Raw genomic sequence first — 130,218 nt, 5'->3', positions numbered from 1 at the left:
GTGGAAGAGCCTCATTGCTTGAGCAGTGCCTTTGCCTGATTCCTCAAGAGTTGGAGACTAGTATGAGATCAAGGAACTGCCAATCTGGAACAGACCAGAGGTACCTGCAGTCAAGTACCCGGCTTCCAGCAGAGTCAAGATCTGGATGCTTTGGAGGAAAATCTTTGATATCATCCCAATTCCAGGAGTGCAACACACCGAGTGTTTGCTCCCTCCAGGATAGTTACAGAACCACAGCAGGGCAGACAGGCCCTGATAAGCATATCAGGTGTCAGCTGAGCTCTTTGCACTTGCTACAGATCATACATCAAGTCTAATGACAAGGAATACAGCCTGAGGGGAACAAATGACCGCAGGTTAACAAAGAGGTGTCCTCTTAATACAATACACATGGGGAAGAACAGCAGCTGGCCCTGTGCCCAGCACTGCTACATGGCCTTTGAAAGCTGAGCAAGATCACTTTACTGGCAACATGGTGAGAAGGAAGAGTTGAGAATAATGTCTGTGATGATGGTTCTGTATTATTAGACAGAATTGTTTTTACCTGAAAAAAAAACTGTATCCAAACCTATTCATACAAGTTTCATCATGCTATCTTCTAAGGACATGCTGTGCCTAACAAAATAATAAACCATCTGAAGGGTTAACTCTTTCTCTCCCCAAACCTGCTCTGAGAGAGCTAGAACACAGATTTAAGAACAGAAGAAAAAGAGAGTTTTTCCAATTAATGTTTCAGCTAGCATCTGCTCTTTTTAATTAGTTGAAGTCTGGTGTTGTCTGGAGACAGAACTGCTGAGTAGAACTGTGCTGGCTTCCTTTCTGCTTAGCCAGCTATTCTGGTCCCTGTTGGTCCCTCTTGGTCTTTGGAAGCTTCTCCTCCATTTCGCAGAGGCCAGAGTCTCTTGTGCACTGACACTCTGTGCCCACACACCTCATATACATTTCACTGCAACAGGTTCCAAATCTGTGTTTCCCACTGGAGAGAAAACTGACAGAGGAAGACACCTTACAGGTGTCCTCTCCCCCTCCCAGGCGTGTCTGTGCATTACTTCACTTATCGAAAACTCAGTTTTCTTCCATAAATGGGTGTTGTCATAGAGCAGATGCAGGTGGATGGAAAAGGGTTCCTTGGGACCTGTTAACCTTCCTGTTTTGCTGGAAGCTCGCTGATCCTTCACCTCACTCTTTGTAACATGACCTTTGAGGATCTGAGCGTTTCAATTACACACAGATGAATAATTTACAAGTCACAGTTGTTGCAATAAACAAGTTCTTCTGCTCTGTCCAAACACTCGACATCTAATATTAAATTTCCCTCAATTTGCAAAAACCTCCAGGACTTAAACAACACTCAAAAATCTTTGGAGGAGAAGCTGATGAGCGAAGAGCAGGGTGGCATTTCACAGCAGCAAACAGCACTGACAGCAAGTACTTCTCTTATCTCCAAGCAGGACATTGACCTGTTGTACAAACTCCAGGTAGGAAAGCCACTGGTAAAGCAACCCCAGATGTAATATTTACCCAAGAGGAGACATTTCAATGGAAAACAAGCTACACGATCTGCTGACATCCTGGTGGGGAGAACAGCGGTCATTCACACAGGTGCAGCCAGAGGAATAGGAATGGGATGTGGAATTTCCAAGCATTTCTAAGTAATACAGTTGTTGTTTCATAAGGAGCATGTTAGTGCTGTCCATGATTCCACCTAAACAGACGTAAAAAGTGAATTTGATGCTTGTCCCACCAGAGATCCATCAGCAGAGTCACTTTGTTTCTTTGTGCCCTAGTATTCCATACTTCAAATAAAGATGCAAATAGGCAAATCCTGCAAGAACACAACAAGGCTGGCACTAAATACTCCTGAACCACTGCACCTGGTACCCAGTGATGCCTCATTCTCTGGTAAGGAGAAGTCAATCCTATGAGCTACTCAGGGAATATGAGCCACAGTTTTGAATTACAGATAATAGTTCCTGTACAAGCTTCTCTGAAGAAGATAGACAGGAATGAAACAGCTCAGGAGCAAAGCACATAACAGGGCTGTTTTTTATCTGTAATCCATTCCACATGAGCAGAAAGAGTTTGGAGCCATGAAGCATGTGCTTCCTTTTGTAGCTCAACCCATAACTTTACTAATCCTTTTTGCTCTGCTCCATAAGCCCTTGTTGAAGGAAATTTGTGTGCAAGACTTGCAGGATCAGCCTGTTTTACCAGCTGTAGTTTCATTATCTTACTAAGGTGATCAAAGCATAGGCTGTCATTGAAAGGGGCAATTCCAACCACCCCAAGCCCATGTGTCCCTCTTCCTCAAGCCATCACAGTGATCACAATAAAAAGAGATCTTTTCCTCAGGCAGGGTATTTTTCAGCTGGATCAGTTCCCATGCAGTCACAGCAGCTGAAGTTTTACCACAAAGCAAGGGCCAGGAAAGAGGCTGGAACTGTGCCTCAAGAGCTTAATGCAAAATCATGAAGTTAAAGCCTCAGGTTCCTGGGTCATTTGTCCCTGCAAATAGCCTGGATTTATAGTCCAGCTTAGGAAAGTCTCCTTGGCTGCAGCTTTGTGATTCTCTTTACAGTGGGCCAAATGCAAACTCCTAGGTCCCAAAAGTACAGAGCTCTGAGGGAAGTCTGGAACTAGTTACAGTTTTTAGTTGGGGGTCAGGTCTAAGTGGTTATTCAGAACTGGCCTTGAAATTGTATATATAATTTATTTGTATTCTCAGGCTCAACCTCCCAAATCTCACCCTCCATTGCCTGGAGACTTTGTGAAAATTCCATCCTTAGAAGTTTTCAAATGAGCTGGACAAGGCCTTGAGCAGCCTGACACGACTTTGAAGTTGTCCCTGCTTTGAGCAGGAGGCTTGACTAGAGACTTCCAGAGATCCCTCCTCAGTGCCATTACTGTGAGATTCTTCCATCTTCCCCTGCATCTGCATCAGGCTCTGCCACATCATCACCACCACACAGTCCCTGCATTGACTGAGCCACACGTCAGGGAGCCCGAGTCAGGTGGCTCTTCATGGCCTTGGCTGCATTAGCTCAGGAGCTGGAGCAAAGCACAGACCTTATCTGTGTGCAGTTGTCTCAGCACACATGAGAATAAGCTTTGCACTGCAAAAGAAACTGTCCCAGACCTGGCTGGGATCCCAAGCTGAAGACTGCAGAACGTTTTCTCTTCTTCCCAGCAGGATGGAGTCTGCATCCTCAGCAAGAACAGGTGTGAAATACAAATCACTGAGCACCTGCTGCTTGTTGTCCAAGTCATTACACAGCACAGGAGTACACACAGTGAAAGGACAGATGACAGGGGCTGTCTTGTCACTTCTGTGTGGCCCCTCAGAGATTTTAGCAGTTTTCATCCACCAGACTGAAGTCTAAGAATATGAAAGAATACCACACATCCATTTCAAATGAGGCATCTCAGGAACACACTGGGGCTGGACATCAGTGATAGGACACAAAGACCTGAGTGGGTTCTGCTCCATCAGCTTGTTTGCAAAGGTGGGAGCTGAGCTCACAGGTCTTCTTTCAGAGCCCTGTTCTGGAGTCACTTCTTCAGCCCAGAGGAATGACCAGGGTTTCTTGGTGCTCGTCAAGCCTGGAGACCTCATCTCTAAGGTGAAAGGGGCACGGAGAAGCGAGAGTGGGAAACCTGGGACAGAGCCAAATCCCCAGGCCATGCAGTACAAGGCTGCTGCCATCTCGTGGCTGCCTCTGGACATGCAAAGATTACCGGGGACAATTATCCCGGCTGAAAACTTTCCATTGAGATAAAATCCTTCCTGGAAGTAAGCTTCACCTGGAGAGCAGGTGTAAACAACAGTCCCAGTGGTTAGACCCCGTGGGGCCACAGCACTTGGGTACCACAGCTTTGCTGTTCCTGGGAGGTCTCCTCCTCACCTTCTTCAAGAGCTGCTCACCTGGTTTGGGATGGCTCCACCCCAAGTTGCAGTGATGCTTTTTACATCAGGCCAGCAGTTCCCCGTGCCCTATGACCTAAGGAGACAGGAGACATCCCTGTTGCTGTTGAGAGGCCCTGGACTTGCTGTGCTGATGCAGCAGTCAGTTTGTGGGGCCATTCAGCCTGGCCTTCACGAGGGTTTGGTGCTGGGAAGCTAGATGGTCTGCAGGGAGACATGCTGGGATCAGATGGGATGGATATGGTCTCAGTACTGTTTCTTTTGGCATCATTCCATTGACCTGTGGTGCTGATGGAGGGATTTGTAGTGTGAATAAGATACAAATGGAGGAGAACCACGTGGTCACTCTTTCTTCCCATTTCAGTCTCCCTACAGAGCTCAGCAGCAATGCACAGAACTCGAGGTAAGTGTGAGAGCAGCCACATATTCTCCATGAGATCTCCAAAACTATCTACTTCCCCCCAGGCAGAAGAAAAGTTAGATAACAGTGTCCCAGAGAGACCCAGCAGCAGAAAAACTTCTCCTGACAGCTCACCAGAGACCATACTGAAGCAGAGAGCTGGCTGCCCTGCCTTCAGCAGAACTCTTGTAGGTGTTGTCTTGTGGACACTCACTTGAGGACACCTCCTTCTTCTTTGTCTCTAATCATGGAAATAGGTTCCAACTTCCTCTTCTCCCTCCTGGGATTCTGCAGGTTCTGCAGCTGCACAATTCACCAGGAAAGAGCACAACAAGTTCAAGTGAAAGAAAAATCTGCCAAACCCTTTGGTATTTCTGTGGCATTTGCTGGTGGCTGCCAGGCTTTTCTCTCTGGCACATATTGTGACTCACATCGCAGAAACTAAAGTGAAATACTGAAATAAATGAGTCCCCTTGAGAACACTCTGGGCAGTGGGGAGATGACTGCTCAGTGACCTGCACAGCATCCTGGGTACACAAGGAGTTTCCCGTAATGATAAGACTACAAAGGAATATTTATTTATCTAGATACTTATTCAGCTTTCATCTCTGTCAGCATTTCTCAATCAGCCATTTCAAAATGTTTTGCCATCACTAATTAACCCTCACAGCCCCTCTGCAGTAGGATCAGCATCCCTGCATGCTCACGGAGTGAGTGAATGGAGAAGTAACCCCTTCATGAAAAAACTGAGCAAAGAAATTATGATATCTTGGTGTCCTAGCGAAATCACCCCCCTAAAAGTCCCAAAATCTCAGACATCCTGTTGTAAACATAAGCAGCCACCTGCCATTCATACCATGCCAACTGCATGGCTTTCTCAGCTGGGAACCCAGGAAGCACTGTCCAAATATTTAATAATCCCAAAATCTTTTCGGGGTGTCCCAAAGTGCCACTACAGAACCCAGAAACCCTTAAGGACCTGCAGGACTGGTCAGCTGCACAGCCTGTGCCAGCAGGCAGATTTTTCCCATGATGTTGCACATGCTATTTATTCCATTCATTAACCAAGTTAATGGTGGCTAAGAATAGACCCCAGATGTCCTTCTGGCCTTAAAAACTTCTTTGCCCTCAAGGAAATACAAAGCCTAAGTGGCTTATGGAATGTGTAGGATGCAAAGAATGAACCCAAGCTATGAAGAGCTTGCACATTTCCAAGAATTCACAAAATACATCCCAGCTTTTAAATAATCTCTGTTCCACTTCTGGGAAATTAGTGGTTAGCAAGGATAGTTCAGAACAGAGCAATGGATACATAAATGTATAATTCATTGATATAGAGATTATGCCAGACAGAGCCAGAGCTGTTCAAATGTCTTCAGTTTCTGTGATCTATTTCTGTGATGTTACCACTGCAGAATATTCTCAATTCTGTAATAAACTGGTATTTCTGAACAAAGACCATTTCATATTATGCCTTTAGAAAAATGTGTCTTTAGTACAATTTACTCCAGATTTTTATTTTGGTTTTGGCAATAGAAATTATTCTATAGTGTCATTTTTTATACGTACTCCCTGATACATTTGGGAAATTTCCCAAGATATACTAAAGATAGTACTATGGTTTTCTGCATCAGTGCTCAAAACCAAAGCATTCATGGGCAGAATAAAGAAAAATTTCTTTCTGTATAAGCATTTTTCTTCTGTTGCCTGTATCCAGTCTCTTGATAATCAGTAATTAGAGAAAAGAACTATAACAATCAAATGGGAGTTTACACTTACAGAAATTCAAGCTATTTATTGCATTAGTTATTCAGAGAAAGCTGTTTGAAAACCTCTCAGTAAATGAAAGAAGCTGCTATTTCTGAAAGCTGAAATTGTATTAATAGAAATTCTAAAGAGTCTAAAGAAGAACACAATCCATTTGAAACTGATTTGATCTTCTCAGAAACCAAAGAGTAATAGGGGGATTTAAGGGTCTTTCCCTCTGTGAAAATGTATCACCTTTTTTCAACTGATATCCAGTCTCCAAACTGTGACTTTTCACACTTTACAAACAGAAAGACCAAAGCAGAGGCTGAGAAATAATAGATTATGATCATTTCCACAAAAAGGGGCTCCAGCTCCCATTTCCTCAACCCTTTGCTTTCAGACATGGAATTAAATACTCAATTCCTGGGCCTCAGGGAGTGAAATAATCACAGAATAGAATCACAAGATCATTAAGGTTGGAAAAGACCTTCAAGATTATTGAATTCAAACTCTGTCCAAACACCACCATGCCAACTGAACCACAGCACTGAGTGCCACGTTGAACACTTTGAGGGATGGTGACTCCACCACTTCCCTGGGCAGCCCGTTCTATTTCCTGACCACCTCTTCAGTGAAGAAATTCTTCCTGAGAAGATGAATAACGGATAGAAAACCCAGCAAGCCAGAGGGACCTCTCACACCACAGCATTTTCCTTCATTTTCCAAGGAAGTTCAAACCAACATCTCATCTGAACTCCAGCAAGCTGCCTGCTCAGGACACCCACCCGTGTGCCTGCGCTGCAGCCAGACATCCTGGGAGTGTCCAAGGACAGGTTGGACGGGGCTTGGAGCAACCCGCTCTAATGGAAGTTGACCCTGCCCACGGCAGGCGGTTGGAACCGGAGGATCTTTCGGGTCCGTTCCAAACCAACCAAACCGTTCAGTGATTCCACGATCCCTGCCGTGCCTGTGTGCTGTCGGCTGCCGCCTGGCAACGGGAGCGCAGGTTTCCATGGAACCGCAAACAGAGCCGGCGGCGCCTCCGCCCCGTCCCGCGTCCCGCCCCGCTCCGGCCACGGCTTCCCGGGGAGAGGAGCCCGCAGGACCTCTCCTTCGGGTGAGAAACCCAGAAAAATGCAGGGGAGAGGGCAATCGCAGCAACTTCTTTGCAGTTTGTAACATCATATACTGTGTCTCGCTCGGGCGAGCGGAGGGGCTGGCCCGTGTTCCCGGGAAACCGCACGGACTCACCGCCCGCTCCTCCATGGATGGTGGGGGGTGTGCAGAGAACTCTGCCAGGGACAGATGTGTCCCATCCACACACCTACCTGTGTGACACGACCTGCTCTGCAAGCGATGGTGTCCTCTAAATTATCATCTGAGTGTATAAAACACACGCTCACCCAGTGCTCTGGGAACATGGGGGATGGATTTACTGTATTATTTTTTAGAATTTTCTGCATGTTTGCTTTGGCATTTTAGTTTGTGGGTTTTTTTGCTTTGGTTTTGTTTTGGTTTTGTTTTTGTTTTTTTGCACAGCAGCTTGATGCAAGGGAAAAGCACTGAATAAAGGTTTTGGTAAATTAAAACCATGAATGCCTTATCTATTGATTCCCATGCTACTGGCTACTGGAACATAAAAATGTCAGAGGCACTAATATATGCCAAATGATTCTAGTAATAAAGCATTTTTATTTGCATTATTGAGCTTAATAATTATAATTAGCACAGCAAGTGGTTCTGTAGCTTTTGGCATTATTTCCAAAGTGATGTGCAAGAAACCTATTAAAAACCACAACAATCTCAGATAAAAAGTACCTTAATAAAATGAATATTTAAAAGTTAATCATAGAAACAGTTTCCTATATTTAGCTAAAGTTATGTTATAAAGCACTTTTTATCTCTGAGGGTTACACTGACAATTATTGTCCATATGCCAATATCCTCTGCCTAGTCCTGGTTTTCAGTCTCATTCCCTGTAGCAGGAATTTTAATCAACCACTGGAACAAGAAAATTTTTATGAGAAGGGTTTTAGATTACAGAAATCAAGGTGTGCACTGAGGGCTGAGCCTCCAGGTGTTTGCTGCAGCTGCTCTGCAGGTTTCACAAACCCTATTCAACCGAATGCCTCAGGTGTTTGACTGCCTTCCCACCCCTGCCCTGGTGGGGCTTTCTCCAAAAGTCACATCATCAGCAGGGGTGATGTTGTTCCAGGATGTAGATTAGAGACCCCCTAGAGAAAAATATCCCCTTATGTTAAGCAAAGTTCAGAGAGACTTGAAATCTAAGTAACCAGTCAAGGGGGCTTTTGGAAAATACACTTCAAGAACTGAAAAGCAGAGAGAAAACATTTGGGATATATTCAAACAGCCTAAATTCTATCTCAGCCTCTGTGTCTCATCAGCAGTGAAAGTTTGACACCTCCAAAGAATTGGATACTAATTGGGCAGCTGCAGAAACACAGCCAATAGCAAACACAAAGCACCAAGGACGTACATGGAAATTAGGCCAGATGAGTTTAGCTCAATATACATAAAAACTGGAGGCTGTTCAGAGCAAAAACTGATGCTCTAAAATAGCCTTAAAACTAGTGCAAGAGGAAGAGGATATTTTCTCCAGCGTCTTATACCAGTGCAGATCAGGAATGGTGCCAGCAGCAGAATTGCATCAATTGAACTAGTACCTCACTGGGCCCAGCTCACTGCCTTTGGTGATTACAGGATAACTTTAACAGCGGTCTATCTGTTCTTTGCAAATGAGATCATTCCAACTCTGCCTTTTCCCTTAGGATCCATAGCAAAAACTACAAAGAGAGACTGGAGTCAGAGAACAAAAAACTAACCTTCACCAATTTCCCAACCTAAAAGGAAACACAACGGAGTTCCATACAACATGTCTGTGCTGTCTGACAATCCTTCTGCCTCATTGCAAGAAATCCACAGTGCTGAAACAATTACTGGTAAGAGCTTTAGGGAGTAAAAAATGTAGCTTGTGAACTAGTGACAGGAGGATGAAAAAGCATGTGTGTGGGTCCAAACTAGTGACTGGGTAGAAAAAGAGGTAAGGTACTTGGATTACTTGTTATCTCCGAAGTGTTTTGTCGTTCCTTTCCCATCAGTGTGTGTGTAAGGAAGACTGTGTTTTACACAACTTCCACATAAGCCAGGGATGAACATCTCCTTTTGGGGATCAGAACACAAATGTTTTCCAGTTTAATGAAGCATTTTGTTAATTCCTACAGACATTAAAGGCTCAGTTGCTTAAGATCCAGAAAGCCCCTAGGCCTGCCACTCCTGTAAAACTTAACACATCAGTTACTGGCATATCCCAGCTGATTGACTTGTTTATGGTTTTCTTTGGGCCAGGTTCAAGGCCACCATCTCAACATACAGCATCAACATCTAAAAGTCTCTCTTCCAGCCCTGCAGTGGAAACCCACCTCATACTGTCAGGTAAGGACACAATGCTCTGGCAGCTTTCCCTTGTTCAATCAAAGGAGAGGCCTGTAGTCAAATTCTTCTGCCCACAAACAGATGAGGTGGGTAAAACAGCTCCAGACTTACAAAAATCCCTGTCTGAAATCCTGAGTTGATCATCAGATAACGGTCAAGTGACACAAACCATGCAGAGGTCTCAGTTATGTCACTGAATTCTTATAAGCCCTATCCAGCTCCCTGCTCCAGCATCGTTAGACACCTGCAGCTGGGAGCACAGTTGCCCACCCTCCAGGTGTGATGCAGCAGATCACACTCCCCTTGCACTGGGTCCTGATATTCTGCTTCACGTCTTCTACATCCTCATCCATTTGTTTTTTGCAGAAAGCTCTGAGGAGGATGAAGAAAACCCAATGAAAAACCCATTTACAATCCCATCAGATGCTGATATTCTTGTGCTAAAGGACAAGGAAATCAAAAAGGCAAAGGCAGTACGTATGCATGCTCTAGGCCAATGTATTTAACAAGCACTTACTAGGGCAGGCAACCAACCAGTGGATACCAGAATTTAGTGCATGAGAGATCAAAAGATCACTTCATGAGAAACCTGGGGATGTTCAGCTGAGAGAGGAAAAGGATCTGGGAGACATGATTGCAGCCTTTCAGTACTTACAGTGTGCTTATGAAAAAACAAGAACAGCAACTTTTTACACAAACAGATAGTGACAGAACAAGGGGGAATCATTTTAAACCTAAAGAGAAGAGATATAGATTAGATGTGAGGAAGAAATTCTTTACTCAGAGGGTAGAGAGGCACTGGAACAAGTTGCTCAAAGAAGCTGTGGCTGCCCCATCCCTGGAAGTGTCCAAGGCCAGGTTGGATGGGGCTTTGAGCAACCTTTGGTCTGGTGGAAGGTGTCCCTGACCATGGCAGAGGGGTTGGAAGTAGTTTATCTTTAATGTCCCTTCCAAGACAAGCCATTCAGTGATTCTCTGGTATCTGAGAGGTCTGACTGATGTACATGGTCACACAGCCTGGCAGCAGTGTGGAAAGAAGCAAGAGGCCTTGGTTTCTAAAGCACAATGGGAGGGATCCAAACAAGCTTAAGCAAGGCCTCCTCACCTCACACTGATGACTGATACAGTCTGGTTCTTGCTTGTGTGGAAAGTCACTATATAAGTATGGGGAAGAGCTTAGGAAGAAGTGCACTAAGGATGTCTGCTGAGGGATGTCCTCAACATAACTCATGGCCAAACTGTGCAGACAGCAATGAATTACACTTCAGTCCATAAGAAAGCACTGAGCAGGAACAACCTTTTATCCTCCAAAAAGGTCTGGAGTGGGTTTGAATAGATCCTCTCAATCTGAACTTGGTGGTTTACGTGCCGCTGTGAAAGTTGGACTGAGTTGGTTAAGTGTGGGCTGTCCTGTTGTTCCCTTTAAGTAGGGGACTTACAGGATGAATCTCAGAAAATTTCCATTTGCTCAGAGGAATAATCTAGGAAGGAAAAATGAGGACACTGAGTAGGTACAAATTAGCACAGCTGGTAGATGGATGCAGAATACAAATCAACATACTAATGAGAACAAGAGCTAAGAAATTTAGTGTTTCAGTTGCCTCAGGAGAGAATATCACTAGGATTAGTCAGGAAAAACCAGGCAAACATGCATCAGCAGGGTATCAGCAGTCTGCAAATTTCTAAACTGTGAATAGCTACTCATGTCTTTAAAAACCACAGCAACCAAAGCACACAATCAAACTGTCCACATATCTGACTTCTCACAGAAACATGAAAGGATGAAGACCTTGAAAGTCCATGAGAAAACTACTTACTCCACTAAAATAAAAGAAAAAAGTGGGTTGAGGAAAGCTCTGAAGAAGGAGGAAGAAGAGGAGAGCAGAAAACAGGCAACAAGTGAAGAGAGATTGAAAGCTCTTCAGGACATTCTCTCACGGAAGTTAGCCATGCAAAAAGGTGGAGAACAGTCACGGTCTTTGCAGTGGTGCTGCTCAGCTGGGTAACAGCAAAGAGGGGATGGGAGGAGAAGTTGGCTCTGGCTGACTTAGGTGAGGTCTTGCAGACACGATAGCTGGCTGTATCTTGCCAACCTTGCATAGCTGAGCCATCTCCATCTCACGCATCTACATACAGAGCATAAGGCACCCCCTCCACAGCAGCCTGGGTTCCACTGTCCCTAACAGTAGCTGGGAGCTCTCAGAATCAGCTGGGAGCCAGCTGAGTTTGCAGGACCTTGTGTCATAGAAAAATATCTACCAAGCTGATCTAAATTTGGATTTTAGTGGATACAGGCTTAAATTTTCTACCTCTGACATGAGCAGCAGCTTTCCCATTAATATCTAGAGGGCAAGGACCAGATTCTCAACTCCATTCCACCTGGGTTTACTCCATGAAACTGATCCTAAACAAGGATTTCATACTCCATACAAAACTGATCCTAAGTAAGGTAAAAACTGTAATGCAATAATCAGTATTGCTGACTCCAATGCCAACCAGATCCGTGCTCATGGCAGCCCACATATTCACTGTGTTTTGCCTTGGCCATATTTCCCCCTCTAGCCTAAGCAACTTTACATTCTAATTTCAGATTATGCATTAGAAAGGGAGACCTTCCATGGCTACATAAATGACAGAAGAGAGATCTTTTTTATTGAGGTACTTGGCTTTTAGAGTTGTTACTTTCTGTTCATTTAATTACTCTTCTCTGTGTTGCTTTATTTTGGTGGTTTTCCCCTGAGATGCACTGCCTATAGATCTTTCCAAGGAGGTACACATCAGACCTCATGGATTGACTGTCCAAGTCCTGCATCATTCCCTGCAACTATTTCAGTTGTGAGATGTACAGATACACTGACTCTTTGACTCCTGCTGTTCTATACATAAATTGTAGCTGGGAGCCATTCTGAGCTCAAAATAAGGGGATGGAGTAACTGTGCTGGAATATCCCCATTATTCATCTTTATTTTTGTGCTATAACAAAACTGAATGAATTAATCCTTGTCAGCCAGGAGTTAACACAGTGCTGGGACTTCTGTCTTTAGTTTCACTGCCTTTTTGTTATGCTCCTTCTGAAATAACCCCAGGCCTCTATATACCTCTGTGCATTAAGACACACACCTTTTAAGTCCTTACCCTCTCTGCCAACAACTATCAGGTAGTACCCAAGTAACCAAGAACAAAGCTTAACCAATGTCCCTTTAAAATCAACCAACCAAAGTGACTGTGTTGCCTTTGGGGTTCATTTCAGTATGCCATGGCAGTGAAGCGAGATGAGATTAAAAAGATGGAGGACATAGTAAAGAATGAAGAAAAAAAACTGGAAAAGGCTGAGAAGAGGATGGAGAAGGATGCTGCCATGTTTGAGGAGTTCCTGCAGGAGAACCAAAATAACTCCGTCCAAGCCCTGAAAATGTAAGGAACATTGAAGGAAACACCTGTGTGCTCTTTCATGCTGAACACAGTAGATTTTCTGCTTGACCTCCCTGCAGGGTTTTTGGCTATGAAACACTCTTGATTTTCCCAGTTATAGTCCTGGTGGCGCTTTCTCCCCACACATTCAATAAAAGAGAGGAAAGAGAACAACAGCCAGGGAATACTCTCATTGCAAAAGCCCTTGATCTGGTGGCAGCAAGGAACCACTTCCATTCGTCTCACAACACCCTTACCAGCTGGAGATGCCTCTGCCCAATCCCTCAAAGCAGGAACAGTCCCCTCAGTGAAGCAAGCTGAGCACTTTGGCCCATTACAGATACCACAAGGGCAGAGCAGCAACTGATGCTCAGCAGCAGCCAAATTAGGGAGATCTTAACACTGGGATGCCACACTCCTTGCCAAGAGAAGCAGGGCCTTGAGGCAGGAGGCAAACATCACCTGGGATACATCTGTAACACAGACTTCTAGTGCTTGTATCACATCTTTTTCCGTGTTTCATATGCACCTCAGTTTACTACTCACTACCAAAGTGTTTAATGTCTTATGTTTATGCGTTCTTTCCTAGGGCCAAAGAAGAAACCTCAGCAAAGAGAAAGAAAATAATGGAGCTCCAGGCAATCACTTCCCAAATAAAGAAGGTCCAAGGGTAACAGCTGCTCATTATTCCTGCCTGGCCTTTAACAGTCCCTACACTGGTGTACTTTCACAGTCCTTGGGGGTGAAAAATTTCAAAAAATGTTCCATTTTAGGAGTCAAAATGTTTTGGCTTTTGTTACCCAGATACTGGCTTTGTTTCTAAACCAACTCAGCTAGTTTTTGGTTATATTTTTAGGAAGTATAAATATTCCAAAACCAAAATCAAATGCTTAATATCAGATTAAAACCCAAACAAAACTTAGTAACACGTTTTAATGGGCATCCGTGGAAAGACAAAAGAAATAACTATAATGACCATTATGAGTTGAGCTGGAAAAATTTTTCATTCCTTTTCAAGTAAAAATTCCAAAATTAGCAAGCCCAGCAACATATCAAGGCTTTGGCCACAGAGATATGACCAGGCAGCTTCCACATGAGGAACCACAAAGTAACATGCAGGGCAGGTTCCCATTTGTTTTTGCATGTCCATGAAAACATGTGCCCTTCTCTGGGTGAAGCTGAATATCAAGAGCAAAGAATATGTTCAAGCAGGGGCTTTCCTCCCCGCTAACAAGCTTTGTCCACTTCTCTCTACCCAGTGATATATCCAGAATTGAGGATACTCTGCAGGAGTACAAGATGTACAGGGACATCCTCTATCAGCTGTCTCCAAAAGAGTGGCAGAAGGAACATGGAAAAAAGCACACAAAGGATAAGGACTCGAAAACAGAATCCAGAACTAATGAAGGAAGTGCCTCATCTGCCCCTGGGGCAGAGCAGGGTGAGTGCCAGGGAAGTGCTGCCTGCTCCTCTTTGGGACAGCTCCAGGCTTTGAGTACCTCTCTTCTTGTCTCCAGACCAGGGTCTGACAGCCAGAACTGCCCACACCACCAGTTTTACAGATATGCCACGTTCCCTGCTGCATTCAGAAAGTTTGGATTTCAGGTCACGTGACAGCAGGCCACAGCTCAAACACTTCCTGAAGCCTCTTTTAACAAGAGAACTGTAAGTACAAGACAATGCAAACAACAGACTCAAGTACTGCAGAGAACACTCAGCTGACTGGGAGTCAGCAGAGGGGAATCCTACTCCTCACCCTTGCTGTGGGCATACTGAGAGCTGGGGCTGATTGGAACAAATCCAAATACCAGTAGAAAAACCATCAGGTGTGCCAGTCAGTACCTATGTGCCTACTCCAACAGAGCTCTGTCCTTAAATCCTCTGCTGAGAGCCCTGCCCCAAGTGGGGCTGGCACTAAGATGAGGCAAACAAAGGTTTTTAACCCCTCTATGGCACAGGGTGACAGGTGGAGGTGAAGGTGATGAGCAGACTGTACTGCCAACAGCAGCCAGGCACCTCTTGCCCCCTCTTCCCTCTCTTGTGCAGAGGAAGAAGCACTCAACAAGCTTCTCTCAGGGCAAGTAAAAAATGCAGACTCCCCATGGTGCCTACACCATGATGTTTAGGAGCAGTACCATGTCTCACTAAGAACACTAGGCTTTTCCTACATTTGTGCTGCTGCTGCTGCCTGAGCCTTTCTAGTAAGGCTCTTGATTTTGCCTTCTCTTTGCCCAAAACCTCCCAGCGAGTTTAAAGGCATTTGGATCAACACCATCAGTTCAGGCTCACACATCATGTCCCAGTCCCACTGGCCAGCACAGCCCAGAGCAGCACAAAAGGCAGCTCATGGCCTGTTTGCGTGACCCCCAGATCCTACTGACCCCCAAACAGCCCACAGCCATGGGGAGGCAAATGTGGGAATGTGCAAAGGACTGTTCAGGAGCAAATAGCAACAGCAAGAGACAACCCAACAGTCTTCATAAGTCACTAACAAGGTCTTCTGTGAGCTATCATTTCTCTAAGGGCCTAATACACAAAATGCTTTTTCAGAAGTTCATTGGAGGATGCAGAAAATGAAAACAGCTCGGATGAAGATGAGGTCAGAAGTCCTATGTTGAAATATTTACATTTTCAGTTTGTCCTGTGTCATTTATTGATATTACTAATTTCCTTCACCTTACAGCCATTAGTTATGGTACTGAGGAGTTACTGTAGCCACAAATTATAAACGTATGTTTATACATCCATAAATGTTCATGTTTTGGCAACATGTATTATAAATAGTTTAGTTGAACTTTCCTCCTCCAGTTTCCAAAAACCTGCCATCATCTCTAAGCTTGTCATCCCCTAACCAGATATGACATCACACAATGGAAGATTTTTAAATTAATGCAGTTACTGGTTTATGTTTGAAATTGAAGTTTTCTCCTCACAGATGTTTGAATCACTTTTTACCCCCCAAAATGCAACTTGTTTTGGGGGTGGGCTGCTGAGACAGAGTAAAGCTACACATGTGGCAGGAAGGTGGGAGACATTAATACATGGACAGTTACAGACCTCTCTAGATGGAAGAGTGTTTGAACAGTCAGGGCTGGTGCAGACCAACCTCCATGTACTTCAAGAGGCTGGAGGAGGAAAAACCCTCATCACACGTGTTTTCCACTCCAGGAGCCCGAGTTGTATTTTACTCATCCTGAACAACTGCTGATTACTTTCATGAAGATGCAGGATGAGAACATATCCTTCATCAAGAATTCCCACGATATTGAGGAAAGATGGAACAAGATCCAACACACTTTCATCACCACACACGAGAGCATGTAAGTGTGATCCTGCAAGAGATGGGACAGGACCCCTCTGCCCACCACTGGCACCTCACCACCTGCACGCTGTAGACCACATGGAATGCTGTTCACACAGCACAGAGCAGAGTCTTTCTTGTGAGCTCCCAGGAAAGTGTCCCATCTATGTTTAATGTAGAAGATAAGGCTTGAGCTTGGGACTAATTCCTTAGTCCTCAAGGCACAGATTAGGGAACTGATGCATGTAGCATCCTGGAGGGCATATGAGGCAGAAGCATTGTGTAATTCTCATAAAGGAAGACCAAGGGAAAAAATAAAGCAAGTCCTGGAGTGATCCAGACCAGCACCTACAGTGACTCAGTGCAAAAACTTCCAAGAGGTAGACAGAAGGAAACTCAAGGGTCATTGTAATATACTATTTCAATGGCAGCTAGACTCATATTCCCATTTAAAGTGTTAACTTACTCCCTTGTGAAAGTTTTTAAAGGTAATCTGGATCCTCCACTGACTATTAAAAAATCTTAGTTTAGCTAGGCTACTTTTTCCTTCCCCACACCAGCACAGAAACTGTTTTTTCCAGAAAAAAACCAGAAGTTCCCTCTGCTCTCAGGGTTGTGGGTGCAAGTTCTCAGAAAAGGCTGAAGTGTTACCTCCATCTGCCGGCAGCAGAAGGGATGGGCCCAGGCTGGGGAGAGCAGAAGAGCCCTGTGTTTCAGAGATGCTCCTTCCAAACACCACCTCTCTCCTTTGGCCTAGGGAGAAGGAGTTAGCAGAGCTGAAACAGCAGGTGAGCACCCTCCAGTCCTCTGTCACCAAGGAAGAAGAGAGAGTAGCAGATCTGAAGCACAGAGTTCACCTCTTTTCCTCTGGAGAACATGAAACTGATGGCCAGGTATATGCTGAGATCAAGGCAAGGGGAGTTCACGTGGGCATAAGTGGTTCCTCTCCACCAGCCATATCCATCCTGGGAACAGAGCAGGCAGTGGGTTGCACTGGGCAGGGATCAGCACTATTTCCCAGCAATGGAGCTGTAGCAAGGGCAGGTTTGGGGCACTGTTGAGGCAGCAAACGTGTGTGCTCCAAGCAGCTGCTTTGAGGTGAGAGCAGGGGGCATAAAGACACCTGGGCAGCCACAACCTGCCCCAAGTCACAGCAAAGCTGGGAAAATGAGACCATCAGGAGAAAGGCTCAATAAAGCCATCTGTCCCAGCCACTGCTGCTAAGCCAACTGGGAAACAAGCAACTGAGTCTTCTTGAGGAAATGAAAGTGTTTCCTTTACTGATTTCCTTTGGTTTTGGAGGGATATTATGGTTCTACAGGGCAGGACCCAGATGTGCCTCTTACATATCTCCTCTTACCTCTAGGACAAAATGCTTGCAAGCCTGAACAAGAAGGTGCTGGAAGTCTATTCCCACTGCACTGGAGACAATGAGACAAACCTGAAGACAATAGAGATGCTAAAAGTAATAGAAAAACAGCTCAATGATTTACTGGACAGCCTGGAGAGAATTCCACAATCAAAGATAGAAAAGGCTCAGAAAGCCATACAAAAGGAAAAGAGGGCAAGGTAAGGCAAGACGGTCTTCTGGAAAATACCTCTATTTTTAAATGTTGACAGTCAAAAGAGTCAAATCAACCCAAGGAACTGTAGCAGCAATCTGCAATCCCACGTGACCAATCCATACCATTCTTCTTCCTGTAAGGGTTCCACATTCATAGAACTTGAGTCTCCTGAGCAGCTCTCAGCTACATTAGAGAAGACCTGCAAGCTACATTGGAGAAGGGAAAAATCCAGAAGAATAAAAACCACCAAACTCACAAACAAAACCAGACTCAGTGATTAGAAACATAATTTTAAGAAGACTATTTACAGCTAACAATATTTAAACTGATTAAATAGCAAATTGCTCCTCTAGTTAACACACGCAAAGTCTGCCATGCCCTGATATTTCGTCAGGCTTCAACAGGCACAAAAGGGAATTTCTCAGCAATGATAGCTTTCAAATGTTTCTTCTACAAAACTCTTAAATTTGACTTGTTTTATTAGATTAAATAGTAGTCAATTAATACAATCAATTCAGGTTCCAAGATAAGACATTCCTTTTGGCCCAATCACTCACATGAAATTTCCCCTCACAAATTGCAAAGATAGATGAACTGCTGACTGTATCAGGCCATTTTCAGGTGAATGAGAATAGTGTGAGGACTCAAAGCCAGAGCAGTGACATTTCCCTCCTGCTTACTCTTTCTCTGTATCTTTACTCAGCTTTGTAGTAGAAAGGGTGTAGTGCTTCTTCCTGATGTTCTGTGAGGCTGCACCCAAACCCCTGTGCACTGGTGGTCCTGCATGGTTACATGTAAGGTGTGATGTCAAATGTAATGTTAGATGTTGATGCTGCGTGTCAAAAGCACATCTGGTGTAGCTGCATGCTGCATTTAACTCTTGCTTTCTCTCTTCAAAAGGCTGAGAGAGGAAAAGCTGAAACAGAAGCAGCAGCAGGAGGAAGGATTGAAAAGGGACATGGAAAGATTGCAGGCAACTGTAGAAAAAAAGGTAAGTGCAGTGATCCTCACCTCAACAAGCCCACTTCAGAGAAGCTGGAGGTACTTGAATATCAAGTGTTTAAGGGAATAGTGTTACTAGGGTCCTCCATAGCTGTGTGGGGATGGCACCTATAGCCAGCCACAGCCCAATTTACAGGAGTGATGTAACTTAAGCCACTGCTGGGAAGTCAGTCACAGTGCACACTCTTCCAGCTCAGTATTCTTCCACTGTCCTTCTCCTATCCTTCTCACGACCACATGGTTCCCTCCATTACTTGCCAATTCTCAGTAAGCTCATTTCGACTCCTTAACTTGGCTGTATTAAACAAAGCATGAAAATCAGCAAATGAGGAACTGGGCACGAGCAAGACACTCCTGACAACAGCAGCAAGGCCCTCAGTCAGCTCTGCCATCCTATCAAACCAATACCTTTTCTGACCTGTTCCATATTATGCCAAATTGAGCTTCAGCCACGGTTCCTGCTGCACCTTCCACAGGCCAACACGGCAGTGAGGACATCCCACCTCTGCCACACAACACAGCAGTGACAGCATGGGTGACAGACAACAGGTGCCACGAGTCCCTGCCCTTTAGCCAAGAGAAAACAGAGGGTTCTGCAGGCTCCCTCTGATACTTCCTTGGACTTCCAACTTCCCCTCCTCTTCCCAAGACAGTACAAATGAGGCTTCAGCCAGAAACCAGTTGTAGGTACAACAGTACGTTGTAGCAGCTGAAGCACGAGCACACGCACAGCCTTCAGGTGCTTCTCACACTTTCTAATACAGAAAACACTTAATAGACACACTGCAGCCTGCCCAGAAAACACAACCAAGGGGCCACAGCCCCTCATGAAGCAGCTTTAGCCACATGGTTCAGACATGCCAACACAGCACTGATAAAGGCACCTCTTTTTTCTCTGCAGAACAGCGGGAAGCTGGCGTTTCATTCCAACCCACCTGCCAGGAAGGAGAAGAAGACTATCCCAGAACAAATAGATAAGGAGAAGGAAGAACAAATGTATTATTTCTCTTGACAGCACAGCCTCAACCACAGCATGTAGGGCTGAAGCTGCTCTAGAACTAGTCTTGTAGATCTACATTCTGTCTTTGCTTAGTTGAACAACTTTCAGTCCCATGAAACTTCCTTCTTCTCCTACTCTAAGATATCCAGGGAAAATTTACAACCTCTTTTCTCATCCATTGATATTTTGCCTAAGAAAACAAATAAAAATTATCTCATTTTGCTTCTCAGGCTCCTGCTAAAGACCAATCCTTTTCTCATTTGGTGTTTGATGCCAATAGCTCTATTCCCACAAACCCAAGCAGTAAGATCTATCACAGTCCTGGGTGACAACCTTTGTTGTCACCCAACCCTAATTCTAAGTCAGCCACCTGCCAGACATTTAAGATAATCACAAGTTTGTTGAAGGACTATAAAAACAACGGCTATGCTTTAATCCAAAGGATGGGTTTCATTATAGACTCCACCCCACTACTGTGGAAAAGGCGCATCCAAAGAAAAACACAAGCTCTGCAGAAATCAAGCTGCTAGTAATTAGCTTTTTGTCAGATGCATCCATGCAAAGAACAACACCCAGTGACAAACTGACCATAAAAAAAAAAAAGCTTTATTAACCCTTTTGCACCAGCAGTTCTTCAGGTATCCATTGCCAGCAATGGACTCCAAGCCAAGTGATCCAATTTTCCACCCCAAGAGGTTAGCACTTTACATTCACTTACAAAGCTGAGTGAGGTACATTTTCAGAAGTAGAAAGATTTGGTTGCAAGTCCCATAAAAAGATGGAGTGTTCCTTGGCCATTTTAATAGAGTAAGAACTGGTATGGTCCTTGAGAACAGAATAATGCAGGCATTGGGAGCTCGAGGTGTCTCAGCTTCCAGGGTGAACATGGTGACCACTAGAGCAAGACCAAGTAGTCCCTGGGGCACAATTCCTTCTCAATCTTTCTATCTCTCAGGAGTGAACTCCATGCTGCAGTCACAGCCACTGGGTAGATCTCATCTACCAACAGTTTGGTTTGGAAACCCAGCCTGAGAAGGTTAAGACTTTCCCTGGACATAAGTTGTAAACTCAGAGTGAGAGGAACAGAGAGACCTCAATGCTCAGTTAGGCTAAAGATAGAAAAATAAAACTGGTTCAACCAGAGGATATAATACTGCCTACAAATCAGGAGCTGAAGTTGAATGTAACCTGTATGCTTTTTTCCTCCCCAAGTCTTCAATCAAAAAAAGCATTTATATGGACACATACATAGTTCAAAAGGCACAGGAAGTAAAAGCATTTCTGAACAACCTCATGTGAATTTAACATCAGTATAACTGTAAAATAAATAAATATGTGCAAGATTAGAAAGATCACAATGTTCTCCTCTGTGACATATTTTGTAAAAAAAAAAAAAATACACATACGTGCATACACACACCTCACTGAGAATTAAAAAAAACCAGTACATACAGCCTTTTAACAAACTCCTATACATACTTTTATAGGCATTCAGAACAACACCATAAGAAACTTTAAATTACTAGCTTAAAATGTAACCAAAGGTGTTTTTTTCCCCTATACAACCCTATACTTATTTAGGTGTTTGCAATCCAGATAAGTAGAGTACATAAAACCTCTCCCTCCAGCCCCAAGAGAAACTGCGGTTTTTCAGTGGGGCAAATCTCTCTGGGTAACAATTCTTTTCCCCTCACAAAATACTCCGACAACTGCATATTCTGTAAACCAGCCAAAAGCTCCACATGCATGTGGCACTCTGGGATAGCAATAAAGAACATGTGTTAACAGTGTTCAATTAAAAAAAAAACAAACAACAAAAACACCGAACAACCCAAAATAAAACGGTAGTGGCCAGTTTACAGGTAACTTGGCAGCGGTTTATAGATGAGATAAAAATCAAGGTGCTTAAATTTACAGGACAGTCAACATTCCTCCCAAAAAAAGGGAACACAAAGATAAAAACAAACCTCTCTCAGATGCTGTTGGACTCTTAGCTAATCACTTACAGTGAGTACAGTTCTATTGCAGTTTTCTTTTTCAAGTTTTGCTGGAAGAATTCAGCAAAGTATTTGGGACGTGGGAGCAAGGAAAGGGAGAAACTCAACATGAGCTACAAACTGATTCACAGCTAAGTTAACATTTAGAATCTAGCTTTCTAAAACAAAGATTTTAGAGCATCTCATTTTCATGGCATAGAACGTTAATTTTGTTACATGTGACACTTTGTTCCAGTTTTCTGCCAAAACGTGGGCCAAAACAATTATGGTTTTTGTGTGTGGAAAACACTTGCAATTTTAGCTCTTAATTCCTTGATGCCACTGGCTCCAGCAGGAAACCAATGGAAAGGAAGTTTTCACTGTCATAGGCAGGATTTTAAATTTGCACTTGTTAGCTGTAGAATACTTGGTTTCCTGTGAAAACAGTAAATATTACCTCAGTTTGAAGTGTAATACAGTACTTCTCCCTGAAACAACACTGTACAGCAGTCTGCCTCAGCCTCCCCGACCACCAGGCAGACAAGGTATCTTACACAGGCACATCAAGTGGGATTTACATGTTTTAAGAAAATCTTTCAGCTGCAACTGTCTTTAGCAAATCACAAAGAGTGCAACCAGACTTCAGTTCTACTTTTCATATTTTCCTTGGAAAAAGACCCACATAGTTATCTCACTCTGTCACGATTGCCCATTTTGTTTTCAAGTAACTGTTCTTAATGGTCATTCCAGATCCTGTAAGTTTATTGTGCTTCCAGTGAACTGAGAGTTATCAGAACCTGCATCATCTTCAGTGGAATTGTGTGGTTCCTGTCAAAGCAAACAGACAGCATGAAGAGTTCAGTACTTTCACCTCTAGATGCTTTTAGCGCTTATCAGCAAGATTACCTTGACATTTATCCAACACCACAGCAATGTTTTGAATGGAATCCCAAAGCTTTCCTACTTTGGGGATCCACCCAAACAATGTTGCCACAGTTCTTCTGTGGAACATTTCAGATGAGCATTTAAATTTAAAATTGCTGACTATTTGTCTCTCCTCCATTCTACTCCATGGCCAACAACCCTACTCTTCTTGTATTTCTACATTTAGCACAGTAAGGTGTCCCTTCTCAATAAAAAAAAGCTTTATTTTCTACCCAGGAGAAGCCCACTTGGCAAGAAAAGGTGCACTGCAGAGTTTATCAAAACTGAGGGCCCCCAAGCAGGCTTTTCAACCTGCCATTCCCATATGGGCACCTCCCTGAAATCTAGGCTGAAGATTTTACTTCTCACTTCCTATCCTTTCTGCAGCCTGTTACATTCCAATTCTGATTCTTTCTTGACCCACCTACTATCTGCAGGCTGGGATCAGGAAAACAAGGACGAGGGCACTTCAGAATAAATGAGTAACATTTAGTTATTCATTACTCAGTAACAGAGAGAAACAACCACCTGTGATGTGTCAAAGGTTGGTAACGGACACAAGATAAATCGTGCAGTGCAGCCCTCTGCTTACTACTTTGTGTGAGTGAAACCAAACTCCCAGTGGAAAACAAGGTATTTTCATTAGGCAGAAAGTGAGCGTTCACAGTAAACTGTCTTCACTTTCAAGCAAGGCAATAAAACCCAATGGCTTGATGCTGTACCTGAAGTATGTGAACAGGTAAATCCACTGTAAGCTGAGAATGTGATGAGGAGGACTGGGAGCTCAGTTGAAAGGGCAAATCTCCCTCTCCTGGGGAATCATCCTGTGAACACAGAAACTTGATGAAATTACACAACCCCCAAGCATCTCAGCACAAATTTCACTCAGTCTCATGATCTTAAATAATCTGCTAAAGCCACTGCACTGTACTAGTAAGGCCTAGATCTACAAAGATGTAGAAAGCTACCACTTAAATCTGAACCTAGCCCTGAGTACAAACTATTACTCTGTCTTCATCGGGACCACTGGCAAGATCTGAAAAGGAAGGAATAGTTCATCTTCCAGCAAATGTAACACTCAAAAATATGCAACAAATTTCACCATGTTTGCACGAAGCTGATACTTAACATAAGAGTTACAAACTTTCCTGGTTTTTATATTACAAACACCTCTCAGAAAACTAGATGGATGGAGAACTCTGCCCGTAGCTTTCTCCATACCACAGTTAGGAGTAAAGTAGAAAGAACTTACCCTCTCTCTGGATACTATACAGATATACACCTGGCCAAAAGCTATTACCTGTCATGCTGCTTTAATCAGTTCACACCAATTACTAGGCTGTTTTGGGCTTCTTAAAGCTTCATTTCAACAGTTGAGAGAAATAACAGTTAAGGCTGAAACTTCTTTTTGCAGGAATGTTTCCAAGTCAGTCTCATTTAAGTATTTTAATATTTATTTATATTTCATCTAATTAATACTTATACTTTGGTATTTACTTAATATTTACTTGTTTTAGTGTTTACTTTGTAATTGAGACGTGGAATAATGTAAGAATACCGCAGAGCTCAAGATCTCATTCAGGAGCAGTAGTACATGAGTTCACAAACAGTCAAATTGCTCCACAAATGTGCCAATTTGGGTAACAGGGAAGATAAGCATGTTTTTTTCTCCTTAGCTCTTACCTGAAGAAGCTGAATTTGCACATACTGAGCTCCAGTGGCAGGGTCCCTTATTGTCAGCCCTCCATTTGGCAGAACTATGTTGCCACCCAGTCGACTGGCAGGAGTGGATGATGAAAAGTTGGTAGGGCTTACTTTACCACCTTTGTTTTTCCTCTGACCAGAGCCAGATGCCCCTAAAAGAGAGCAATTTTAATAGTTAGGTAGTCAGAAACAATTAACCAAAGTGTCCTGCTAGTACTTTTCAATTTTATGCAGCTATTTACACTACACAGCAAATGCCTGCAACAGTGCAATATAATTAAGCACCATCTGACAACTGCTAAAAGCTGGTGAACTCCAGCTGCTGACTGAGCATCTTTTCACATGAACACCATTAAAACCACATCACAAACTGCTAAGCTTAGGGCTCACCCCTGTGGTAGTACAGAAATACCAGCACGTTTGTGGAGATACAGAAAGGAATTAGGAAGTAGGATTGCATTTTCTATTTTTAATTTTGCAACTCATTTCCTGAGACGTCATGCACATCATTTTTCTAAACTGTAAAAAGAGCATAGTGAAGCTCATGTACTTCCAGAATGATTTCAAGGACTGTTGGGTACAATGGGCTACACAAATACAACTACCACAACTTTAAGCTTCTTTCAGATTAAAGCAATATAAATCAGTTGCTGTATCACAAGTTGAAAACCAAAAAGCTAATAAAAACAATTGTAAGGATACAGTCCTGTCAGCTCTGTGGGTTTTGGGTGTTTTTTTTTCATCTATAATAAATGAAGGGCTTGGGTAACTTATTTTTAAACACTGAACTTCCCTCCATAGTATTCACTCAACCTAGTTAAACCAGTTAGAGATACAAGACTCTCTAGGCCACTTTGAGAAGCACCGAGTAGCATTAAGGAACAGCTGGTGAAAAGTGGACTTGAAAGACTTGAGTAGGAACAGAAACAGGAGTTTTCTGAGGTCATTTTAGAAAACATTACAAAATGTAATTGCCTTTTTCAAACTAACATCCAAAAGACACGGCTGATGACACATGCACAGAACCAGCTTCATAATGCACTTATCCTTCCATGTGACAACTCACTGAACTAGACAGAATTTATACAGGTATGCATTTTACAAATACACAAACACAACAGTTCTCAAATCAGAACTAGTCTCTTAATGCACCTCAAAAGCTACTGCCTTGATTTTCAGAGGAGGAAGGTCTAAGAGACAGCAAGGTGGAACTAAACTCTTCATATATGGTATTCATATCATAAATATATGATATTCCACTCCAGCCCCAAAGGTAAACACAACTCAAACATCTGAGCTCATGCAAGTCTAGCAAGCCATGGACCATGTCTGACCTGACAAAGGAGTGGTGTATAATTCACACCAGACGGCTTTGAGTCAAACTACAGTTTAAGAGGAAGAGGACACACCTGGAATCGTGACCTAAACCACACCCTGCACAAGAACTCCCTACAAGGCAAAAATCTAAGAGACATTTGAGTATTTCTAGATAATTAAGAACTAAATTCCTTAACACTGCATACACACCGTTACTAAGAGAAATACAAAAGCCAAATTCCAGCTGTTTTTATTGTCTGTACTAAAAGAACCCCCTAAGTAAGACCAAAAGCATAAACAACACAAAGCAAAGTGACCTTATTTTTTTTTGTTTTAATAAGAAAATAAAAAGCAGATGAAGAGATGGAGAGCTAGTGTCTTGTTAACAACCATGAAACATATGGTGCTGCTTTCTTTGTAAACTTACTGTGAATTTGATATTCCACAGAATGTGATTATCCAGAGTAACAGATGGTACACCACATGCATAATTATTTTAACTAGCAATAAACAGGATAGGACATTTAAGAATGCTGCTCAAAAACCTACTCCCATTGTACTACCAAAAATGCTAAATAATTGTATTTAGTAAATTTGACAAAATTAATGGCTTCTCACCTGTGCTGCTGCCATTCCCTTTTTGTTTCTTTTTCTTGGCTAGCTGAATGGCTCTGTAGTCTGTCCTTGCAGACCCACTACTCTCCTAGTTAAAAAAAAAAAAAAAAAAAAGACCCAGAGATGCAGTTTTTGGAATCAAGAACAAAGTGAGACAATGAACACAGACTAATGAGTTCTCAGATGCAGTTATCTTCTACGCTGCAAACACTGAATTCTAGTTTCCCATTGTCTTTTGATTAGAGTTTCAATAAATTCCCTGTTTGTGGTCAATATTTGGAGTTCAACACACTAAGAAGTTAGGTCCACATTTATAAACATTTAGATTTTAACAGTGTAAACATTTACTTTATAATGTAAACAGTCTGCAGCAACACAGTGAAGCAGAAAGGGAAGACTACTTAAAACAGGAATGAGGACTGAGATTAAAATGTTGCAGTTACTCTTACAGCCCAAATCTTTCCCTGAAATGAAATGCACAAGATATATCACATACTCTTGGGTATTCTTGCAAATTCCATTTCAAATGGGTGGCTGCTTATTTTGAAAGATTCTTCCTTAACTGTCCCCACCAGAATTCCAGTATTGCTTGAGAACTTATCACCACACTGAATCTACTTGTGACAACACACTACTATAACATAACATTTCATACCCTTTGTCAAAAAAGAGCCAAAATGCATGATCTGCAAAATCTGAGAGACAGGTCTCCCTGTAAGTAGCAAGGGATACTCCCAAAGTCAGGTTGTCTCAGTCAGCTAGGGGTAAAGTGAATATAGTTACTCCATACCAAAAACGAGCTGCCACTCACTGCCCCAAGATCCATTTCCTTCTGTGCACTGTAGCTCCCCGGAGGGTTGGAGAAGACAAACTGTGTCACTACTTTGCTGCCCTCTTGTTGACCAACAACGTCTGAGCACGGAACCAAATTCCGCTCAGCTTTAACTGGCGTCAGTAACTCAGGCACATTGGTACCGCCGAGGCTGCTGGAAGGAGTCAAAGTGGCCGTGTCCATGGTTAAATTATTGCTGGACGTCAAGCTGTGCACATCCTGACTGCAGTTCCTCACTGACAGGGACGCTAGCGAGCCCAAGGCTTCGGCATTGACAGTCTGTACATCATCCAAGTTTAAAGTGCTTTGTTGCAGAACTGCACCGCTTCCCAGCAGGAGAGAACTGTCCAGGCTCTGTGGCATGTCACTGCTCGCCACCAGGATCAAGGGATCAACTGCCTGGCTTAAGGAATTGGTATTGGCAGGCAGGTTTCCTCCCAGCGTGGAGCCCACCGAAGCGACATCGATCGTGACAACCCCAGAGTTCACCAGCGCCATGTCTGTGGCCATTCCGGAATTGTTACTAGACACGTTGGAGAACAGGGATACGAGGTCTATGTTGCCAAGGTCACTCTGCCCTTGACTAGTGAGTTCACTGCTGGGTGTGAGGGAGTTGGTTGCTTCGAGCTGAGTTAGGAGATCTGGAAGAGAAGGGTTCAGTTATAAGAGAGACCTTTCAATCAGACAATGGAAAGGAAAAATATGAATGATCAAAGGAGGAAGCTTAAAATTCTGTATCCTCAGCCTAAACATTTCCCAACTTTCTTGAAAGCAGATTTAAGGAAAAGCAGCTTATTGAAATAAGTTCATTCCTTTACTGAGAAACTTCAGTTACAAAAGCACTTGCCAAAAAATAACACTAAGACAGTCCAAGCTAAGTCAGGCTGTAGAGGAGTGGAAAAAGGGTTGAAAAGAGAAGTTCTTTCAGACCTTTCTCCTATTCTAAAGATGGCACGGATAAGGACAAGTTCTACTTCGTTCAAAAATGATGGTATTTCTCACAATTTCACACAGGTCAAGCACAAGTATCACCTTCTGATACTCAGAGGTCCCACTGAAAATGTTAGGGGAGGGAGAAATCAACTCCAGTTTCAGTGAAGATTCTATCATTCATATCAATGGGATGCAGATTTCAACATTAGTAAATACATATCTTCCTTAATAAAATATTTAATTTTCCCACTGTACCCCCCCAACAGCCTGAAACAAACACTTTACCTGGGCTGAAGTTGTGCTGTTTGACCATGTGCGTCTTCATACTGTGTTTGGAAGTGAGCAGTTTATTACAGCTGGAAACAGGGCACCGAGTCTTTAACGAGTCTACATCCTGAAGATGTTTTTTGGAGTGAATATACAAACTACTTCTTGCTGAAAATTTTGCACAACAGCCTGCAAGAAGATATACAAGGCTCTGAAGTTCCATCCAATTTCAATTCAGCGTTCACATTTAGTGTCTTAACATATCACAGTATCTCTGCAGAACTCTACTTGCTACTTTGCAGTGCCTGTGCACACACTCAGCGGACCCAGAAGAAAGTCAACATCTGAGTGGGTAGGACAGTTCAACAACCGGTTTCTGACAAAGAGAAATGCTGAATTAACCCACTATAAAGCACCACCTTTCCACGCTATGGCATCTTAAACTCTTCATGACAACTGCTGGCAACACTATAAAAAGGAGAAAGAATCACTAAGTAGAGCTTCTTGACTTTATAAAGCAGAGTATTTCAGATCAGACCCAAAAATCTCTGTTCCTGGAGTCCTGCTGAAGTGATGGAGGTATTCAAGCTAGAGCACAAACCAGAGTTTTCTCTGTAATCCATAGCTTTCGGAATGATCACTTGTTCAGTTGCAATGTCTTCTGTTTAGTTTTACCTCTTCAAACCCTGTTAGAAGACTCACTCAAAATTGTTCCAACCCTGTACCAAGCTCACATTTGGGGAAAACACACACACTCTTCAGGCAAAACTACACACTGGTTACCAGTAAACACACATAAGAGTGAAGCAATACCTTCTACTGGACACTCAAATGGTTTTGTACCAAGGTGAGTTATACTGTGGCCTTTCAAGTGTTCTGCTCTTGTGAAGGACTTCCCACAGCCTTCTACTGGGCACATGAATCTCCTGTCATCTTCGTGTTTCCTACAAGGGAAGTAAACTGCCATGATTAAATCCACTGCTACTTAGGTACTGGGAAAAAAATAAACAGACAAACAAACAGCCAGTGGCTTAGGACAGTATAATCAGAAAAAGCTTCCTTTACCTTTTATGCCTCAGAAGCTTGGACATACTGGTGAAAGACCAGCCACAGCCTTCAAAGTCGCAGATAAAAGGTCGTTCACCTTGAGCAAAGAAAGATTACGTTAATAATCGAATATGAAAATACACACTGTTGCTAGAAAATATCAAAACCTGCTTAAAATAACGTAAGAGAACAACTCAACCACACTCTCCTGCAGTGCACTGCAGAATACTGTCATGCTCCTCTAGGCTACTCTATCTTTTCCTGTCCATCAAGGATCACAGATATTTATCAATCGACCTCATATGAATCTGAGCTATCTTGAAGGTGCTTTAATAACCAATAAGAGCATTACTTAAAATAGAAATATTCTTTCTTGTTTTCATGACCTGTGACTGTATCTTGATTACCATACACTGAAGTATGTGAAGTTGATTTTCATCACATCTATGAACTTTAACTTAGTCAAAGTGACACTTAAGAACACAAAAAACCCAAACTCAACACTGTAAAGCCATTAAACCAGGAAAACAGAGGACAGCAGAGAGTACACACAAGTGTCATTAAAACATGAGGTTGTATTTCAGCTTAGCAGTGGGCCTTGTAAGTCAGGAGTGCTTGTCTGAGTTGAAATTTATCTTCTTGCTGTTCCAAACCTTGACACATAGATACCACGTGGTCTGAGAGTTCTTCGGCTGTTTGTTTGGACCAATATTTTGAAGGTCTATGAATTTGGGAGTAGAGCTGGGATAGTTTTTCTGGATCAAGTGCACAGTGACAGAAGCCACAGCTTTGCATGTCCATAACTACTTACATTTGGCAAGTTGATTCAGTGGACTCCCACCCATTCCTCCCAGAAGGCCAAGAATCACTGACTCCAAATAATTCCTGTCACCCTTCTTCCCTTTATGACTTTCCAGCAAACTGAAGTCCACTGTCCACATACTATCTTCCATGTACTTCCCCAGGTACAAGTTATCCCTGTGAATACCTGTGTGACTCCTCATGTGGATTTTCAGTCGGCAGGCTTTGTCGTACTGCTTGTTACAGCCAGGGAACGAGCAGGTGAACTGCTCTTGCTCTCTGAAGTGGGCTCGGTTATGGGAGAATAACGCACTAACTGTGATAAATGTTCTCTCACAGCCTGGGGAGAAAAGGGAAACAGCAACAAAAATCAGGAAAACTGCACTCTTTTCTCCCTCCCAGCTTTTAGAGAGGCACCTTCATGATCATTTTTGAAGGATGTTCCATCCGGGAACATGAAAAACAAAACAAAACAGTGCAATCCTAAACTACGTTACTCCCAGGAAATACAACTGTTTACCCAAGGTGGGCAATGAAAACTCGCACAGCCCGGGTTAAGGTGCACCACTGGAGAGTGGTGCTGTGCCTTGCCGTGCTTCACAAAGTCACGGGAGCAAAGGCCGAGCGCCCACCAGCTGCCAAATTAGATGGAACTCTTTGATAACTGAGGTGGAATCTCAGGGGAGACCCCTCGGGGAAAGAGAGGCAGCGGGGAGGAGAAGAGAGCAGGGATCCCGGTTTTTCTGCACGGGGGAGGGAAGGCAGCCCATCCCCAGGGGCGGCTTACCGGGGAAGTCGCAGCGGTAGGGCCGCTCGGGCTCCAGGTGGCTGCGGCGGCGGTGGGCGGCGAGGCGGGCGGCGCTGGGGAAGCGCTGCCCGCACGCCTCGCACTTCTGCGCCGCCTCCTGCTCGTGGGCGCGGCTGTGCGCCCGCAGGTTGTACACGGTGGTGAAGCGCTTGGCGCAGCCCGGCGCGGCGCAGGCGAACGGCCGCAGCTTGTCGTGCGAGTGCAGGTGCCGCCGCAGCTTGTAGGCCGTGGCGAAGGACCAGGCGCAGCCCGGCACGGGGCAGCCGAAGGGCCGCGCCGCCGCGCCCCGCCCGTCCTCGCCGCCGCCGCCGCCGCCGTGCGCCGACAGCCGGTGCAGCCGCAGCTGCTGCTTGCGGGGAAAGGCCTCCCCGCAGCGCGGCTCCGGGCACGGGAAGGCGGGCGGCGAGCGCGGCCGAGGCCCGCCCGGCGGCTCGGCGGGGCTGGGGGCGGCGCCGGGCGGCGCGGCCCCCGCGGGCTGCTCGGCGCCGGGCCCCAGAGTCAGCACGCCGTTCTCGATGCGCACCAGCAGGCTCTGGTTGTTGATGGTGATGGTCCCCGAGAAGGAGCCGTCCTCCGCCGCGCCGCCATCGCCGCCCGAGGGGGGCAGCGGTGCTGGCGGCGGGGGAGGAGGAGGAGGAGGCGGCGGCGGCGGCGGCGCCGAGACGGGGGCCTCCTCCGGCGGCTCAACGGGCGGCGGGCCGGGCTGGGCTCGCCCCGCTTCGCCGCCGCCCGCGCCGCGCACCACGTTGAAGACGAGCAGCAGCCCGTCGCTGTCGGGCGCGGGCCCCGCCGGCGGCGCGCTGGGCGCGGGGCTGGCGCTGGGCTCCGGCTTCTCCTCCACCAGCAGCACCGGGAAGCTCACGTAGAGGCCCGGCGCGACGGTGCTGCCGGCGGGGGAGGGCGGGGCGGCGGCGGGCGGCGGGTCCCAGCCGGGCGGCGGCGGCGCGGCGGGGCCGCCATGTTGCACAGCGGGCCGGGCCCGGGCCGCCTCCGCGGCCGGCAGCCCCTGCGTTTCCATCTTGGGGGTCCCTGTAGCAGCGCCTGAAACCGGAGCCGCGGGGCGGGGCCGGCGCGGCCGCCGCGGAAACGCGGAGAGCGGAGCCACGGACGGGGTGGAGCGGGAGGCGCCGCGGAAACCCGGAGAGCGGAGCAGCGGGCGGCGCGGAGCGGGGCTGCCCCGAGCGGGGCAAAGTCGCCCGCCCCCGTCGGGTGTCGCGCACCGCGATAGCCGCAGCGGGCACCGCTGGAATCATCTCGGGTCCTGGGGGTTATTCTGCTGTTTATTCGTGCTAATAGCCAGGAAGAGTCACAGAATTGTTAGGTTGGAAGGGACAGCTGGAGAGTATCCAGTCCAACCCCACTGCCAAGGCAGGGTCACCTGGAGCAGGTGACACAGGAACATGTCCTGATGGGTTTTGAATGTCTTCAGAGAAGACTCCATTACTTCTTCAGGCAGCCTGTTCCAGTGCTCAGCCACCCTCAGTGTAAAGAAGTTCTTTCTCATGTTGAAGTGAAACTACTTTCGTGTAGTTTACAGCCACTGCTCCTCATCCTCTTGCTGGGCACCACTGAAAAGAGTCCAGCACCATCCTCTTGGCACCCACCTTTGAGATATTTATATGCATTAATAAGATCCTCTATCAGTCTTCTCTCCTCTAGACCAAACAAGGCCAGCTCACACCATCTCCCCTCGTAACAGAGATGCTCCAGCCCCCTCATCATCTTTGTGGCCTCCTTGTCGTTCCTGTGGTGAGGAGCCCAGCCCAGAACTGGACACAGACTTGGAATATGGTCTCACTAGGGCTGAGTAGAGGAGGAGGATCACCTCCCTCAACTGCTGTGCAGGAGCAATACCGAGGTTGCAGCCACATTCAGAGTCCTGTGATAGGTAAATAGTTTGGCAAAACACTAATTTTCAGCAAAACACTAAAATTCAGCTAATGCAGAAACCTTTTTTTTCATTCTCCTTCTTGGGCAAAGCTTTCTGTTGGAGAATGTTCAGCTGCCTTCTGGCTCTCCATCACTTAAGGAAAAGGCAAAATTATCCTGTATTTGCCATGGAAATTCACTTAGTTCTCTCCTGCCGTGGAACTGACAAGCAGTCCCAGCAGATGGTGCTATGATCCTTTCGATGCTCAGATTATTCCTCCTTTCTGGGGAGCAATTTAGCATGGGAAATGGCTGGCCAGGCACACAGTGCCAGGAAACTGAAGCACCCAGAGCTCTACTCTTCAGAGCCACCTGTACAGAGTGGGTCATCCCTGGTTTTGGCTGCCCTCAGCACCCCCCATCTCCCTGTGGAGATCTTTGCACTACTTTCCTTTGTGTTCCTAGGAAAAAGTAGGTCTTCCCCCAAGTTTATTGCTTAACACAAAGGTGAATCCCTGTTTGAAGGATGCCAAACCTGAAAGAGATAACAAAATGTCACAAATCTCTTATGTTTGCCAGAGCCTGGAGAAATTCAACAAGACCCTATTTAGGAGCACCAACAGCTCTGTCATGTCATAAACTTTATACATTCAAAAAAACACTGTTTCTACAGCCATGAGTGCTCTCTCTGCAACCAGGCACAAGGTTTTTGGGATAAGTGTCTGCATTTTAGGATAGCATTAAGGTACTATGATTTAGCAGCTCTAAGGGAGCAGCTCTACATTACTTAGTACAGAAAAGCCAGTGTATTTTCTGGTTGTTCCTCTTGACAAAGCACTGCCTAGTGCTTTTGGACTATAAAGATTGGAATGGTTTTGTAAAATAACAATATACTGGCTTTGGACCCAGTGTGATTATTAATAACAGGTAATGCATAACATATGTCAAAGCAAAGGCTGTCAAATCTGGCTGACAACTACTCACATCTCAATCTTATAACTAGGCAATATGGGCAGGTTTTTCCATAATATGAAGCAATTCCTATCAGCTGCAGATTGCACTTCACAGAAGGTTTGGTTTCAAGCAGATGCCAGACTCTCACTATTCATCTGGAGACACATACAGTACGTGAACAGAGTAAAGAATTCATCTGTGATTCAAAATAAATAAATAATACTTAGCACCAGAGGCAATACAGAGCTGCAGAGTGAGCTCACCTGTGTGTCCCATGGGATATAGTAATTGTATAGTTTCTCAAGACCCCCAGTCCTGAGGACTGCAGCTCATCACATCCCAACTGCAGCAGCCCATGCAGGTTTACGTGTGTAGCAGCCCTTTCTGTTCCAAGAGGTAATGGATGCAGTGCCAAGGAGATTGAGTGACAGGCCAGATCAAGTCCAGTACCACATGTGCACTGGGGGAAGGAACTGGTGACACTGTGTTCATGTTGGAGTGAGGCCCATGTGCAAGAGCCATGCTTACCATGAGACAGGATAGCTAAGAATTATTTTTGTACACACAAATGTGTAGATGTGTATGTAAAACATGCCTCTGTAAATATATCCAAGTATGTATCTGTCACTATGTGTGTGTACAGGGCCTTCAAAGCCAGCCTCGACTCTTGTTCAGCATCACAGCTGATTAGAACAAGATACTTCAGTGAGTTACTGTTAACACAAATGTAATAGCAGGCTCAGGTGCAAAACATGCAATTCTTCAGTTGCACCTGGGCACATGGGGTTCTGTGCCTTCCTGACCCTTCTCAGGAAGAAGGAAGACTGAAAATACCTTTCTATTGCTATGTTACATTATAATCAACTTCTGGCTAGAGGAAGCCCATACTGTCTTGTCTTTGGTGCTTGTTTCACATCAGTCATGTTTGTTTAGTTTTTTTCCAGAAGGAAAATATACTTGACAATTTTGTTACAGTGCTTTATTAATTGTACTACTCACAAATGGATGAGTAGCTCACATTTTCATTCAAGAGCAGCAACCAGCACATAGGATCTAGGTTTTCTGGGGGTTTCCATTCATTTGGAACACTCTCAAGTGCAGCAGCCTTCTACAGAAGAACAAACTCGTGACTGTGAGACAGCAAAGGGCACACAACATCAGATGCAGCATTGTCTCAGACCAATGGGGAATTTATGAGTTGTTCCATATTTTCCTGGCCTTGCTGTAAAATGTTTGGACCCTGCCCTCAGGGTTTTCCACCCACTTTCTTGTCACTGCATTCTGTCCCTGGTTGTGAATATCTTGGGTGAAACTTTCAGGGAAAAAATCATGCAGGTTTAGCTGCGCTTGACCAGTTAGAGTTTCTGTGTCACTTTCTGCTGCAATCATGTCATATCAATACATCCTCCATTAGCCAAAGAATAAGTTTGTTTACACGTCTTTGTGTTTGGCCACTGGATTTCACATCTCTCTGCTGGTGGCAGTAGAATCAGAGTTCAAATTTCCAGTCCATGTTTGATTTACCAGACCTAAAAATCTCAGGGACAAAATTCCACATTCTTCTCCCTATAATGAGTAGTTTCTTGTTGCAAACACTGTTCCAACTATATTAAGTGAAAAGACTGTTCCTGGCATCAGCAGACCTGTCACAGATACAGATTTGCCCCCTTAAAAAGTGAAAGAGGAAAAAAAGAACTCACATGGAACAGACATATGCAAGGCTTTTATCATTTGGCCAGAGAGCAGAATAGCATATCAAGGAAGCAACTTCAAATATATCTGCAAGAACAACATCGTGCTTGGAAATGCCACTAATGTTTCACGGCTTGCTCCAAGATGTTCTCATCCACCACCTTGTGAGGGAGGGTCACCCTCAACGTGTCATTCTCTTTCATTGCTTGGCAGATGGTTTCATAAGCAAAGGCATTACCCGACCAGCAGCGCCTGGCGACCTGTCAGAGCAGAAAATCAACGGGTGTAAAAATCCTACATTTCTCTTGCCACATCCATCTCGCACAATATTTGCGCAAACACTGGCGCTGAATTTCGTGATAATAAATCTTTCAGCCTTCTGCCAGTTTCTAGTTTCCTTACTGATTTTGCAAGCAATTTTTGTAATACCTACTTCATTTTTATGAAGAGTATTTGGGCAGAGGTGGTACTTTTCCATGCATAACATTGGACAGATAACATTGGTAGAGCCAGGTACCTTATAAACTTAAAAAATTCTCTCACTAAAAATAATTGTGCACTCCACCCCAGCTCTGCAAAGCTAGCACTTGCTTTAGATAACAATATAATTTAAGCAATCAATACTTTTGTAGTGGGATAAATATTTAAAAAGGAAAATGTCACTGAATGTATTTTCAACTATGAAATCAAGGAACCAAATTCTCTGCCCTCATGTAAGGATGAAACTCTATAAACAGAACTCATAAAGCCCTCTTCTATCAGCAAAATCCTGATCTGCATACAAGCAAAATTCCGCAGATGAAAAAAAGATCAAGATTTGGCACCAAGGAAATAAGTCCTTTCCTCTATTCAGTGCCTTAGAAATCTCTACTATGGATTACAAATCAATTTCTGAAATAGCCAGAATGCTCAAAAGCATTCAAGAAAGAAAAGACTTGAGTTCCAATTTAGCAAAATATTTAAGCATATGATTAATAAAAGGCTAATAAGTTCCCAGGATCACAGCAACAGCAACTAGAAGTGACCTTTTAAGTCAACAGCTCCATTTTCCTGTCACTCATCTATGATTATTCCTGGCAACATATTTTTAAGGGTACACTCCACTTTTTCAATCTTGTATCTAACATGGGTAGCACTCTCAGATTGTTCTTTTTCAACATGTGCATGGAAGAGCGGGGTTTTTGCTTGTAGTAAATCAGAGCAGCAAAAGGTGGATTGGGTTTTTAATAGACTGTCTCTGGTACACAGTTCTTGTTAAGGGTTTGTCTCCATTAACCTACAAACTAATATAATTATCATCCTCCTTCTTCCTTAATGGTTTATTAGTGTGTTATTTCAGATCTGGGTCAGGGAATATGTGCAAATTGTTCCTACTCTTCTACCCCAAGTCATGCCAGGTCTGATGGGGATTAAAATATGTTTAGCACTGGAATAGAAGTGCTAAATAAACATAGTCATGAGACAGAAAAATATTAAAGTCAACATATATAATCAGCTTTGCTTACCCCATTGGAAACATCCCAGCTGAGCATCATCTTAGCTCGTTCTTCAGCCTCCTTGGACCCATCCAACACCAGGCCAAATCCCCCATTGATCACTTCACCCCTAAAAAAATACAAATGCAAGAGCGTGAAATGAAAGTGACTCAATCAAACCAATCTCACAAAATTCACAGGAGTTAATTTATTCAGTTGCAGTCCAAGGAGAAGGATGAGAACATAGAAATGCTGCTGAATAAGAGACTACCAGTGACCATTTATATTTACAAAAAAAAAAAAAAAGTTCTACACACTGTACTGGCTCTAAAAATAAGCAAAGAAAGGTTAACACCTCTGATCTGCCAGGGTATTTTTAAAGGTTTAGATCTTGATGTTTGCTACACTGCATCCTGCCATGTAGACAGGATCATGAGGAGGACAGTGTACTTTATTGAAGCAGACAGATGGATCTATTTATATTCTCTTGGGACAAATGGGAGAGCATAAGTATTTTATTAAAAAAGCGTTAACCACCACTTAATGCACATCTGCCTCAATCATTTCCAAAACAGTAATTCATTTTGTATGAAATACATAGATATTTAAAGACATCAGTGCCAACTTTTCAGGAAGCAGACTTACTGGCAGAAGAAGAACAGAAATATGTTAAAACTAACAGATTATTCTTGGGAGAAATAACAGTCTGGTTTTAAAGGACAGGGAAAACACGTAGAGCAAAACATCTTGTCTGACTTCAGCATCTGGCCTGCTCAAGTTCCACTTCCATGGCATATGGTGAATAGTGGTGGATACAGCTGGTTGCTGTAAATCTGTGCGAGCTCTGGCATTATAGCTCAGCATCAGCAATACCTGAGGGACAGGGCATATCATACAACAATACGTGGTATGAGACACTAATGGAAATCCCTGGAGGCAGGATTTTGTCCTCTGAGTTTCATAGTTAATATAAGTTTACAAAATTTACATAGAACAACATCAGACACATCCATTAATCAGATAGGAGTTGTGTGTCTTCCAGTCCAGGAAGGAATTGTTTCTTACTGTATATTTTCCAGCAGTAACTTGATCTTCTGAGAAAATGGTGAAATGAGGCTAAACTAAAGCCTCACAGACCTGAGATCTACTTCCTGAAACTAAAACTCACATTTTCAATATAATGTTGTTACTCATGTGATGTTAATTCCCTTTCTCCACTTATATACACTACCCTATCACATAACTCAGGAACTTGGCGCTCCAGATCTCACCATCATAGTACTCTTCTGTAAATTCCTTCCACTTCTTCATTATTAGACATGTTATTACTGAAAAAAACATTTTCTGTTTAAAGGTACAGATTTCTTGAAAGTGACAGTTCTCACAGCAGAACATCAGTGAGTGAATCAGGGATTTTAACAGGAAATTTTGAATCGAAGTCATGTTTCCAATTGAGATGTTTTAATATTGTAAGATCTGACTCTTCAGAATAAAACTGTTCTTTTTGATTGACAATGTCAGTGCTTTTCAGCCTGGAATTTAAATCCCAGGATGAAAATTTTTACTGTGTGAAATTTTTCACTATTTTTTCTCTTAGTCTCATCTGGGGATGAATATAAACATTCTACTTTTTGAATAGCTCATTTTGTTACTGTCTTCTCCAAAAGAGTGGACCAGACTGGATGACAATGTTAAAAATGTAATTATACCAAGGCCAGTTACCTCACCATACTCTGCTGCTCCTGCATACACAGACCTAATTATCGTTCTTTACTGTCAAAGTACCAAGCCAGAGTACATTTAGGAATATCAGTGATGCCACTGCAATGTATTTGGGATCACAGAAAGAGCACCCCTCAAGACAGCCTATGGGAATTATCAGAAGATAAGAAAATCACACCTCTGGATCAGTGGTTTATGAAAATATTCCATATGGGAAGATGATGATGCTCTTTCAGTGGCAAAGATTCCCTCTGTCCACAGCATCCCCAAGAGCATCCTTTGAAGCTTAGGTATGAACAGTGAGCATTTGATCTCACTTGTACTCCATAAATTTAGAGCCTCTCCATCGATTCTCAAAGAGTTACTCTAGTGTAAATCAGAATCACTCATCAGAATCTGTTCTACTGTTTAAAAATCCCTCCTGCATTAAAGGCCAATGTTTGTTATGATGGATTTTCTATCAAAACTTCTCACTTTTAGAGGGGATCTCTGCCTTCATTAGCATTGGGTCACATTTTCAAGTAATTAAAGAAACATGTGGCATCGTGACCTAAGCTACCTCCTATAATTTCCAGATGTCTCCTCTCCTAAGGTGATCAAAGAAAACAAGGCCTCTCTCACAATCAAGATGTCACACTGTCAACAGAGCAGTTTGATTCTTAAATTGCTCCTGCCTTTTTGTTACTGCAGGTTATTCAGGCTCTGTGCTAATATACATTCTCCAGCAAAGAAACAAGCTGCCAAAAATCAATAACAATAATTTGCTGTAATTATAGTCAAGGTTAATCTTAAGTCTCTCCAACAGCACATGTGATGCAGATTCCAGCTAAATAAATATTAATCTTGCTTTTTCTGTTTGCCCCACAAGGCTGTAATGCAGAAAAACTAAAGCAGGTGAAAAGGCACTTCTGTAGTCTCTTAGGAAAGATGCAGCAGATCTCAGTAGTTCCAGGCAAGCCTCTGCAGGGAGGACTCTGCAGCTGAACACAGCACAATTGCCAGTTTTTAACTCCCTGGACAGAAACTTTCCAGCCACTTGATTTCTCTTGGATCGTGTGTGTCTTTGTTTATAAATATATAAGCTTCCACTTGCACTTTCACTTTTCAAAATCAGCTGATGACAAGAAGAATTTAACAAGCACATGGAGATTTCATTATGGCAAGGTCAGCTGGATTTTTAGAGCTCCACCTGTCATGCCCTGGCTTTCGGGGGCTCTCCAGACCACAGCAGCTAATGACACAACATTTTTACCACATCTGAGTCTCAGCATGGTGGCTTATTGAGGCTTGGGAAGAGACAGGCCTAATTTTCAGGCCCTGCTTTCTTCACTGAAGCACAGTAATTTAATCATAGAGGGCTGTGGCTGCTCCCAAGAACAAGGTGAGCAGATACTGTTCTGCAAAGACAAGCCCCCAGGCAGCCATAGGAAATGACAAAAACAATAAGCAAACCCTCTTTTTCCAGAGGTATTTTTATTTCAGTAAATAGCCACACGCTAATTTTCTGATTCATTACATAAATTATAGCACCTCTGCCCTGCCTTGGGGTAAAGCTTCTTTTGTGATGCAATTCCACTTAAGAAATAATAAAACAGTATAATTAAAATTGCAGTGTGGTCAGTGCCAGTTTTCCAGAAGTAAGGGCAGTCTCACCATTCAGCCAACCTCTCTTTGAATTGCCCAAAGGACTAGAAATGTGCAGGAAGGATTGGCCTTAGAGAGGCCAGAAAGAAATAGAATCATTTGTATCCTTCGAATTAAGCATCAGATGGGCAAAGAACATTCATGGCATAAGCAATTATTTTAGCAATACTAATATTTATAATTAGCATAAAAATATCCTGAATACTTTGGACAATGTGTTGTGATTTTCTTTCCTTGTATTTCATAAGCAGATGTTTTAAAAGGTTGAACTCAGTTAAGGCAATTCAGACAGGATTAGTCTGCTGCTATCTCTCAAGTCTGAGACTGAGATGACCAGAGTAGGGAGACATTCTGGCATATATTTTCCATTCAGAGTTATGGAAATTGTGAATTAAAGCCTGGCTATGGGTTCTTATCACCGAAATCAGCAAAGGCAAACTTTCATTCCATGTGCCCAAGCCCTTAGAGAGCTTTCTCATCCCGTTGTTCAATTTTGCTCTCGTGTACCTTCTACGCAGTAGTTACCTCATTGAAATCAAAGGAATTAAGAGTCCAGAGAGGGAATTCTTCAGCTGACCTCAAGGGATATTTTCTCATTTCAGCTCATCCAGATGAATAATAATTAAGTATCATCAAATGTCTCTGAGGATAGCATCTCCTACAAGTCCCTTAGGATTGCTGTTGTTGGCATATTCCAGCACTGGTTGAAACAGGGAAGTGGGAGGATTCACTACGGTATTTAATAGAGGGTTGTGCCCTTTCGACTTTTGACACTACCAAATGAAGATGTGACAGTAAATAGGAGAGGCTTTGCTGGAATATGCTGGAAACAACAAACCATAACTAAAGACTCTGCAGTGTGGCCAGGCTCTTCTTTTCCCTACTGCCAGTCCAGAGTAACCTTTTAGTGTCCATGGAGGAGGTCACTTTCCCTCTCCATATATAATACTTGTTTCATTCTGCTTCCCACTTGAGGCATTTTGTTAAGTTTTGCCTCTCATGTGAAGGAGATGTTTAATTCAGTTCTTAACTGTGGTCTTTTATCCTACCAGGCATGAGGAGGGATTGAAAGACTGTGTGGTTTGCTGGCACCTGAGCTGTTTTGTATCAATAACCCCTCATTGCAATTCAGCACATGAGCATTTACGTTGGGTTCCTAAGGTCATAGATTTAGATACAGCTTAAGGGGGAACCTAAACATAATCCATGCACTAATAATCTGGCTGTGAATGTGTGAAGACAACTCTGAAAGTAGAATCTGTTTAAAAAGACCACAGCAGACTGTTTTTGTTTGGCAAATTAGGATCTTCAAACTGTGCTGTGGCCAGTGTTTAAAACACTTTTCCTGGACATGTGGGCATTAATTAGAAAAGCCTCTATAACACCCCACTGCCTTATAATTTGTCCTCCCACTTCTTGTTACCAAACTCATCCTTCCCATCATCATGACATGGTACTATTCCAGTACTACACACATCTTTTCAGCAGTTCCCCTCCTGTCTCTCCTCTGCACACACATGCACAGCAGTGGGAATGGGATTCAGAGCCCAGCTTTAGAAACATAAACAAACTCTTACCAGCCAACTCCACCACCGTTGTGCAGTGCGACCCAGGTTGCTCCTCTGAACGAATCTCCCACAAAGTTCTGCACTGCCATGTCTAGGAGAAGAGGAAAGGTGTTATGGATCTCACATACTGAACTCATTTTTCTGTTGTGCTGCTCACTCCTTCCATTGACATCTTCGTTGTGGCTGTGTGAAAGCAGAGTTTACTCACAGCTTCTCTCACAAATTTACACTGAACATCTCATTCTTGGGAAGAACAGGCAAAAGAGACTATCCTTGCACTCACTGCCCATTCACTGGAGGAAGCAAATGGCAGTCTCACCCTGTGGTTTGTGAGGACTCTGGTGCTTTCTGCATTTCTGCTCCAGTTCAAGCAGATGAAGGACCTACCACTCCTCAGCTGGGAGATACCTCCTCAGGATGGAGAGAGGTGCAGCCCCCTCCTTTGAGGTGTCTCAGTCATGGAAGAGCAGGCTGGACATATCTGTGTGGATGGATTCAAAGTGGGGAGGACATCTGGAACACTGCACACCTTGCAGTTCTCAGAAGTCTGAAGTATTTTCAGATCTGAGTGCAGAGTTATTTCAGCCCTGTGCAGAAAAATCAGCCAAAAGCTAAGGAGTTGCATTCTGGGAACGAAGTTGGGATGAAAGTCCATGCCAATTCTCTGAACATGAGGGTAATTTACCCTGAACAGGAACTGCTGAAACCACAAAGAAGGTTTCTTTTATTTAAAAAAACTCCACACTAAACTAACAAACAACCCCCCCAAAAAACCCAAAACAAGACCAAAAAAAACCCTCAAAGAACATAATTTAGGAAACAAATGTAATTTGACTACTATCAAATGCATGACTTCCACCAAATTGTTCACTAGAATTTTGGATATTTACTACAATATGTGCTGAAGCATGTACCCAGAGAGGTGGAAAGAGATACACACAGAAGATACAAGAGTGAAAATTACTGAAAACATTTGTCCATATTTGATTCAGGGGATATTCAATACACAATTTGCCTTGTTTTTAACACGAAAAATAAGAGAAAAACAACAATATCCCTACCAGCTGGATTCACAGACCCAGTTATGTGTCTGATGGAAAAATGAGTTTATTTGAGCACTAATCCATGTTAAACCCTGTCAAAAGCTCCATTATGGCATCTTTTATCTGACATTATGTCACTTTAATAATGCAATTATCATAATTACAGTGCTGTCAAGATAGAATGGGAGAGATCTAAATCACCGTATTCTAAAACGTACAAATTTCCTCCTCAGCCACTAGCATGATAAGAGTGGAGGTTGGACAAGGAGTATGGCAAGTGAACTAACAATGCAATAACCTGCTGCTTTTGGCTTGGATAAAAAGAATTGACTGCAAATGTCTGCGCTGAAATACACTGTGCAAAGCAGTGATAACCCATCAGTCTGAGGTACTTTAAAACAAAATGAGATAGGCAAACATTCTGGAAAAGTCCTGTGTGCCAAAGAGGAGACAACTTCACCTGAACCAGTTCAAATGGTGGTGTTAAAACAACAGGAAAGAAGGGATAGGAAGACCTAAGGTGTTCTTTTATTATCTCCAGAGGCTCATCTGGTAAAACAGAGTTAGGCCTGGTTTCAAAGATCAGCAGTATCAGTGGTCAACCAGCTTTAGATAAGCCCTTGGAGAAGGAAAATGGTTCATGTAAATCACAAAATGCAAAGAGACCCACAAAGGATGATGAGCAATGGGGTTTAGCAAGCCTTGTTTCTGTTGCCCTCTTCTGAGGACATTGCCTCCCATTTACTTATGTTGCTAAGGCCTTTGATGGAGACATTGCTTTGGATTGCTGTTCTCAGTGCAGCTGCACCATTTTCTTATATCTTGGCAGAAACCAACATTATTCAAGAGCTCTATTCATTTGGCCCATTAGAACGAGCCAACACACTTAAAATGTGGGAAGTGGGACTGATAGATACAGCTAAAAGCCTAATTTCACCAGGAAATCCAGTTAAGATAGCAGGGAACTTTTATCCTTAAAATTGTACCATAATTTGGTTCTATTATGAATTCCCATAATGGAAGTAATTCAATATGCTCAGCTACCTCTATCATAATTTCTCCTTCTATAGCAGCAGATCCTCCAATTTCACACCTCTTTGTGATTGTCAGTTCATGACATATGGAAACACTACTAGGCTAAAGCTATTATCATAATTTCCACTTTATGGATGGAAAAGTGAGGAAGATTTTGGTTAGAAATTGCTTAGTGCTTCATACTTACCTTTTTTTTTTTTTTTTTTGTGGATTTCCAATCTGGTGTTTCTTGCATTTATTTCTCTAAAGCATCACTTCAAAAACTTAAAAGCAGTCTGCTTAGCTCAGGTCAGGTGTGTAGCATTAAAGATTGCTTTTGTATAACAAATCGACATGATTTGCCCACAGTCACACCATAAGTGAATGTAATCTAATCCACAATGCCTGACTTCCATTCTTATGCCTTTACTATCAGAATGTGTTCCCTTTTGAGCAGAAAAGTTCCTTTCAGAAACTCTAGATTATTTTCTTGAGTCTTAAGGCAATGGAATGAAAGAAGCTGTGAACCTTTTTTGCTTTAAGCAGAATACTATGATAGCCCTGATTTTGATCCTGTGGATTCCACAGAAATATGGCTGTAACTCTGCTTGGATCACCTGTTTGAAACAGTGAGGTGCAAAGTTAAAGTCAACCAGAAAACAGTCATCTGAGACTGCTCTCCATTTACGTTCAGGTACATCTGGTGCATCTTCACTGCACTTCCAGGACCTGTCCTCTATAAAGAGCTCCACATTCATGTCTGTGTTACTACTAAATCCCACAAAGCTTCTCAGGAAATCTGATTAATTGGGATTAAAGGGTTAAACAAAAACATTTTTTAAAATGTTGCATAAAAAACTACTTATTTCTCTTTTAAAGCCATTTCCTTGCTTGCCCAGGCAGACAAGTCTCAGCTGCTCCACTGACCTGCACAAAAGGCGGATCCATCATAAATGTTTGACGTTTCTCTGAAAGGACTGTCAGTCCCACTCACGTCGTGGTGATCTCGGCTGAGGACTACTGGAGCCTGGAAAAAGCCAAGGACAAGAAAGTGGAATCCTTCATGGATTGGCATTGCTACTGAGGATCATCATCTGCTGAATTCACTTCTGTCTTAGGTCATTTCAAATCTCACCTTTGCCCCCTCTCTCTTAAACCCCCCAAAACTCCGTTTCTGCCTGTTATTATTTATTCTAAAACAGTTGTTCACATACTGTTCATGAAAGCCACCATAACAAAGAACAACAGCCTGCTTTTATGCCAATGGCATCCTCAAAGGAGGGCAGATAGAAGAGGGGAAGTAGTGAGGTTATTTCATCCAAGCATTTCTTTGCTGAAATTTTAAAAAGGCATTTCAGTATGCAAAGGTCTTCATTCAGAAAGTTGTGTTTGCTGTTGAAAATTAAATTCATAGTACAAAGTTTCACAATTTTGTGGTTTTTTAATGACTTTAGACTAAAAACTTAACAATAAAAATCAGTGATTTCATGTACCTCGAACAAGTCCATTCTTGGTCTTGAATTTAATTGACAGTATGAATAAATATCAGCTTGAAGGTATTCATTATCATTTGCCATGCACTAGGTTTATATAAGAATAATTCAACTCTTGGCATGGTGTGGTCTGGAGTTAACTGACTCTGTTTTATGCTGGCAGTGAATTAGAAAATCACTGAAAATACACATGAGCACCCAGATTGCAAGAGCAGGAATGGAGATTTGCAGAAACAAAAGAAGGGCAACAAAATCCAAAGGGCCTGGGAGTCTGACCTTGTCAGTCATAGCTCCAAGGGAGTGCTCCGGCTGGTCAGGTTTATTTTATGAGACTAGCTTGCAGTGACCTTCACTTGGAATCCTGAGTGGGTCAACAGCATTTGAATTATTTAACTAACATTTTCTAAGTAACAAAAACCAGACCTTTCCAGATAGAATCCATTCTAAGTTTTACTTGAATTTGCTCCTTTAATAAGGGTAATTGTGATCCAACTATAAAAGAGATGGAGATAAACAAGTGACATTGTCTTGGTCTGATGCTGCTGTACACACAACAAGTAATCAAAGAACATCCTGAGTAGGAGGGGATCCACAAGAACATAAATCCACCTCCTGGCGCTGCACAGGACAACCCCAAGTACCAGGTCTAATTGCTGGGTGGTACCTTCAGGAATTTGGTCTCCCCCAGGATGTCACATTGTACATCTACCTACAATATTCATGAAGAACTTACAAAATCTCTACCCAGTCTTGCCCACAGTATGTACTGTTACTATCACCACACAGAATCAGTGGGATTTTACCCAGATGAGTAAGATATTGGCATTATGCTCTACAGGGGCAGTGTGAAGCCTCAACATTTTCTTCATGCATACATGCAATGCAAATTGACTGCAGAGCTTTCTCTAGCTGTAAAATATGGTTGCAAGTGAGGGATAGAGGGGAAGAAGGACTGGGGAGCAGCACAGTCTCTTGTTACCTCTAATATTTGGGACACTACTGAGGAGTGTTAGAGTGTTAGATCCCTGCCTTGTGTTCTCAGCAAATCACGAAATGATGTGTTGTGCTTCTAGATGTCCAAACAGAAAATAAGGCAGATTCCCACCATGGAAAAAAAGGTAGCCTATTTCAGAGAATTTTTAAACCCATCTCTCCCCTATTACATAGTGCAATATGAGTGGCAGGCAGAGAGAAGGACTGAACTCTAACATACACTAGAAGAAACTGGTTCCCTGTAAATTGCATTTCTGGTCTCACTGGTTGCAGTCCTCCTTTACCACCTGCCACTCCAGTCTCAGATATTAAACACAATTACCCAGACCATATCAAGACAAAAAAGGCAAACCTTAATCTTTCCTTCAGAAATCGCTTTATTAATAGCCACAGCTATAGACACACGACCCCTCTGATCAGAATATAAGATTCTAGCTTGAGAGCCAACAACCTGGAAAAGAAAAATGACAGAATGATAAGGTTCTCTGCAGCTAGTTTATCTTCAGGCCCCAGATGAATGAAGTCACAGGAGTGACCCCTTCCCTTCTATAGAGAAAAGTGCAGATTAATTCTCCAGAAGCATCTAGCTTCCAGAAGAAAAGAAATTAAAACCCTCTTTGAACTTAGTTTTATCTCCACCCACACAATCCATGAGATGTATTTCCATATTCAGCTGCTAGTCCAATAAACTCGACTTTTTAAATCAACCTGATTGCTGGGCTATAATCCCTCTATCAACAAATCCCTTAGCAGCAGCTGAGATGCAGAGATTTGGAACATCTGATAGCAGGCTGGAAGGGAAAGGAAATGTGGGAACAAAACATGGCACAGATCACCTGTGCTTCACAGCTCTGCTGCTCTCCACCCCACAGACCAACCTGGCTTCCCGATTAGGAAAGTACATATGAGCTCTACAGCATTAGTGGTTTGCTTCACAGGAGAGCCTGCCCTGAAAGAAAACGAAGGATGCTCCACTGGCATCCTGCTTCCCACAATGCAGAATGATGGCAGCTCTCACCTTATCACCCGCTTTGAAAAGAGTTCTGGGCACTGCAGGCATGAAGAGGCTGGCCCAAATCAGTGCCAAGGGAGACATTTTGAACAGTGCTCTGAAAGAAGGGTGCTTACAACTGAGGTGGAGCATGAATGACTGATATGTTTCATTCCAGATAGGAGAGTAGATATTGCTGCATTATTTTAACATTTCCAGATGAGGTAATCAAGACAAATAACTGTTTCAGCTCTCCCTAAGACTCTGCTGTGGAGAGGGAGATTTAAATTGTCAGCCCTGGGAACTACAGCCAGTGTTCTCATTCATGCCCACTCCTGCTTTTCACCCCAGTGTTCAAGCACTGCATTTAGGACCAGGAGCAGTCACATCTGCTGAAGGAGGTTGTGAACTTACCAAGCTGTGCCTGCCAGCTTCCCGAATCCAGCGGATGTTGTCATGGTACTGCTGCTTCACAGATGTGCTCACTTGCAAGAGAAAGCAAGGAAAAAATAGGGTCTGAAAATTAATGCAATATGCTCCAAATTTACATTAATTCCTCTGGCAGCACTAGGAAGTCACATTCTACTCTCAGATATAAGCACGCATATAGGAAATGCTGTATAGAGTCCTCTGTGCAGCTGATGCAGTAACTGCACCACATATTTAGAGAAAGGTACAATATGTCACCCAGGAGACAGCTGGAACAGTAACTCCCATTTGGATCTTCAGTAAACTAAATTTAACCTTGAAATATGGGTTACATGTACATTTTATGGTCACCTGGCTTGCTGCCTGCTAAATGTCCATGTATTTAGTGAAGACTAAAGGCCTTCACTAGATTAGAAAGTTTATCAAACTCCATGACGTTGGGTACTACAGTTCAGTCTTGCACCAGGTAGTAAATCTCTCTTTTGAGACAGCTAGCAGAAATTCTCAGAAGCAGCTGGCAACATGTACTTGAGGATAAGTTACACCAATGCTGGGATATAAATTTATAGCACAGCAGTTATTCTGTACTAAATGGTCCTTGTGAATGTTTTCATCCAAAGATAAAGCTGAGATCTCTTACCCTACAAACTGAGGCATGTTGCCTTGCATTACTATGGGAAAAAAACTGCACAGAAAAACATATTATGGAGTAGCTACATTATGTGTAAATCCATTCTACATCTTGTTTAGATATATATATTTTGTTGATGAAGAAGAGAAATATATATAATGGGTTTATATTCTCTAGTTTCTTCTCTCATTTGTATCTGTGCCATTCCACCTCAATAAGTCAAACCAAGGAGGAGTAATAATAAAGATATTTGAAGTAAAAGACCGTGAAATATGGCACATATCCATCAGCTACATGGTGGCCTCAGTACAATCAACTGCCCCCAAAGGCATGGCACAATCTGCAGTGAGTAACAAAAGAGGGGGTATGAAATGGGACAGAAACATTGCCTTTCTATCTAATTTACAGGGCTTTTACAGCTCAGATGAGGTTGCAGTGGCTGAAGAAGCTACTGCCTATAAGCTCTTCCTCTGTGGGCTAAGCTATGTCACATTAACTTGCCCTGAGGGACATGGCCATCTACCAGGGCTCGGCTGGTGTGACAACATGCTGAGCCACAGTGACTTGTTCATGCGTTGGAGCTTCAAGTCAATCCTTTCTGCAGATGCCAAGATGGAACGTTCTCCTTTACCTTTCAGCACTTACCCATTCTCAGGTCAATTTATAACGTACACAAAACTTACGTTTGAAAGTCAAACTGCAGAAACTGCACTCTGCTAACTTGAAACTGTCCACTGAGAAGCGTGTTTAGACTGCTGCCTTTCCATGAGGCAGCAGTTACGCAGAGCAAAAGTCAAAAAAGGAGAGAGGGAGAAGCAAGATACTCGTATTTAACCTGTGTTAAACACATTGTTAAATGGAAATGAAAAATATGCTCATTCCGGCAGAGACAGACCTTCCATACAGAGAGCTTTAATGATCCTAAAAAGACCTGTCAGTGCTCTAGGGGTTGGCTCCAAGTGATAGCTTCTAAACTCTGCTGTGAGGATTAACATGTCAGCACTTCACTTTGCAGGGAGTAAAAGATGAAACATCTGCTAGTGCTGTCCTAATAGGATTGTGCTGCCACTCATAAGCTTTAAGGAAGCAGCCTCTAGAAAGCAAGGGGCAGTGTTCACTTAGGTACTGTAGATATATAATGAGTTTACAGGAGTTACTCCAAAAAACAAACAAAAAAACCCAAACAAAACCAGAGAAGGGATCCTTTCTATCACTTTTATAAACTATCTCAAAGAACATGTACCATATTTCATACTTCACAGTGCAAAGACTTATAGAAAGGATCTTACTGTCTGTAAGTTCTTCAGAACATATCCAGAAGAGAAGCCAGGTGAGAATACTGGCTACAAGGACCTATATCAACACAGCACATCTGTCCCTCCCAGCCAGCTCCAATAAACAGTCGTATTCTCTCTCCTAAATAGTGATGTGTCCAAAGTTTGATTTCATCAGTTATCCCTGGGGAAGTGAGGAGTCCTCCCTTTTATTTAGTCTTACTTCCTGCAATTGAAAAAAATCTTACAGCTTCTTTTAGAATAACTTTAACTTTAGAGTACCTCCATGTGTCTCATTTGCTATACTGCTGCCTCACCTCCCCATCCCAACAGAAATGTGCTTTGAAGTCAGGCAAGTTACTGTGTTGCTTGTGGTATTTCATAAGCCCTTGTACATATTTAGAGTTTTAAAGGCATTAGAAAGCACTGTGTACTCAGAGAAATAGTCCCAAGCAACACAGACTGGCTCCTTTTGCTCTTGGGAGATTTATATTGTTATGCATCAGCCCAACTTTCAAATTATCACAGAGTTTGTAAATCCAAGTTACACCCCAATAATCAGTTGCTGCATCTCTAATGCAAAAGTGATCTTAAAAGCTCAGGTACAATTAGATAGTGAAACTACTGTTTTCATAATGGATTCTTTCATAAATATCAACAATATGTTCAGATTTTAGATGTGTGTGAGGTTATCCAGACCCTGAACTTTGGTCCGAATCCAGGTCTCATAGAAAGTGGACAGCAGGTGGAATATTCAAGAACACATATGCATGAATAGCTGGGTTTTTTCTGCCCAAATTCAGTTCTTCTTTCTCTTTGAATCAAATTCCCATTGTCCTGCCAAATTCAACAACAAATCAAATAATAGCCTTGCCCTTAAGCCTGTTTTCACTTGTTGGGATTTTTTTAAATGTAATTTTTCGTTTACATTAAGAATATACAAGCAACAGTTCAATGCTTTTTGTCTGTGCAAGAGAGTTCTCTCCCCAGCTTTACATTACATCTATATAAACACCCCCATACTGCTGTGTACACAGTAACTGATTCATTTCCCAGTCTTGCAATGCAAACCATTCAAAAGGTCATGCATTGGTTCAGTCCTGGGAGAAGACCTCTGGAGGCTGCAGTACATGGTAGAAGAGTTACTGCAAATTTCTGAAGACAGATCCAGCACTATAGTATTGGATTTTATCCTCCCTTTAGTAAAGCCAAGGGGCCAGTTTTAAAAACATGGAAGTTTCAATATCCATAGACCAGAGCAAGCACCTTGAGGTTGTTGCATTTCTTGAAGATGGCCTCTAAGGAAAGATTAGGAGAACACACAGAACTAAGGACCTTGCAGGGTCAGACCCACTCTATCAATAACTCATCTCATGGGAGGAAAAGGAGGCTGAACATCAGCCTTACATTATGGGAAGACAACAGTAGTTTTGTTCCGAATGAGACATCTGAACATGGTATATATCCTTTCTAAAAATACCATTCAGGATCCTCACACTGATAATTTTTTCAGAGTTAACCAGAGAGCATTCAAAATTTTCACAATTCTACTTGTATTTCAAATGATGACTTCCACTAAAGAAGCAACAAATATTTTAAATTACCAGGGGAAAAAATATTATGCTCTCCTTCTCATAAAATAGGTTTTGGATTTGTGATCCTTCTCCTTTTGATCCCGAGGAATTCCTCAGAATTCAAGGATTCTTTTGTTGATTCTGAAAAGCATAAAGCTCTGCTCTCTGGAAATAAAAAAGCTGAGGACTTTAGTGCTAGGGGACAATGACAAGTCTTTGAGTCTGCTGTCTGACTGTAAAGGTGGACCAAGAAAAGGAAAGAAGTAGGACCTTCCACTGCAACCTGAAAGATCAGGATTTATGTTTGCTGACACAAAATTAGCTTTGTCTCAATTTCCATTCATAAGCAGAGGATAACAGTAATAATTCCTTTTTCAGAGGTGTGGAAGAATGAAAGGCAGTGTCATTTCTTGATCCTAGAGTAGCATACAAAGCCATGCAGGTATTCCAAATTTATTCCACCAGTGAACAGAAATAGCTGGCAATTTATTAACAAATGACAAAAAAACCCCTCAAAATTGTAATCACAAAAAAATGACACTGGATGGAGCACCACACCCATGAAACCTGGGTTTCCTGCCACTGATCTCCTTGCTAACCTCCTGAAAACCTCCCTAGATTCCCATGCCTCATTCACCTGTAAGACAGGGGAAAAGCAATTTGACTCCTTAAATTACTCTTGGAGACCTGTTGATGAAAGATACTGTTTGCCTTAAAGTTTCAAGGTGACAAAGTTCAGGACAACCTGTAACAAAGTTAAAATAAATGTTCTTAGCCAAAATTGCACAATAGCTATGGGATCAATATCCGCGGTGCTTTTATGTTTTACCTACTGGTTACACTCCTTACAGGGGTTTGGAGAACAGCGGGGTTTTCTGCCCACATGGAAAATGAAAGAGCCTGCTTTCTATGTTTTAAGCCAAAAGCTAACACACATTTTCCAACTCTCAGTATCCTTCTCTCTCCAGAAGCAGCCCCAGTGGCAGGGGCATGGGATGATGTCTTACCTCCCTTCCGTATGGAGTCCTCCAGCACTGACATGGCAATGGAGTCAGTCGTAGCAAGGTCCTTTGGGTCACCTGAGGTACAAACCCAGCGGAATGGCCCAAATCCCAGGGAAAAAATGTCCCTGGGAATAGAACATGTTTCATTAAGAGATAGTTGAAATTCTTTCCTTATTTATCCTGGCTGCTAGCAGTGCTTTTCTTTCATTAGCTGGAGACGGAAGAATTTGAAACATTTTCAATGAACTAATCCAAACAGAAGCATCAAGGACCATTAACTGAGAAATTAAACAGTGGTGTTTCATGCAGCCATAAACCACTGTATAAAAACACAGTCAGGCCAGGATTTTGAAAGTCATGCTGGGCAGTTCAATCAAACAAGTGCATCACCAGATGACTTGCAATTTTAATTCTGCTTCATCAAATATACTCTGCCTGCTGCCTGGTCTTTGTGCCCTTAACCCAGGCTAACCCTGAGTGCATCTGCACTATCAGACAAGTGTAGGTTCTGAACCAGTGCCTGAGTCCAGACTCATTTGCTGCCCACATTGTTTACATACAATAGCAAGACACGCTTCAGTTGAGGTCCGGAAGGGAAGATCTAGTCTGGTTGGTGCCTTACTCTATGGTCAAGCTCTTATTCATGTGGCACAGGCAAGTTAAAGCATGAGTCAGAGGAAAAATGAGTTATAAATCCAGTCCCTCAACAGACCTGGGTTCAGCTGTTTCCTTCCACAAGCTGCATGTACAGCTTGGGTAAGAGGCTGGAGACATGGGCAGAGGAGTGTCATCTTTCAGACACGCCTTTAACTTCAGTGTAGACATAGGCTTTGATGAGCTGGAATTGGGTTCTGGACATTTGGCGCTGAAGAGACAAACTCTCCATTTTTAGCACCTACAAGTGAGGTTGCCCATAGTTACAGTTTGAGGCTGTGACTTGGCTCTTCTTTCGAGTAGAACTGCTTAAAAGAAAATTTATACAAAGACAAAATGAAGCTATTTTATGTGAAGGACTGAAGAATTTTGATCTGGCAATGTTTCAACCCAGACTAACTCTGGCATAACACCTGCAAGATCAGTTTTCCAACCAGTGTTGGTGTTCTTTTGATCCTTCATAGCACACTGCAAATTTGCACTAATCTCTGTAGTACTCCCCACTAAACAGAAGGAGTCACAAGGCACTTAAGAGCATATTCCAAACTCTGCCCAACATACCCCATAATGTGCTGAACATAGGAAGGATATCGAAATTCTGTTTTATTTGCTCCTTTTTTCTCAACATCAGCACCTGGAAGAGAATTTTAATAATCAGTGATTCAGTGCAAAAATCCCTGTATAATGTTAGCCCCTATTGCACCTACGTTCCCATGAAGGCTGTATCTCATCCAGGGAGGGTCAGGGGTCTCAGAGAACAAGAGAGAAAGAGAGGGTAAAGAGTTAAAATAACAGTGGCCAGCCCCATTCTACCAACATATGCAGCTGGGAAGATGCATACAGGATTGTCCTTGTTTCCACCTACAAGTACAGGATCTACTCACCAGCCCTTTGAGCTTCCAAGAGAAAAGCATTGCCATAATCCCAAAAAAACATGCCCTTATCAGCAAGTTTGTTAATAGCAGCCACATGCCTCCTCAGACTGGAAGAAAAAGGAAACAGTTATTCTTGAGATTGATGAAATATCAAAGAGAATAATACTGTGAACTCACTAACAGTATGGGAGTAGGGGTGACAGATGGAAATGAAAGACTCCAGATAAATTTAAGCATAAACCCATAAATCAACAATTGAGATGCTCTCAGTCTCTGTAGCACCTGTTATCCCCAAATCTTGAAGTAGTTTACACTCATTAAGGGAACTTCATTCATTGGCAATGAGGGGTCACATCTTTCAGCAAAGCAATGCAGCCAGATCTGGGGGTGGATGGCAATAACAAAAAACAGACTACACAAAACTGCTCAACGGCTTCAGAAGTTCACAGAGCAGAGACAGAAAAGCTGAAAATGGCTTAACATCATTGTTCTGGCCTCACTCTTGGCCAAAACAGCCCACATGGCCCTTTCTTTCCCATAATGGGCCTTCTTCAGGGCTGGTCCCTGTGATAACATTTCCACCTAATATTTTGTCTAGTTCTAATATCAATGCATAGTTGCATACAGACTTGTACACACATAAGTGTAACTTCTTGGAGTTCTGGAGATAGATCAATGACTATCAAATGAGAATGGATTTTTTTTTTTTAGGCCATATCTAGCTTGTTAGAAGTTAGTTCCTCACAGAAATTTACCTTTCTGTTAGCTTTGTCTTAGATTAGTAGGACACAGAATTGGGGAAACTGGAAAGGTTCTTGTTGGTCCCTCATCCAAAGTCATATAGATGTTATGCCCATATTCTACCTTCTACTAGTAAAAAGTCTCCACCAGGATTATCCAAGGTGAACAAAATGAGTGTAGGAGCACTCTCCTTGAAAGGACCAGTTAAGAACTACAGTACAGCTTTATTTACATATAAATTATGCCAAATTGTTCTCTTTGTAATGTCCAATTTCACTTGCAAACTTCTAAATCAGGAGTAGGCTTCTTGAAATCAAGATGCTAAGCAGAACTAAACTTGAAGGTTAAAAAGACATATTGCCAAAACATTTACCTCTCTTGTACCAGGGTCCGGAACTTCCCTGGATCGGTGGAAAGGAGCTGCTTTGCTTCCTCAAAGCCGAGCTGTACTGGATAGTACCCCCCATTAAATGGGTTGTGACATGAAGTTTGGTCAGATCCCAGGTCAACCAGCAGCTCTCCTGTTTTGTCCAGCTCACAGACCAGCCTCTCCCTGGGGAAGACAGTAGATGGAGTGGTTGAACATAAGCTGTCATTTCACAGTCTGGATCTTCTTTCGGGAGAATTTCTTCCAGTCCAAAAGGTTGTTTGTGAAAGTAGGCCCTTGGATAAGGATTTGCAGGAGGCTAAGCCAGGAGGTAGGAAGTGATGGAGCTGAAGATTTAGGTGCAACTTTTATACTTCACATTTTCCTATGCAGGAATGCTGGTATGACTGGATGATGAGGTGAGATGAGTCAGCCCTTGGTATATGGTGTGACAACAAGAGTTACCACTGAATAAAACCTCAAGAGCCCCAGGATTTCTACCCATTATTTTATTATTTTTATTTAATCAGTACCTCAGTACTTCTATTCTTCACTTACAGCAGCCTTCCAGTACTTTACAAGAAGGCTGGAGAGGAACTTTTCATGAGGACATGTAGTGATAGGAAAAGAAGGAATGGCCTTAAGCTGAGGGACAGTTTAGACTAGATATGAACAAGAAATTCTTTATTATAAGGGTGGTGAGAACTGGAACAAGTTGTCCAGATAGGCTGTGGGCTTCTCATTTCTGGAAGTGTTCAAGACCAGGCTGGTTGGGACCCAGGTAAACTTGGCCTCATGGTAGGTTCCCTGCTTGGGGCAGGGGGTTGGAATTAGATGACCTTTAAGGTCCCTTCCAACCTGAACATGGCTATGATTCACTGAAGTCAAAGACATTTTCTTGCAATCTTGCAATCAGTGAAAGATTACAAGGAAATAGATAAATTCTTTTTTCATCTTATGCAGAATCCTGGAATTTCTTTCCCTAAGCCATTTATTGTTCCATAAAGAAAGGAGGAACGTGAGAGAAGCAACTGGGAACTGGAACACAAGGATGAAGATCTCTCTTTTGACAATAGTTTTTCATTAACATCCAGAGTAATGTACTCAGCACTAGATTTAATGTCTTTTCCAAGTTTGGGAATTAATTCCAGATGGACTAACAAGCCAGAGCATTAATGTATTCATTAGCCATACATGCTACTTACCATAGATCTACCACATTCCCATGGTAACCCAAACTAAGGGCAATCTTATTCTTTCTTGCTTCTCTAGAAAAGAATAAAAAGATGGGTTGAAGAAAATGCACCTCATTTCATCTTGCAAAGTATATCCCACACAGAATCAAAGCCAGCAAAAAAGTCTGCATGTAGTTTTCAACACTAATCTAGAAAACAGATCTTTCGATCTTTTCATAATTGTTAATCACAGATTCCATAAAACTTGAGTGATGCTTCAAGTGTAACATCAGTTGTAATTGCTCTATGCATATTCATGAAACTGAATGAGGACACATTTAACATATCCAAATTATATGAATTATTAGTAGTTACTAACAATGATTGCTGCAGCTCGGGAAACTGGGTTTGCATTCCAAAGCAGACTTGGAATAAGAAGAGTATCCCTCAACACCTCTGACATGTACACTGAAATGGTACAAGGCAGGAAAGATGTGAAGTGAGGGTTAGGAAGCAGAGATAAACTCCCTGAATTATGTTGCAAGTCATACCTAAGGCGAGCCATGCAATGGTCCAGGTTGTTAGAGATTTCCATCAGCCATCCCTGCTTGTGACGTTTCAGAAGTGCTGCTTCATCAACCTAGGAGTAATAGCAGAGATCTGAAAACTCCTGTTCCCCCTACGTAGTCACTTTTACCTTTAGTTTTTCAATTACCCTGCAAGAAATAGTAGCAAAAAGGTAAAGGTAATAGCCCTGCTATTACCTTGAGATATATCTATATGTAATCAAGATATAATATCCAAAATTATTGTTCAAATATTTATTTTTTACCTCTGATGTTTTTTACACTTTCTGTTCTCTTTTACTCCTCGCTCAAAGCAAGAAATAGACTTGATACATCACCTCCTAAAATATTCTACAAACCAAAATTTATCATTAAAGTTGTGCAAGAGGTAATATTTTTCTTACTGTTTTTCTTCACAATTATGTTAAAAAGCCAAAATATTTCCAATTTATTTTTAAAATCTGGTTATTTTCTGTGAAAATTGTATTTTTAATTGATTAAGAAAATATTTTCTTTGATCAGCTCAGAGAGATGTTTCTGCCAGGTGGCCCAAGATAAAGCTGTGGTTTGCTGAATAAAATTGACCCTTACCTTTGTTCTTGGACTGCTGGTTGAAAATCTCAACCAAATACAGAAAAGGGGAAGGCACCTTCTTGTCCCAGCTGGCTAATGCCACCAAAAAATAGCACAGATCAAAACAAGACTGTCTTTAATTCCCTCGTTTGAAATTTGAAGCCCCAAACAAGCTCAGTCCCAAAGCTGTACTCTCTTCTGGGCTCAGTTTCTGTGTGTGCCAGTGTGGATGTGCCCAAGAGACAGCTGCATAAAAATATAGATGGATGGACAAACTGTGGAGGCTTTGAACCATTAATATGGAATCTGTGCCTGTGTATGAACTTGCACATCCATTAATACTTTTATAATGAGCTATAAGTGGCATAAAGCAAGAGGCAAAATTAGTTTAAGCCAATATTCTGTGGTAGCAACAGATTTAAAACACCCACAGTGGTGTGTGTGCATGAGAACACATAACCTAACTTCTATTTCATTAAAGTATTTTTTACTTCTTTATATTCCATCCCCATAATTTTCATTCTTTCTCATTAAGAACATATTTACATGTAAATTAATTAGGTTCTGTATTCAGGAGTTGCTTGAACACCAGGAAACCTTTTCTTTCCCAATTATTCTTAGCATGAGAAACCTTCCATAATTTTCCACATGAGTAATAAAGACTATCCTTCCAAAACCCCGGATTATGATAATAATAGTGTCACTGCCAATGGAATTATTCAATAAAGTCAGGTGCCGTGGGGGACAGCTTCTTTTGAGTTATTTAAATCAGCACAGGAGGAAAGATATTAAGTGGTCTGTATGAATTACAGGAATTCAGTTCATTTAAATCCCCACATAACACAGATCAGATCTATTTAAATGTTACCACATCCTACATATTTTACTTTAGCCCTCTCTGACATTCTCAGTCCTTCACAGACCTGCCAGCATACTCAAGAAAACTAGCTTCCTTTGAAACACACTTTCAAAAATACGCTCATTTTTCATCAGCACCTCAGTATGTTTAAAAAATTGCATAAAGATGATGGTCAAATGTTGCCTCCAGTGTAACCCCAGAGAGCTCAGTGCAGCTCAGAGGAGACAGTCTGGCCCTCCACGCAATTATTTCATAAAATTACAATCTGCTTCCTGTCAAACAGAAGAGGTAAAAGACTTGCACCATTAATCCCTTCAGTCAGAGCTTCAGAAGCCCTGGCTGATAAAACAATCTCTCTTGCAGAGTTCAGCGCCATTTGCATAAACAGTTTCTTAAACAAATAATATGTACATATATATAGTTATCCACATGTGCTCCTGAGTCTCATTTCCGACCAGGATCATCTCACAGGAGATAAAAACCAGGCGATATTCAGTCTCCTGAACAAAATCATCTGCAACCGTAGAGATGAAAAGGACAAAGGACTGCCGTGAACAGCATTCACTGGAATCTTTCCTTTGTATTCCAGCATTTGAGAGATTGTGATGACAGAGAAGTCTGAATAAAGATAATTTATTCATTAATAATTTATTCAATAGTAAATTGAATAAATTTATTTCATCTGCAGAGGGTACCTGAGGAGATCTCAAATACACGCAAAACTCACATGCCCACAAAACCACTTTTGCACAATTGTTCTAAAGCAGATGAAGCCTCAGCCTTCCATGAACAAGACCTGAGCTGGGCAGAGCAGTCAGGTTTACTGCACACCCTGTGGGCAGTCTGACCTGTTATGTTTTGAAGTTTAATCGTAGCTACTCTAGGTCAGATTGCAATATTATAATTTTTTTATCCTTTCTATTGCAACGTGACATGGCCACAACAGAGGGTTCCCAGATAACTGTCTCTAAATGACTTTAGCTGAGGAAGCTAAACTCCCACTCCATTCAGCTCCAACTGGAGTTTAGTTCTCAAAAATCCCCCTTCCTCTGTAGCAGTAGCAACATCCCATCACCTGCAGATACCCAGGAGAGCTCAGTGCATTTTGGTCAGTCCTGTATCTGCTCTTCCAAGAACTGAATTCTAAGTCATGACAAAAGAAATGCATGGAAATGTTTATTTTATGTTTCTCAATAACCAGTATTACTAAAGATAGTCAGTACCATTTTCACAGAAGTGCAGAGCAACGATCTCTTAAAAGTTGCTGCAGTGTTTCTGTACTCCATCCTTCCATCTGGTTGTTAGAACAGAACCCTATGATAAGATATCTGTGGATCCTGTTATCCACTATTGTGATTGCTTGGGCATTACCAGTGTTTAAATCACAAATCATTATTAGATTATCTTTGTTTATGGGAGGAAATAACTGGTCTGCTTTATCGTATTTAGAACAGAGAAACATTATATCAGGATGAGAGACTCTGTTCAACGAATATATACAGTGGGAGAGCTTCAGAAACAAGGAAAATGGTACTACAGAACTTCTCCTCCATCAGCATTTTCTCTCAGCAGAACTTACCTTCTTTGTCTACAAACTGCAGTTCTCATAAGTGCTTGTGATTAGCCTCAGAAGCCCACTTAAAAAAATCCCACTGGCTTCAAGGAATCACAACACTAAGCAACTACATTAGGCCCAATCTTGGTGAGTGAACCACACCAACATTTTTAAAAGGTACTTTCTATTGCCCCTAAGGGTGCCAGAGGCTTTAAAGATTAATCAAAGTTAGATATTATAATTAACACCTTTTTAACATGACGATTTTTGGCATAAGAGAATGCTGCTCTCATGGGAATCGCCTGTAGAAGTTACACCTTTTCACACATGAAATGAGGGTAGTTGAAGCACTGGGAGCTCATCTAACAACATCATTCTACATCATTTGTGAAGCAATCATAAGTAGTTAATTACATATCTTTGCAGTCTGATCCAGTGAACGAATAGCACTGAAAAATGCTCAGCAATGAAAAGGACAGACAGATCTTAGAAAGGAGTATCTTTCTTTTTGTTAGGATTACTTGAGGCACTTGAGAAAGAATGGGGGTTCTGATTCAGCACATGAAGGAGAGAAGACAGAACAAAAGCAGTATTGCTCTCACCTCTGCAACGATGCCCACACACCCAGCAATGACTGCAGCCTTGGCTTGAGCCCCACTCATCCCTCCGAGACCAGAAGTCACAAACACCTTCCCAGACAGATCTTCTGCCTTCAAGTAGCGGCGGCCGGCATTGAGCACTGTGAGCTGCACGCAGCAAATAGAGCCATCACCAGGAGATATTTTCCCTAGAGTCCCTAAAATTTAAAGATCTTCTGTCCCTTTTGCAAACAGAAAAGCTCTGTGGTACTGGCATCATGGAACAGTTTTAATCTTTTAAGAAGGAAACCTGTCACAAAGCGATGTTATGAAACCATCTGTCCTGATTATGTTTATTTCTCTCACCATGAAATAAAATAATCAGTGCTTCCCAATATGCTACTCTTGAGGTACAGAGACTTGTTAAGGATGGCTGCAAAGGATAGCTAAGGAAAACAGGCAAGAAAAGGTTTTTATAGAACACATTTGGTCAATTTGTACTTGACGTATTGTAGCTAAATATGAGCTCAGATTGAGACCTTGACTGCAAATCCCTTCAGGTCTGTGTTCTGGATAAGATGCATCTAAGTGGAAAACCACTAATTGTTTAAGGAGCAGGCAACGAGAATTTCTTTAGTAGCCAGAACATCCTCTCACAGCAACCCAATTCCCTCCAGCCACCAGACACTGTGGGAGAAAACCTCCTCCAAAAGGTACTGACACACAGATGTTTCCCAGTTTCTTACCACAGTCCCATGTACTATCCCCTGAGGCCCAATGTAGCAGTAGCTCCCTGCAGTCATCTGACCATACCTAGAGACAGCAATGAACACAGTGAGACCACACCTCACTCAGGCTGGAAGGAGTTCTCTACCTGTGTTTTCGGTATAACAGAAAAACCTCTGTGTTTTGATTTGTTGTTCAAGGTCTGCTATTATCAAATTGACATCTTAATGGAGTTTTATCATTAGCAATGCACCAAAACATTTCTAGAAGAGTGTTTAGCTCGTTAAATTGAGTTCAAAACTGCACTGATCAAAAACTGAGGGTAAATTTGTCTCGGAATTTAGCATAGTGAGTAGGACACAAGGACACTCCTTTTCACCTTGTTGGCACCTTTATGCCATTGGTTTTCAGACACATAGCTGTGTTTTAATTTGTTAGCCCAAAATGTTTGTTCACATTTCTATAAATTCCCAGAGAAGGGAGACAGCTGTTTTAGTTTATTCTCTCCATGGTACCCAAAAGAATAATAATCTTGTGCTCATCAACTAGATCGACAGTAGTTTGTAAAAATATTAAAAAGTATGTAAAAATAATTAAAAAAATAGATACTTTACTACTTCAAAATTTCTCTTAGCCTGAAAGAATGTTTCATAACTTACATTTTCCATAAGCTGCAAAGCAGCCTCTGCAAAGTGGAACTAGCCAGTGCTATAAGTGGTTTATGATTAAGGCTTCAGGCTGCTGTTCAGCCAAGCCTCTCACATAAACCTAATATTAATTCCTGGCAGACCTCAATTACATCCTTATATATGTGGCTGAACATAACTCAAACTCCAAAGCAATTCCACTTAAGTGTGCATTAATGCTTTGCAGCATCAGGAATTTATGCAGCACAGTTGAAATCCATCTGCATTAGAAATTTTAACCAGCCGCTGCTTGATGTCTGAATTACATTTTAGTCAAGTATTTGATATATTTTAATAGTGAGCTATCTTCTTACATTGTTACTCCCAAAGCAAACATCTTCTCATATTCATCTCTGGAGGAATAGTTGGGAATAACCTAAGAAAAAAAATCAAAATAGAATCCACATAAGCAAATTAGAGATTTAAGCAGGTATTTTTAACAGCCCACATTTCTCTAACTGTGGTCACACACATAGAGAAACAGTGAAAAACAGGAGAAGTAATTCAGGTGTTTTGTTTCATGCATTCTAGTATTAAAAAAAAAAAAAGATGTCCAGTCTTTCTGGCATTGTGATTTCCATGCAAAAAGTAGCCTGCAGGGAGATAGATATTGAATGGCTCAAAAGACTGGCAATAAACCAGTATTTTCACTTGTCCAGCTTCCCTTCCAAGCAAAGCAGTCCAGATATCTGAGCCACTGATTAGTAATCATCTTTTTGCTTACTGAGAGCTTTTAAATCTTCCAAACTGAGCCTAGATGAACTGTTTTGGTCAAGAACACGTACAGCTCAGGTTCAGTAAGAGCAGAGGTTGTCTAATAAGGAGAGGATTGTTTCCTCCATCACTGCAGATCAGCACATGTGAGATGAGTGCAACTGTACTGGAATAAAGGCTGCAGAATTTGGACCCCAAATTCTCTCACGCATTGTTGTAAATGTGGATAATATAAATAGTGTTTTAATTCAGCCAACACTTGAAAATTAAACAGAAGAAGAAGTGAAAGAAAACAAGATGCTAATACCTACCATGCCATTAGTAATGATTAAACGAGGAGCACGGGGATGGCTGGGGAAGAGTCCCAGAGGATGCCCACTGTACATTACTAGTGTTTGCTCTTCTGTCATCTCTGACAAGTAGTGCATTACCAACCAGAACTGAAAGGAAAAGCAAGGAAAAGAAGGAGTCTGCTTCCATCTTACATTTATGGGGTAAACTTTGAGAATGAAGGTAGTTTTAGAGATAACGAGGTGTACTCACATACGGAATAACAGCCAGAGTTCTCAACACATTCTTTCTTTTAATAAAGTCCTTTAAGGGGTATCACTCAGCAGGAAACATAAATCAGACTAGCAAGAGTCTGAATAAGTTCCAGAATAATTTCTCCAGTAGAAGCCCCAGAAATCCTTCACTTTTAAAGCCATTCTAATTTTATCTTGAGGTTAAACATTTGGATCTGGCACTTTCTGGCAATCTTTCTGAAGACACAGAATTGATTAAATACTCATGCTTATCGTTCATCCTAATCTGATTTTCAGCATCTAATGCTTGTTGTCTGTTCAATAAATGGCTATTAAAATGTGCACTTAAAAATGAAGTAGTTTTTCTTCTCAAATAAAAAAACTCAGCTTTCATTGTGGACACTGAAGAAACAGCTTGATACACCCAGGAGCTTACAAATAAATACATCTCAACTCTATCTGCATAATTCAAAAGTTACTCTTGATGAATGCCAAAAAGTACACTTTGATCACCTAAGCTGACTATAAATTTACCCCTCATCCATCACTGCCTGTGACAAAGCCCATTGTATTCCACAGGACTCTTAGTATGTGACAGCTCTGCCTGAGAGAAGCTTTCCCATGCAATATTGGAATTCAACAATTACTTGAAAACTGGTGTTTCTGTAGGGACACAGAAACAAGGTATCAGTGACAAATAAACAAACACAGTTGTCATGGGCACTTAAGCTCTGTAGTTGTGGCTTTGATCTGAATTTAAAATAGTACAGATTTGAGACCAGTCCCTTCTAATCCAGTCAGTTTCTCAAGCTGCAAGGTTAAGGGAACAAGAGAAAGTTAGTAGAGTTACTGTCTTGCTTTTTACATTTTGGTTTTGTTTCATGAAAAATACTGAACAAGCAAATTCTCTTTGTAGGACAGAACAGGTAACTGGTTGGACTCTCAACTCTTCAGCAATCTGGGAACAACATTCTGATAAAACTAGAAGGTGTGAGATAAATACATCTTCTTCCATTGAAAGCCATAACTAGTAACAAGGAAGCAAAAACCTGAGAGCCTTTCTCATCTTAAAGAGCAGGTCTGTTGTCTGCAGGCTTATAAAGTTAGCTCTGGACTATAATTCTCTCATTTGAAATTATCCAGAAGAAAAGCAAAAGTCTGCATGGATTATGTAAACCAAACTGAACCATTTTCCTAGGAATTTTGCAATGATAGATTTTACTTTTTTTTAAATATGCTGTTTTCAAGCTACAAACAGAATAAAATGTTCTGTGGCAACTGAATCATTCATGTGATTGCTACTCTAAGCAGGCAAAACAAAAAATGTTTTGTTTGTTCTGCTGTGAAACAACTGCAGGTCATAGGTCTGGCTTGGATGAGAACAAGAGAAAAAGAGAATATTTCTGACTTTGGCAGCACTTCTACCTCACCTTGCAGCTCAGCATCTGCCTAAGGAATGTCAGGCCAATAAGGGCCCCTATATAAACTGCTGGCACTGCTCACCTCAGAAATGCTGTAACACTCATGTAGTCAACAGGGAACAGTTAAATGGTGTTTACTAATTGATACACAGAATAAAGAAATGGTGTGGATTGCCATGGTAACTTTGTTTCAAAAAAAGTCAGAACAGTTTTGCCTCAAAATCTGCCTAAGTCTTCCATTTAACTTCCATTTACCAGATTGGGAAACTGAAGTGTGATTTTTCTTTTAACCACAAATGAAAAACCCCTAACTGGGAAGAAACCCTAGGTCACTCAGTCCCATGTTGTGGTGAGGAATTTGTTCCTCTCCCCTAACTAGGAACTCCACTTACACATCAGTTTTGCTGGGATTCATTAATAAGCAAGAGGTCAGATTCAGATAGAGCCACAACAAGGTGCATATGTGATCCTTCATGACAAAACCTGGCTCCTTAAGTCAGCTTTTGCTTATGTAAGCTACAGAATCAGAAATCAGGACCTTCCCAAACCTCAGGAGTGATGCTGCCCTCCACATTGTGATGTTGCTTTCTACAGGCCCATTCCAAAACTCAAAGGTGCTTTTCCACCTGCCCCACCTCTGTGGCCTTGGGGAACCTGGAGGTGCATTCCCAATAACCACATCTGTGCCTACCCACAGACACTCAGGATGGTGGTTCATTCAATGTTCCTCCTGCCACCACACACCTGTAGAGCATTCAGACCCAGAGCCTTTTTTTCCTTAACACAATGAATTTGGCCCTCAAAATCACAATTCTAAATATGCTGCTGATTCCAAAGATCTCCTGCAAATGTTTCCTGCATGCATTTTGTAGATTAAAATGAGTGTATTTATTGACCTTTTTTATATAGGAGAACAGAGATTATACAACCACAACTTAAAACATCCTAGCTTTCATTTTAGAGAGACTTTTACCCACCTGCCATTATTCTTAGAAAATCAGGGTTCATAGTAAAGTGCACCATGAACTGGCCAGCTAGCACAAATATTTACAGCTAATCTGATTTGCTAGGAAAAAAACCTAAAGACTGCACTTCCTTAAATCAAAGCCTTAGTTTTATTCCACTGCTTGTGAAAAATGTTGCAAAAGTAACACAAACATAAGATACACTTTTTAGTTTCTTAGACACTATCTGTGGAAAATACAGAGGTATAAAAAAAACACATATGCATCAGAGAAGGACAAGACTGGTCTTTATATCATCGTATACAGTTTGGTACGTTCATGGTATCATGTTTAGTGTTTCTGTTGGGCTGTCCGTGCTCTCCTCGCTAAATAAAGCTCTCCCCATCTCTGCAGTTCCCAACCGAGCATTCCTCTATCCAAACAGGATGTTTTGGAGTGTTTTGAGGCAACGACTGCCAAGAACTATCCTGAACTGCTTAAGCAGAATGCGCGTGGGGGAGGGTGAAACTGGTTTTGTTAAGCAAGCTGCAAAACCAGCACTGTCCTACCTGTGCCCAGTTGCTGAAGACCTGCCCATTTCCTCCATAAGTGACAAGCTCCTGAGGAAACTGAAAAAGACAATTTAACAATCATCATGCCAGCACTTTTCTGAAACCTCTCGCTGTATCTCCAAGCTACTTTTGTAATCTCAGTAATAAATCTTTTCTAGAGCTTATTGCATCAAAATCCTCTAGGTTCTTGAAATCAGGAAGTAACATCATAAAAGGGGAAAAAGTATTATTTTTCAAAATCAGCTGTACCACGAGCTGAGCTCTACTTGTGTTTCAGGCAGTGACCAAGCCCCTGTATATAGTGCCTGTATGTCTAAAATTTTCAGTATTTATGTGAGAGCACATACAGGAAGTATCTTGCAGATTTGCTGCTCCCTATGAATCCAGCTTCCTTTTGCTGCACCTTACCTGAGCCACTGAGGGATCCAGATTATTCATGATCATCAGCATAATGGCAGCAGCTGATTTGGTCTTGCAAGGGTATTCTCCTATGGGGTATGCTCTGAAAAGGTAGTCATAGAAATTTAGAAGAAACACTCCAGCTCTCAGTAAACACCACAGATATATCCCTACATGTCAGGGATATTCAAATTTGTTTAATTTGCAGGCTTTCATTCAGAAGGGAGAGGGGGGGAAAAAAGAACAAAACAAAATGCGGATCTGGAATTAAATATGTACCTTAACAGGCAAATCAGGATTTAACTATTATTAGAACTTAGCAAAACCAATAAATTTCAATCAGTTTATCACTTGCTGAATAGGTTAATCACAATTGATAAATATGGTGGTCAAGAACTCATGGTTTTTTAACTGGATTTTTTGGGGGTTGATGGAACTGGCCTCTAATACAGAGGCCAAGGCCAAGCAGCTAAGTCCTGCAATGCCAAGGGAAACAGCAGCAATGGAAATTGCCTTCAGGCTCGTCAATCCTTGTTATTTAAGACACTATCTAAGGCTTGAGTTTCAGGCTCAAAGAAACTCTCAAAAACTGAACTAGTTAAGAGAAATATGGGCCTTTTTACTAAGATACACTTCATCTAGAAAATTGAGAGGCGAGGCATAGGAAATACAAATATATACTAAGTCAGGTTTCCTGGCATTAATGTGCTTCAGCCATCTCATTGTTATTCTCCACCATCTGTTTGTCATATCAAATTGCCCTAAAACTTCTACTCTGGGATTTATACTGTAGCTGTTCAGGGCAGGGACTGTTCCTGTGCTGTGTTTGCACAGCTTTTAGTACAATTGTGCTGAGGTCTCTAAGGTGTGATACCTAAAGGAAGTATAACCACACATGAAGAGTTTTACTCCTTCCTTTTCTCTGAGCAACATCACCATTACAGATTCTGGAAATTCCTAGAGATGGATTAGGATCATTTGCCACGGATTCTAAATAATCTTCCTTTTATTGGACCACAGATCTTCGGTGGCTGGGTCCTTGCTTTGTACAGGGAAGAAAGTTACACTGAAAAGGTTCAACTAAGGAGTGCCAACTACAAACAAGAATTGGACATCCACTGTCCAGCTCATGAGCCAAGATCTGGAATGTATATTCTAGAGATTGAGCAAACGGGCTCTTCCCATGATCACATTCATTGTATCCTGGCTTTTTACATCAGGATACTAAAACAAATGCCTTGTACTCATTGCCAAACCAGAGAGAAAGCCTTTGAGTTTTTCTGCAATGCTTTTTTTATTAGTGATTTCTGCTTTTCTAAACTTGATGTGATAAAACAGGATTTCTGTGGAATGATACCAACTAATCAAAAGGAGATATTTACACATAGTATTGCTCAGAACATAAGAAACCCAACTTTCAGTTATTAGTTGAATGTGCTGGCATGTGAATATGGCTGTTAAATGCAGCTGTGCTCCCTGGACACACACAACAAAAATCAAATATTACCAGAGTGCAGGAGAACAAAAGGCATTTTCTTATTCTCAGACTGCAATAACCTATTAGGAAATGCTCAGTGAAATGGTCACAAAGAAAAAAATATTTGAAGCTATCAAAGAATCCCTGCTGCCATTATTGGAAACAAGCTGGTGGACAGCTGTCTTTTAGACAGTCTTCCAGTTGTCCTGCCCTTAGCTGAATTCTGCAGGATCTGATCCCCAGGCTAAAACTGACTGCACAGAAACATGGATGTGTGTCGAAATCAGAGTTGCTTTGTTCAGGTCTCTGTACAGACATTAACCAGGCCCCTGTTGATGCAAAAAGGAATCAAACAGTCTAAAAAAAGCAGCTATCCCCTGGCAGCCCTCACTAAAACTGTTCTGCTTCAAAAACATTAGCCCCAGCAGACCTAGAATGAAGTGATGGTCCAAGACCAACAGGCACAGCATATTACAAACCAGGGTCACATACAAGTTCCAGTGGAAAAAAAAGTGTACTCTCTTTCTTTTAAGCCCAGAAAGCCTTCTCTGCTCTGAAAGCACAGATAATCCAACCAACCACTCACAGCAGGTCTCCATTCACTCATCTGGATTTGCCTCCTGCTTCAGTTGAGGCTTGACTTGTAGCAGCTCAGGACAATTGCAGGTTTTCTATCAAGGTTGTAGTTGGAAGTCTCTGCCTCTAGAAACTAAGAACTTGCCATGGAGTAGAGTCTTTGAGGTCCCTGTGTGTGGTAAATCTGGTATTACCAAGGACACAACCTCGCTCAGTCCTTTCCCTGTGCTGAGTGGAGCTGAGCTTTCCAGCAGTGAGGCTGCCCTGGCCCTGCCACAGCCTATCCAGAAGGAGGCACACTGGTTCCCTACCAGTCCCATGGAGCATCTCAAAACATCTAGCAGCCTTTCCTTGGAAATTAAAACACTGCAAAACACAGAACAGCTGAATTATCAGATGATGAGCTTGATTACTATGTTATGGCATAAATTCTACACGAGATAAATTAGGACACAGCAATACCACTATTTAAAGGTCAGTTCCACAGGTGAAAGCTGGTAAACAATAGCAGCCAAATACAACGTGAACCATCCAGGCCTTACCTCATCTCAATATCTGGGAAGAATCTGTACATATAAATATGGCCATAGAGCCTGAGTTCTTCAGCAAATTCCGGTGCCAGCTTCTTTTGCACTTCAGGAGGGAAATAACGCAAGGCATTGCGCAAAGCCAGCTGCCAAAGGAAAGAGAAAAAGAGAGAAAAACTGAGGTAAAAGAGAAAGGGAGGTAAGTGGGTGGCCCTGAACTTTAATCAGGCTCAGCTGGAAGCCTGACTAAGGCATTACAAGGACAATGCAATTCAAAAGGCCAAGCTCACATCAGGGGAGCTGCATTCCCGATTTCCTATTGAAGTGTTTCTACCTGCATCTTTCCTTGTAGATTCCGTTGCTGTAAACATGTAATCATCCTCTTCCCACCTGTCCCCCCAAATCTGCATGGAGACACCATGGAGATTTGGGAAGTGCTCAATCCTATCCATATCAGATGCAAATTAATTCCTTCTCATAGTGCTAGAGGGCACTGAACTATCAAGGAAATCATTGTTCAGAAATCCTTAAAAGTGAGACTCTAAACTCCTTAGAGACACTGAAGACCCTACCATACTTTCCATTCAAAAGGGATCTTAGGCCAGATTTCTGTGACATGCTCCAAGATGAAGATGTTCTTGGGCTAAGTTTCATTGAAGATTCACTCCATTTAGCATCCTAATGTATTGCAGAGGGTGGTGGTTTATTTTATTGATGCTACATATATCACTTCCAAATTAGCTAGAGTGATTACTAGGCACTCAGTTAAATTCTGCGGATGATACTACGTGGCTTATACTCCTTATTGCCTCCAAAGACATTAGCCTTGGTTTGCAAAGTACAGTATGTCCCTTTGGATGAAAGAAACCATAAGTAAATCACTATCTTTAGCAACAGTCTGTTAAGTCATGTCTCTGTATTATGTGTTTCATTTGATTAAAACCATAACGAGAACAAAGGTTTTGTAATCTTTAAATAGCCAGTTTCACGCAAAGATCTTGTAAGTTCCCTGACAAATGCCAACACCATCCAAATGACTTTCAGTTGAAAAGATTCACAAATCATATGGAATTTCACATCTCCATTAGGCTGATTTTCTAATGACTGTGGAAAGGACAGAAAGGGATCAGGGTTCCTTCCAAATCTGCTAACAGCTCTGTTCTTGAGCAGGCTGAGTAGAGCACAGATAACCCATGTTTGTGACACCTGCAGTTTGCATTTAGTTATAGAAGCAAGGGTCTTCTGGAGGCAGTGAAGAGGTGGGCTATAGTACAGATATCTAGAACAAAGGCATTTAGAACTACCCAGGCCAGGTATCATCACCATCCACCCTGGTAAGGGGTTCTGAAAAGCTCTGTAAAGCCCTCAGCTCAGTAATGAAACTCCTCATTCAGCCTGACTGTGCTCTGGCTCTTGCAGTTAAAGCTCTCCCTCCCCTTCATTTGAGCACACTGGGCTCACATACCTTAGAGCACCCTGAAAAAACAGTATCTCTAAATCTAAAATGCTTCATACTAAAAGGGGTTTTCATTGGCACACTTGCTACTGAGCAGGCATTCACCTTCACAGATCAGCTGATTTACACCAGCTAAGGATCAGACCAGTAAAACCCTACAAATTAGATTTGCAAATCCACACAGAGAATCATGGGATGAAAACCTATTTAGCAGATGAGAAAATGCAAATTTCATTTTCTAATGCCACTTTATTCTTCTCCAGTCAGGTTTTTCAAGGGCATGTTATTAACAAGCACAAAAATCCGAGCTACATCCACACCACGACAAAGTGTATGGGGATTTCCAAGGTCAGTCTCAGAGGTGAGCAGCCACCACAGGGGATTCTGGATCTGAAGTATTTCTAAAGTACAAATAAAATCACCTGCACCCCTTGGTTTTCCAAAAAGCAAACATTGGTATTTTGGCTCCCTTGAGAACTACAGAGAACTATAAGGATGTGTTTTTTGCTTTCAGTGTGGTAAGGATCACCCACAATCTTGGTCAATACATTATTCATATTAAAATTAAACTGATGGACAAGTATTTTTTTCACCCTAAAAATACAAGCAAGAAAAATTTGATATGATTTTCAAATAAATTCACTTGGACGGAGCCTCCATCCTATTAGTGTTACACATTAGCAGAAGCCTGAATTTTGATGATGCAAACATTAATGAAACATGAACTTGAATGTTACATGAAGGGTGGGGAGGGCACCTCTCACAGACAATAGACATCTTGTAAAAGAGGACTAAGACTATGGCTTGTTTAGCTTAACTGAATGAAGGTGACATTTGATTGCTGTCTTACTGCAGGATAAATGTCAAAGCAGGAAGGAGCTTCAGGAAAGTGCTGGAAGAAGAAGAAATGGCTTTGAATTACCTGTAAAAAATGTAGTCTTAGAGGAATTTAAGTATAAGAGATTCTGTAACAGCCTCTTGACAAAAGAGCTGGGGCACTCAAAAAGATGAAGCCTGACTGCTTTATGAAAGGGCAATTGCTATGTGCATGGGGAAGAATTTTACATATTCATTATTGAGTCAAACTGAATAACCTGAGAAAGGCACTCAAGGAGCAAATTCAAATAGGCTGATCATTATGCTTTTCTGGAAAGACAATACGTTTCATTAAAGCACCATAAAAAACATTATTTTACTGTTTAAGTAGGATTGATTTACCTATAACTGACATATTGCACTCTGAGTATTATCATGCATTTTATATTTAGGTGTTCTTCCTGTTCATAGCTTTCTCTGACAGAAGCTTAAGCTGCACGTGCTCAGTACCTCTAAGAAACAGGGTCCAGAGTTCATTGGTGTCTTAAAAAATATTAATTGCAGTTATACTCCTGAGCCTGATAGGCAGTTTTGGTTTTTTTAAAAAAAAAATCACACAACCTGCTCTGAATTTGCCCAGTTACTGATTTAGTTCAGCTCAGTGCAATGTAAGCACCAGATGCAAAGTCTTCCTCTTAGATCTGCCAGCTGGAGCTAACATTTGGTTCTTGCATTTAAGCTCTAGTCACTATTAGGATGTCTTTTTTCTATTCTCTGGCATTTATATAATAAAACATGATTTTGCTGTTATTTAATCAATATTTAGACCTCTCAATGTCAACAAAATATAGTCAAAACAACCCATGAAATCCTGCTCCAATCCATCAGCTGTAAATATCTCTGTTGGGATGATTCTCTTGAGAAATCAAGTAAACCAGGCTCTTTGTTAATTGGTGTTTGTTGAAGAGCCAGTGCCTCTTCAGAAGGAAGGTCATTCATTTCCATTTTCCAAGAAGATAATCAGAACTTGCAATTTAAGACTCTTGAGATACTCAGACATTACAGTTTGCAGTCTCCCTGCTTACTGAGGGAAAGAGAAGCACGAGGAGAGGAAGTGATGAGCTTTACTCTACAACAATTTCCTTTTTAGCCCCTTTTTCAGTGGAGATGATGTTCCCTCCCACCTCTCATCGTCTGCCTGATGACACCCAGGCCCAGAACCTTAGGTGGCACTATCCTCTAAACAGCAAGCAAGATTGTTTCACTTACTTCCTGGTAGGTCCCAGTTTCAATCAGCTCAGCTGGAAAATAAACATGGATATTTCTGACTGGCCATTGCTGTAAATGCCCTACATGCTGTGAAAGTTTAACCAAGTTCTTTATCATCATGATGTTCCAAAACAGGAACTAGTATGTTGACCTTCCCAAATCCCATATGAACTTTTTAACCTGGCCTCATTTCTGGATGTGTAAAGGAATCATAGAGGTCAAACATCCTGTTTCTTCATCAGAAAGTTGAAGAACAGCTTCAGGTGCTGAGTGACCTTCCAGGCTCTGGCTTTCAGTTCATCATATTAGGATGCTACCAAGCAGCAAAGCTGCCCCCTAAGGGATAAGGAACCAAGAAGAACCAACACAGCCAGCAGAACAGGCACCTCCCCCACCAGGGTCCAGCCTCATACTACCTGAGGGAGGTGAGCAGGGCAGCCCAGGGATGGCAGTCAGGTTCCACCAGGAGTCCAGGTCATCAGGCAAGAAGAGGGTGATGTGCAGCTCCAAGGCGGAGTGCAAGTCAGGACCAGGTCTGGCGATGGTTACCAGAGAGAGATGTGACCCAGAGATCACCAAAGAGGTCCATAGTGGTGTCAGCCCACAGGTTGGAGACTAGAGCAGTGAGGTCACTGGCTGGGCACAGGGACACCCTGTGACAGAGCCAAAGCCATCTCCAGCATAGCTGAGACTAAGCTCTCAGGCCTGAGCTTAAATGGAGCCCCTAAGCCTATGAGAGGAGGGCGTGGGTGGAGATCTCAGGAGAGGCTCATCAAGGTCATCAAGGCCCATGAGTGTTCCATCACAGAAACACAAGTGATGCTGCAATCAGGGGACAGATGATCCTACTGGGTAGCTGAGGACTGTAAGGTGACTTAGCTCGAAGATCCATAAGGGAATTGCTGTGGAGATAAAGGCAGACCATTTTTCTAATATTGAGCAAAACTGCTAAGTGCACTTTCTTCCAAGTTGCTCCAGCTTTATTGGAATGTCAGTGAGTATGGAACATTCAACATCCTTGCTCTGCAAAGGACACACCACACATAGGTTTTAAGAGTAGTTTCTTTGTAGCATATTTGCATTAAGGTACAGATGCTGAGAAACAGAAAGCTAGAGTTTCCTGAGCTGTGGAGGGAGGGAAAGAGAGAGGATGTGGCTGTTTCAGGCCTCAGGCAAAGAATGCTGAAGGAAGAGAACTCAGGAAACATATAATCAGAATCAGTTCTGAGATATGGCTTGATTTATCCAAGAAGATTAAAGTTGGTATGATAGGAAGAATTAGATACTTCTTCAGCAAGTCCCAAAACACACAGTTCTTTATAAGTCTCACTTACAGGATTTCTATTATAACCACAAGAGGAGGCCCAAGAAAATAAAACATTGGCAGTGGTAAGGTTTATTATTGTAACAAGGACTAAAACTGGAATGAAGGCATATGAAGAGAGGGACAAATCCCAAGGAAATCAGCAAAGCATTATTAACTTCATTTCTGTCAAAGCTTCCTCTGAATATTTCAATTAGAGAATGAACACAGTGTCGTACATAAAGACAAATCTTGTAATATGCTCAGCACTACACTGTCAACAAAATCTGGAAGTCGGTACCAAGACTTAAAAAACCCTCGTAGACAGACAACCTTTCTGTTTGCCTGCTTTTGTAAGCATGGAACACCTCCTAAAAAAAAGAAGTTTGACTTTTCAGGTATGAAAAAAACACAGCTGAGCCTTTAGCTCTGCTGAGAGTTTAAGGTGGAGGATTACTATCAAATAAATCAGAAAAGAAGCTTTAAAACCTTTAACAGTCTAATAAAAATCCAACTCACATGACCTCTTATCACATGTAGGAGGCAAGATGGAGCAATGAGAGAAGGATGTTACACAGTAGACTGGAGGCAAGAACTCAGTCTACTGTTGTCTTTCTCTGAATTTAAATGAGGTAGGAAGGTATTCCAGTCATATAAGAAGCGAGAACTTTCTCTCCCTGGATAAAGAGTGAGGTTTGGCATCCTTCTGAGATACCTTCTCCTCTCCTACAACATGAACTTCTTCCTGCTATAGCAGACTTCTGGGGAAAGGTGATTTAGCAAGGAATAAAATGGAGATGATTGGCAACATTCTGACATGCAGTGAAGACCACTCCCCACTCCTTTATCTTCATAGCCATCATGACAGCCCTCTTTGAACACTTCCATGTGTCTGAGCTGTCCCAGGCACAGACAGGATGCCTCGGCCATGAATGCTTCTGACATTGAAGTAAACCTTTGTTGGATATCTCACAGCTGTTCCTCTTTCTACCCTCTGACTAGACTCTCCTCTGCTTGGGGAAGTGGACTTAGAAAGAATTTGATTGCTGATGCCAGTGGGGAACTCCCACGAAGGCAAGGAAGTTGTATGCAACTTGTTAGTCAGGAAGGAGCTTCTGTGTTCTGACCAGAATGTCACAGTGTAAGTGATGTTACATGTGATTGAGCACAGACTTTGAAACTAAGGAACCCACCTTATTCTCTCCCACACAAATTCCTAAGGATCTTCCCCCACTGACTATTATTTTCTGCTCATGATTTTTTTAAATCTCAACTATGACATAATGCAGTGGTTACTTTACTGTGTACATAGACTAGTCAAACAAAAAGAGACAGGAAAATAATTATGCAACTAAAGACAAATAATTAACTTAACTCCTTGCAAACTTGCCTAAATTGCAGGATGCCCAGGCTACTGGTTAAAATAAATCATCCTCAGATATTTTATGCAAATATAAAGGTGTGCAGCTGCTACTATGATGCTGATTGATCACCTGTGATGTTTATTGTATTGGAGGGGTTAGCTCTCATTCCCATACATATGCAGGGCTTTTGCAGCAGCATTCAGAATTTCATCTTCAAGGGACAAGGCTGGATTGACAGCATTGAAGTCTAATGCCCCTTGTTTAACCATTTAAAGTCATGGAAGCTGTTGTGCAGCAAAATCTCTTCGATATCAACCTGCTTATTCTGGAGGAGGAAGAAAGGAAGCAAGCAGAAGAGCAATCCGGTACTTTGTCTCATTACACAGTGAATTACATAACACCGAGGAAATCCATTTGCCACAAAGTTATGTGCACACTCAGAAAAGCTTTTGAGACAAACAGGTCTGCTGCCCCAACCTGCATTTATCTGAAAGACAGAGAAGTGAGGCCCTGTGAAACCCCAAGTTACCTTCTTCTCCTGAGCAGTGAGATTGGGGGTTCTCACGGGTGCATGGGGTATTCCTTTTCTCCGACCTTTGTTTTCAGGCAAAGGGTTTAGAGGAAGGCCACGACAGATTTCCTTCAAGCTGGTCATTGCTGAGGAAATACGAGGAGGAAAGGCAAGGCAAACTGGAGAGATGCAAGGAGCAGGAGGTACAAGGAAGGTGCAGGCAAGCAGGATGCTCAGTGATTCAAATGCACCACCACCCGGGGCAATTCCGAAGAGGACAGCCTGTCCTCTGGCTTTTGCAAACAGGGCTGTCAAGCATAGAGGGCAGGTGGTACAGATGACACACCTCCCCCCCTCTCTGCCATGCCATTGGCTCTTCCCCCCTCACCCAAAATGAATGATTCACAGTTTCACCGTTTATTCTCTGGGTGCTTTGTCAATTGTCACTAGAGCAAACCCAGTCACTTTCCAAAACACCTGACTCCCTCAATGTCCTAGTGAGAGTCACGGACTGGAGCATGAACCTTGCCTGAGACCTCAAGGATCCTATATTTACATTACTATAGTTTAGGATCTAACTAAAGTTAATAATTATTCTTCACACCACTGTTCATACACATTGTCCAGCTAAGATGGGCATTCTCTGTTTGACACCTCTAATATGGGCTGTTCCTCAGATCTTATCAATTTGTCTTCTATACAATAGCAGTAGTCAATGATAACAGCAAAATTTTCCCCTTAGGTGTTAACTCTTCTTAGCTCACAGGCATGAATGGATTTTCACGGCATTAAACTGGAAAGGTGCTCATTAGCACTGGTAGTGGATTCCTCAAGACAGTCAATAATTGGAAGAATGAAGGCTTTCAGTTCTATGTCAGTTTTATACCCTACAATCAACAACAAGAAAGTCTTACAGTACTGCCATCCAGGCATCACAGGTAAATGAATGTACTCAACTTTGATTTTCCATTTACCAGTGCAACATGAACTTTGCTCTCTATTTTAGGTTGTTGTTTAAATTACACAGCAGCTTCTTGACCTTTATTATATGTATTACACTACAAGTGCCACAGTTTAAGCCTGGTGAAATTAACTAGGAGAAGCAGTTCAGTTAGGAACGAGCCTAAAATGTGCAAATAAAAAAATACAGCATTTCCCCAGAAAGGCAGCAATCAACAAGCAATGACAACAAAGCACAACTATTAAATGACAGCCTCTCATTAATGTAAGATCTGCTTTAGCTCTAGGACATCCCCAGCTCCCACTGAAGATGCTCAAGTTGAAAGAACTCAGAACATCCCAGGGGAGATGAGCACATAGCAGACTCATACCCTCTGAAGGATACTGTCATTTATGGCAGGAGAATTTTGTTTTGTAATTAAACAGTATTTTAGCTGCTTTCAAACAAAAGGCAAAGACAAAAAGGAGAGGGAAAAGCCTTCATATTTCAAAGATTTCTGTTGGGTTTTCATATTAAAAACATACCAAAAAAAAGAAAGAGAGATAAGAGTAAAGTAAAAAATTCTACACCAAAACCTAGCTAAATAACCCTGCCTTACATAAACATTCCCACCCCAAAGGGAAATAAATCTTTCCTTATTCTTCTTTGTATGACCTACATTCTTCAAATCCCTCTAAGGTCTGATCCTGCACACACATGAGCACAAGAATAACCCTGTTTGCATTGGACTCCCCTCGGACCTGCTTCCTCTGTGACACGGAGCAGAAGGTATTGGCATTATATTGATGAGAAACCTGAGGAAAGAGAGAATGAAGAAGTGGGAACACACACCCTGAATTAATTTTGATTTCCTAGGACTGAACACTTTCACCCCCTGATTGCTACATGCTGGAGTCTCTCTGGTTCCCCGGGAGCTTTGTGCTGGAGTCACCAAATCCGACTTCAGGGATTCTGCCAGTGCAGACATCCCAGCTCCTCCAGGCAGTCACAAGTCCCCTCTCTGCCTGGCTTGTCCCAACTACTGCCGTGTCCGGGGTGCGAGGGCCGTGTCCCCAGGGCTCGGGGCAGGTGTCATGTGCCGGGCGGGCTGGCAGAGGGTGCTGCAGGGACAGACGGACGCGGACGCGCACAGAAACACACGGACACACACGGGCTGCTGGAGGGGAGGATGCGGCTACAAAAACAACGCCCGCGACTGAGCCCAACCAGCACCAGCCCGGCCCAAGAGGAGGTGCGGAACGGACCTTAAAAAAAACCCAAAAAACAAACAAACAAAAAAAGGCACACATAAAGCCCAGGAAGAAGATCACATGTTTTAATAATCCCCTTTGCAGGCAGACAGGACTAGAGAACTGCTCGGTTAGGACCGAGAGATGTCCTAAAGGCTGAAGGGAGGCAGAGACAAAACTTGCAGATAACTAACCCGCCCTGGGGAGGGCAGGAACCCCCACCCCCGCCCTAAGCCTTGCTGTAGCAGCAGGAAGGAAGGATTCTCCAGCCCCCTCTCCCTTTCCCCCTCTCGTCTGGGCGCTGGGCATTGCACCTTCATCCCGGGAGAGCAGCCCCTGCCCACGCCTGCCCGCTGCCCCTCCCCGGGACCCGCAGCCCCCGCGTCGCGGTCGGGAGCCGGTCCAGCAGCAGGCACGGCCGGGGATTGCCCGGGAACCGGCCCCGGAGAGCTGGCGTTGGGTTTGTTTTCCACTCCCCTGGCGCTCGCTGTGTGAAGCAAATCCCTTGGAGGTGGGGGAGAAGCGGCTTCCGTGACAGCGGAGGGAGGAGGGAAATAAAATAAAATAAAACAAACCAAAAATAAAAAGGGAGAAGAGCCAGGAAAGCACTTGCTTCTCATCATCTCTCAGGGAGCAAAGCCAGCTCTGCTCTTCTTATGACCCTCTGCTGCAGGGAGCAAAGGGAGAGAAGGTACTGGGGGGCATCTCCTAACAAAGCAGGGTTCAGGCTGCCGGGACCCCCTCGCTACCCGGGGTGGCAGCAGCCTGCGGGAGGTGCGAGGAGGTCGGGAAGGTTGCCAGGGCGAACCCAGGCAAAGCCAAACCGAAGCTCCACCAAAATCAAGGAGCAGGAATGAAAGTTTCGAAATAGCATCCAAAGAAGCGCCAAGGACCGGACCGAGCAGAGCTCTCCGCATCGCATCAGCCCTCGATGGTGCATCCGAGGCGCTGCGTCAGGGATGTGAACGTCCCCTGCCCGCTGCACGGAGAGGGGTAAAGACACAGGAGAGCTTTGTTATTTATTTATTTATTGGAAGCAATGTATGTGTGACACCCAGAAGGCATCTGAGCCCTGAAAAAAAACAAAACCACCTCTGGACCCAAAGGAGAACAAGAAGAATGAGACAGCAGCCTTGACCCCTACACTGAGAGGAAGGTGAGCAGAAAGAAAGAAAGAAAGAAAGAAAGAAAATACAGGAAAGCCATGCAAGCACCAAACCTGTAGATTACTGCAGGTCTTTTTTTGCTTCACTGAGGACAAATATTTTATGACAACCATGCAGCATAAAGGCATCATGCTGATTGTGTTCTTGGAATATTTTATTTCTGGCCATGGGGAAGCAGGTAAGCAAAATAAATCAATATTGCCATTCTGAAACAATTTATCCTAAATTTAATAAGGGGAAATGGGATAGAAATCAGCTGTTTGTTTAAAAAAAAAAAAAAAGTAACCTTTACATCTTTATTTTAGACTGGATTTTTACAAGGAAATTATGTTAGTCAATATATACAAAAGCTTCTTATTCTGTGCATTAAACAGCTTTATAGTTCAGTCTCCTTACAAAAACTTATAGGATGTACAGGTTCATACACCCTTCAAAGAAAAAAGTGTGTTAGTTTTGCAAACAAAAGAAAAGTAAGAGAGAAAGAAAGAGGTAGGTAGATTGAGATATGCTGGATGCTTGTTTTGAGGATGAAACACTGCCTTTCTAGGCAGGACAAGAGTGAAATGACATCTTTGGATAGTATCACTGTAGGAATCTGAATTATTCTCTTATATTACTTAATATTGCATCACTAAAAATCAGAGACACTGTTTAGGAATTCTTATTTATCCAAGACAGTCCATTCATTCATTGTATTCCCTGACTTAATAGTTAACACACAGTGGATGGAATTAAATTAGCATTAGAGAAAATGGATCAGGACAGAAAGAGAAGTTGGTTAGTTGTGTTTGTATGTGTGGCTGTACAAATACACATATGATACAGGAATGATACAGCTGTGTATTTATATAGGGACCTAAAAATACCTGGATTATGATGGAGACAAATTTTTAAAGGAAAGGAAGCATTAGGGTTTTTTTCCTTCTGTTGTGGTTTAATACATTTTTAAATTTAAAAGGGAGAAGTTACAAAGATCATGTCAGAAAAATAAAAATAATTATTGATTAAAAAAACCCCATCCTTGGTGACTTTTCCTTTGAGACGCTGTCTTGGGATCTCTCTTCCTGTACAGGAAAGCGTATCAGTGATTTAAATTTCACCTGTAGGCTCAAAGTATTAGGACAGGAACAACATTCTTCCTGCAGTGATTTGAAAGCAACTAAAGTGCTCAGCTATCCTGCGTGCTCCAGAAAAGGCAGAGACTGATCAAGTATATTCAGCTCAGATTATTCCCTTGCTAGAGCCCTTCTGATAACAGACAGACTTCCACAATGGCAAGAGATATTTTCTGAAAAACTGAAAACAGATCATGAATTTACACTCCTGTCATATTCGTCAGCATCCCACTTGAGAAAAAGGCTGTCTGTCACAGCATGACAGAGAATGAGGGGAGGAGTGCCTTAGTCAAATGTCTTATTTTGGGCATTCCCTGGTTTCCCAGGCTAGGTTATAAGCTCCCTACAAGATGCATATGTTAACACACAGCACAGAAAGGTTACAGAAATGTCTTGTAAAGTTGCTGACACTGTTGCAGAAGGCAGCCTGTTACAAACTAGACTAAATTTGCTCAGCATCCAATTCACTACTTGAAAATAAATCTTCAAGGAAATGCAAGTCCCAGCTGGATTCTTGGAAAGTGAATTTGAAGGGAGGGGGTGTGTTCTGTACAGAGCTAAACTGATTCAGAATAATAGTGTAGGACATGGTGAATAGCAGCAAAACAACTGGATATTGAAAGTGATGCTACTGAGGACTCAATGTCCCTTTAAATAAATATTTGGTGCTTGATCAAAAGGTTGCATATCAGCCTGTGAAAGCACAGGGGTTATGTGTTCATTTTTTATTCCTTTTTTAGAGCTGAGTAGTGTACAGAGAATTACCTTTTTGGCATACTTCCTTAGCCTATACAGTAAACTCCCTTTTCAGCTCTATAGCTGATCCCTCCCGCTCAGAAATGAAACAAATTGATGGGGCAGTTGTATGGGGAGTATGTGAATCATAATATTTGTAGGGAGTACAATATTTTCCTTCTGCCATCCTTGATAGAGAAGACAGTTCAGGTTGTCAAGACTGGCTGCTTAAACTTTAAATTTACTGCCATGAAGGGAAAAAAAAAACCCAAACAAACAAAGAAAACAAAAATACCTTACAGCTTAGACTGGAGCAGACACCTAGGGTTTATACTATAAGATGTGACACTTGGATGATCCTTCCCTTAGTCTTATGAAGGTGGAGATCATTAATCCCTCAAACAGACTCTGCAGTGATCTGAAAACTCTTGCGTACTGAGACACAGCTTGACACAGGACTGATAACAGCTTGGGCTCTTGCTTCAGCCCCAGACCTCCCCATGCAAGCAGTGGCCTCGGGAGCAGCACCTGGGCCAGCTCTCAGCCCAATGGGAGACCTGAAAAAGAGAATGTGATGGGGTCAAAAAAGGCCATTTCTACCATCAAACTTAAAATCAATTGCAGGATCCAGTTATCAGCAAGCTTTGGTTTCAGCAAGCTCATTTGCAGATGAAGCTGTAGGTGCTGGAGCCCACTGGTGCTCCAGAGGGGATGTGGGCAGGCAAACTGCAAGTGGACACAGTGGAAGAGAACCCTGGCCAGGGACCTAATTCTTCTGTCCCTGTCTCAAGTCATGGAGGCACCTTGGTTTCATAGCATGTTCTGACCTTCACCTCTGGGGTGTTTATGAAGGCTGGCTCATTAGCCCCAGTTATCAGGGTTATTTTAGTGCAGAAATACATCAGGCTACTCATATGGATGAAGACTTGCCAAACTTACTAAATGTTGGCCCCGGGCAAACCAAAGGGTTGTACAGCACTTCTGTTGTAACCAGTGTTAAAGGATAAAGTTCTAGGTCTGACTAATAAGAATTTGAGGAACTCATTTCCCCAGGGTGGTTAGCTTTAAAATAAAACTTAAAAGTTTTTGGTTATTAAGAAAAAGCCGAACAGATATATAAAAAGTGAAAAGATATATAAAACAGATATATAAAAAGTGAAATCCAGGTTGGACACTGAAACTACTCCATCAAAAACACAGCAGAAGATGCCCAAAGGTTTTACTGTTTCTCAGATCTGTGAAATTTGCTCTCCTGGGTCACTGCAGGAGAACTGAACACATGAAAACATAAATTTGCATATGGAAAAGAAATAAAAATTCCAATTCAAATCACTCGTGAAATATTAGGCATCTTTCCAGTCCCATCTGGAAGGCTTTTGGATGATACCATGTGACCTTCCTCCTGTTGGGTATCCAATGGGGGGGGTGAAAAGAAACCTGAAAAAAAAATTAAAGCTGTTTTTAGTTAATGTCTACAATGTTCTGTTGCACTACGAGGTTCTGAAGTAAGAAATCTCCATTTGAAATGGTGTCCCAGGAATATCAGTAGTGTGACCTCCCTTGAACTGTGTGATTCCCTAATCATCAGATAACACCACTGCTGGAACACGTGCTGAGCATGTACCATTGACCTGCCACTTTGTGGCACAGCTCCGAGGGACCAGAAAACAAACAAATAAATTAATCATACCATTTATGGAGCCAACCCACCCTCCATGGAATAAAATCTAATCAACTTCATAATAAAATGCAGTGCCTATGCGTAATCAAACTGTTTAGTCCTTTATGAATTATTCAGTGAGTCCTCCTGGCAGTTGGGGTAAGTTGTTTGTTTGTCTGGCTGCTGGTTCTCTGCTGCAGCGGTCTCCCTTTGCTGTCCAGATTCAGCACTTTGTGTTGTTTCCACAGAATCACTGAGTGATGGACAGGCTGCACGGTCCTTGTGGCCAAGTAATGTTCTGCCAATTGATTTCTTTAAATACAAAGCTTTTAATCGACTGCAGATTTGTTTTCCAATCTCTCTCATTCTCTCAAACTCCCTTCTGCTAATTTGCACTTTGTTCTTCTCCCATTTTCCTAATGACACAGCAGTTCAGACAGGAACTGTTTATTGATGTTGCTGCATTAGCAGGCAGAGCAGATAAACCTTCTTGTGACTGGTGTTCAGGAGAACAAACATTTTTTTTTCTTCTCCAGGTTCAGAAAAAAGCAGGTAAAAAACTAAATACAAGGCTAATAGCCCATTTCATTTATGGAAAATACAAAAAGCAGACATTCCCTTTTAAATATGTTTCCTTTTTTGCTTTCTCACATTCTTGTCTGCAAAGCTTCCCCTTATACAGTTTCTTAAATTTAGAACTCCAGCATCCCATTTCCTCTGTGAAAGCTTTAGTGGTGTAAACCATCAATAGAGATGGACTTCCTTTTAATTACATGGTATATTTATCCATAATCATCCATAATCCAATAGCATTTGTAACACGGATCCATTCCCAATAAGAACTAAGTAACCTGACTCTTATTCAGAACTAATGCTCGTTCCAAGCTCAGTTGTAAGACCAGTCCCACTGAAATTCTTGGGAGGCAAAGATGACACCTTTGTGCAGCACTGAGCAAAATCAATTCATATTGAATCTACTTCAAAGACAGAAATTGCTGTGCCTTCTTTATTTCAGTGGTTTTTCCAAACAGTTTGGACATGAACATGATCCTAAATGCCACTTGAAAAGATGTTGTGGAGGCATGCAGTTGTAGCTCATTACATATGTATAAGTATAGATTTATCTTTATTTCTAGAATTCTGCATGACTCAGTGAAATTTACCCTCCAGAGCACATAAAAATTTGTAATTTCAGATGCTCTGCAAAAAGGAGGAAGCTCTAAACAACTTCTGTGGAAACCTGAGTGCTTCTCAGGGCAAAGAGATATTGCAAGGAACCTCTTGGATAAAAATCTCTGAACCTCCTGGTATTCCCCTGTAACTGGAATGATGGAACAAGAAGTTCACAATCAGAATGAAATTACATTGAAATGGCCATCAAGCAGCTGGGATGGTGTGAGGACTTGGTGGAAGATCTCCAGTAGTGCTAAGAATCCACCTGCTCAGTTGAAGGTGGGGAACAGAGAACAGAACCAATAGAGCCAAACATCCCCATCTTCTCTCCATTCCTCTCCAGATGATTTCTGCAACTCCTCATCTCTATGCTGGCACCGGGAGGGCTGGTGGGACTGAGGAGAGGCAGCTTTCATTCCTTTGATCTGAAGACTTTCAGGTGCACATGTAATTCAGGCACTGCTGCCCTCTAAGCTCTGCCAGTCTCCTAGGGTTTCAATAGGATACTAAAAAAATATCTTTGCCAGTAAACCCACTCCAAAGTCCCTTGAAGGTGGCTTTCACCCTAAACTTTCCTTTTGGAAAGAGAGGTGTCAATTTGACACTTTTATAAGTACTTTGAGTACTTCTATAAGAATAAATTGGAGACTCCTTTCTTTGACCTAACTTGATTTTGAAATTAATTTTACCTGAGGAAAGGCTAAATATAAACTGAGTAGGGATTAAAAAATTTTACCTAGAATGTTAAACTAATAGCTGACCTTTGAACTGCTCCTAGATTACCCAGGGTTTATGGTCATCCTATGTTTCATTGGGAGGGTCATTTCCTGTAGGACGTACATCTAGTCATCTGACTTGTGACCTCTCGGATTAGATTTATGACCTTGCAAGGTCAGTCTTTAACTCCTTCTAGAGTGTTAAGTTGCAAAGAGGACATGGTATGTCATTAGAAATCCAGTTTTCTCCAGCATGGTAATAAGGTTTTGGAATGACCTTTAATTCCACTTCACAAGACACTACTGATTTTCCAACAATATTGAGACTTTGTAGTTATCCCAACCTTTTCTTAATTTAGAAATAAGTAAATATATACACTGAAGATACCAAAACTTTGCCAGTATTTGCAAACTTGGCAAACACAATGTAGTAATTTACCTCCATGTCAAGGTATTTAAACGAAAGGTAGACTTGATTTTCAGCTCTGCTATGAATTAACAATTCCCCCTGATCTTATTAGAAAAGCAGTAGAAACTCAACACTGAGTTGTAGAAATACATGCTTTCTTTATGTGTTTTTATGTGTAATTAGTGTCTGTAATCTGCTGGGCAGGAATCATCTCTTTTCTTAATGTATCTACAGTGTACAGTCCAGTTTGACTTTGCTCTCTGATAACAATGAAAATAAATGCATTGAAGAGACTCAGTCCTCCAGTGCAAACCTTTACTGGAGTGAACGTAAGAAATCGCAAAATTTCCCTGATTAAACGTACAATTCAGTAACCAACACAACTGCATTTTCAACAGAAATCAAGGTTAAGCACCATAAGCATCAGTTTCTGAGTTAGCCACCAAACAGAAGGACTAGATTTACTGAGGAACTGCCTCAAAACTTAGTGTGAAAAGATGCAGCAGCTCTCCTTTGAAGGTGTCCTCTTGGATGTCAGTCTGCAGATGAGGACTCCAAACATTTGTATGGTCACCTGCGTTACACCCTGAGAAGTATTTGGGAAGCTCTACTTGTTGTGTTCCTTTTGCCTGTCTTTCAGACCCCACGAGACCACGAGCCTTCCGCTGCAGTGGCCGTGCCTGCAACCCTCCAGTGGGAAACCTTGCCACGGGGAGGACACCAGTCACTCTCACCACGTGTGGCCAGAACAGCACAGAACTGTACTGCTCCTACCCGGAGCAGAACCTCCTCCACCACCCCTCCCACGGCTGTGGGCAGCCTCGCTGCACCAAGTGCAACGCCAACCAGCCTGATAACTCCCACCTCCCTGCTGACATGACAGATGATTTCTTTGCAAACCCCATCTCCTGGTGGCAGTCTGCCCAAGGGGTACACAGGGAAGAAATCCGACTGGACTTCGAAACAGAATTCTACCTGACCCACGTCATTGCTGTGTTCAAGTCACCTCGCCCAGCTGCAATGGTGTTGGAAAGATCCCAGGATTACGGGCAGACTTGGAGGCCCTGCAAGTATTTCTCTCTCAACTGTACAGCTACTTTTGGGCTCCAGGATGATCTCATTGAAGAAGGCTCCATGTGCACTTCCAGGTATTCAGATGCAGTGCCCTGCACCAGAGGAGAGGTAAGCAATAACTGAGGCTTGGACTAAGTTTAATGGCAAACAGGTGAAGAGGGCCTGAAAACCAGAGAGTATGTGCTCAGAGAGATACTGTGCATATAAATTTAGAAAGGTAGCCCATCCCAAAGGGCTTTGTGTTAAGAAAACAAAGTGGAAGAAGAAGAGAAATTATATATCAATGAAAATGAATGGAAATACTTTAACAAATTTATTTTATGAGAGCTTCACAGAATAGGATTAATGTTGCCTAATTGTACACTGTAGATGCCAATAACTGAGCTAGAATTCCAACAAAGTAGACATAGGGAAATACACATCTATAGAGTCTAATTTATCCAAACCATTTTCCTACTCTAAGATGACATGAACTGCATGGTGTTTCACTTTCTTTTCCATATAAATAATTCCTAGGTGATTGGATGACTTTTAAACACATAGTTCCCCTAAGTTTAATGTAGTTTTTCTTACTGGTGATGACTCCTGATTGTATCACGCAGGCTCCAGAAATGAAACTGCTTGGAAGCAGGAAGTGGGAGTGAGCACTAGGCTTCACTATCCAACAATGGAAAAAGCCCCTCCCTTGGTATGAATATTCTGATATGTTATTAAACATATGCAAAAGGATTTTTTAAAAATAAAAGTACAGTTGCTCTGATAAATTCCTCTGACAAGAACATTAACTACTCTTAGTAATCACTCAGTTTAGTTATAATTCCTTTCATTCATCAATCTTGAAACAGTTTAGATGGGAAAGAAGGTAAATATCGCTGGTATCATTTTATAGAGAAGACATAAATGAAAAAAGAGAGATCATAAAATATTCCTACAGTCACAACAGAGGCTGAAGTCTTTTCACTTCCTTTTATTTCCTTCTCTCTTCCTTGGAGAACTCACAATCCTTTTGGTTTCTCTGCCTGGAAGTGATCATGAAGGTTCATCAGTAATACTTTACTGCAAATTAGTCTTAGGGATGATCTGATTGGTCCAGACAGGCTTCAAAAAATCTTGTGTTCTAGCAGTGCACTTCAAAATGCATGTGAAAAGAAACAAGTGTACTATACCTGAGACAGGGAAACAGCAGTAAGGAGAGACTGAGTTCATCCTTGTGCAACAGGCTAAGAAACGTCTCTGCATATTAGAAATCTGGAGCAGATCATCTGACTACTAAACTGTCTTATTTCTGGGAGTAGTAATTCTGCTGGTCAGTTAGGATGATTCATTTAAGTCAAATACATCCAAATATCTTCTGGAGAGGGATTACAATTTGCCACGTCAACACAGAATCTCAGCAAGTAATATAATTCTCCACTCTTGTGTGCCTTCCAATCAAAAATCTGGAAGTACTTTGCAAGATCCAGTTAATGATCTTCAGCACACACACAAGGGTCCTGCTGCCATTTCACAGATGGGGAAAGAGCAGCACAAAAAGGTGAAGTGTTTTGTGGTAAAACAGTACAATTCTGGTCAAGTAAGAGACAGAATGCAGGGTCTGAGGCAAATGCCTTGGCCTTAAATGCAAAACAACTCTTCCTTCTCTAGTACAGTTTCCCTGCTGCCCTGCACTGTGTTGGCTTTTGTGCTTCCTTAACCTTGGGGATTATCATTAAGACCATGTGTTGCTGCTACAACGAATCTGAGAAGTGGATGGCAGAAAATCAAATAATAAAACATTCATCCAACACAAGTCTTTGTTTACAAGTGTCAAAATGATTCTGCCAACTTGGGCAGCAACTACACTGAAGTGAGTATGTGTATACTTAATCAATCTACTCTGTGATAGTAGATGTCAGAAAGCAATATTGACAGTAAGAACAGTCCTATATTTACATGTTATACCCTTGCAGATCCCAAATGCTTCCATGAACATGAATGGAATACATAGAGAGGTCGCTTCCTCCACAGGATGAGTGCTGAAGCTTTAAAGCAGCACACAGGAATCTGTATGGCAACTTAACAGAGAGCAAGACAAGCACTGTTTCACAGCACGTTAATCCAAAGGGATTGTCAGGTCCTGGACAGACTTTACAGAGACCTCTTAATCAATCCATGAAATGTCAGTATTGCAAGGGTGCAGAAGCATCAGTCTTTTCAGGTCAGCAGCATGACACAGCAGATTCTTTTGTGAATTGAAGTAAAGGGAGGCAGAGTGTAGTTATTTAAAGTGATACCTGATCAGATTTGCCTGAGTGACACTGCTACTGTTACTACGAGTCTCACAGGAGCTTTGCCCACGCATCTCAGAACTGCAGCTGTACACCTCATTTTGAAGATGTCACAAATGTCAGCAGGGCACCTCCTCAAACACTGACTCAAGTGACTTGGAAGGCAGATGATTGAATCCCCACCGCTATTTTCTTCAGTGTTCTCTGCTTCTTTTTCACTTCTGACCTGCACAGAATCTTTTACTGATTCTGGCTAAGCCTTGAATTGCTGAGTGGCTCACATTACAAGCTGACAGCTTCTGAAATTATTAAAACTGTTTCAACTTAAATACTAACCAATGCTTGAGATAAATGCCAATTTTCTTTACTGAGTGTGCTGAAGTAATCTCCACCACATGACACTCGGGTTTTTCTTGGGTCTTATTCATTTGGAGAAGAGACACAAGTTCCTTTTTTAACAGGATACAAAAGGAATTGAAAAAAAAAAAAAAGAGATGGCTTACTGAGAACACCTAGGTTTAAAACCCATGCTGGGACACATAATGAAACAAGATTTCAGGTCAACTAGCTTCCAGAACAAAAATGTAGGTGTGAAAGGAGAAGGTGGTAGAGCTGCAGTAACCTCCACACATCTGTAAACTGAGATGCATCTCCCTGAGTCAGCACATTCTGGTGGTCCTCCAAGACCACGAAAGAGTCTTTTCCTGGGAGCAGGGTGGAAACCTTGGCAGAAGAGAAAATTTTAGGAGACAAGAATGGAAGCAAAGACATTTGGATGAGTGATATGACAATGTCACAAGAATATGTATCAATAAGTCAAGGTATATCTCTTGTCTCTGGTAGGTTGTCCCTTATTTTTCTCCTCTGAGAGGGTCACACATCTCCATTCTATCCCAGATAAGATACACCTGAGACAGAATGTGTCAGGCCTTGGAGAACAACTAATGTAGAAATGCAAGGGGATTACTTTCTAATATCTCTTTTCCATTTTCTTTTACTCAAGCATTTATTAAACCCCTTACTCCTATTCAGATCCAGAGTACTTTTGCAGATAGAATCTATCTATCTGAGATCCTAGGATCCCCATCATTAGTTCATGAACTAAAACCAACCACATATTTTTAAGGTCTGTTCATCTACTGTAAGTGCATCTACAGGAAATGCTGGCATGGAGCCTTATGCATCAACTGAGACCTCTTTTACCTACTTGTCCATCTATTTTTCTAACTTGAAAACACTGTACTATATAGTCATGGAGCCTAAAATGAGTCTTCAGGTCAGCTAATACAAATTAAAACTCAAGGCCAAACAGAAGGAGAAATTATCACAACACTGTTCCAGACTTTAGTGTGACTTACAATTCAGACATCATATGGGGTAAACACTGATCAAAATGTTTTCACCTGCATCCTGACACCACGTGTGCTCAAGGATCGAGAGATTAAGAGCATATTTTTAATAAACTGGAATATCAGGAAATGGAAACAAATGTTCTTCTCCACTGAACATGATATTTGCAAGAAAGAAAGTCGTTAGCATGCAAAATGGGGTAGAACACTGACCTGCTCACAGTCACCAGACCCAAAAAGAGACCCTTTCCCTATTGGGTCTAGCTAGTGGAAGGGAGGTTTGAATCAAAGGCTGGTTCATTTATGTGAGTGTCTATGTGACAGATGACACCAATGAAGTGTGATATAATAAACCCATTACTGGAATTCACTGGGGGCTGGAAGAATTGTGTATGCCTGAATTAAGTAACTGGTTCCTATGGCAACATGTTAAGTGTGCCTTGCACAGAAGACCTGTTCATTCTCCGTTTTGTATCCTGTGGTGACCTCTTTAGGGACAGAAGTCCCCAGCAGTGCCTTTTGTCAAAGATGAGTGGACCCTCTTTGTAGCTAAAAGATGTTTAATCACTCTTCTAAACACACTCAGTGAATGCCAGATCAAGACATGTTGTGATGGGACACACTTGTGTCTACTCCAAAAGCCACCAGTTTGTTCAGAGAGAAGCCAAAGTCAACCCTGTGGAAGGCCTTTTCTTATGCACTGACACTGAAGGTCTCTGCTGCTTTTCTCCATCCACAAGGACTTCCTGAGCAGTAGTTATGGCAGAGAGCCATCACTTGCACCCAGACACCAAACCAGGCTGGGAACAGGGCTCTGTGTGGAATGTGTGTGACCCTGTTCCAAGGACCTACAATTTTTGCTGTCTTTCCTCAGGCTTTTCTTTTACTGTATTCATGCCAAACCTTTTGATAAATAGAAGGGCATCCCCTGTGTGGGGCACACACACACACACACACATACACACATACCTCATTAAGTGGCAACATCAATAATTCAAGAGGTCGCCACTGAGGCTTCAGTGACTTCTTAGAGTTCTGATCTCATATGGCAGTGGGGTCACTGAAAAGAAACATGCTCAGCACGTCACAAGGTTGAATTCCTAGTAGCTAAGGTGTAAGGACAGGCTCTTGCACTGCAGTGAAGTGTCCAACAGTCATCAGGACTGGCCTCTGGAAGTTGCATGATGTACATGTTATTCCAGCTTCCAGCCAGAAAGAATTCCAGGAGGGATTAGTCACTAGTGAAGGTAAGTGCCTGATTGTTATGACTAGGGCTGTCTGTTCAGCATTTCCTTTAACTTGAACTGTGGAGCAGATTGAATGCAGAGGCAAGCTGAGAGGAAGCAGTTAACACCAGCAGTGTAAACAAGCAGACAGCACCGCCAGGCCCTGCTTCCCTGGAGGAAGAATTAAGGCAAGGATTTGTCTCTGAAGGGAATTTGAACTGATGAGACTAGTCCAGCAATCCCATCCCTGGCAAGCAAACCTGAGGAGGGCACCAAGTGTCCTTCTCTGACCTGGTTTGTAATTAGCCATGTCAGAAACATGTGGAACATGATAAACCAGCTAGAAAGATGCAGCAGTGGTTTTTTAAGCATTGTTTCTGCATTTTGTGCATTTTCTGAACATTGAAGGCAGTAGATAGTAAATTATTTTTTCTTCTCACTCTGTTTCATAAAACCTTAATGGAGTTGCAGCCATTACTTTTTTTTTTCCCCCAAGTCTCAACTGTGAAAAAAATTACTGGCTGAAATGCTATAATCTAAGTAATTTATTGTTGTAAGTTTTAAACTCCAGGCAAAAGAACATTTAAATGTTTACTCTACAGTTGGCCACACATCACTGTCATGGTGAGATTATACACTTAGCTAAGTCTGTTCATGTATAAGATTTCAGCCAAGACCTAGAGATATAAGTGGCTCCACTTAAGAGAAATGGATGCTCTCCCATGAGAACACAGATTGGTTGACATGGGTTGACACTGATGGTGATGGGTTGTATTAACTTTCCCTGACAATTTAGCAAACAGTGAAATGAGTCTCCTCTTTCTCAATCCAGTTCCAAGTCAGGCTGTTGCATCACAGAACTCCTTCACCATTTCAGAGCCAGGACCACTCCTCATAACAAAAAAGGACAGTGCACTTTGTGGGAGCATGGAAATGTTCTCACACCCCCCATGAGGTGCTGCTATGTAGAGTGGAAGGAGTTTTGCCCATTCCCTGTACACAAACTGAAAGCTGAAGGGTTTTGAGTCAAATAATCTCCAACTGTCTTGAAAGAGGATCCTCCTCCTTCCTGCAACCCTTGCCTTTCTACACAGATGTGCATCTGCAGAGAACCTGGACTTGCAGAATGCAATTTGTCTGAAGAAGAGAAAAAGTCTGTATGGCTCTTCAGATTTGTCTGTCTAACTTCAGTTGTGCCATTCATATTGGCAGCACTGCCTAAATATTCATATTAATGCCACACTGACTGGATTACTGAAATAACCTCAAAGCAAATGCAAACTGAAAGGACATAATCTCTTTCTGATTTGGAGAATACAGAATGAATTCAAGATGCCATTGTCTTGGTAGTAGCTGAGTTTACCCAGATCAAATAAATTAAAAAAATGAAATACACAATTATTTCTTTAACAAACTATCATGTTCTATACTGGCTTTCAAGTTTTCTTCTCTGGAAGGACAGAAAAGCAGTGGATCTTGACTAAAAAGCACTATTCCATGGTTTGTAAGAATGGACCTTCTAATAGCTAAGAGAATAGCTAGATTTTGTGCTCCAAAGAGTAAATCAGGAAGAGGGCTACCTCTTAGTTAGGACTACTGTACCACAAGATGGAAGTCAAGGGGCTCCATCAAATAAATCAGAGGATATATGCCAGTGGGTAGGAAAAATTCAGAGACAATTGTTTACTATTCCTTTAAGAAAAAAATCAACTCACATGAAATCTCTTAATGAAGAGGATTTAGAGCTGATGAGAGTTTTTATTGCAGCTTCCTTCTGGTGGACCTAGTATAAGCACACAGACATTTCTGACTTCATTAACCTGATTGAGTGCAACGTGATCAACATAGCTTAAGGATTATTTGTAATATCAAATTCTTGTTCTGCACAAGGATCTTCTTTTGTAGGAGGCCATGCATTGGCACTGCCCTCCATTTATGATTCATGTTCCTTGACCTCAGGCTATGAGATTGCAAGGGGGAACCTTTGTTGTGTCCACATCTTTTCTGACTAATACTGGCTGGAAGATCAGGTTAAGAAAACAGAATTAGATGCATCAAGAATGGAGAAGCAAAACCTATGGCAAGAAATCAAAAATTTGAGACACTGTCTCCGGAATGAAGATGATCTCCTGATTGGTGATAAAACAATGTGAGGCTGTGCCAACTTACAGCAAAACCAAACCTCTAACAGTGGCTACCTTTCTTTAGCTTTGCACATTTACAGCATTCTCCAGACATTCTTGCTCTTAGAAAAGCCAGGGGAGGACAGGGTAGACCTTTTGAGGTGCAGCTGATTGACTTCTGAAAATGAGAATGACAAATATGCGCTTGATAGCAGATATGCAGATAAAAGTGGATGTCCTACTCAGCATTCAGCTCCAGTGTCAGCTCCTGATTGTAAGGGAAACTGGGGATCTAGGATGCACTTCCACAAAGGGTTAAACTATAGAGGTGCTGAACACCCTCAGCTTCCACTCAAATCAGTGGAAGTGGAAAGATTTCTAGGGTGTTCCTTAGCAGACCCAACCACCATTAGATTTTCTTCTGCAGCTGTGCACATGCTACTTTTGTGCAGCTGCAAACTGATGTTTGGGGAAACAACTGGGAGGCTTCAGAGCACTCTCTTACAGTAAAAAAAAAAAGAACAGTGCTTGATATCAGATAGAGATTTAATTAAATGAGAAATAACTTCACAGTGAACATCATGGGAAGCTCTCTTCAAAACTTGCATCTTAATTAAAAGAAAACACTTCTTTTTCATTATACCCTCTTCATGTCTTTTACATGAGTATAACGGAAAACTGAAAATTCACACAGTATCTCTAGGAAATGAAAAGCAGTAATATTTATGCCTTTCTGCAAAAGGCAGAAGTCAAATGTCTGTGTATAGAAGGAATCTGCTTCATAAGCGTTAGAAATATAAACCTTGTGAACTCAAAAAAAAAGGAATAAATAACACAGTGAAAAGGTGGAATGTCTCTTCCTACAGCTCATGACTCTAGGAGTTTAGTAATACTTTGATCCATTTGCAATCTAATCTTTAAAATATTTACACATTAATGGTTGTGACTGCTAAACTCTTATCTTTTACCTACACTTATTAAAACTGCATGTGTTGAACATCCATCTCCAGGGATTCTCAGATAATTTTACAGATACAAATTTACTAATCTTCCTCCTATTCCACAAAGTACCTGAATACCTGTATCCCATTAACAAAAAAAACCAAACCAAAACAAAACAAACAAAACAAACAAACAAAAACCAAACCAAAACACAAAAATATATAAAACAGACTCCTCCTATTTCTGCTGGCAATCCAGAACAGTATGAGGCCCTAGTTGGTTGCTGAAAATTATACTGAACAATCATGCTAGGGATGTGACCAAACAGTTGCATTCCCAACTCTGTATTTTGGGTAAAGTGACAACATCTCCTTTTTTACAGGAATAGATTTCTTCCCTGAATCATATAGAATTATCAACCAATATATACAGCCACCACCAATCTGTCTCTTAATTTAGGATCCATTTCTCCTTAGGGAACTATAAACCCAAATACATTTATGGAAAAATAATTCAGGGCTTGTAAGATGAAACACCAGTTCTTTTCAACAAATTTATCCCACTCTAGAATTATTTGAATCAACATATAAAGTAGACTAATAAGGATAAATTATAGATACTAATCTGTTTCTCAAGAATTATTGTTTTTAACAGTGGGGCAATACATAAGTTAAGCAAGATCAGATGACTGGCACTTTAATGTGAGAAGAAACATCCAATCAAATATCAAATATTAAAAATTAGGCAGGAGATAGTGATTGCAATATACTCTTCCCTGTGCTCAAGGGTTTTAACCATCAATATTTAAAGGAGAATGTGACATCCAGAAGAGAAGAAAGAGGGAAATCCCATTTTCCAGTTTTATGCATATATGAAATAGCACTGCTAAACTGATTTAATTATGGAATAAAACTGCTATCTTTGTGCAAAATGCAGCTCATTTAAACACAGTTCTATTTGCACTACACATCTACTCTGACTTCGCTGGTACAAAATGTCTTTATTTAAACAAGTCCTCAGTATCTTTGATTTTTACAAAGTTAAGGAAGGTTAATTCCTTAGTGCTTGTTGAACTCAAGAAGAACATATAAGTGCCAATCCCAAAAGACCTCACTGGTGTTATGTCACCCACATCAGATCTTTAACACTTAACAAGACTTGCCTTGGGAGAAATAAGGACAAACAAATCCAGTGTTACCACTGAGCCTATTCTAGACAGAAATGTGTCATAAATTAATCATACAAGCAAACTCTTGTACCTCAGCTGGAAAGGAATACTGTTTTTTCTTAAAAGGATGCCACAATCCCTGTGGGACTTCCAGGCTATTAATGTCTCTACTCACAAATGATGTTCAGTATTCTAAGGGGAAATGGAAAATGCCAAAGCAACTCCCCTCAAGAGATGCAGGGCCAGAAATGAAAATATTTGCAAAACAATAAGCCCATAGGAAACCAAACCTTTTTCCAAGCTGTCAAGCAGAGAAACAAAAAACAATTCAGCTCTGTGAAAGCAAATGGCCCTATGCTGAGAGAAGAGCACCCAACAGCTGTTCTTTTTCTAAAGAACTCAGTGCTATCTGAATGCCAGTTATGACATAGGGAGGAGAATTTCACAGGGACTTTTAACCACTCTTTGAGATCTCTGACCTTAGCAGACTCTGAAGAACTATTCCATCCAGTTCACTGTCTTGGTCTTAGTTTAACTGACCACATGGGAGGAATATGTGTGTGCCTGTACTTGACCAACTGATCAGGACTCTGAGAAACCATTCCACCTTTGTGTGGTCCACAGGGGACTGGGAAGAAGGAGAGAGGGTTCGTATAATGTTTTCCACAAAAAAAAAAAAAAATTAGGATTAGGGGAACTGGACAGAAGAGATTTGGTCTTTGCCCTGTGAATCCACCAGTAAGAGAAATGCTGGGCACCTGAACAAAATAAAACGATCCATTTGCTTGTGGTTCCATTGACCAGGGGAACGTAGATAATGGGGTGGAAAGGCCTGGGTTATTTTGTCATGGCTTCATTGCTCAAACAAGAAATTATGGGCACCTCTGATCTCACCAAGCAGGGTTGTTTGCAGCTTTGGAAGCAGCTGACGATATAAGAGAATTAAAAGAAAAAAAGGAACAGAGTTTACAAAATAGAAAATGCTGGGGAAAGGCAGGAACGGTACCACTGCCTTTGCTGTGGTACTGCCAGGTGTAGCTCTGTGCAAAGCCTGGCAGCTGATTCTGTCAGCTCAAGGGTTTTTGTCTCCCCATGTGCCATCAACATGCAGCAGAACTATCTTCTAGGCATGTACCACAAGCTCTGCTTTTCGGTTCCTGTGAGCAAAAAGGAGCAAGAGTATTTTACATGCTGCAAGTATTTAAATTGGTCAGTTCACTGGGAATAAAGAAAAGGAAAAACAGAGAGGAAGAGGGAATCCCTATGGAAACAAAGCTTTAACTCCACTAGCACTAACGGAGTGAGTCAGACGGACACTGTGACCACTTATGAAGCAGGGCCAAGGAATCCCAAAGGCAAGTGCCTCTGCCATGATGGAAAAGCTCAAGCAGAGGTGAAAACAGCTCTCAAATTGGATTTTGCACATCTAAGCCTGGGAATAGTGCAACCAGTTCTCCAGTTCACTGGCAAAGACTGTGGTGCAGCCCTTCATGATCAACCTCTTCCAAAAGCAACAGACACAAGAACATCCTGAGAGATAGAGAAGGGTATAATGGTTACATGTTCTTAGAACATATAGAATTAGTACCTCTTCTACTGCCAAAATATGACAGTCACTGTTATAAATTAGAACTGTGATGCTCAAAACTGAACTGTTGCTGCTCTAGAAAATTATCAAACAACAAAATGCTGTGACAAAAGGATAACAACCTGCAGACAGCCAGTAGGCACAAAGCACCTTTGGTCCTTTAGTGATCTCACTGCACTGTAGCTGCTTCTAAGGAACAAGTCACCTAATTTGTTTACAAAGAGAGGGCTCTCCATGCATACTCACTCTAAGCCAAGTTGTGTTTTCTAGCACGTAGTTCAAATGACAAAGTAAAAATTCTGAATACAGTTTCCACTTCTTTCACAGATCCCCTTAGTGCCTGAGTTTACCCAACTCTAGAAATCACACTAAGGCCATGCTTCTAAAATTATTTCAGAAATTTGGATAGCATTAGCACTGCATTTATGTCAATAAACCTTGGATTTCTCAGAGTGACACTGTTGTCACTTGGTACAGGAAAACAAGGAATTAACCCTCCCTCAACAAGGTACCACATGTTGGCTGAACTGCAAGAAGTGACAGGGCTCAGTAACCCCAGGGAGAGATGTTTAAACTAAGACATTTCCTATCTCACACCTGAGATGGGATGAAAGCAGGTACGCAATCACTTGCTGTGGTTTGGTCAGGTGGTGGTAACTCAGCTGTGATGCTCTGAGGTCAGCCACAGACCCACAGCTGATTACACAGAGTCATCTAAATAGGAATTATTACTTTTTCCTGAACACTGTTTTGGGATATTTGCTGCGTATGCAGAGTCCTATATCTGTTCTGGGATGTGTATGTTCTACCTTTCAGGTGATTTATCGTGCCTTAAGTCCGGCCAACAAGATCGAAGACCCCTATAGTCCTGAGGCTCAAGATCTCCTGAAACTCACCAACCTCCGGCTCCTTTTGTTAAAAAGGCAGGAATGTCCATGCCATGGTTCAGGATTGGTAGAGAAACCTCAGAGGTTTGCCCACTATGCTATTTATGACCTAATCGTCCGGGGCAGCTGCTTTTGCAATGGGCACGCAGAGGAATGTGAGCTGGTCAACAGGACGGGAGTCGTGGACAACATGGTGAGTTCCAGACAGTCACCAACCACCTAGACTTGCTACTTGCTTCTGCTGTCTCAGCCTGATTGTATATTTTGTGCATGACCCTGTCCCAGCCTCCCTAAGCCTATCTAAGAAAAGGGCATCACTCTCAATCCACATTAGCGAAACCTACACCACTCTAGGAAAATATTTCCTACAATCCTTTCTGCAGTGCCATGAATATCAATTTCATTGCTAAAAACTCTGGACTCAAGATACCTGTAAGATGGAAAGGGCCTTTGTAATTAGAACAGAGATCCAATCCCTAATATAATGAATGAAATCTCCTACCTATATGACTACACAGAACTGAACAAATATCTTTGATGCAAAATCTGCCCTGACCAGAATTTCAGTGTCAGATTTCAAATCTTGTATTTTCCAAGTTTGTGAGACATGAGCAGTTCTGTCATACTTCGGGTATCAGCCTTCACTCATAGGTTTTCAACCTTCTGTGTTCTTGTTACTTTCACTACATAGACAGCAGAGTTCAGGATGTGAAAATAATTTCCATACCACCACTCTTTTCTCCATGCATCTTTAAATCAGGTAGAATTTTTTTAAAGTAAAATTATTCTATAGTACTATGACCAGCCCTGTGAGTTTATTCTTTTATATGTGTTTGACCCTGGATGTGCAGGAGATGGGAGGTGTGTTTGTATGCACACAAAGAAGTTGCCATTCAGAGGGAATGACTGCTGTCTCCTTTTTGATTTAGCTTCAAGGATTATGTAGAGAAATGTAATAACAGTCACAGGAAGATTAGGATAATCAAATATCCAGGTACATCTAAACACATCACTGACAGAATTCAACCCACTTTAAACTAGTCAATGGCTCCACTGGTTCCAGAAGGCAGTCTGTCTCTGTGTTGGGTTTCGAAAACCCAAATAACCCTTAGAACTTTAGTCCCTGGTGCACTCTGACATAACAGTCTTAAGAAAAACATCCTAAGATAATTTCTGTCCCTTTAGAAATATGGTACGCTTGATATTTTGGTGTATTTTACTTTGAAATGTGTAATCTTTGTCTTCCTTTCAACTTTTCTATGTTCAGAGGTAGATATTGTAAGATAATTAGAACTGTATGACTTTCACAATACTTTCAAAATCATTCTGAATCTCTTCCATCTGTGGGATAATTTCAAGATTCAGCTACACTAAGTGATACTATCAGATTCAGATGATGTGGACTCACTGAAACCATAACTGTGTTGAGAAAAGCTGTTTAAAGAGTGCATCCTCCCTACTGCAAACTATTAAATATACACATAGTGAAATCAAATAGATGAATAACTTGCTAAATGAATACAGCTGGTAGAAAAATAAACATTCTGCCCTTCCAAAAAGGGAAACACAATATTGTGTATATCACTGGCATAAGCACTGTAAACTATGACTGGATATTTTTTCCCACTGGTCACAAGGGAATAGAATCTCCTTTTGCCATCAATGACTTCACAGGGCAGAAGGTGAAATAGTTCTGAAGAACTGCACTTCATGAGTGACTCATGTCCCAGGAGACAAGAGGGTGGATGTAGCACATGATTCACACAGTCTTTGCCTAAGCAAATCTTTGCCTAAGCAGGGGTTCAAAGACAGAAAAAGTAAGAAAAGCTTTCCAGAGCTTTAACTCCCTCTAGAATCCCAGATGAGGCCTGGAAAAGACCGTAAGTGAACTGTTTGGAGTCCTCACATAACTGCATGATCAAGCACACCGACACCATTCACTGGTAGAGGCTTGTTGAATTAGATTTTTAAAATTTCTGATGAAGGGGAATCAAACCCTCAGTTGTTCCAATCCTGACATTTTGAAAGCTCTTCTGTAGTGCCTGCCTAAATAATCTCTGCTGCAAATCAAGGTGATTCTTTCTTGTCCCCTCTCCCTCAATGTCACGGAGAGCTGTTGTTCCTGATCCTGCAGATACGACTGGAAAGCTCTTACCATGTCCTTCCTTAGGTTCTCTTTTTTGTACTAACCAGAAAAATGTGAAACCTTAGGTGGTCAAAATTTAACATTCTACACACAGGTCATACAAGCATGGAGTAAAGATGATCATGGTATTGTGCTCCTCATTTCTGTGCTTTAGTCATGACACCCTAGCTCTTTCTAAATACACAATGACAGTCCACCCCTGGAATAGCCAGGTTCCTGGATCCTTTTACCGTTTATCTAATACTTACCAATAATGATATTGTAATGTTCAGGGTTTGTTTACACGGGCAGCATGAGGGAGTTTATGTGTGTAACTTTGCATCTTACAATACAGTAATCTCCTTGCCCACATGCTTGAGGAAAAGGCCTTTGTTGCTGAGGAGTGAACACCAATGACCAGTTTCTATCAGCCAAACTACACTGCAAAAAAATCTCTGTCATTCTGCAATTTCTTGGCAGAGGGAAGGTGCTCTACTTTCAGTCAGATGGTGACTGAAACAGGGTGTGGAAAAGAGCTGTTAGAAACAAACACTGCACATCCAGAAATAATTTGATTTATTCCACTGCCCATATCTAATATTTAATGTACACATGGGCCAAGAAAGTCTCAAGACACACAGTTTGTAACGTGGCTGGTATAGGTGATGTCACAGAATGAAGGCGGAGCAGCTTCATGTTTCCTAGGCTGCTGTCAAGTAATTAAATAAAATACTGGAAAAATACAGACCTCCACAGCAAGGCTTAAGTAATATGAGTTTCAGCCTCTTAAAGAGTTCAGAGTCCTCCTATGATGCATTTCTCAGTAGTTCACAAAAACAAAAGCAGTTTCACGTAGAAAACAACTGTAATTTTTTGCCATGGGACAGGCCCAAAACCTGAGATCATTCTGCACTTAGGTCTTGAAAAAGACATGACTGTGCTAACTTGTAAATCTGCTCTTCTTAGTCATGACAGAAATCTGTTCCAGTTGTAGTACCTCTAACACTGCTAGACCATGGGCTAAATAATGCAGAAAACTACAGCAAATTTCTTGACACTTTTCAACCAACAGTTTTCAACACCATTTTTGGGGGACTGGATGATCTATGATTACTAGATGATCTGTCAGTGATCAGTTTATCTGTGGATCTGTCAGTTCAGTCATGACAACCCAGTCAGTGTCTGGCTTCTCCGCTGAGGCTGCCAGTAAGAAATGCAGCTCTATGAGAAGAAATGTCTCAGATGTCCCAGTGTCATAGCAACAAATGAATACAAGAAAACTGAAGATTGTAAACCAACATCCAAATGCTGCATCATTCCTCATAGCTTGAAATCCTGCATAGTTTCGTGCATATTTTCTCTGGTCATAAATTTGTGAAAATACAGTGAGATTCAAAGGAGACCCATAGGATCCAAGGAAAATGTTCTCTGACTTCTTTTTTCTAGCAGCAAACCAGTAATAGTTACTCTATCAATGTGGGTTTTTAAAAAAAAAAAAAAAAACACAAAAACCAAACAAAAAAAACCAAACAAAAAACCCAAACAAAACCAACCAACCAACCAAAAAAAAAACAAGCCATGCACCCACCTCGACACAACTAATCTCATTTCCCTTATGAACTACTGAGAATATCATGTCAGAAAGGAGGAAAACTGTGAGAAATGAAGACGGGATCTGTAAACAATGGGCAAGAAACTTCTAGACAAACATATCTTGAATTTGGGGTTTGTTGCTATTGACAGTGATGTTTTCTTGGTTTCTATTTAACTTTCCTCAGACCAAAAAAAAGACAGTGATGTCATTCTACCTTACTTAAATAGTTTCTTCTGGTAGCTAAGAACACAATTCTCCTTTATGAATAGTGCAGCCTGCATTATTCAAACCTTTTCAAGTAGCTTCTCTGTCAGTAAGGGAAATTATTGAGATTGCATTTTGCCACAGAAACTACAGAGCAGCATGTACTTTTAAATGGAGGGCACCAATATGCCAGGACCTGGCCACCTGAATACATCTACTCTTCTACAACTGGATGCAAAGGAACATAATCCTGTTCCAGGTATTGCTGTTGTAGGATGTACAAAGTTATGTGTTCCTCTGAAGTGAATTATTTCTTTATCAAGTTCCAACAAAGATAGTAAGAGCTGTCAAGTTTAGGATCTGCTTTGATGACACACTTAAGCTGAGCCCAGAGATGCTTCCAGAACAAAGTTTACAAAGCAGAAAGTGCACATGGACAGAACACAGAATCTAGACCAAAGCCCTTTTTGTTTGCCAAACATTTCACAATTCTCTTTCTAGTCCATGAGAAGTAAGTATGGACAGAGGAAAGCGAATGTGGATTAAAATGTTTTCATATAAAGAAATAGTTTGGGTTTTTTTACTTGTTAATTATTGGTACCTACACTGCCAGGAAATTCTTACAAGTGGCCTCGGATGTTTCTTTTGCCTCTTTATCCTGTTTACAGAGACAAACTAGACTCCCTGTGGGTCTGATCCTCCACAACGAAGCAAATGGAAAGTTTTCCACTTAGTTCAAAGGGAGCAGGATCTGATTCTAAGTAGGATTCCTTGTTTGGCATAATGGAAGTTACATAAGGTAAAACTTGTTTTTCTACATCAATTTTCTAGGTGACTTGGCTCTTGTAACCCTTGCAAATACTATCTACCTCCTCTTCAGATACCTTGTGCAGTTCTACTGATAATCCCCAGCTAAGTTTTCATATTATCTGATCCAAGCTGTGCCAGGCTGTATGATGTCCAGCACTCAGAGATGCAGGTGGTGTTCTCTGTTGTAGTTGGCAACTCAAAGAGTATGTTTTGTTTAAGAAAAAGTTACTTGTGTACATCAGCTATGGGAGTAGGTTCAGGAATATAAAAAAAAAAGGTTCCAAGAGCTTCTAGATCACACCAGAATAAAACCTAAAACCAAATCCCTACACTGACTTTTTTTCCAAAAATTAAAACTGAATATGGACTTCAAGCTATGCCCATAATGATCTGGAAACATAGAAGATCATATAAATTATGCCAGCAAAAGTTAGTAATGAATTACATGAACTACATGGAAAGAAAGAGGTGTTGCTGCCAGTTTTGCCACTCAGAGTGGGCCAAAGCTTTTCACAGGAATCCTTGTGGGTACATGCAGATGGGTGAGAAAGTTTCAGGTATTTGTGTTCAGACATGACAAAGAAGATGACAGGGGAGCATCAAGGAAAGTTTCTCTTTAATTGTAGTGGATAGGGTTGGTGAGTTTCTGGTTCCCCAGGGCAAGATGTGCTTCAAAACTGTGACTCTAAATGACCATTAACTTCTCAAACAATTACTTAGATAAAAGTTGGAAAAGGATATTCAGACTTGTCACTGGTCACCCCAGAAGATCCTCTCTCACAAAAGTCACCAGAACGCTTAACTGATGAATACCAACATAAGTCTAAAAAAGAGCTTTCCTATACATCCCATGCTTCTCCTGTTGTTTCAGGAAGACTGGCACTTTAAAGTACTGACCCCATTCCTGCCAGGAATCGCATCTTGGCCAACCCAAAAATCAACACCTCTGTCCTTCTGAGTTATTAAAAATTTGAAGTCAAGCAAAAATACAGTACTTGTTCCCATTTTATTTTAGATAAATTGTATCCTCCAAATTCAAGCACAATCTGGGCTGTGCTTCTACCCTCTTCTGATCATAATTAGAGTGTTTAACTTGACATCTGTGCAGGTTCTCCATGAGCTCCACTGAGAACCTGTGGTTTGCAGCCAGAGCATCTGGCATTTCTACCATCAACATGATGTTTTGAGTATCTATGGGTTAGATAATAACCACACTTTTGATGGTATGACCTACATAATGGCTTGGTCAGGACGAGTTCTGCTATCATAAAGTTGACAAGTTTTCCCTAAATTTTATTATTGTTGTGGAAATGTCTTTTATGACTGCTGAAGTCCAAATCAGAAAGACATGCCTATTCAGGAACAGTGTTTAAACAAAAGCCTAAAAGCTTTTCTGAATCAAGGCTCAGTGTAGATCCACCCATGCAGACATTCATCTTGTACAAAATCATCTCTTATTTTGTGGAACGGAGCCCTAAACAATTTCCTATCTGACATCAGTAGCCTTTAAACACAGCTTTTCTTAAAAGCACCTGCTATGAGTAAGCTATTTAAACATATATTAATTTTATTCCTCAATTACTTTAATTAATAGTGGTGTTTGTTGTTTTAATCACCTTAATTATGTTCTCTGCTAGTTTCATCTCTGTGGAAGAACCATAATAATCCCACTAGTACAAACATTTGATTAGTAAGGCTTCTAAATATATCTTAAGGCTGATAAAATATGCCTTATAGTTCTTTCAAGGATTGCTTTTCACATTAAAGCTACAAGAATCTGTGTGTGTATGATGAAGAGAGGGAAAGAGCTGTTTCATATCACAGCTATCAGCCACCATTTGGGACCAATATCTCTCTGACATCCCATAGTGCAGCATATTTGTGAGGTCCTTTCATTTAAGATCCGTGCAATATATGTTTCTTCTCTCTAAGTTGAATTTGACAAAGCTACCAACACTAGGATGTTGCTGTGATGTGATGTGATAATCATAGGACCTGCTGTGTTTGGCCTCATATATTCAGTCATTGTGTTTTTAAGCTCTGCTGGGACTGAATAGACTGTTTTGTTGTTTCTGTCCTCAGCTCACCTATGTGTTAGTAGAACAAAAATTTTCAGTCTTTTACCAAGGCTTTTCAAGGCCTTTCAGCCAGTTCACTCATTCCCAATGAATATTCCACTAATTTAGGCAAAGCTTTCCAGAGTTGTAGCTTACGGTTGCAAGGAATCTGCATTTTAATACTTTAGCAGCAGGTGCACACAAAACATGAAGAAATTTTGCATGGGACTATAAATAGATTCCATTTTATTCAGTGCAAAAAAAGTTATAAAATCCTACATATATTTCCTTACCTTGGTTCACTCACTGTGCTGGAAGGGCCCTGGGGATTAGCTTTGCATCATTTAGGCATTTAGAATCCTTTCCTTACTGTGCACAACTTTTCTGCTAAATCATGGACTATGTCACCATTTTTCTCCCTTCCCAGATTCCTTAAAAATTTGGCTGGTCCTATGCATTTTCAGCCCTGCCCTCCCCCCACTCTGCAAGCTGCAGCCATTTGCAGAGAAGTTGCAGGAATCTATTTGTGTCTTGGCTTCATCTATTCCATTCCTCAACATAATTTCTCTTGAATGGGAGCTGTGCATGCTGCCAAGTTCACTCAGTATAGAGGTAAAAATTCAGAGAAGAACTCACAGACACACTTTGGGAGGGGATTTTCAATCAGACACCCCTGGAGCCACTGTGGCTTAACCAGTAGAAACCCAGATGAGTTGAGACAGTTGCTGGAGTTAGCCAGATTTATTACAAAATAAATGGCAGAATTATTTGGCCTTTTGAATGAACAGGTCAGTGTCCAAACTTCTCTGAACTGCCCACAGTGTGCTAATCCATACACCTGACCTGTAAATCCACAAATTATTGTCCATATATCAGAATCTAAATCTAATCTTCTATTTTTCCTCTCCTCAAACTACTTCTGGGTCTCTCTATGGGAAAGGCTGGCAGTCAGGCCAGACTGGAACAAAGCCTTGAACAAGACCAAACTCAGTTGTGCCATTCCCTTTCAGGAGATTTGAACAATGGTATTTATTCATTATGCTGTGATTCAGGCATTCATCTGATAAAATATTGAGTCTCGCTCCCCCTTCTGTTTCCTCTGTTTTTAAGACACTCACCAGGAGCTGGTGACCTGCTGTAACTCAGATGCTGCATTTAAGCCTCACAGCTGTTATTTGTGTGCAGTTTGTTACAGATTAATAGTGGAGTTTTTGGCATTGTAGGCAAAAATAAGAGGACAGCTTACTCAAAAAATCAATAAAACCAAGCTAGAATTCGAAAGGAAAACAGGAAGAAAGCAGAGTGAAATATGGACTGAGGCACAACCAGCTGTGTATAAAGCCTGGGGGAGGTAAATTCAGACAGAGGATGGAGTTGTGTTTTGGAACTGTCACAGGTTGAGTTATATCCCCTCACAGGAAGCATGAATTTTATGCCCATCTAGTCTGTTCATCCTGCCCGTTTGTTACTGTCCAAAAAGGTCTTCGTGATGCCAGTCTGAATATTCAGCTGAACACTATCACTGATTTTCCTCCACCATTGTCTGTTCAGTGAATTTGGAAGTAGGGGCAGCTCATTCACTCACTCACTGCTGTGGAGTTCAAAATCTGTATGGGCTGAGGTGACCTTCCCAGAAGGGTCCTACATCTTCTCATTTTACTACAAGCAGGTACTACAAGTCTCTGATGTCATTGCAAACTGCTGTATCCAAAATTTCTCTGGCAACATTACAGAGTGAATACAGAATCCAAAGAGAAACATTTTCTCTGAATCAGCAACAGTTGCTCTGATCTGGAATACTTCCAAATTTATCCTTCATTGATTAGGAAAAAAACCCCCAGATAGACTGAGAACAGCCCAGGAGAAAGAGCACAACTGAATTTACTGAAAGGATAATGGGTAACAAAACTAAATGGACAGAGAGAAAACAAGAGGCTTCAGGTATTGTACAAAGCTGTTTAGGAATATATTGTTTGTATATATACCTTACTAAAGGTATCATACAAAGCGTTTAAAAAAAAATTAAAAATTGCAGGACAAACAGGTGGAAAATTTTCACTCACTCTTTCAGCTGTGGATCAGAATTCAGGTGAAGCAACTCTGTGCAGCCAAAGGTGAATAAATATCATGTAATTTCTTGGAACTGTTGTATGAAAACAGGATGTGGTCCTACCACACTATTTGCTATAAATCAACCAGAAGTTACAGAGCTTCATGGAAGAACTACTGGAGGAAATTCATGGCTTGGTATAGCAGGTTCAAACTGATCATCCTGGCATTAAAATACATGCAGCTATAACCTCCTCTGTGTCCTGATTCAAAGCTGCTCAGGTGGTAGATGTAAAAATCAAAGCCTTTGGCAGCAACACCGGACTTGTAACAGCACGACTGTACTGTGGGGCAGATGAGGGACTTAATCCAGATTAAAAATACTAGTGCCAAGGGAAAAAAGCATGGTTTAGCTTTTTTTAAAACATAGTTTGGTTTCACAGACCAATTTACACATGACTCAGGGCATGATGCAGGTGATAGCATAGGAAAAATAGTAAGGAAAGCATAAATGTCTCAAATTGAGACTGCCCCCAAAGATATTGCATCACAAAACCACAGCCTAATAACTCAGCTCTATATCAAAACAAAAAAGCAGAGCTTTCATATGGCCATTAAAGCCAATATGATGGTGAATGACTATAACAAAACATGTGTGTTCCTTTCTGGACTAATAATATCCTCTAACTGCAAGTATATCAGCTTCTAAACTTCTACTCTTTGCCAAAATTGATTAGAAAACTGGAAGCAGGAGTTTTCATCTTTCAAAGCTGATAGCCTGCATTAGCGACATGAACAACCCTGGCTGAATGCACTCAGAGTGCAGGACTGTGAGAATGCAAACTTTAGCAGGTGATGCACATGGTACTCCACACTGGTGTTTTGAAATGGGAAGGTTTATATGAACACACAGTCTGCCTGCCTGCCACTGCATCTTCTTCTCTGATCCATTCCCCACAATAGCTTAAAAACAGTTTTAAAACTACTGTCAGAGCAACCGAACTCTCAATACAATGATGCTTCAATGAATGGGAAAGAGCATTGGAGACAACTGCAGTTATCAGAGTAACGAGGAGAAGCAGATAAGGGAGGTGACATAAAAATTCCATAATATCTCTGAAATACTCAATTATTGCAGCAATGAGCACTGTGGAGAAGTCCATACAGGCCTAAATACTTTAGTATCTAAGGATCAGTGAAATACAGTGAAATATGAGAGAAGTGGGACACAAATCTCCTGGATTTCAATTTTTCTCCTGTTGTACCAGTATATTTATATGCATTCGTATAAATCAGTGTCATAAACTACTCAGGCTTTAGATGAGAGCTGGCTAGTTTCCTAACCGATGACATAAATCTTGTGTAAGCCTCTGTTGCTCACAGCCTGCTTTCAAGCTTCCTCCACCTGGATTTACAGCCCCAAATCCAGAAAGCTGAAGTGCTTTTTTTCCTCAGATGCCTCCTAGTAATCAAATATCCTAAAGCTCCCAATGACATTAATCCAGAGGCAATCCAAGTATTATTAGTATTAGTGTCCTGAAGGCACTAATTGAACTTTAACAGCCCTGACCAGCCCCACCTGGGACTCATAACTCATGATCTCTGTCCATTGATGGGGGCTCTATTTAAGCTCAGCCCTGGGCTGTTAGTCTCTGAGTATGCTCTGGGTGTGTCTGTGGGTATCTCTGGCTCCTGAATGGATCCCGGGTCAATGCTGTAGGTACCTTTCCTCAGGGTGGAATCCCCCTAGCATGTGCTGTAGCTTGTCTCTCCTTCTGCCCTCTGAGTGGACTTTGAATCCGTGTTGGGAGCTTCTTTTCTGGGCCTCTCAGTGCTCCTGTCTTGCCCTGGTCCATCCCCTTGTTGCTTCTGTGGTACCAGCTCCCTGCTCTGGCACCTGTGCTTGGGATGGTGCCTCCTCAGTAAGGGCACAGCTTGTGCTGTGATAACCCTCAGCTTCTATCTTTTCAACCCTTAAAGAGAAACTGGTCCTTGCTGCTTCCTGACAATCCTTTCCTTAATCATAATTTCTTCATAATTCTGACCTGCTTTTTAGGGCATAGATAAATATCAGTGTAGTTTTCCTGAATTTGTACTTCTCTGATTACTTTGTTACCTTAGCACTATAATTCTTATATCACTTATAATTCAGTGAGAGTCAGTGCATCCTGAGATCTTGCATTTGGTAGAGATCACAATTTTCTAGGTTTTTTGGATGGACTTTTGTGAGAGAAATGTAGCCTTATTTCAGCAGTGAATAACAAGTCAGGGACGTACCTGCCCTCTTCATGCTGGTGTTGAGTGTGACTTTCACATTCTCCCTTTCCTAAGCAGATATCTCATTTCCTATTTTATCTGACAGTTTCCTTTACTTTGTTCTTGTTCCTTCTTGTACTTTAGTCTCTGGCTGCTTCTCCTATCTCTTCCTCTCTAACAGAACAAATTGTTTTGTCTTACTATTTGCAGCCACCTCACCTACCCTTATTTCACCTTGCACTTAAATGTAACAGGTCTCTTCCACTGCTCAGTTTCTTCTGCATTAACCAGTTTTCTGCAGTCGCCACTTAGATCCATTGATCATCTTTCTTGTGTGTTCTATGTGAGATGTTTGTCTCTGCTCTCTTCTCCTATCCAAACTCATTCTGTAATTCATTCTCCCCTCATGCTGCACTCCGTTCCTTATCTGTTTCACCTGTAAATGCTGTCTACGAGAACTTTCTGAAAGAAGTTCCATACCATGTTTCTTTTTGTCTGCTCAGTGGTTCTCCTGTCAGCTGCTTGGCTTTTCAGCCCTTTTGTTTCTAAGTCAGTCTTCTTTCCACACACATTTGGTAAACAGTTCCATAGGAGGAATCACAGGCAGGAAGGTTCTTCTGTGCCTCTGTCCTACTCACAACATGCCACAAACTACAGTTCACAACAAACTAGTGGGCAATGAGCAAACTAACACATCTACTTTCCAAAGAACAATCAGACTTTTCCTTTCTCACTGAATTTTCCTGTTTGTTTTCTGCATAATTGTTCGTGAGTGTTCACGTCATCTGTGCAGGGCACTGTAAGTGCCGGGTCCTGTAGAATAATGAATATTTGATCATGTCATTCAAGGCTATAACAAGATTGCACAGTTTAATTATGCCATTTCCCAGCTGTACAGTCTCAGAATTTTTCATGGTTTTTTAAAGTAGTGAATGTACAGTTTTTGTATATGTTTCTAAAAAAAATGAATGGCCCAACCTAGATTTTGCACTGAAATACATTTCAAGAAGCACTTTCCTAATAAGTGAATGGATTCAAGATTTTGTTCTGACCCATTTTGGAATAAGCTGCAAAGTGGAGTTGAAGTCTGGGGATGTTAAAATCTATGATTCTGTGTCAGGCTCACTTTCTTTACTCACTCCTGACCCCTTCCTCTGTTCTCTGGCTTCAGAAAAGCAGTCCCTGTGTCCACAGGGGAGAATGTTAAGCCAGAAATGCCAAACCCAAACAGGGGCAAGCACAACGCTGTTGCTTATTAGTATTTTTGCCTTTGTCTCTGTAATTTGTCACACTATTTAGTGCTTTGAAAGCGGATGAATTTCTTGTGCAAAGGTCTGGAGAGGCACCACGTAGTGTGTTCCATGCTGCATCCCCCTGAGGTTTGCTGGTGCTGAGCTCTGACTGACAAACGCGAACCCTGAAGTCTGTGCTCAGTGTTCCGTGAGGAGGCAGCAAACCTGCCAGCTGGCCATGGAGGGGCGATGGCATCAGCTGCAGCCTATCCCTCTGCTTGCTACATCACATTTCTGCTCTGGGAGGATTAGAAACCAGGGGAGCGGAGAGCAAATTGCTGCAGGCACATGAGTTTGGGGGCAGGGGAGCACATTCATGCAACTGCTTTCTTTTGAATGCTTCTCTCTTGATCCCAAGCTACCTGCTCTGTCAGATGGGGAAGGGGGGACTGCAAAGGGAGAGTCTGACTTTCAGGAAAGACTGTGGAAAACTGTAACTCAGATTACTTGTGAGATTAAGGGATTAGAGTCAATTCACACCCCAGTCAAAATGAAATTTCAGCCTCTGTTTTTTGTGTAATGTGCAGTGGGCCAGAGCTGTGCTGGTGCTTACAGAGCTCAGCATCCTCAACAGCCCACGGAGGTCTAGTTCCTGATTTCTGTGCATTTCCTACTTTAGTACAAGTGTCTTCTTGCATGTGACATACATACCACTAATTGGCATCTTCTCTTGTGATAAATATAGAACATGCTGTATGGTACCACCTTTCCCTTTCTCCTACTCCCTTTACTGGGTATTTCCTCAAATAATTTATCTGGGAAATCCTTTCTCTGAAGCATTGCAAACAGATATTGGAATCCAGTTTCTTAATTAAAAAAAAAAAACAAAAAAAAACAATCCAACAAACTCAAACAACAACATAAAAACACTCCTGTAAGGCCCTTCTTGAAGATGGTTTGATACTATAGAATCTTGTGCACCAAATTACAGTGTATAGTGGAACTGGCTGTTATATTCCTGATGTGTGAAATTACTTGGCCACAGAACCAGTTTCAATAGTAACTTTCTGTTTGAAGTCTGGACTAGCTCAGTTTCCAAGATCAGGTTTCTGGTGTGAATACCTGTTTCCAAAATCTGACATATAATGGAGTATTTCCATGATTAAAAATTAAATTAAAAGAGATAAGGCTACATGTTCAAGCTCTAGGCTCTGTGGGTCTCTGAAGAGAGCCAGGCAGCTGTGTGAGAATTGTGCAGGAAGTGTCACTTCCTCATGAGGCTACTGGGGACTCCACCACATTCTTGCTGGTAGCTATTTGACTGTATTCTTTTCCCTGACAGGTCCATGGGAAGTGTGTGTGCAGGCACAACACGGCAGGGGACCACTGTGAGAAATGTGCTCCCCTGTACAATGATCAGCCTTGGAAGCCAGGAGATGGAAAAACAGGGGCCCCAAATGAATGCAGAAGTAAGTGGAAAGGAGGGTACTGATCCAGGCTTTCAGGATGAGCACTCACCATGCCAGCAGGCAAAGCTCCCTAACAAAGACTTCTGTCGATTTACACTAATGGTGCAATTACATAAACTGGGGATAAATTGCTGGTCATTGATGGAGAGCTTCAGTATGCACATTGTGTTTCTGCAGCTGACCCACTGGGGCTATCGGGAAGTGGAATTTACAAGCCAGAAATCTAGTTTTCATGCAGCTATGCCCCCTCACATTTCAGGTTCCAGCAGGGTTTAAGATACCATCAGGTTGGTTTGGAAATTGATACCATTTGACCAGTGTTGCTGTGTCTGCTACATAAACTTGAAGGATATTCTCCTGTCCCCCCCAGAGTGTCGCTGCCACAACCACGCCGAGAGCTGCCACTTTGACCTGAGTGTTTGGTTGGCATCCGGAAAGCGCAGCGGGGGAGTCTGTGACAACTGCAAGCACAACACAGAGGGACATCGGTGCCAAAGGTGCAAACCAGGGTATTACCGAGACAGGGGGAAACCCATGTCCTCCGCAGAGGTCTGCAAACGTAAGTGGCCATGTTACGTGTGGTGAAGACAAATGAATGGTGCAAGAGCCATTAAAAGAATGAAACAATTTCTATAGAATCGATAACTCCCATAGAGGTGACTCATGAGTGTTACAATCTTTTCTTTGTATTCTTTTCCTAACCTACACTTTTTTGATCCGAGATGATCATCCTGATTTTTTTTGTGTCTATGTCTCCTCCTGGTATCACACACTTTTTTTGTGATAATAATGTATTGCCTTCTGGGGAAAGGTACATTCTTGTGTAGGGGTTTAAATTAATATGGTCCCCTTTTCTTGAGGCATATTTTATTTACCTGGGGGCTTTTTTCTGCACCTCTCAAGACTGTGTGTGCCTATGTGCCTATTGTTAAATTCCATTTGATTGTGTAACATCAGTACACATAAGCATATACAATAATAGATGCAGGAAGCACAGGACCAAGCATATTAACTTGGAAACAAATACATGAGAGCTCAGACTTATCTCTGGATTCCACAGCTGTATTATGGTGTGATCTGCCCAAATTAATTGCATCATTAACACTTCAGCAGAATGTGTTAGGAAGTGACTGGCACAGAGGCACTAATGGTTGCACACAGAGGGTGTACAACCTCTGGATCAAGGTAGTTTGCACCCAGCCAGTCTGGAAAAAAGCCCAAATCTCCCTTACTTAGTGTAAACATTTCCTGAATATCCTGCCAGGATTCACACATCTGATTCCATCTGGCATCCATTTGGGAGGTTGTTACTTCCAATAATATACATAACTTCTTTTTTCCCTTTGGATAGTTTTCCTTCCCCATAGCTCAGACATCAGCTGCTAGCACAGAGAACCTCATCCTCTGTCATCTAACCTCAAGCCCACTTACATCATGAACTTTTAAAGCTTTCCTCACCCTTTTAATATTCTTCAACATGATTCCTCCTTACCATTCAGGTTACAAACACTCCTCTACCTAGGACTGTGTGGCTTGTGATACTGGCTAAACTTTCTGTGCCCAACATATCCAATGCTTCTGCTCTTTTGCATTCTTCCTGCTGGAACTTGGTGACAGCCCAGACTGCTTCCACACCACCCTTTCTTTTCAATTTCACAATGCTCATCACACAACACTGATGGGCAGACAGGGCTGAGGGTGAGTTTATCTGACTCACCCTGCATCACTCAGTGTTCTATGGTGGCCCCTTTCTAGTCCTGTTTCTACTCTGAGCGCATTTGCTACAGGGGAATATTGTAATGAGAACAAACTGTTGTGCCAGAAGATTAGCTTTCAATCTCCTAGTACCTGAAAGAATCTGTGTGTGGACTCTCATATTGAGCAGCAGGGTGACAGTGCAGTAACCAGCATCATGTGTAATACTAGATAACTGTTAAAGTCAAGGAGCACTGGAGAGCAGTGAAGAGGGAAAAACTTTGTTTGAAAATACAGCCTATCTGTGTGGAAACCCTAGAACGGTCTGCCTGGATGAAATCAGACCTTGACTCTACCTCTGCCTCTTTTGTCTGCTCTGGTTACAGGTCTCTCAGTATCCCCTGCCAAATACTCTGCATAGCAAAAGAAAAACTGTTCAGAAATTTACCTTGCTGAAAGAGCTTTGTTCCTGTCATGCTGGTCAAGCACAACAATGCTCTTTTCACCTGGGAACATGCTGCTGCCAGCAGAAGGCCCCCAAATACAATTGTCTCCACTCTGACTTGCATGTTCATCCCTAGATAGCTGCCATCCTACTTTAGTGACCTGAAAGTTATATGTCTTTTCTAGGCTCACTGTACTGTCAGTGGAGAAACAGGGGGACCTCTGGGGAATTATTTATTGCAGTCTAAGGTAGATGCCTGAGATAAATGAACTGAATTGCCCTCTAAAGCGTATCTATTTCCTTGACTTAAGAGCTACTCTGGATCACTGGCCTGCACTAGAGTTTCTGTTGCTTGAGACACATCTAAATAGTTTGATTCAGCATTATTGCAGAGCTAAGCAGGACCCTTTCTGTGCATGATTAAAGTCAATGGGACCTTTCCCAGGTGTGTAAAGGCACGTTTGCCATATCAAGATACAAGGAAAGGGCATTGCAGTTCACTCCAGAGACTGTCAGTGTGTGAGCAATGCTTGTGCCTCCGTGGGAATACAAGGTACCCTAGACATAACTACAGAGTTAAGAGAAACCTGGGAGGGAGGTGGTTAATCTGTACCTTTTCCCTTTTATTTAAGGCAAAGAAGAGAATTCCCACAAGACTCAACAAATGAATTTATTAGGGTAGTATTTTGTATGATGGAAGTCCTGAAAATGCTTCCCCATGTGCATTGCAGGCAGTGTGTCAGTGTGAACTTCATGTTATGCTGTACTTTTACAGAGAATTTTCAGGGAATGCTTCACTACTTTGTTTATTACGTGACAGCAAACCCAGAAACACCAATGGAGACAGGCAGAGTTGTTCTGGTTAGAACAGGTTCAATGTGACAGAGGGAAGGTTTCACCTCCAGGACCTTCATCATCTGCAGATGGCTAGTGCTGACATTAAATTGAAAAGCCTCATGCAGGATCTAAGAGAGGCTCCCTTCTCTATCCTTTAGGTTGCAAAACCTGCCTTGCTTGTAAACCTAATCTGGTTTGGTCTAAGTTGTTCAGGTTGTGTGATCCTAAAAAACAACTTTGGTTACTCAGTAAAAAAAACCAGCTACTGTTTTTGAGCATTGCTAATACATAAGAAATTAGACAATCACACCACCAGGTACATTTTTCTCATACTTCAGCCTGCTGATTATTAATGGAAGAGTTGCCACTTCCGGATTAGAATGTTTTTTAGGATTTAAATGTACCAATTCCAAGGCATCATCCCACTTTGAGAAAATCATGCAAACAGACCAGACTAACAACAACCAATGGAAAACCCACCCACTGAGCAAGTGTTGAAAAGCATTAATAAACTGCAAACAGGAGACTGAATGGATGGTTTTAGTGAGAGCAACCTGGTGCTCAGCTTCCCAGTTTGAACTTGGAGGAAAAAAAAAAAAACCTCAATGGGAGATCAAACTTGACCCTTGTGTACAGTAGATACTGAGCTGGGAAAGGAAATCTGATGAAAAAGCTGAATGAAATGCTGTGCTAATCCCTTTGAGAAAGCACGCTTGAAGAGTGCTCTGCCATCCAGAGCAAAGTCTAGGCTCAGCTGTGACATCCCCCTCAGGCTCCCAGAAAGTTAACAGGACAGTGCCCAGGCCCAGAAAGAGTCTTTAAGCATTAGTCATAATAATGAATAGCATTCTCTCTTAATCTGCTAGGAAAAAAAAGTTGTATAACAATTGGATCTCCTGGCACTATCTAAACCACCCTTAGCTGACCCTCCAATGCGAGACTGCAAAGACATTCCCCTGTAAAAAAAAAAAAAAAAAAAATCTGTTGAAATTTGATATGCAAGTGTGAATCTGCTGTTCCTTTTTGTCTGTAGAGGTGGCCTGCCTCTGATCCCTTTGCTTCTCCTGTTCCTAGCAGCTGAGATGAATGAGAGCTGTGTCATGTGCAGAGCCTTGTTTTGACACTGCTTAGATTCATATGTAAAAAAAAAAAAAAAAAAAGGCATGAAAAGAGCCCCAGAGCAAGGCACACCTGCCTATTATTGGGGGTGACAACATAGGATTAAGCAGTTTGGATATAGACTTGTATGGAAGCTTTGACTCAGAAGCCTAATCGTTTCCTAACCAATGGTTAGCAAAGCTGCTGTATCCTTGCCTCTTTCCTGTGGCTTATGCTGAGGCTTAAGGGATCCTTCTGAAATGGCACCATCTTTTGTACTCACCCTTTGCTTAGCTTAAAAATAATGCAGGCATGTAGACCCATTTAAAAGGGTCTCTAGGAAAACAAGCTTTTTTACTTGGAGAACAAGAGATGAAAATTAAAATGTGCACAGATGCACATGCACACACACATGGTCTGAAAGGCTCTGCTTCTCATCCTTTACTTCTGAGTTGAGGGAGTGAACTTTTAATTCTAATATCACAAAGGCCCCATCACATCTTGGTTCAAAGTCTGTCTTAATCAGCCCTGACCACACACAGAGCTGTCTATCTTATTTCCTTCATTTAAGAAAGAACATTGGCAGAATCAATCCCCACACCTGACTTGCTTTAAAAATTGCCTAAAAATACTCCAAAGATGCACTTATATATATATTTCAGATTCAAAAGGCTTTGCTTGATTTTTTTTTTTATTTTATTTTGCCTGGGTTTTTTATCAAAGAGCCAGTGTCTGTTCATACCTTATATGTTATTATTAGACAAAGTTTAAGGCAAGATACCTCAAAGGCCATTGAATTACTTGAGCACTTGCTGTTTTCCTTTAAGTTGGGACCATATTGTTACAACCAATATTATATTTTACATCTGTGTCTAATTAAATGGAGAAGACAGCTGTGCTGAGGGCAGACAGATTTATTGAGGACTTGAGTGGAGGCTGCTGTATGAATTATTCATTTTTCATTATTTTCTTGTCTCCTCCCTTTTACAGTACTTTTTGACAAAACAAACTTAGTATGAGAGTGAGACTAAAAGACAGGAGGATGTTTTGTGATGCTTTGTGACCAATAGCCAATTCTAAAGTACAATTCTAAATTTTTCACTACATTGCTGTCAAGGGGAGAACCCAAATAAACCAGCCAGCTCTGAGCCAGAACTGTCTGCACACCGTCCCTAACATAATTGATGATGCCTTTGACAAACAAGGCCATTGTCACGTTGGCTGGTGTTTTGTTAGACAGGGAGGCGGATGGAGAGAAAACTAGGGTTTGCCAAGAGAAAAGAAGTAAAAATCAGCAGGAAAAGTGTTATCAAATATTGGAAAATGTAAAAGGGTGAGGTTTTGGCAACTTGCTTTTATGTTTCTTTAATTGTGAGGTTTACTTGCAAATCCATGGTACTGTTAAGCAGATAAAACCCAGTCATCCACAGCTGCCCTTTCAGCATGTGACATGTGGGCTCTTATTTTAGGAGTTACCTTAGATGCACAACTGGGATTTTGGCTGTAATACTCTGGAAGCCAGACAATGTACCCACCCAAGCTGAAATGCTAAATAAACACAGACTGAGTAAAGCGTTTGCAAGCCACTTGTATAACTCATCTGAAAGTGTTGTACATGTATTGATTCAGCTTTCTGATCCACCAGAAGTTGTCCCAGTTTCTAACTGGAGAATATGCCCCACAGTTTATCTGGGAACATTAGGTTTTCTGAACTGTAGCCTCAAAATAAAAAAAGGCCCTTTTTTCCGACCTCCTCATCAGCTTTCACCAATGCTGTCAGTCACTGTGCTGCAATATTTTCCCTCAGGGATAGGATGGGAGACAGTCTCATCTTCCTGAATCAGGATCCAGTCTCAGCTGGGGATAGGTAGTCTACTGATGTAAGTGATTTACCCATCTGTTATGTGACTCTAACTGATGAAACCTGAAAACTGGAAATAAGATAGGAATAAAGACACAGAAGCTGAAGAAATATGTTTTAGGTGAAAACTCCACAGGTAGATGCTACATGTAGAGATATTACAGTGAAAACAAACCTGAATTCAATCCAACCTGGATGTTGGCAACCTCTTAATCCTTGTGACTCGGACCTATCTGCAGTAAAGGAAAGGTGTGTTTTCCCTCTTTATCCCCAAATCTATGACAATCATTTTCTTCAAGTGACTGACAAACTAAATGTCTCCTTTTCTAGGGTGATGTAATCGGCCCTGCAAAAATCAGGGGAAAAAAATATAATCAAGTTTAGGGGCAAAAAAATCATAACTTGCCTTTGAAACTGTCAGTGCTAATGAGCACTTCAGTGTTACACCTGCTCTCCAGAACTGACAGCACAAAGTCAAGACTGCTTTGTGGCGAACAGGCGAGCTGCTGCCGCCCGCCAACCAGCTCATTGTGCTGAGCACACTGCCCACGACAGCACGCTTATTTTCTGTCCTTAGGCTATTGTGCCAGTGTCCCCTGAAAACAACAGACCAAGATCTGTCTACAGCAGTGTAATAATATTATTAAAGTTATTTGCATAAAGAACACAGGGCATGGGGGGGAAAATAACTGTATGGTGAGCAGGTCATCAGAGAAATACAAAACTGCTCACCCTCTTTCTTGTATAATTTTCAAAGGATATTTTCTTAAGTATCAAATACAAGGTTGGAGATGAAAGTGAACTCTGTCCCTGCTACACTTTCAACTCATTATAGTCACATACTTGCCCCTTCCCCTTGGAAAATGATGTGTGGAATCAGTGTTCATTTGGTCTCTTATCTGTGAGATCATGGAGAAAAGTAGTTTGATCAGAAGCCATGATGGGCAAACTTCAAAAGCTTTGGAGATCATGTTTGGTTCAGATAAGTATCCAAAACGCTGTCCCCTGATCCAAGCTATGTAAACACGCTGGGTGTCCAACATTTAACTGAAAATCTCTGTTAAAGCAGGTCTTAGCCACAAGATTTTTATTTCTGCCCTCTTCCAGATGGATGAAGTAGTGATGCATTACCTTTTCAGTCTGTGCTACAAGCAAAAGCCAGGGCATGCTGCTTTGTTAATACAAAAAAGATCTGAAATATGAAGGCCTGGAGTTCAGCTCAGCTGTCATTTTAATCAAACTCGTTTGAATAACAGAAATGAGTAGGTTTGTTTATTGCTTGTATTTAACCTCTGCAGAGCTCTCAGCACTAGGCTTGACCATCTCAGCTTCTGCCTTGATTGAGAGGAGTCAACTGTGCTGGCTTTGCACCACTCTCTGTGTATCGCTCCCTGATGCTGCCACATCTGGAATGTACTAATGGTGTGGGACAATGACAATTTATTGTCTGTGGAGGCAGAGTTGCCCACAGGAGCTGTAATTATCTGTTTTACTGCCAAGTTGTCTTGAGTTGCCAGGCTGGTGCCAAACTGGCAACAGCATTAGAAAAATTTGCGAGGGGGTGGAGTTGGTCCTCCTTTTTGCTCATCTTCAGCTACATGTAAAATATGTCTAGTGAGTTTAGAGGTCTTCTCCAATTCTGTTTGCTTTCCTTGAAAAAGATCTGCTAATATATTTGTAAAAAAAAATTAAAGAAATTGATCATCTTCTTTACACACATACAGTACTTCAGGGTGAGATGTGTCCCTTAAAACTTGCACTGAAGGAATTTGTGCGCTCTTTGGAGGCAGAAATCAAAAATATGTTTCAGGTCATCTGAACCACCTGTATAAGCTGCATCTACCCCAGAGGAAACGGTAGTTTTGCGATCTCTGTGTTTACAGGAAAGGTGATGTAGGCAATACCTATCATTTTTTACCTTGTCTATGTTAGTGAATCTTTTTGCAAAACACTTTAAAAGTGGATGACCTTCAAGTCCCTTTAAAAATAAACACACAAGGGGGTCTTCCTGGTACCACTTCAAAACCCTGTACGGTCAAGGTTCGTGTAGCAGAGAAGAATTGACTTTCATGCGTAAATGCTCCCATTTGTACTTGTTTTGCTGTGTTTAATGAGTTAAAAAGAAGCAAAAATAATATTGTGAATGTAAGCTGAAACGCAATGTTTACCAGTTCTGACTTAAAACCACTGAGCATAAGGAAGAGGGTGCAAGTTTATCAGCCTTGCAGAAATGCCACTTAACCAGATGACCCCTTGGCACACAATGTGACTCACCTGCTGCCCTGTCTCCACAGCCTGTGCCTGCCAGCCCAGTGGGTTCAGCCAACACAACGTTCAGCAGCAGCTGGAGGTGCCACCCCCGGACGGGGTTCTGCTACTGCAAACCCGGCGTGGCGGGTCCCAACTGCGACAGGTGCCTCGTGGGCTACTGGGGCTTCGGAGAGAACGGCTGTCGCCCCTGTGACTGCGCCAGAGACTGCGACCAGCACACTGGACGCTGCTTCAACAGGTGAAGAAACCATCCTCTGGGTTCTCTGTGAAATGAAGCAAAGACTAACAAATACCGCAGCAGTATTTGTTCGGAGGGTGCATGATCGTTTGAAAAGGCAACTGGAAATCATAAGAGGTTTCTTAGATTACATTTGGTGTCTGGCATGCTTTTAAGACCAGTGTGTTATCCAAAGCAATCTTGAAATGATGACTCTTTTCAGTAATAATAGGCAATTCCACAACTCTGTGATATGTATACCATCTATAAATACACCTGTTTGCCTTGGAAATAGATGGAAGAGTCTGAAGAGCTTGCCCTCTCCTCTGTGCCCAGTGTAAAATGAATGACAAAGTCTCTATCTTGTTTCTAGAGGGCAGGCACCTGTGCCCCAGATGAGTATAAATCAATACAGAAATCCTGTGATTTGCTGAGCCACTGCAGCTCTACGGGTCCTACAGCTGTTCTCAGGTCCTTATGACATCAAGTGGTCACTAACTTAGAGTTACATAATTCTCTAAAAAGAAACAAACAGAAGGCAAAAAAGGCATGCTTTATAGCTACTTTAAAAATGCTAAGTCAGCAGTGGTAAGGCCTAAATAAAAGCCTAGGTCTTGTGATCTCTGTCTGGCATGAAGTCTTGCTCTTATTTGTGCTCCCAGTCTGAAGAAAGCATGCTCATTTGTCTGGATACAGCCATGTGCTACAAACACCTGCTTCCCACCCATGTCGTGTCCTCACCAGTTCTTCTGTTTTATGTGTCCCCAGCTATGACAGTGAGCCATTCTTTAACATCCCCATTGGGGGACGAATCCCTGACCTTGTCCAAACACCAACCAACGAGAGCGAAGAGGAGTGGAAATGGAATGACCACGAGCAGGGATTTTCTGCACTGAGGCATCCAGGTACAGCCCAGAGTCTGGGAACGTTTACTGAATTCACTCAGTGCCAGTTCTTTCTCCATCCTAACTCAAACCTGCCCACTCATCTCCAGCTTGTCTGTCACCCATCTGCTGGCAACCTTCACTAATCTGAGTTTGTAGGCTGCCGTCACACTTGCATTGTTATTTTCCAAACTAACTGTAGGATCCAACTTTGGTTTTAGAAACTGGTAAGTCATGAATAACATTGTGTGGAAAAAACACTCTCCTTTTGTTTTCACAGTTATAGTCATAATGCTTCTGATTTTACACAGCTCCTTCTCAAGCATTTGGTTCCCGTTCAGAACTTCAAATGCTCTTTGTAAAAAGCTCATGTCAGCCACCACTGAAAGGCACCACCTCTGGGGTGGGATCCAGTGATTTTAAGAGTAAGATATTCCTCATGGCACAACAGCTCAGGAGAGAAAGTAAAGCATACCCAGCTCATGTTACAAAGTAGGAATGAGGTGGCACTGTTAATACTTGAATAGTTCTCTGTTTTGCCTGCCCTGTAAAGATCAGCACTTACCATCATTAGTGGCTTGGTAAGACACAGAGGTAACACCACTTACTGCATGACTTGACTCTTCTGAGACACATTATTGCCTTAATACAGAAAGGATGAGAGTTACTTAGGTCATGGGATCAGACAACGGTATCATTGCTTATGTGATTTACATCTGGATCTGATTCTTACAAATCTCTTCATCAGGATCAGTTTATTAACTGTACAATAGACCTCATGCAGCTGTATTTTACCTGACAGTACTGATAAGATTTCAGAATAATTATTTTATCATATAACAAGAAACACATTTGCAAATAACTGAGCTCACTCTCAAACTTTGTCTTAAGGTCCATATAGATTATGAGAGCTATAGAAACCTAACTTTATAACTGAGGACCATTTGCTCTTCTTTTCTCTCTCTCTTACCTCTTCTCCAACATTCTGGTGATTCTGGTGATTCTTCTGGTGATTTTGCTAGAAAAGTGTGTGTGCAAAGAAAAGGTGCTTGGGAGCGTCACTGACTTCTGCCAAATGAAATATGCCTATGGTAAGTGCCCTCAAGATACAATAATTTCACAATGTTCTCTCTGTGCATGTTGTTAGCCAATAGTTATGAAAAACAACAGGATTCGTTAGGTCATGATATGAGAGGTAGGATTTCTTCTGCCTTTTTTGTCTATAGTGACATGTCCAACTTCTGATCAGAACTGAAAAGCATTTCTCGTGCATGGCTCCACGGTGTCTCCTTCCCACGCAGTCAGCTTCCCTCTACAGCAGGAGAGGTGCTCAGTGGAATGATTGGCCTCTACATCAAGACTAGATGATAAAAATCTCACATCTAAACTGCCATTGTTTTTGCACTCATTATGCAGCTTCAAATGGCCATGCTCATTTGCCAAGAATGTACTTAATGCTGTTGTTTATGAGCACCTGGTTCATGTCATCACAAGAAGCAAAAAAGGAAAGCTCTGGGATCCAAAGGTGTTATGTGCTTGTGTCTTGACACAACAAAGCCTGCTTGTGGGGCTGATCTAGATGAGTCTGGCCTGCCAAAAAGTTATGGGATCCTATCAAATTAAAAGGAAGAGAAATTTGTCATGGCAACCAGATGTTGGACCACAAAACAAAAATGTCTTTTCTGGTTTACTGTGCAATCATGGAATTTTAGCCATGTGACATGCCTGAAGTCTGATGGGAAACTTCCTGACTTCCTTCCTGTAGAGTAGGCAGTCCCTTCTTACAGGACAAAATTTTTGAGAGGCCAGCGTTAAAGCTCAACAAGTTTTCAAACTGGAAAATATCATCAATGCACTTAAAATCAGACTGGTAGCTGCTGATCTGGGTTTTTCACCCTTCCTTATGTACACATACAAGTGCTTTCCTATGATTTCCAAGTGTTTGACATCAGCCCATTAAAAATAGCTGCTAAATAACACAGTGAAAGGATGAGTTATCTACTTCAAAAGAAAAATCCAGTTTTTCTTCTCCAAAATTATCTGTAAGAACCACAAGTGAAATGCAGAAGCATTGTACTTTCTGTACAACTGCAGTTTTGGGAGTTTTGGGTGGGTTTTTTCATGTCTTCTTTTAGGGTGTTAAAATTCTAACTTTTAGCAGAATAAACAAAAATTTAGAAATTCATTGTTGATCTCTATCTGAACAGTGATAAAAGCAAGAATCCTCTCTGCTCATGACAAAGGGACCCATGCAGAAGTTGTTGTGAAAGTGAAGAAGGTCCTGAAATCAGGCAAAGTGAAAATTGCTCGGAGCAACAGAAGCATTTACCCAGAATCCTGGACCAACAGGGGCTGCACATGTCCCATTCTCAATCCTGGTAAGGACAAAATGTTCACTAGGTGTTTTTCTTCCCCTGTAAACAGTGGTGACAATTCCTTATGAACATCAGACCATCTGCTTTTTTTTTCTTTTAAATTAGGTAGTGACTACCTTATAGCAGGCCAGGAGGACTCTAGGACTGGCAAACTCCTTGTAAACATGAACAGCCTGGTGAAGCCCTGGAAGGCCCATTTGGGAAAACAAGTATCAGATATTCTTCGAACTGGGTGCAAATAATTTCTGCTTCAGAAGTTACAGCGCTGGACTTTGCCCTTTAGTAACACTGCAGTGAAAGGTGTAGTTAGTTCATGTGTTTCCACTCAACGTGCTCCTAGCTGAGGTGATGAGAGCAGACTTGCCATCCCTTCTCCTTTCATATGCTTAGACAGGAAACTCAGGATATGACTACTTTTTAAAAAAATGCACAGCCTTATCATACAAGAATATTTAGTGCATCACACATAGGTTACAAGTCAGTTCTTAACTTGAGCCTGATTCCACCCAGAGAGTCATTTTGCAAGGCAAAACTAAAGATGTGGATTAGTGCTTCCATACTTCAGATCAGAGTCTGACATTAATATGCATAAACTGCTTACATAATGCATTCATTACTGGGATGTAGTTTTCTTTATAAGTGACCACTAAAAGGCAGCAATTTCTTTAAGCTTTACAAGTTGCATAATACTAAACAAGAATATCAAATAAACATATTTAAAAGAGCTCAGAGTGATTTAACATCAGAGTGCAATTATGCCAATATAACGGGTTGCTTTCTAGAAGACAATATTATCCCTTTGCTGAACAGAAGCAAACGTGGATTATCTTGGGACAATGTTGTTTACAGATGTGTATTTGCTATCACCAATGCTTAGTGCTGAGCTCTGCTGCAGAAATCACCTGGGTTCAAACTCTATTCCAAATCCAGCTCTTTGCTGTAGTACATTAGTCTGTAACACCACAAAGGTTTCACAGCAATTACCACAAAAAAAGCGCCTTAATGCCAGGAAGAAGTCAAAACATGTGAGGAACAACCAGCTGCTCTAATGTTGAGACTGTAACACTAGAAAAGCTACAAAGCAGGAGGTAAATGGATTGGCTGGTCCATGTATTAAATGAGGTAGGTACAGCTCTCTGAGAGCAACCTGGCTCTTCCAACTGTGCTGTAGACCACTGGCCTTTGATTGCACTTTGTGCTTTCGTTGTACTTCATTTCTCTTGGTCACACTTCAGGCTAAGATACTGAAGCTCTGCTTCCTTCCCACTGTGCCTGAGGATTATTGTTCACTCCAAGAAGTACAGGAGTGGTAACATCTGCACTCCAGGTGAAATTAGTTCTGTTCTGCAAAAGTATTCCTTCTAAACCAATTTCACCCTACCCTATAGTAATCAAGAGGTAGCTACTTAAATCCTTCCTTAACACAATATTTTGAGGAAATTGTAGTTTAAAGACCTGTGTCCCCTGTTTGAAGGACTCACAATGAAGTTCAAGGATCAAATGAAGCTGGTTGGAGCACTCTCTCTTCAAGCAAAGCAGAAATTACAATGAATCAATCTATATTCTTTCAGGGGGTTACAGAGGAAAAGCAAGCACACGTGCTACTTTTGCATATTTCAATTCCATGTCTATAATTCTTAATCCTCCTAGGTAAGAGGAAATATGTTAATTTAGTACTGTCTGGCACATGGAATATCTAGAAAACCCCAATACTAATGCAGAAAAATGGAAGTCCCAGCCTACAACTTAGGCCACCAGTTTGTTCTCTTTACTATTGAGAATCTGAAAAAACAGCTTCTTTCATTCTCTTTATTGCTGGTTTACTTTTAATTTCACATTGATTGAACAGTGGAAAAATCCTCAGCTGGATTATAGGCAGATATTTACAAAAGAAAAGACCTACTTTCTTCCCCAACAGTGTATAAACAGTGTGTCTTCCTCCCTCCTTTTCAGGAAATTTCCCCTCCTCCACTGCTTTCCTTCGTTCACTTCATTATTTATTAGTTGTTACCTAAAGTGGTATCCAGCAATGTGACATTTCCAACAAGCCATTTAATTAATGCAATAAAACACTTTTTAACCAAGGAACTTGGCAGAATCTGAAATGTCAGTTTACTGAAATTAGCACAGCAACTGCTTTCTTTCCTGCCGGCAGAAATTGTCTCACAACAAAAAGATTGACTAGTTCTCTTTAAAATATCAATAAAGACATGCACATGAATTTACAGTCTGTTCTCAAAAGACCTCTCAAAATAAATGAATTTCAAGTGTGTTTAGAACTAAACTAAGGAATGTTCTTTTCAACAGAGGCCACGCTACCTGCAGGGGATCTTATTTAATGATGATGAATGTCCCATGTTGCAAGCTCTCCTATTCCACTTTTTGTGCCAGACTGGTGATTTTGTGGGAAGGGTAAACATCTGCACAGTTCCTTTCTGTGGATGAAAGTTATTTTCTGACATGGTCATTTACAAGCTTACTAGCTACTGCTAGTAGAAATACTAATTTAATAATAAAAGAATATTGATACCCTGGTGTGTTCTCTCAGGGCCTAGGATAATACAGTGATTAATGATTAATTAGGAGTCATTAATCACTGTTTGCATTTGTATGCAAACAAGATAGTCATCAATATATCCTGTATTTCAGATATCTCAAAAGTAGGCAATATGTACACACTTTTCTTTAAAGCTGACTGCAAGTTGACTTTTTATTGGTGTTGCTACTTGTGCTGATCAGGCACCTCTAAGTTCACAGAGAAGAAAAATAAAAGAATAAAGTTTCAAGTCACACAGAGCTATCATGTGCAATCTTTGTTCTGCAGTGCTACAGTCCAGGGAGCCTGCCTGAAAATAAGAATGTAAACAGAAATTAACCACACAGATCAAATTATAACAGCTACTGATTACAGAAGAGATGAGAAAGTCAAAAAAGATTGGATCTGTGTACATTGTCCTTGTGATCCTCCCTGTGACTTTGTGTCTTAGGTGGCACAGCCATACAAAGAATACTAATGTGGAAAAAAGGATGAAATTGGCCAGTACAGAGTGGCTGGGCAGCTTCTTTTAAAATGTGTGAACTGGAGCCTGCCTTTAAGAAGGCCATATGAACAACCTACAGCACCCTAACAGACAAGGTGGCTCACAAGTATAGCAACCACATATCAAAGAGCAGCAATGATCTATCATTTGGAAATCTTGCACAAGGATGAAATAAAAGCCTTTACTCACAAGACAAGGAGTCTGGAAAGCTGAGGAGAATTTCTAACAGGGCAGGTGATAGTTTGAAGCAGCAGGACATGTAACTTCTCAGAAGGCAGCAAACTCAGGATTGTGGAGGTCAGCGCAGCTCTCGGTAACAGCTGTGCCGCACGTGTGTCCACGAATACGTGATCCTTCTGGCAATGTGGATCTTTAAAGCATCAAAGTAGTTCATTAAATGCTCATTTTGAGTGCTGAGCCCTAACTCCAACATACTGACATGTTGCTAATAGTGCTTCACCAGCTTCTGCTCTGGGCAAGAAGTGAAGAAGGAAAAGGTACCTATGCACAACCTTTGTGCACTGCTCTTCTGAGAGAGGCTCACTGCTATAAAGAGTAAGTTTCCTCTGTAGCACTTAGCATGTCTCATAATTTTTTTCATGCTGCTTGATGTAAGGTTCCTTTTAATTGATATAATTCACATGATGTGCTCCCTCAAGTCCCCCAGGCCTGGAAAAGTGAGTGTGTTCCTTGTTATGTGTTGTAGCACTTTTTATTTTTTAATTAAAACTTACAATTAAAAATATTCAGATACTTTAACTGATGTGAGGTTTGGGATTTATTTTTAAAAATTTAAACCACGCAATCCTCAAACCACAAACACATTAATTGTTTTTAAGTTAGTAAACCACAAATATTCCAAACATCAGGGTCTTGCTTTGATAAGAGTTAGCAGAGTGTCAGGCAAATGGAGAAAAGCATTTAGCTAATAAGGTAACCATGATACATTAGTTTTCCACTAAGTAAATTACCAAAAAACATGTATTTGGTATGAAAACGTGCACAGATGAAAAACACATAACAAGTACAGTTAATTCTTGTAAGTGGCATGTTAGTTCAATAACTATTCCAACCCCAAGCCTGCAAAATCTTATACATAGGTATTGCAGGTGCTTAATTCCCATAAGAAATACACTCATGAAATGTTTTGCTGGTCTGAGATTTAATGAGGTCTACAAAAATGTTTAACAGGTCCTAAAGCTGCTCCTTTACGGAGCTGATTTGTGGGATGCAAGGCACTAAAAAAGAAATACATGACAAGTAGGTGGAACACACCCTACCTATAAATGTTCAGGATTTAGGCAGACCAAAGTCTGCTCGTGACGGTCTCCATACCTAAAATCAAGCCAGTGCATTACTGACACTTACCTTTGCAACTCCATACATTAGAGTTGCACGGCCTCTTTACACAGGTGCAGACGCTGTGCCAGTTCTTACCTTAGCTCTGAATTTCTATTGAGAAAACTCTACCTCTACAGTGAGTCTTCACTCTTCACACATTAATGACATAATAAATATTGCCATCATTCTTTTGTCTTGTGGCTGAGTGATGAGAAACATCCTGATGCACCACTTTCATGTGCACAGGTCTGAGCTTTCAAAGAGAATTCCAATCCAGGAGCCTGTTCCTGTATACTGGCACTAGATAGCAGCTTTATGTCAGGTGTAGAGCTTTCATGGTAAGCAACATGGGACAATGTACAACACACATTCTGGTAGCCCAGATTCTCTGGCTCTTGGCTCTCCTGCATTTGAAAAATCTTGAGTCTAGCTCTGAAAATATAAACTCCAATTCTTCTGTAACGTGGCCTTTATGAGAAAAAAAACAAACACTGAGGATATTTCTTTAATTAGCTGTGCAGGTAATGCTCACAATAACATCTGTACACACTCCCAATATAAAACAAATCCTCTGTCCACGTACCCTTCACGTGAGTACTGTGGGTTATTTTTGCTACAGCAGGGCCTTCCTGAGCTCTCTGCTCAAAGACCATCAATACCAATTTGTAATAAGCCATTTGTAAAAACAAATACATTGCTGTGAAATTCATTGCTTCAGTGTAACTTCACTCTTCCTCTGCTGGGTAGCTCTTCTCTCAAGTTCCAGTATCACTAACAAAACATCAGCTCCAGAGGGGTTAAGAGCAGTTGAAAAACAACTGCAGATAGTTCAACAAAATGAAATCATGTACAAGGAAGAGAGCTGACTAAGAATAAATGACAAACTGTTGGTAGCTTCTCTACACTGACCCACATTAACACTGCTAGTACTTCAATGAGTTAAAACAAGAGTCTAAGAAGCATATATAATCCTTTTTTTACTTCCCTAGGAATGGGAAAGTAGGTTCATTGACGTGTGATCAGATAAGTGCCTCAGAAGAACAGGAGACATCGCTGTCAGGTTTAACAAGGGCATTCTCAGTCAGAACTGCAGAGGATATAGATCTTGTTTCCAACACAGCCCTGCCAGATCCCCAGATCTAATGATCCTTAGAATGAACTGCAAGATAAACGTCTCCCTCTAGCCACCACTGCGTTCATCATTCCTGGTGCAGGAAGGAAGGAATAAAAAAGGTTATTTTTGCATCTGAAGCAAGTTTCATATCTCTAGGAAAGTTATTACACACAAGCTCGAGTCAGGTCTCTGAAATTTACTTAGGTTGTACTGCACAGAATAACAGAAATTAGTAACTTCTGATTCTGAAAATGCAATTTTACCTAATTTTAACAAATGTTCAGTATTTGTTTATATTTTAGAGTATATTTTATGTTAAAAGAATCACCTAGCAGAGATAAGTTTTAGAGGCAATCATTATCTGCATCAGGAGACTGATACATGCACCACTGATTTAAGTGGATTGCAGGAACAAGCCCATCCTTACAAGCAAATTATCACAAATGATACATGAATTTGTGGCCTGCATCAAGCAGGGAATTCCAGGCAGTGACAACAGCCCTACCCAGCCTCCAAAACCATGGCTTGTTTCACCACTGCACCAGAATGGTTAAAACTGAAAAACTGAATTATTACATGGCAATATGGTAGCACATCTAGAAGTGCTTAATTTTCTTTTAGCTAAACTCTAATAAATGTTTAACCACATTCAGCATATCAGCTTTCATAGGACAGATGAAAAAAAAGGCACAGAATTAAATAAAGAGCAATTAATTCTTTCCTAATGAAGATTCCCTTCTCCCGCTGCAAAGGCTACTTTTTACTTGACACAGTAGCACCTGACAGTACCTGATAACACCATGCATAAAATTATTACACAACTCCACAAACACAACTGCTCAAAAACATTTGAATCTACTACTTTCTCTCCAAGAATCAGTAGCTCAGTGATGGCAGACAGAGAACCAAGACATTATTTACCCTATATATATATATATATATGAAATAAGAAACACATTAGAACAAGACCGCAATATGCAGCTCCAAGTTTTGTATCCACAAAATAAAAATGCAGCTTTTTATCATCTGCTTATTTCACAAGTTCGTCACATGTTGCCAAGGATCACTTTATCATCTTTATTATATATTCAAATAACCACTATTTGATTTGAGCATGCAATTATAAGAGGAAAATCATGCAAATTAAGCAATGGTGGGAAACAAATAGGAGTTACATTATCTATACACTGACAACTGCATTTAAAAAAAAATTTCAACAAAGAACTCTTCAGGATTAAAGCTATCACTTCCTTTCTCAAAACACTTTAAACACATTACATAGTGTTTTTCAGTTTCTAATGTAAGGCCCTTACACATATTTTGCATTTGTACTGGATGTAGCACAACAGGTTGCCAAGCCATGGCAGTCAGAAAGAAGCAAATCCATCCTAAATACACCTTCAGACGTGTCAGATTTTATGCTGCAAGTTCCTTCTGTCAGTTTTAGGTTCAGGTCCCTACCTATTGCAGTCCTAGGAGCCTTGCATTTTACATTTTGTACACACATGCTGTAAATACTGTTACAGAGGATAAATCCAAACCCTGTAGAACACAGAGGCAACGTGGGAAAGAAAAGCACAGCAAAAAAGAAAGAGGAAGAAACCCGTTGTTAGAACAGAGCACCCCTTCACAAACAGCTCTTGCTTCCTCACAAAGAACGCACTGGATTTCCATTTGAACAACCAAAAGCTTGGGTGCATGTGATTTTTTTTTTTTTTTTTAATTTGGTGCCCAGTGTTTATCTATTGCCTAAGATTCCATTTTCCTGGTCCAAATGCCTAAGTGCCAAAGTTTATCTCTGCTGCTTTTGTGCCTACTTACTCAGGTTAA

General features: G+C 41.7%; 4 protein-coding genes across 4 annotated transcripts; 2 read left to right on the top strand and 2 right to left on the bottom strand.

The window, feature by feature from the left end:
* Positions 1–8,964: 8,964 nt before the first annotated feature.
* CFAP100 (cilia and flagella associated protein 100) lies at positions 8,965–19,815 on the top strand. The gene is made up of 15 exons (XM_050313003.1): positions 8,965–9,031; positions 9,438–9,524; positions 9,891–9,997; positions 11,294–11,483; positions 12,115–12,182; positions 12,775–12,938; positions 13,525–13,605; positions 14,195–14,376; positions 14,453–14,600; positions 15,486–15,534; positions 16,104–16,255; positions 16,994–17,129; positions 17,603–17,805; positions 18,702–18,792; positions 19,705–19,815. The coding sequence occupies exons 1-15, from the start codon at positions 8,965–8,967 to the stop codon at positions 19,813–19,815; spliced, it is 1,836 nt and encodes a 611-aa protein (XP_050168960.1).
* Positions 19,816–20,387: 572 nt separating this feature from the next.
* On the bottom strand, positions 20,388–32,045 carry ZXDC (ZXD family zinc finger C). Its single transcript, XM_050313002.1, has 10 exons — positions 31,007–32,045; positions 30,407–30,559; positions 29,437–29,515; positions 29,185–29,315; positions 28,390–28,560; positions 27,130–27,812; positions 26,343–26,427; positions 24,387–24,559; positions 23,426–23,527; positions 20,388–22,607 (listed from the first exon to the last, which is right to left on the bottom strand). The coding sequence occupies exons 1-10, from the start codon at positions 32,043–32,045 to the stop codon at positions 22,521–22,523; spliced, it is 2,703 nt and encodes a 900-aa protein (XP_050168959.1). The 3' UTR covers positions 20,388–22,520.
* A 2,769-nt stretch (positions 32,046–34,814) lies between these two features.
* Positions 34,815–75,919, bottom strand: UROC1 (urocanate hydratase 1). The gene is made up of 20 exons (XM_050312959.1): positions 75,644–75,919; positions 68,922–69,052; positions 66,336–66,429; positions 65,925–65,984; positions 62,778–62,906; positions 62,067–62,128; positions 61,087–61,153; positions 60,365–60,508; positions 56,761–56,849; positions 56,240–56,302; positions 55,041–55,220; positions 53,936–54,033; positions 53,613–53,685; positions 52,401–52,522; positions 47,900–47,970; positions 46,847–46,945; positions 44,936–45,035; positions 41,961–42,042; positions 37,048–37,147; positions 34,815–35,802 (listed from the first exon to the last, which is right to left on the bottom strand). The coding sequence occupies exons 1-20, from the start codon at positions 75,767–75,769 to the stop codon at positions 35,662–35,664; spliced, it is 2,031 nt and encodes a 676-aa protein (XP_050168916.1). The 5' UTR covers positions 75,770–75,919; the 3' UTR covers positions 34,815–35,661.
* A 2,445-nt stretch (positions 75,920–78,364) lies between these two features.
* On the top strand, positions 78,365–126,692 carry LOC126638904 (netrin-4-like). The gene is given in 11 exon segments (XM_050313190.1): positions 78,365–79,159; positions 85,430–85,971; positions 97,343–97,606; positions 111,083–111,209; positions 111,580–111,768; positions 119,440–119,453; positions 119,455–119,654; positions 120,402–120,538; positions 121,540–121,608; positions 122,725–122,895; positions 122,998–126,692. Coding segments are annotated over 11 exon segments (1,926 nt in total). The 5' UTR covers positions 78,365–79,083; the 3' UTR covers positions 123,135–126,692.
* The last annotated feature ends 3,526 nt before the right edge of the window (positions 126,693–130,218 follow it).

Source organism: Myiozetetes cayanensis, unplaced genomic scaffold (assembly GCF_022539395.1).
Source record: "Myiozetetes cayanensis isolate MyiCay16 unplaced genomic scaffold, myiCay2020 scf18, whole genome shotgun sequence".
Lineage (NCBI taxonomy): Eukaryota > Metazoa > Chordata > Aves > Passeriformes > Tyrannidae > Myiozetetes > Myiozetetes cayanensis.
This window is presented reverse-complemented; position numbering and strand designations above follow the sequence as displayed.

What these genes read in the sequence shown, in the direction of transcription:
- CFAP100 (XM_050313003.1), top strand. Translation starts at nt 8,965, where the DNA reads ATGTCTGTGCTGTCTGACAATCCTTCTGCCTCATTGCAAGAAATCCAC. An exon ending in GAGAGATCTTTTTTATTGAG is followed by an intron (nt 12,183 to 12,774) that starts GTACTTGGCTTT and finishes GGTTCATTTCAG; the next exon opens with TATGCCATGGCAGTGAAGCG. An exon ending in ATCACCACACACGAGAGCAT is followed by an intron (nt 16,256 to 16,993) that starts GTAAGTGTGATC and finishes CCTTTGGCCTAG; the next exon opens with GGAGAAGGAGTTAGCAGAGC.
- UROC1 (XM_050312959.1), bottom strand. Translation starts at nt 75,769, where the DNA reads ATGACCAGCTTGAAGGAAATCTGTCGTGGCCTTCCTCTAAACCCTTTG. An exon ending in GGGAATGTGGTAGATCTATG is followed by an intron (nt 55,221 to 56,239) that starts GTAAGTAGCATG and finishes TGTCTTCCCCAG; the next exon opens with GGAGAGGCTGGTCTGTGAGC. An exon ending in TATGTTCAGCACATTATGGG is followed by an intron (nt 52,523 to 53,612) that starts GTATGTTGGGCA and finishes TTCTATTCCCAG; the next exon opens with GGACATTTTTTCCCTGGGAT.
- ZXDC (XM_050313002.1), bottom strand. Translation starts at nt 32,045, where the DNA reads ATGGAAACGCAGGGGCTGCCGGCCGCGGAGGCGGCCCGGGCCCGGCCC. An exon ending in CCACATGAGGAGTCACACAG is followed by an intron (nt 29,516 to 30,406) that starts GTATTCACAGGG and finishes TCTTTGCTCAAG; the next exon opens with GTGAACGACCTTTTATCTGC. An exon ending in AGGGAATGGCAGCAGCACAG is followed by an intron (nt 24,560 to 26,342) that starts GTGAGAAGCCAT and finishes GCTCTCTTTTAG; the next exon opens with GGGCATCTGGCTCTGGTCAG.